A 144,179-nucleotide genomic window follows, 5' to 3' on the forward strand; every position below is an offset into this window, starting at 1 on the left:
ATGGTTAGAAGAATAATGATTTTGATATTACTAATCACTAAACTCACACTAATGGTCTTGTGAATTTACAGAATTTTCTTTGATTTTTACTAACTGGATCTTTTACATTTTTTCTAGGCTAATTGTAATAATAGGACAGGATTTTATGTAAGGTAGAAACCATATAGATATCATTACATTTAACAGGGGCAGATAAATTGTTTAGTCTACAAATGAGAACACTGAGCACAGAAAGCTGTAATTTACCTAAGATCTTATAAATGGCTGCAGACTTTGGCAAGAGGACTCTGTCATGTATTTGCCATCCTGATCTCAGAATGCACAGTAATCTGGTGGTCCACAGTCTTCCTCTCACAGGGTCAGACTTGCTTGGTGGTCTGATGGCTTTCTTATCCTTTACCAGCGTCGTCCCTATTTTCTCTCACACAGGCATCTTACTTGGTAAAATATTTGCACATTTAATATCATCTTGTGATCAGCGTCTCAGAGGGCTTAGACTAATGGAACGACCAAGAGAGCCCAAATTTCAGAGATCTTTTTCATAATATTCCAACATCTACATTGCTAAATGTGTAGCTGATTATAATTAATTAAGTATGGATATCTTACAAGTGTGTTGTTATTTTCAGCTAACAAAGTATATGTGTGAAAAAATGAACTCAAAGTGTGTATATGTCAAGGATTTGATCATAATATGTTTTCTTATGGTGTTTTTTAATTGTTTAAACTTGTGCTGTCAAAAATGATCATTTCTCTGAAATATTATGACTTTCTTTGGGCCTAAACACAGGAAAATTTCTTTTATGTAGTTTATTGTGTAAGGTTGGCATATAAATTGAGAATACAGAAACCATAATTCGTAAACAAAATGGCAATGTATCAGGAATAATTTATTGCACTGTAGACAGTTCCTCTCTGATTTCTAAGATATGTTGTGTATATTTTGAAGTACTTCCATGAAACAAAAGTATCAAGTGCAGTTTTTATTACAGGGAAATTTTTATAGTAGTTCCATAGTGAGGGTCAATCCTATCGAACAAGGGACTAATTAAATGTTCACCTATGGTAAATGCCTCTTTAGTTGTATGGTTTACTCCTCTTCACCGTTCCCTAAAGGCTTGTAGAATAGCTACAGAAGCAGACCTATATAAAATAAAGGCAGCTGGACTGCAGAGTCTAATATCAAACTCGAACCACAGTTTCTCCTCTGAAATAACATAAGAATAGGCAATTATGCCTACCAAAAAAGCATTGTTGTGGACCTCCGAGTGAGAGAATGGATGCTTATCTGCAGAAATTGGTTATGAAATTTTCTCAAAAGCCAGCTTTATAACCATGGCAAATTCTACCAAGTGGTGATGCAGTCTCTACACAATTTGAATTTCTTTCTCCCCTGCAAAAAGGAAAAAAAAAACCCTTTAACCGTGAAGAGGGAAGACACTAAAGTACCAAATAAGCTTAGAAATATACACATATACATAAAATTACAATAATTCCTACAAAAAAAAAGAACTGTGTTTTTCTCCTCAGTTTAATTTCTGCTGCTTAAGTAATAATAGTAATAAAAATCTACATAGGAAATGCGTCCTCCTCCCCCCCCCGCCCCCCATCAAACAAAACACTTGTCTTTTAATTTCTCAGAAAACTTTTATTTGGAATCTGGATCTTAGGAAGTAAAATTTGCACAAATACACACACACACACACACACACACACACACATAAATGGCGGGCAAGTGAAATAAGAAATTTCACTCCCAGTTTGTTTAACTTCACTGAATATTGTTCAGTTAGCAGTTGTTGCAGCTGCTCCAACTTACGAGACCCTAAGTTGCCCACCATCAAAACAAAGTAACTGAATTCTTGACATAGAGAGCCAATACCCCGATGCTCTATCACTTTTGCCACTTGAATAACATAATCCCTGAGCCCGGTAGACAATTTAATAGGACTTGACTTGCTTTAGTCTCTCCTCCTAATCCCACTGAGACTGTGTTTCAATCCATCAAGCCCTGTATCACTTTCATACAACATTCTTTTACTGCTTGTATCTTGAACTTGGCTCTTGCTCTCTGGGGATCTGAGTGAAACTGCTAGAAGTCATTTCACTTGTCACCTTTAACAACCATCAGAAAGATAGAACTACGTATATCTATGATTGGTTTGAGTTTTCACCTGACAAAGCACAAGGCATTGAAAGATACTCACTTTCGATTTACAAGTGTATTGACTAGAACCCTGTTTCAACAATTTGTGATCATGGCATGGGACATAGTCTCTTTCTTGAAATGGTCTAGGGATTTTTCCTCACCACCTGCCAACCACATGAATGTATTAAGAAAACGTAGAGATGATGGATAGAATTTAATCTTGTTATAGTTGCTCTTACACAAATCAACTTAAATCTTCCTGTTTTCATTTTAGTTCTCATCCTTATGATTCTGTAATTGGAATTTCATGATATTTAAAATATTTGAGCTCTCAAATTTGTAATTTATAATATTAGCTCCTATTGAAGGCTTACAATACAAGGAGCACTATCCCTAAGGTTTTATATGTAATGACTTATTTAATCCTCCCAATTACCTCACAAAGGAAGCCTTATTACTATTCCTTTCTTATTCATTCAAAAGCAGCAACAACCAGAATAAACTTACCCATCTGCTTAGGTTGATATCCTAATATCAGTTCTCAGCCTTCTTTCCCAGGATTTGAGCAGTATAAGGAAACATATTTTTAACTGAGAAAACAAGAAAGAGAAACAATCTAATGATGATGGCACAGGTTTAGCTGCTTAAATACAGTAGCTCTACTTCTTGGAAAGGCTAATTTAAAAAGTTCCATCTGTAAAGCCATTGGAGTCAATGTATAAGCCATAACTGCTATTTTTACCGAATATACGTATATGTGAAAACCATATGCATGTGACGTCTTCAGTTTTTACCTGATTTACAAAGTATTGCTTTGTCAGGAGGGAGTAACTTTGAACAATGAAATTGACAAAGTGCAGAACTATGTAATTTTTGTGTGAGGCAAAAGTACTCCCACGGAGACTCTATATAGAAAAAATAGGCACATTCCAATGTGTTATCTGATGGTCTTTATTTCTGCAGTAGATCACATTCAGGAAAGAACCATTATGGACACCTGGAACTTGTAAGAAGGATGAGAAAAATTGAAAAGTACCACTGATTCTTCATATGCGTGGCCGATTCTCCTCTGGGCAAATACTTGAGGCTATCTTTTGCAAATAAGATATCACACACACAATGGGAAATCCTTTAGGGATGTGGAAAAAATAGAAGTAGGCATATGTGCCTCCTCTGTTCTCTGTTTATTAGAATTTATTTATTGAAAATGTTCTATCTTTACATTTTATAAAAGTGGGATAGTTAAAATTTGATTTATACTTTTAATTAGATGAGTGTATAAAGATTATGTTTTAATGAGATACATAAAAAAGCCCTTGCTATAACTCATCTTTTTGGGAGGCAAAGAAAATAGCAAAAACCATGGTCACATTCTTCCAAAGAAGATAAAGAGAAAAATAAGCAACTTAAGGAAGCAACTTAAGCAACTTAAGGAAATCACAATATGATTTCATATATTGTGCTTTGAATGTCATAGTAACTTTCTGACTTGCACTTAGATAACTAAGAATGGGCAATCATTGGGGCAGCTGGGAGGCTCAGTCAGTTAAGTGTCTGACTTTGGCTCAGGTCATGATCTCAACGGTTCATGAGTTCAGTCTCAGTGCTGACAGCTCAGAGCCTAGAGCCTGCTTCAAGTCTGTGTCTCCCTCACTCTCTGGCCCTCCCTCGCTCACACTTTGTCTGTCTGTCTCTCTCTCACAAATAAACATTAAGAAAAAAAATTTTTTAAAGAATAGGCAATCATTTTTTCAAAATATTTTCAAAACACATGATGTAACTCTTCAGTAATAGGCAATATTTTACTAAATATCTGTGGGGTGGCAGACAGATCCTAGGATAACTCCTAATAACTCCTGCCTCTGACCTATCTAAGGCTTTGTGTAGTTTTATCACCTTGAGTTCCGGTGGAGCCTGTGACTTACTTCTTACCATTAGAATATGGTGATGGAATATCACTTCTTCATTAAGTTAGGTTCTACGACAAAGATAATGGATGCCACTCCTGTGATGACTTTATATTATGTAAAATTTCCATCTTTGCCCACTGTGACTATCCTGTTGATAAAACACACAGCTATGGGGTGCCTGGGTGGCTCAGTCGGTTAATAATCTGACTCAATTTCAGCTCAGGTCATATGATCTCACGTTTCATGGGTTCCAGCCCCACATCAAACTCTGTGCTGACAGTGTGGCACCTGTTTGGGATTCTCTGTCTCCCTCTCTCTCTGCCCTTCCTTGGCTCATATTTCCTCTCTCTCTCTCTCTCTCAAAAATAAATAAATAAACATTTTAAAAACCAATAAAAGACACAGCTATGTTATGACTGCCTATGAAGAAGCCCACATGGTGGGGAGAAGTGAGTGGCTTCCAGGACCTAACGGTGGCCTCTAGCTAAGAGTCAGTAAGAAGCTGAGGCCTCCATGAATACAGCTATGAGCTGTGATGACCTAGGTAAGCCATGCCTGGACTCCTGACAGAACCTGAGAGATAATAAATGTACATTGTTTTGAGCCACTAAATTTGTGGTAAATAAAAACAAGTGATAATTCATGTGTACTCTAGAAAACTTTATGTATGAATATGAATCATGAAATTGTATTTGGCAGGGCGTAGATGTGTATGTCTGTATGTCTGTACTTCACTCAGATGAGTTTTACCTTCTTTTCATGTTAAGATAGAGTAAGGAAAGGCAGAAACCATCTTAATCAAATGCTTTGACAAAACCCAAAATGGTGTAAAGGAGGATCTCTAACTAGCATTTGGGGCAGCTTTGATCTCTGTTGAGCCCCAGAATTTTCATGACTGTCCTAATTGGAGAGTCACACATGTATGCCCACCCATCACCCCCGCTGATAATGTAAAAAGACCTAACACATATTATGAAGCCAAGTGGGCACGGAAGGTCAGGTTCTTTGACAAAAGCCACAACACACTTTCATTAATGCCACAAACGACCAGGAAACAATACTTCTGCATCATCTCAGAAAGCAGATAAAAACAAAACAACAAATGGAGAGCTTAGTAGTGAGAGGGTGAAAGAGGGATCCCATGTTGGTAACAGCTACCATGAGGTCCTGTGGATGCATGAAGCTGTCAAGGGGCAGGGGAAAAAAATCAGGAATCCCACAAGGGAATGCATTAGATTACCTGACAAAGCCCACGGCACCAGGGGGATATATTAGATAGGAACTCCAGTGAACAAGAATAAGTATGAGATACAAAACTGTCCGTCTTTCTTTTGAGCAGCATAATTGTGGGATGGAAAAATTCCCATAGCTTCTTTATACAGGCCATAGAAGAAGACTGGCGTGTGTGTCTGGGGGAGGAAAAGGAAAGGCTGTCCTCTAGAGTCCTTCACAACACAACACTCTTCAGCACATTTCACACTATGGTTTGTTTCTGTGGCTCATGGTGTTTACAGCTTTTAAAATTCTGCTAACTTTATACATGGCAGGTTTCTCTTCAGCTTCAGTATCTCTGTCAGAAAATAACATCTATTCTTTATGGTCATTTTAATTTTGTGTATTATTTAGTATATCCACAGAGAGATATTTATGATGAATATTTAAGTTGTGAAAGAAACATAACAATAAAACATTCTCGAGATTAACACCCATTGTAAAGCTACACCAACACACTACTGATACACCATTCGAGTTTCTCGCTGACTTTGCCCCCTCCACAGAGGAAACTGCTATTTTGTATATTTTGGTTATGTTTCCTTTGGTTTTGACAGTTTCATGCTTTCTACACAACGTGTTGCTTTGTGTTGTTTTTGAGCTTTATAAAAATGACATCACCGCTGTAGTTTTCTATAATTCGGGAAACATTCTGAGAATACCTGAAATTTATATTCATCTTCATTTTGACTTTCATGTCTTCAATTCTTGATTTAAAGGCATGTTTTTAAATTTGCAGATTAATGACCTTTGAAATGATTACTTTGTGTGTGGTGATCCTCTTAATTGCACAAATGCATTTTATTGATCCTGTGATGTCTGATTCACCTTGCTTCGTGATCGTATATCTGTTCAGCTTTTATAAATGCGCTATTGAGAGGAACCTGGGTGGCTCAGTCAGTTAAACGTCTGACTTTTGATTTTGGCTTAGGTAATGATCTCATGGTTTGTGGGCTTGAGCCCCGTGTCGGGCTCTGCACTGACAGAACAGAACCTGCTTGGTATTCTCTCTCTTTCTCTTTCTCTCTCTCTCAAAATAAATAAATCCGTATTTAGAAAAAATAAAATAAATGTGCTCTTGAGAATAATGTTTAGCTTCAAAATTATTTGGTGCAGGGATCTGTATATCACCTCAAGCCATGTATTTGTTACTTTTTACTTGTTTTTACTATCAGTAACTGAGAAATTTGTCCTGAATTCTTCTATTGTATTGTTAGATCTGTTGGTTTTTCCCTGACTTAACACTTTTTTTTCTTCATAAAATATGAAGTTATGTTGTTAGTGTATACACAGTCACAATCCTTCCATTGTCCTGGTAACTGAAGACTTTTAAATTTATCCCCAGAGGGTTTTTTTAGTTGGCCTGAAATTTCTTTTTCTATCCTTTATTTTCAAATTTTCTGTATCCTTAGCTCTTAAGTTGGTCTCTTGAAAATAATATATAGCTGTATGGTTCCTCTTATCAATCCTGACCATGTTTTTGGGGGGAGGAGTCTATGACTGTGATTTATATCTAAAATCTTATTTTGTACGTTATAAATGCCCTGATGTTTTTGTTCTTCTTTACTTTTCTAAGGTTAGAGTTGATTTTTTTGTGTGTGTTTTTTTATCTCGTTTTTTTGCTGCTTTTCCCCTTATGTGTGGCATTTTAATCTGTATATTCAATATTAAACTTAATAAAGTTTAAAGTTAACTACCAGCTTAACATTCCCCTCACCTCCAACTCCATAATATCTTGAGTTTTAAGTCTTATAAACTTTCCAACCTACAGTCTATTTCTAATATTTTAGTCCTTTATTTTTAAAACTGTGTGGTAGGCCGTACTTTGACCCTGGCGATGTTACTCTGAATATGTTACATCACATGGTAAAAGCTGCTTTGCAGAGCTAATGTTACTAATCATCTAACCTTGAAATAGGCTGGAATTAGGCTGGATTCTCAATGTGGGCCTAATTTAATCCTATGAGCCCTAAAAATCTGGCAGAAGGGAAAGTTAGAGGGCGTACTAGGGCTGAGAAGGATTGGAGTGCCATTGGTGGCTTGCAGATGGAGATGACCATGTGGAAAGCATGGGAGGGAAATGAATTCTGCCAACAACCTTAATGAGCTTGCAAGCAGAGTTGTCCTCAGAGCCTCAAGATAAGGGCCCCATCTAGGTAACGCCTTTATTTCCATCTTGTTAGGTTCTGAGCAGAAGGCCCAAGTGAGACACGCTGTGTCTAGATTTCTGACCTATGGAAACATGAGATAATAAAGGCATGTTGTTATAGGCTGTTAAGCTTGAGGAAACTTTTTTGCTGCCTCAATAGAAAATGAATACAAACTGTGGGAGGCACGGTGTGTCTTCATCATTTGCAGATTTTGTATTTGCAAATTTACTTACTTGCTAAACGTGTTTGTGGCCCCAAACCAATACTCGTGGCACTTCCGTGATCATTCATGGAAATGCACAAAGAAAGGAAAAATTTGAGTGGCCTAATGAGCAAGGTCCCGGTGGAGGTTGAACAAGGCTATGCTCAGTGTTCTTATTTCAGCTTTCCTACTATAAATAAGCATCCTTTTGGCAGTCTATTTAGTGCCGTGAGTTCTGCATTTTTGTGCTTTTCGTTGGTGATTTTGCTGTTTAAAATGTTCCCCAAGCATAGCGCTGAGGTGTTATCTGGTGTTCTTAAGTGAGAGAAGGCTGTGATGTGCCTTACAGAGAAAACATATGTATTACATAAGCTTCATTCAGACATGAGTTACAGTGCCAGCAGCAGTGAGTTCACTGTTAATAAATCAACAACATGACGCATCAGAAAATGGAAGAGAAAATTCTCCAATCTGTAGGTGAGGCCTCTCCAGAACGTAACGTCTATAATGTGTGATAAAGCTATGGAAAAGCAGGGAAATTTTTAAACTTGTGAAATGGCCACTAACCAAAAAGTGTAGTCACAGCATCATGGTGAGGCTAAAAGCCAAAGAAATTTACAGTCATATTATCCAGGGACAGGAAACCGTTACCTTTTTAGCTAGTTCAGATTGACTCATACATTTCAAAAGATGATAAGACACGAAAAATGTTATATGTGCAGGTGAGGTGGTCTGAAGGTTTGGAGGCTAAGGCTACAGAAGAGTTATTCAGGAAAAGCATATGAGGAAGCACAAGTTTTCAATACTGATGAGACTGACTTGTTTTACAAGGACATTGGCAATACTAGACTCAATCCATCACTGATGTGTAATATTTTGAGGGGAGAGTCAGAAGAATTGACTTTTCGTTGAGACTAAGTTCTTTCTTTTTAAAACTTTTTAAGTGTTTTATTATTTATTTTTGAGAGAGAGAGAGAATGAATGAGTTGGGAAGGGGCAGAGACAGAGGGAGACACAAATCTGAAGCAGACTTCAGGCTGCAAGCTGTCGGCACAGAGCCCAATGCAGGTCTTGAACTCACAAACCGTTAGATCATGACCTGAGCTGAAGTTGGACGCTCAACCGACTGAGCCACTGCAGTGCCTAAGTTCTGAGCACTGGTGAGAAGGAAGTACTCTCATGTTTAGTGGGAAGTCACTAGATTTTTAAATCTTGGGGTCTCTCTCTCTCTCCTAAGTATATATATGTATATACTCTTTAAAAACAACAACAACAACAACAACAACAACAACAACAAGAACAAAAAACCCTCTTATTAATTAAGTAATCTCTACCCCTAACATGGGGCTTGAACACATGACCCTGAGATCAAGAGTCACATGCTCTACCAGCCAGGCACTCCTGTATATATTCTTTTTTTAATCTCTATTTTCCTCCCATTTCTTAACTACTCTTTTGTATTTTTTAATCTCTCTGTGCTTCATGTAAAGCAATTTCTTCAGATCTATCTTTAGATCGCTAATTCTCCTTTTGCTGTGTTTAACTTGTTTTTCAGCAAATCTACTGTTTTTTTTTTAAATTTCAATGATTATACTTTTCATTTCTAGAATTGCAATCTGCTTCTCCAAATAAGCCAAGTCATTTTTATGTTTACTTCTTGCTATCTCATTTTCCTGATTTTTCTTTCGTTTTCTAAATGTTTCAGAATAGGCAAAGTAAAAAGTGGACATAAGATTAATATCAGAAGTTTTTGTATAGGATCGACTCTGTTTTTTGCTTTGTGTCTGTTGCTCCTTTCCTTGTCTATTTGATAATTTTTAATTGTGAGCTCATATTTGAGTTAATTCAATTTGTGGCAGATCTGAGGGCCTAAGTTTGGAATGTTTTTCTAGGATGATTTGTACTTGCCACTTTGTGAGTTAGAATGATACCAACTTGGTGCCATTTAGGCTTTTTAATAAACCTGGCTTAATGTAGGAATTTTACATGTACATCCAAGTGCTTGTCCACATATCCTAGGCAAATGTGTCCAGTTGTGCAGTCTTTTTATTTTAATGTTTATTTATTTATTTTTGAGAGAGAGAAAAAGAGACAGCATGGGTGAGGGGCAGAGAGAGAGGGAGACAGAGTATTGGAATGGGGGTCTGCACTGACAGCAGAGAGCCCTATTTGGGGCTCGAACTCACGAACCACGAGATCATGGCCGTAGCTGAAGTCAGACATTCAATGGACTGAGCACCCAGGTACCCCGCCCCTTTGCAGCCTTGATGTTTTTTTTTTTTTAATATGTCACAATTCCTTGTTTGTTTTCTGTAATTCTTTTTAAAATATATTTTCCTTTGTGCAGAAGTAGTAAAACATTAAAAGTATGTCTATTTAAAATTTAAATTTATTCAGGATCTTATCATAATTAGTGGTTATTTCAGAATATTCATTGTGTTACATATTGGAAGAAAGGAAAATTATAATGATTAGTCACCTAAAATTCCTTGACACATTATGAAGTCATATACAAAGCACCCAAAAATACACATGATATTTGAGGCCTAATATGTATATACATTTGTTCATACATCATGTATATGCATATGCATATACATATATGCATATATTTAAAACAAATTTTGAAAGTTGAAATTGATGAAGTTTACATATAAATTTTACATACATAATTTTATATTTTACATATTATGTACCCTTGCAAACATCAAGGATACAGAACATTTTCACCATCATAGAAGCCTTCTTTGGGTCAATAACTCAGTCAATAACTCCAATGGTTATACCATTTCAATCTATCACCAAAATTCAGTTTTGTGTGTTCTTAAATGCTTTTAAATGAAAAACTTTTTTTCAACGTTTTTTTTTTTTTTTTTAATTTATTTTTGGGACAGAGAGAGACAGAGCATGAACGGGGGAGGGGCAGAGAGAGAGGGAGACACAGAATCGGAAACAGGCTCCAGGCTCGAGCCATCAGCCCAGAGCCTGACGCGGGGCTCGAACTCACGGACCGTGAGATCGTGACCTGGCTGAAGTCGGACGCTTAACCGACTGCGCCACCCAGGCGCCCCTTAAATGAAAAACTTAAAGCATAGATTATTTGGAAATGTCACAAAGATGGCAAAATAGGAGGTTCCTGAATTTTTCTCCTCCCACAGATACACTGAATATACAGCTATACATAATTAATTCCCTCTGAGAGATATCCAGAAACTAGTTGACTGGCTCCTACAGTGGAGTGTACACATGAAATGAATACAAAATGAATATACATCAAAATGGGTAGGATAGGCTGAGATATACTCTTGCCATAAACCTTACGCTGGCATAGCAACTTACAGTCAGTAGGGAACCCCTAACTCTCAGCTTCTCCCTGAGGAGTAAAGGGTTTGGACACCACATACAGCACCCCAACTTTTAAGTCTGCCATCTGAGGACTGGGGCTTCAAATCACCCAGCTCTGAAAGCCAGCAGAGTTTGCACTCAGGAGCCCTCAGGGCTATAGCAAACGAAGAAACTGTTGTTAAAAAGACACGCGACTAATTCTGGTAGCTGTTTCCCTGAGCTCAGCACAGAGGAGGCTGGCAAAGTATACCCATATCTGAGCTTTTCCTTGGAAGGTATTTGACTGCATACTTGACCAACTGGTCTCTGAAGGTCAGGCTTCTAATTAGCTCACATCTTGGTGCTAACTGGGAACCTCCCCCAGAACTCCAAAGAGTCAGTGGATACTTCTCTACCTCACTTCCTATCACTTGCTCCACCAATAAAATCAAGTCACCATCTTCACCCCTGTAAGAGGCTTGTCCACACATCTGGCTCCTCAGCTTTTATAACTGCCATTTGAGAGATGAGTCCCAAATCACTGATCGCTGATAACTGACAGGGCTTGTAATCAGGAGTCCCTACAGAATTACAGAAAACCAAGATGCAATTGTTAAATGGGCACCTGAGCACTTGCTGTGGTTGTACCCCTCGGCTCAACACAGAGGAAGCCTGCAAAAATTCTCATCTCCCAGTTTCTCTTGGAAGAGATCTGACTGCATTGTTTCTCAGCTGTCGCTTGAGGTTCCAACTTCTACTCAGCCTGCTTGTGGGTGCAGGCTGGGATCCTCCAGGAGCCTAACAGAGCTGGCGGGCACGTTCCCTGCTATCTCCCTCTGGAGATTGAATCAGTTAATCAGAAACCTCCCCCAAAACCAAGATCCAGGCTAAATGTCTTCACTGGTGAATTCTACAAAACATTTAAAGAAGGGGCGCCTGGGTGGCTCAGTTGGCTAAGCGTCTGACTTCAGCTCAGGTCTGATCTCACTGTTTGTGAGTTGGAGCCCCACACTGGACTCTGTGCTAACAGCCTGCTTCAGATTCTGTGTCTCCCTCTCTCTCTGACCCTCCCCCACTCACATTCTGTGTCTCTCTCTATTAAAAATAAATAAACATTAACAAAAATTTAAAGAAGACAATATTTATTATTTTCAAATTTCTCACCAAATCGAAGAGGATGAAGAGGAAAAAGCTCTTCAAACTCATTTCACAAGGCAAGCATTACCCTAATACCAAAAGCACAAGCATTACCCTAATACCAAAATACACAAGAAAGATTATACTTCATGAGAAGGTAAAATTTATTGGAATACAAAGATGTTTCAACATACACTAATTATTCAGTAATATGCCACATAAATAAAATGAAGAATAAAAATCAAATGATCATCTCAATAGACAGAACAGATGCATTTGCCAAAATTCAACATCCTTTTATGATACAAGTTCTAAACAAATCAGGTATAGAAGGAATGTACCTCAACATAATAAAGGCCATATATGAAAAGCCCAGAACTAACATCGTACTCCATGGTGAAAAGCTGAGAGGTTGTCCACTAAGATGAGAAACAGGACAAGGATGTGCACTCTCACCACTTTTATTCAACATAGTACTTAAAGTCCTAACCAGAGCAATTAGATAAGTAAAGAAATAAGATATATCCAAATCAGAAATGAAGAACAATATACTCTCTATTTGAAAATTACACTATACTTTATACACATAAAATATGTATAGAGAATCCTAAAGGCTTTACCAAAAAATTGTTAGAGCTAATAAATAAGTTCAGTAAAGTTGCAGGACACAAAAAACGTAAAGATTATTTATATTTCTGTACACTAAAAACAAACTACTGGAAAAAGAAATTAATAAAACAGTCCAATTTGTCCATTCACAATTACATCAAAAAGAATAAAATACCTAGCAATAAATGTAACCAAGGAGGTAAAATATCTCTACACTGAAAACTATAAATCGTGACAGAATTTAAAGAAGACACAAATAAATTGACAGATGATCTGTGTTGATGGATTGGAAGAATTGATATTGTTAAAATGTTAGACTACCCAAAGCAATCTACAGATTCAGTACAATCCCAATAAAAATATCAATGGCATTTTTCACAGAAATAGACTAAACACTCCTAAAATTGCATAGAAATGGAATAAACAATTCTAAAATTTGTATGCAACCACAAAAGACCCCAAATAGCCAAAGTAACCCTGAGAAAGAAGAACAAAGCTGGAGACATTATATTTCCTGATTTCAAACTAGAAAACCATGGAAATCAAAAATTATGGTACTGGCATACAAACAGACACGTAAATAAATCAATGGAATCGAATAGAAAACTCAGAACTAAATTTATACATAAGTGGTCAATTAATTTTTGACAGAAGTGCCAAGAATATATAATGGCAAAAGGATCATCTCTAAATGGTGATGGGAAAACTGGGCAGCCACATGCACAAGAATAAAACTAGACCCCTATCTTATACAATACACAAAAATCAACTCAAAATGGATCAAAGACTTCAATGTAAGACCTGAAACCATAAAGCATCTAGAAAAAAGCATAGGTGTATGCTCTTTTACATTGGTCTTAGCGATGATTTTTTTTGGATTTGACATCAAAAGCAAAGGCAACAAAAGCAAAAGTAAACAAATGGGACTGCATCAAACAAAAAGCTTTTGCGCAGCAAAGGAAACCATCAACAAAATGAAAAGGCATCCTGTGAAGGGAAGAAAATATTCACAAACCACATCTCTGATAAGAAGTTAATATTCAAAATATAGAAGAAACAACATTGTAGCAAAACTCCAAATAATCCAATTAAAAAATGGGCAAAGGGTCTGAATAGACATGATTCCAAAAAAAGACATTTTCCAAAGAAGAAATACAAACAGCCAACAGATACATGAAAAGATGCTCAACATCACTAATTATCAGAGAAATGCAAATCAAAATCACAACGAGATACAATTTCATGGCTGATCTCAGCTATCAAAAAGAGAACAGAAGGACAGGCATTGGTGAACATGCAGAGAAAAAGAATCTTTGTACACTGTTGGTGGGGATGCAGATTGCTACAACCACTATGGAAAACAATATGGAAGTTCCTCAAGAAGTCACAAATAGAACTACTATGTAATCTAGCAATCCCATTTCTAATTATATATCTGGGAAATAAAATCAGGATCTCAAAGACATATACGTACTCCTATGTTCACTGCAGCGTTATTGATAATAGCTAAGGTATGGAAACAACCTAAGTCTCCAACAGATGAATGTATAAAGAAACAGCTATCTACTCTCTGCCCCCCTCCCATATATATACATACATATATATATGGAATAGTATTATGGAATAATAAACTACTATCTAGCTTTAAAGAAAGAAGAAACTCCTGCCATTTGCAGCAACGTGGATTAATCTACAGGGAATTATGCCAAGTGAAGTAATCCAGACAGGAAAAGCACAATATCACTTATATGTGGAATCAAAAAAAAAAAAAAAGTCAAACTCATAGAAATAAGAAGAGTATAATGGTGGTTTTTCAGAGGATAGGGGATGGGAGAAAGAGGGTGCAAACTTTTTTTAATGTTTATGTATTTGTTTTTGAGAAAGAAAGAATCCCAAGCAGGTTCCTCACTGTCAGCTCAGAGCCTGATTCAGGGCTCAAACTCATGAACCATGAGGTCATCATGGGAGCTAAAGTCAAGATGTTTAACTGACTGAGCCACCCAGGTGCCCCAAAAGGGTGGGGAATTTTTTTACTTTTATTTTTTTAAATGTTTATTTTTGAGAGAGACAGACAGACAGAGCATGAGGAGGGGAGGGACAGAGAGAGAGGAAGACACAGAATCTAAAGCAGGCTCCAGGCTCTGAGCTGTCAGCACAGAGTCCGACACAGGGCTCAAACTCATGAACCATGAGATCGTGACCTGAGCTGAAGTCAGATGCTCAACCCACTGAGCCACCCAGGCACCCTAAAGGTGCAAACTTTTAATTATCAAATAAAGTCTGAGGACCTAATGTATAACATAGTCACTATAGTTAATAATACATACTTGAAATTTGCCTAAAGTGGAACTTCAGTGTTATCATAATAAAGGTAAATACGTGAAGTGATGGATGTGTTAATTGACTTCATTGTGGGAGTCCTTTTGCAATGTATATCAAATCATCACATTGTATACTTTAAGTATATTACAATTATATCTGTTAATTTTACCACAATAAGGCAAAAGAAAAAAGTATATATTATTTGGGGTCTGGATGATTTTGTGTCAACATCATGTGAATGAGATTTATACTTCAACAACTTCTTTATCACTGTATAATATGGCATTTTGTGGATGGACATATTGGTTTTTTCTAGTTTTAGTTATTATAAAAACATTTCTAAAAACATTCTTACTCATGTCTTTTGGCTCAAGCATATATTGATTAATGCTGGGTATATATTTAAGAATGCAATCACTTGGTAATAGGTTATATATTGTAGTCATCTTTATTAGAAACTGTTAAGGAAATTTTCAAAATGGTTTTATTAATCCATGTTGCATGAGAAATTTTGTAGCTTCATATCCTTTCCAGATTTTTTTATTTGTCATTTGGATAAGAGTGTAGTAGAATACACTTATGGTTTTTATTTGTGTTTGCTGCTGCTGATTTCATTTTCTTTTTTCCTTAAAAATTTTCAATGTTTTTAATTTATTTTTGAGAGAGAGAGAGAGTGAGAGAACACACAAGTGGGAGAAGGGCAGAGAGAGCTGGAGGCACAGAATCCAAAGCCGGTTCCAGGCTCTGAGCTGTCAGTACAGAGCCCAAAGCTGGCCTCAAACTCATGAATTGAGAGATCATGACCTGAGCCAAAGTCGGAGGCTTAACCAACTGAGCTACCCAGATGCCTGGATGATTTCATTTTCTTACTGCACATTTAGATAAACTCTTTTGTGAAGTGATGATTCAAATATTTTGTTCATCTTCTTAAATTGAGTTGCTTGACTTTTTTTTTAAGTTCATTTATTTATTTTGAGAGAGAAAGAGAGGGAAAGAGCATGTGCACGTGAATGGGGGAGGAGCAGAGAATCCCAAACAAGCTCCACGCTATGAGCACAGAACGTGATGTAGGGCTCAATCCCATGAACTGTGGGATCATGACCTGAGCCCAAATCAAGAATGTGTCGCTCAGCCAACTGAGTTCCCCAGCTGTCCCTTGACTTTAAAAATTGATTTGTAGGGCTTTCTTTGACAGTTTGGAAAATCTTTCATCAGATTCTGTTTGAAATAGAAAAATTTAGTGAAGGAAAGAAGCTGTGAATTAGATGGAAAAGTGTTTCACTTGGTGACTTAACGAAACATGACTTGGTCCATGTGTGGACCCATGGGTCAGTGTGGACCCATGGCTAAAATGTGCGAGCAGCATTTCCTTAGTTACTGGTCACCTGTCTCCTCCCATTAGTCTATTTTTCAGCAGCTCCTGAGCACTGGAACATGTATACTCTGTAGCTGATGGGGTAAGGTGAAATCCAAGCATCTTAGGGATGAGTTAGTACAATATCTGTGTGAAAATTATCACAGTTTTACATTGCCTACTCACATTGCCCCAGTTATTTTCCATTGGTGAAACAATACTTCTAAGTGCTTCACAGCAAAAGATTTTATTTTTTTACATGTTAAATTTAGGAGAGTCCTAAAAATTCATGTCCCTAATGAATGGGAATTGAATTGGTGCAGGTTTTCAACCTGATAATTAAAAGCGTTCTAAAAGTAGAGGCTAATTGAATTTCAATTTACTTCTCTTTCTGCATCAATAGCATGATTTTAGAAACTTTTTAAAAATAGCTATAATATGCTCAAATATTTCATTATAGCATGACATTAATGATCTTGTAAGTAGGTTAATTGTAGATTCCATTGCAGACCTCCTTTGGAGATACTTCAGTTGGATGCTTTGAGCCAGAGAATAGATTTAGTTCAAAGTCCACCCTGGTATTTGAAAGATTTTTGACTTTCTTAAACCCACAGGAGTTAAAAATCAGACTTTGTATATACAAGTATAGAGGCATTGAAGATACAAGAGTTTTTTACATCTTTATATTACCTGGGAAAATATTTTTGGGTTTTTGTACATTTTACATAAGGCAAAGTGTGCAACATTTCCTTATGATCTCTATCTAAACATGTAATAATGACTTTAATAATTTATACCGCTTATTTGTATAAGTTTTCATTTAAATTCCAATTAATAAATATACAGTGTAATATTAGTTTCAGTTGTATAATATAGTGGATCCAACACTTCCATACAACACCCGGTGCTCATCACAAGTGCCCTTCTTAATCCCCATCACCTTTTTAACCCATACCCCCACCCCCCCACACCTCTCCTCTGGTAACCATCAGTTTGTTCTCTATAATTAGGAGTCTGTTTCTTTGTTTGCCTCTCTCTTTTCTTCCCTTTGTTCATTTGTTTTGACTCTTAAATTCCACACCTGAGTGCAATCATATGGTATTTGTCTTTCTCTGACTGACTTATTTCATAATAGTCTCTAGCTCCATCCATGTCATGGCAAATGGCAAGATTTCATTCCCTTTTAAAGCTGAATAATATTCCACTGTGTATATATACCACACTTACAATGCTACATACAGCTTTAAGGGGCTCACAGACCTGAGATCCCCATCTGTGAAGTCTCCTTGGACACATGGATCCATGAATTAAGAAGCCCCTGGTTTAGAGATAAGGAGGCTCCCTCTTACAGGGCCTGACACATGATCTTGTTATGAGTATCACGAGTAACCACTTGAATGTTTCACTGGAAGATGGTTTTGGGGATAAGAGAAGGAGAAAGAAGGCACAGGGAAAGGGAGGTGGAGAGAACTGTATTCTGAGAGTGTTAACAGAACACCAGAGACTTTTCTATGGCTCTGTTTCAGTTGATCTTAGCCAAAAGGCCGAGAAGATCTAAAGCTCTATTTCCATCATCAGTGTGGAACTGTACAAATTTGATGACTGGAAATCTAAAGCTGATGAACTCCTTCAAAGTCACAGCGTCCTATGATTACAGATTTATCAGCTTTAGGGACTTAAATCAGTGCAAGTCATCCACACGTTTCAGAAATGCACCATTAATACTTTTCCCTCAGGGTGCCTGGGTGGCTCAGTCGGTTAAGCATCTGACTTTGGCTCAGGTCACGATCTCACAGTCTGTGAGTTTGAGCCCCGCATCAGGCTCTGTGCTGACAGCTCAGAGCCTGGAACCTGCTTCAAATTCTATGTCTTCCTCTCTGCCCCTCCCCTGCTCACATTCTCTATTTTCTCAAAAATAAATAAACATAAAAAATTAAAAAAAATACTTTTCCCTCACTGTTTTAAAAAGGAAAAAAAGAAATAATCAAGTGTGAAGGCCAATAAAAAAGTTTATATATATATATATATAGTATATTTTTGTATATATATATATATATATATATATAAATTTTCTGCCCACAATTAACAAAGAGTCATGAAATTTATAGAGAAAAGCTATTCTAGAGAAAAACTATTACATTGTTGAATTTGTTGGAATACAATATTATGTTATCTCTAGGAATTCATTTGAATTTTTAAATTCTTCATGAGAATAAACTCTATATTCCAGAAACCTTCCAAGATAGGATAAATATTTATTCTTATTCATTATATATGAAATGCTTTTACCAATAAAAAATCTCAAATAAAGTTCAAATTGAGAAAACCCTCTTTTTATCATATTAGATTTTAATTTTTTCTTGAAGCTTTTTAATCTGAATTTGTTATTGACGCATAAAGTACAAATGACTCTCTCTCTCACCCTCTCTCAATCTTTCTCTCATGTATGTATATGTAGGTACATATGAAAATTTGGGGACTATGATACCTGGACAGATAGAAATTTCTGCTGACTTAAATATAAGTGAATTAGAAATGTGGGAATTAAAGTTTAATTGTATTATCTCATTAAAAACAAAATAATCCAGTCAAATGCATTTTGGATTTGCTGTGTGTTAAACATTTTAAAATGATTGAGATGTTTGATACTGTCTGTAAATAAGAGTCTATACTGATACATAGCACTTGAGGTAATAAGATTCCTAATTAGTGCCACACATGGAGAAGACATATGTATAGAGGGTCACATAGTCAAGCTAATTTCTTGCATAATACTTTTTCATGATTCTGCATTGAATTGAACTGTGTCTCCCCAAAATTCATGTCTATCTGGAACCTGTGAACATGACCTTAATTGGATATGTGCTCTCCAAAGGTGCTATCAATTTACGATGAGGTCATACTGGATTATGGTGGGTGACAATCCAATAACATGTCCTTATAAGAAAAAGGACATTTTGGGGCACCTGGGTGGCTCTGTCAGGTAAGTGTCTGATGTTGGCTCAGGTCAGGATCTTGTGATTTGTGAGTTTGAGCCCTGCATCAAGCTCTGTGCTGACGGCTCAGAGCTTGGAGCCTGCTTTGGAGTCTGTGTTTCCCTCTCTCTCTGCCCTTCCCTTGCTTGAATTCTATCTCTTTCTCCCTCTTTGTCAAAAATAAATAATAAACATTAAAAAAAGTTTTTTAAACAAAGAAAAGGCAATCACTATCCTGACTCCCATCTGTATATTTTACATTTGCCTGTTAAAAAAAGAAAAAAAAAAGGAGGGGGGATTTCAACACAGAAATAGGCATGTATGGACAGAGGCAGAGATTGGAGTTATACTGCCATAAGCCATGGAACTCAAGGAATGCTGGCACTCACCAGCTCAAAGCTAGAAGAAATGGGGAAGGATTCTTTCTGGAGTCTTCAGAGGGAACATGATCCTGCCAACATCTTGATTTTGTACTTCTAGCCTCCAGAACCAAGAGAAAATTTTTTTATGCCATCTACCTTGTGATAGTTTGTTATGACAGTCTTAGGAAAATACAGCATACCATTGCTTCAGATGAGGTCCAAAATCCTTGATATGATCTCTAAGGCATTTTGTGATTAGGTCCTTAGTTGGGTCTTCAACCCGTTATCTTGCCTTACTCTTTCTGTGAAGTTGATTAAACAACGCTATTATTATAGGTTTTACTGTAAGATAAAATTGCATGTGTTCCAATTTATTTACAAATTCTCGTTTTAAGTTAGAAAACATTTGCCAGGAAAATACTATACTGCCAAATCTCTCAGAATATGGCTAGCCCAGAACTGCTTTTATAGATGGATTTTTAAGTCATGTTATCAATAGTGATGATTTATTAACAGCCATGACTGCATTACTGCTCAGTCGCTTTTATGTTTATAATGATTGGTTGGGGTAGAAATGGAAAACATGACAGTAATTCACCTATCTGCAAAGCTTATTATATCCCATAATTGCAGGTATGATTCAGTTTAGGATCATGAACCTTAAGGATCTAACTAATATTTGAATGGATTTATTATGCTTATGCATTTTATGGTGTTGTTTATGATGGACAATTTGGCTGGCAAGAATCCTAAATTTTGGCAAATCACCTTCAAGCCAGAGACAAATAATATATTGTAAAAGGCTTTTGTTCTGAGGTCATAATTCCATCTTATTCCATCTAGTTTTGTAAATAGTGGCATCCTTCTGAGTTTCAGTTTCCTCATTAGTAAAATCAAGATAAGTAACTCAGCATTTTAGTGTATATTTTATGATGTATGATATTTTATCCTAGTATAAAACTCAATGTGTCCAACATGTTTCTTGGTAATGGTAGTACATTCATTTTTTTGACTGTGAGATAACAGTAAAAAAGACAGTATGTGCCACTTAGCCAATGCTACAAAAAAATGTTTCCTAGAAAAGCAACCCCAAACACAGTGGCCTTAAACAACAGTTAATTTTATCACAGAGCTGAGGGTTGTCTGGGGTTTGGCTGATCTAGTTTGGGCTCAGCTGGGGAGGTTCAGCTATGCTCCGTGTGTTTATCTCCTCATGTGATCAGTGAGCAAATTCTTCTCATGATCATGGCAGTGATCCAGGAGAGGGAAACTATATCGAGCAAGGAATTTTTCAATCCTCTGTTGGCAATACATCTGCTGACATTCTATTGGCTAAAACAAGTCCCATGGCCAAATCGAAGTGTGAGGAAATATACAGGTGCACCCAAACCACTGAGTCATTGTGAGGAGAGTGAGGAGCCACATTCAGTCACAGCTTTGCTCTGCCATCACTGCCTCTAACTTGTTGTAGCAGGGCCTTCTTCCTGGGCAGCTAGAGACTGCTAGGAATGCGGACTGTGGTTCCAAGGCAGCCTGAGGATTCCTGGCACTGGGGAGGGCACGTCAAGCAGCCTCACCAGTTGTGAGCATCACCTGTGTCTGCTAACAGGGCTGTACAGTCCTCTAATGAAAGTATATGGAATTCAAACATTTTTTTAATGGAGTCTGCTTCTACGTTTATAAAATGTAATTCTAGGACCCATAGGCAAATAATCAGCCAGTTATCTCAGACATCTCAAAGAAAAATTTGTTTTCAAGACAGAAAGGAGCCTAATTGCATAACACTTTTCTAACTGCTATCATCTTGGAGCGAACAAGGGAAATAAAGATTTCTACTATCCTTACAATGTGCCACCTGAGGCTGACTACCATTACTAAATAGTCTGCAGCGCTCCATATCCAAAACTTCTGGGTGGCCTGCTCTGGTGGTGTGAGGTATAGGGATAATTAATCATTGAGGCTATGAAAGCATGCAGAAATGTGATTAAATGCAAGTCAGAACACATGGATCAAAATCTACTGCAGCTTAAAATGGAAACTACCAAAAGAATACGGTATCTCAGAAGAACTAGATAAGTAAAGGGCAGGACAATCTCTCAAAGGAAGTGGCATAATCACTTTGTTTGCAGTAGGACAGGCATGGCAGACTGGAAAAATCATGAGGTGTGGAATCAGAATGCCTAGGTTTGTGTCATGGCTCTACCAGTTAATATGTTTTTTTTTAACCTTTCCAATCCTGTATCCACAGTTTTAAATAGGTATTATCTCTCACAAGGATGTTAAGAAAATCACTCGAAGTAATATTTGTGGAAGGATTATACCAAGTGTAAACTTTTAGTGGTTGCCATTTCAAGCTAATAGACTAATATCATGGCACCAAAATTTTGTCAGTTAACATCACAGGAAGAGTAATACAAGATGAAGGCATGATGGAATGAACCACATAATGCCTCATAGGTCACGGTAAAGCTTTTTTAACTTCATCTAGAAGAAAGAATATCTTTATTTCTAGTTTCATCTTTGTTCATTGGCTGTAGAGTGCATTGCCAATGTCACAGCGTGGCCCAGTATACATGGCTCATGCTTCAGAAACATTAAGAGAGTAGTTTAGAAATAATGTCATCAAGTTTCTACATTTCCTATTGGCATTCATTTGTTTGAAGATTTTTGACTTTTGAATTTTCTGAAATAATAGCCTCAATCATAGGAAAAAACTACAAAGGTAGACTATGATGGTTAATTTTATGTGTCAATCTGATTGGACTAAGGGATAGCCCGATACCTGGTAAAACATTATCGGTAAGTATATTTGTGTGGCCATTTCTGGAGGAGAATAGCATATAAGTAGGTTGACTGAGAGAAGAAGATTGTCCTCACCAATGCAGGTGAGTAACACCCAAACTTTTGAGGGCCTGACTAGGGGAAAAAAAAAGGTGGAAGAAGGGAAAATTTGCTCTTGGTTTGAGCTGGGACATACATCTTCTCTTATCCTTGGACATTTGGTTTACTGGTTCTTAGGCTTTCAGACTCCAACTGAAGTATAAACCACCAGCTTCCCTGGTTATCCATCTTGCAGAAGGCAGATTGTGGGACTTCTCAGTGTTAATAATCATGTAATCTAATTCCTATAGCAAATCTCATATATATGGAGTTTGGTTCTGTTCCTCTGGAGAACACTAACACATAGACATAACTATGAGACAACTCAAATACTGATGAGCTGTTCTAAATGTGCCTTGAGTTAATCTATTCCTATTCTCTCCTCTCTTTATGTTTGCTTTGTGACCAATGGCAAACAATGGATGCAGAATTCACTTCCAAATTGAAGCAATGGCCCATGTATGTTTTCTTTGAAAATAGAAGAAAGGGTGTTTTTTTTTACACATATGCCTTCTGTGAATATAAGTATAAACATATGACATAAAGTAAGGGGGTGGAGTCTGAAGGTTAAGACGTCTTAATTTTTAAGAAAATCTAGATTCAAGTACTTGGTAAAAATAAATTGTAAAGTGGGTAATAGTGTTTCATATCTGTCATAAACTGATTCTTATCCTTGACATGAAAATAACTACACAGGAATATCTCATCTTAACTAGATTCAAAGTGTGAAGCAAGACTGCTATTCACCTCTTAGATGAGTATTTGTTTCACCCATGATGGGGATGAAACCTGCTGATACATCACCAAAAAATGGCAGATTTTTTTAAGCAAGCAAAGCAAAAAGCAGCAGAAAAGAAATTCGGAGTTGCAGAATAAAATCATGTAAGAATCTTGCTTGATGCTACTGAAAGTAATTGAATTTGTGAATACTAAGCAAACAGCTCAATGAAAAGCAAATGATATGCTGATGTGTTGACATTTGAGCCTGTCTTATAGAAAGGAGGAAAAAAATAATCTTTAAGTTTGAACTTATGAAAATCATTTTCTGCCTTTTGTGACTTCTTGCATGGGGATCTCCATTTCATATAAATTAGTTGAAAGGGGGTCTGAAATAAGTTCTAGTACACTTAGCATAATGTTAAAAAGGAATATTTGAATATGTTAAGTGGAAGAATGTCAAGCGGGAAGAATATTCATTTCTTTAAATTATTAATAATTTCGTATATTTTAAAGGGTAATGACCAAATTTTAAACTGAAATAATATAAGGAGCTCAGTTAATAAGATGTATTTGTTGTTTTCATGATGACTGCAACCTAAGTCAAGTGTGATATCCTTAGAAATAAATAAATTTTATGTAGAATGTGATGAAACCCTCTAGCAGCACAGCTGGGGCACATCTGTGTTATTTGGCACTATTCACTAGGTAAAAGTTATGCATTTATACATAATGCACACCTTTGATTCAAATCTGCGTTACCAGTGGCTAGTCTTTTTCCATTGCACATCTTCTGCAAAATGTATGCAATTCCCTAACTATGCATGGAGACGTGGCCATTCTGGGTAGGCTTTTATTTCAATGTAGTTTTGATTGAAATCTTTAGCAGTTGCACTAAAACAATGCTCTTTATTATGTTCTCCACTAGAGGTATGCTATCAAGGTGAAAATGGCATCTGAACCCTAGCACACCCTGTGGGATGCAGGTCGTCAGTCAGGTGCATATAGGACAAACTGTCACCCATAGGGGAGGGTTACTGTGTTATGACTATGCACCCTCTAAGTCAGTTCATTGTATGCAAAACTGTGCTGTGGATTCCTCATCCTTTTAATTAGGTCAACCCCTAGTGTGCCGGAGACTGAAGCACTAAACACTGACTTCTTCCTGTACTAACAATTTTGCAGTGATGAAATAAGTTTTAAAAGAGCCTACACAGATGACATAAGTGTAAGATGAACATAAAATAACCTTAAAAAATGAGAAACAGATCAACCGTAGGACTGCCTGCAAACTAAGAAGAATATGGAAAGAAGGGATATAATTTCTTGTACTTTTGCTTTGGTGGTAGAATTTATGGTTTAGGTAAGTATAGGAGAAACTCAACATCATGACTATTTATTTATTTATTTATTTAATGTTTATCTATATATTTTGAAAGAGAGAGAAAGCAAGTGGGGGAAGGACAGAGAGAGAGGGAAAGAGACAATCCCAAGCAGGCTCTGTGCTGTCAGAGTGGAGTCTGATGCAGGGCTTGATCCCATGAACCATAAGATCATGTCCTGAGCCTATATCAAGAGTCAGACACTTAACCCAACTGAGCCACCCAGGCATCCGTATTGTATTGTATTGTATTGTATTGTATTGTATTGTATTGTGTTTTACTATCCTTTTGTTTATTTGTAAATATGTGAAAGCAATAAAAATAAGTGTTTGGCCTTGCTGAAGTGTAAATTTTGAGGCACAGATTGATAATAGATGAAGCTAAAATGGTGGGCAAGGGACAAATAATACAAAGACTTATGTTCTGTATGGAGTGGTTTGAAATTTCTCCTGTAGATATGAATTAGATGGCCAGTGACAGATCTTAGGTAAAGAGTAATATGTTCAGGTTTCTGTTTTAGGAGAACCACTCTATCTATAGAATGGAGGATGGTTTATGTGGGTATGTGAGGCAGAGAGCAGATGAAAGGAAGAACTGTTTGTTGGTTGGAACAAGAATTCCAGAAAGAGACAATGCAGAAAGTGACAAACAGCTTGCTTCAGTTTATTGGTTTCACAATCTTTTCGTCCTCTCTGGTGATAACTGGAATGAATGAATCCTCACTAGTTGTCTGGACATTTGAAAATAGTCAACTACTGGTATTTTTCAAACTAGGAAAAAAAACTTTATAAAAACATTTTAAGCTCTTTATTGTAATTTTAATTCATTTATGCAGAGATTGTTTACTGAATTTCCACTATATGCCAGGTACAAATCTGTGTTTTAAGATGTAATAGTGAAGATGATTAACATGAGCCCTTCGGCCACAATATGTATAATCTAGGGGATGTACAGAGTTTACAGAGAAGTTTACAGAGAAGTAGTCTCAGAAATTGAATAGAATGTTGTAGATATTATGGTAGGGGCAGTACACAGGTAAATATTTGCATGGTTAGAGGAGGATGCACATCTTATCCCAATGAAAGGAATCAAGAAAGGACACTGAAGGGATTAAGGTCTAAAATGAAGGAGGAGGATGGGTTGGTTAGAGAGAGTGGGGAGAGAAGGGAAAGTTCAGGCAGAGGAAAGAACAGGGACAAAGAGCATGACTTGGCTAGGACCCTGAAATTAGTCTAGCATGGTGGGACCAGAGACAGGTTCAGAAGGGAGGATCCAGACATGAGACTCACTGTACTGTGTATATATTTTCATCCCAAGAAGAACACAAATCCCTTCGTGGTAGGAAGCTGTGTAATTGTTATAATTTGTCCTCTCTTTAATACTGATGTATGTGCATCAGCTAGGGAGTACACTGAGACATTCTCAGTGGCCAAAGAGCAACTATTTCCTGCTTTTAGCAGGGAGGCTGGTTGCGGGGTGGGGTGAGGAGAAAATGGGAGGAGGAATATTTTACTGGCAGGAAACTAGAGTACTTGGAGTCTTTGTGCATTTCTAATCCTTCATAACTTCTTTTCTTTGAACAGGCACTCGCCTGCTCCCTCTGAGAGTGTCGCTTCATGGCTTCCCAAACTGCAGCAACTAGAGCATTGATGGCATCACCTTTGCCTAAGACAGGCTTTCCAGTACTTAAAATTCAATGTCTTGACTTCAGGTGACTAATGCACTTTTTATGCCCAAAATAGAAGTTTCCCTTGAGATCCAACACTTTCTGATCTTCAACTTCTTTCCCATAGCAGAGCTGCCCTGTCTGCTATTTTATCAGAGGATCTGAAAGAGAGGTTTAATTTCCAAACAATTCAAGGAGGCTCTTTGGGGTGTCATTCATTGCACCTGCTGATTTTTGGACCAGCACAAATTGAATTCCATGCATGCGTGCTTATCTGTCTCTGACAGTCCCTTGGAGTCTTGCCTCTTGCGGTAGATGCAAAGGCTCCTGCCATCCCAGCCCCCTCACTCAGTGCCTGTTAGTACTTCATCTAGGGATCTCTAGTGCCGGCTTCCTGCCCCTGTTGACTGAAGTCTTCTTTAGCAAATGCCAAACTCTCTAAAATGTATATGGGATAGTCTCCAGATGAGCACCACTGATGTGCCCTGATGTGTGAGTTGTGAGTATAGCCCCCGTCCAACGAACTCTTTGTGTTTGATGCACCTAATCGTAAAGGGCAAAATGCAAAATTACCCTAGAAAGAAACGGTATGCCAACAAAATCTCCAATTTCAGATAATGAAGGCAAATATCTCTTCTTAACAAGAGAATTGAAACATTTTTTTATAGAAAGCACAATCTCCATGCTTTTTGAAAGACATAAGGGATATCCCAGAGAATCTGTGGCATTCACTGCTTAAAAATATAAAGGACAGTTTCCAACTTCCGAAAGTGAAGGCCAGTATGAGTGAGGATGCAAACCTAATGAGCATATTGCCAGGTGGCCATCTTGAGTTAGAAAGTACACAGCCGGAATTACCTGTGATAATCATTTGCCGGAGTCCAGCTCCAGCAGGTCCAGGGGTTCCCGAAGGATGAACGGTGTCGGCGAAAAAGTGAAAATAAAATAAAATAAAACAAAAGTAAAATGGACACAGCAGTGTGTTAGACTGGCCACTTTATTGTAGCAAGTGTGGCATTATATTTGTTAGCAAATTCCTTGTAGCATGCATTATCTATGTTCCTCGGCATTACCTAATTCTAAAAATGTTCCTTTGTGTGATCACCCACAAAGGAACAACATAGTTATTTTCTTGTAACATTCCCTCCTACCCTTACAAGGTCATCTAGCTCACAACACCTCAAGTGGAATGTTTTACAAGGACATGACTTCTAAATTGTTCCTTTGTGTGATTTGCGGCACAAGGAAGAAAAGTATTCGCTTTGGTCTGGGGTGCCCGGAGGGAGCCAGGAGGGCCCTGGGAATCCATGCCTTATGTGCTCCCAGAGACACAATATATACCTAGGAACTAGTAAACCATTCGGTACCTTAACCCACCAGGTCCAGTTATCGTCTGGAATGCCTCCTGGGGGCCAAGTGGGCCTAGGGGTTGGAGTAACTTATATCCATAGATACATTCCTTTGTTGCCGGAGTGGGGGTTTCGAACCCATTTGTCCCCCTCCTTGACTGGGAAATATATGGGGCTATCCTTCCTTTAGGTAGAGGAGTCTTTATAGGGGGTGGCAAGGGCTAGATGTAGGGCCGCATGATTTCCCTGCGGACTCTTATTTCTTTCCCCAATGGTTCTTTTCCCTGGGGGCCCGTCGTGGGCAATTCCCCAACTGACAATTCCCCAGGTACTTTCATTGGTAGAGGGGGCTGCCCCGACCAATGCTAAGGCCAAATTACATAAAAGCAGGAGTACAAGAAGCTTCACTGTCATTGGGCTGCCATGCAGTCCCCATCTGTCCACCGCCCTGGCCCTGCCATCAGGCTGGTTGGGTAGATCGGCTTCCAGCAATCATTGATAATAAGCTGGCTTATTTGTTGATAAGAAGCTTTCCTGCCTTACATCTTCCTAGTTCCCTGTGCGGCAGCTACTAAGGATGTAGAATTTGAGAAGAAAGACTGAATACACCAAAGATACATGCCTAATGAAGAATTTCTCTCAAAAGGAAGGTAGTCCCCTCATTAATAGTTTGGCCAGAAGATAAATGGCCAGCATATGGTTATAGGTCACACACACACACACACACACACACACACACAGATATATATGGCATAACAGGAGTCAGGTAGGATCACATGTCTCCTATCAAAATGTGCATGAAAGTGAGTAGATATCCCAGGAGTATAGCTCAGGAGTAGATGACTCCTCATAGCTCCCCCACGCTAGATTTTATGTCAAGAATAATAATACTCCATTCCCACACAAAAGCTACTACCTGGGTCTGTTTTCACCTACATTCATTAAACCGTAAGCTCTGGCAGTTCTTGCCAAAGACTTTTATTAGGAATCTAAGAAAATCTCGGGAGGGAGGGCTGTTTGAACTTCTACATGACAGTACATTTGACTCTTCAGACTTTACTTTGGTGGTAAATTTTGCTCCTGCTGACAGCACGAATAGTTGCTGCACACAAAGTTTAACTCTATTTTCTTGCTCAATTTTTACAGTGTAAGCAATCTTGGACAACCACGTTTTTCAGACCAAATTTCGCTCTGGGCAGGGAAAAGCAAATTGTGTTGTGACATCCAATCCTATGGCACTTTATTGTGTCATTATGGAATGGGTGCTTTGAATTTGTCTTTGTATTTCAGTTAATAATAAATTATAGATTATTTTTTTTAAATGTTACATGCCAATTGTGTTATTGAATATGCATAATAGCATGAGGTAAAATTTTCATATTTCAAAGCATTTTCGGCTGTTTAGATATTTGTATCTTGTCTTGTACTATCTACAGACTATTTTATTTACTTCATTTTTCCTCCACTTGGCATTTCCACTTAGGAATAAGATCATTGCAGACAAGGAAATGACTTTAGCATTAATGTAATCCATTATCTATTTTACTGATATGACCCATTTCCGCTGCTTGGGATCTATCAGGAAAAAAAAGGCCACTATTGTTTTAATCTTCAAAATATATGTAATGCGATTTTGCATCCTTAGCAAATCTGCTCTTCTCCTGGGATTCCCTCCAAAGTGATTATAAGACTCAAGAAATTCAAACACATGATTTACTCCAGTTCTTTTCTCACATGTTGTGCCTGCTGGGAAACTGCAAGTTTCCTCTATTCCTCTATTCTAGTCCCTCTACTCCTGACCTGTGACAGAAGCCTGCTTTCCTCCACCCCTTCCCAGATGACTTCTCTATGATCCACTAATTTTCATTTCTGCCTTGTTGGGCAAGTTGGGAAGAGGCTTTCTTTTTTTTTTTCAGAAGTATTGATGTACAACTTTCTTAGGACAGCAGAGAAGACCAATTGTCTGATACAAACAGGGGTTTGCATTGTATCTTCCTGTAGCTAAAAAAGAGACTCTCCAATGCCATATTCTACCCTGGGTAGACCACAGATAAAAATCTTGGTGTCAGAATGGTGGGACTCTGAAGCTGACCAAGGCTCTCACTACTCACATTCTGCCATAAGACCAACCATGTCCTTGAGTAATTGCCAGAGCAAGGACCCACCGCTTTTCCTCTCTCGTCCAACAATAAAACCCAAAATAAAAGGTATGTTTACTAGATCTGGAGTATTCATTTCTTTTCTTTTTTTTTTTTTTTTAATTTTTTTTAACATTTATTTATTTTTGAGACAGAGAGAGACAGAGCATGAACAGGGGAGGGTCAGAGAGAGAGGGAGACACAGAATCTGAAACGGGCTCCAGGCTCTGAGCTGTCAGCACAGAGCCCGACACGGGGCTCGAACTCACGGACTGTGAGATCATGACCTGAGCCGAAGTCGGACATTTAACCGACTGAGCCACCCAGGCGCCCCTGGAGTATTCATTTCTAACCATGATCAACTTGCTCAAATAGTTATTATGATGATTTATTAGTTTTGGAGATAAAAACTAATTTATTTAGTATTAATTTCCTTAATTTCATTACATCATATGTTTTGAACAAATAATAGAATTATAACTTGTCTGACTTTTTCAAGGTCACCAAATAGAAGATAAAAATATTTTTTAGATTATCACTCTTAATAATTGTATTTTGAGTTCACACTTTCTTGTTCTTGAGTTCCTACTTTTAACTTCATGACAAAATTTAGAATATTTAAAACACATTACATTTTATTCTCCAATCCTAAATGACAAGTTGAGCATAAACTGTGAAATATTTTATTTATTTTATTTTTAAAACCATTTTCTTTTTGATGTTTATTTATTTTTGAGAGAGAGAGAGAGAGAGACAGAGTGTGAGCTGGGGGGGTGCGGAAAGAGAGGGAGACACAGAATCTAAAGCAGGTTCCAGGCTCTGAGCTGTCAGCACAGAGCCCAATGTGGGGCTCGAACTCATGAACTGTGAAATCATGGCCTCAGCTGAAGTTAGACATTTAACCGACTGAGCCACCCAGGCGCCCCGTTGAAATGTTTTAAATAATAGTTCAGTAAAATAGAAAATGCTTCCAGTTATGGAATGGATAAGTCACGGGAATAAAAGGGACAGCAAAGGGAACATAGTCAATAATACTTTAATAATATTGTATGGTGACAAACGGTAGCCATACTTGTGGTGAGCATGAACAAAATGTATAGAGAAGTTGAATCACTATGTTGTAGACTAAAACTAATGTAACACCACATCTACCGTACTCACATACAAAAAAGAAAAAGAAAATAACAAGCTAACAACAAAAAAGAAATAGCTATAAAATAAATGTTTATGGCAACTCAAGTTCCAAACGTTGGTAATCATAGCAATAGTCAGCTTACAAAAATGGACATGATTCTTCACACCTATGTCCAAACCTTTGAATATAACTTCACATTTCTTCTCACCAGAAGGTGAAGTAGAATTGTCTGCCCCTTGAATCTGACCTGGCACTGTCACTTCTACTTCCTTTTATTGATAAAATGTGGCAGAACTGATGGTATACCTCTATAGAGTCTAGGCCTCAAAACACCTTTGTGCTTTAACTATTTTTCTTGGAACTCGGCAACCACCATATGAATACGTTTTGCATGACATTTACTCATATGGCACCATCACCACTATTGCCTCAGCTACCAGCCAGCCAATCAACAGACACGTGAATGTGGCTTTTTATAGTCAACCAGTCTCCAGCCAACCTGCCAGGTGACCACAGCACATGGCAGATCCCAGCTGAGATTAGCAGGGCTTAATCCAGATTAGTACAGCATGTGATATGCAAACATGGGAGCAATGAAGAATTACTTATAAATAATACAAATATTTTTAAGTTACTATTACACAACAATTGATAACTGATATGGAAATTGGTTCCTGAAATGGGTACTTGCAATAATAAAAACCTTGCTCTGAGGAGCCATTTGAGGCTGAAAAAAAGGAGAGGAAATTTTTAGCAAAGTTTGAGACATGTGAAGAAATTGTTCTTGGAGGCTAGGAAAATGGTAACCTATATTATATAGTTATAAAATAACTTTCAAAACAATTGCATGCAGTAGGTAGGAAGATAGAAAACATACCTCACATACTTTGGATTTGGCTAAAAAAAGTCTCAAGGAAGAATGCTGAAAGTATCAGTTGGTTAAGAAGGAGGACTGTGCTCAGTTGTTTATGTGTAAGTAGCCCACCTCTCTCCCTTATATTCCATATCCACAAGCAGTGTGGCTTCAGCCATCATGGGATGGAGTCTGGTCGGTGAATTTCTTCGGCCAATAAGAAGTGGGAGAAGTGAGAGCCTGCCAGTTCCAAGCCTAGGCTGCATAGGCCTTGATCCTTCTGCCCTCCCTTTTGTAACCTGATCTCACTATGTGAATAGGGCTTTGCCAGCCTGCTGGGTGTCGAGGCATGTGGTCTCGTGCCTCCATAACTAATAGCCAGTCAATCACCAAATCATTGAATGAGGTTATTTTGGAATAGTCACCCCTAGCCTACCTACAAACTGACTATAGACACATAAACAAACCTGGCTGAAATATGTTGAACTTGGCCCAGACCAGAAGAACTGTCAAAGCAAACCACATTTACATCAGGAATGATATATGATTGGTTTTTAAGTCACTAAGTTTTAGAAGCTTTTGTTACACAACAATAAATGTTAAACAGTCTTATCCCCTAGTGTACCTCCTCTCCCTGATCACTAAAGGTTGACATTCCACAGTTAGACTGTTCTTGATTTATTCACTAACTTTAATTTTGAAAAGCAAATACTGATGGTTGAGGTGAGAATCAATTGATGGCGTCCTTTACTGACTTGAGAGGAAGGACGAGAATTGAAAACTTGGGAGCAGACTGAAGATCTGTCTGATTGACAAGAAAATTTCATTTTCTTATGAGGAGGAGGATTATAGATTGAAGGCCTCTGTTCTAGAATTTAATGATATTAAAAAGAAAAGATATTAGAAGGTGATGGATGTTTTCTTTGCAAAGCACACATGTATGGAGAGCTCTAGACAGAAGTCTTATGCAGCATACATTTTTCTGTTTAGTGACAGCCACGGTTCTTTGGCAGACGCAGATGAGAGTAATGCCCAGGAAACAAACTTTTGGAAGTTTATGTGACCCTTTTGGATACACAAAAAGCACAAAGTATGTTGTGCCTCCTGTGCCTCTATTTTCCCTAATTCTTCTAAGGTAAACTTTATTTTGTGTTGATAGAATTTTCCTCCTGACACTCAGCCTATGGGTGTGCATGTGGCTGACTATCTTAGTTTCAAAGGAAGCAAATGATCTAAGCCAGGTGATGGATTAAATTATGGGCATTTTCTAGACCTATTGGAAAGGAACACGTATTTTACTAAGAATGTTAGTGAGCTTTTGTGATGTGAGTATTTGTATGCTGAGAGGCTAAGAGAAAAATTACCAGGTGTACTCACAACTGCAAAGAAAAGATCTTTCCCTTCCCCCGCCGTTCCCGAAACCAGTCAGGGTGCACCCGGTGGTAGTCTGACATAAAGGCGGGAACCAATCAAGTTCTGCTGAATGGTTTGAAATAAAGGCGGGAACCAATCAAGTTCTGCTGAGCGTTCAAATTTAAATGTCAGCCTATAACAACTCTCAAAAAAAATCCCTAACTTGCTTGTGCCTGTCTATAAAAGAAGCTGTAAGATCCTTGCTCGGGGCCTCTTGCGTCACCGGCGACGAGTGCGCGGAGGACCGGGTTCAACGACCCTTGCCGCTTGGCTTTGGCTCTGGACTCTGGTGGTTTGTTTTCGGGGGGGCCCCCCGAATCCGGGCATATCAATGCCTGTAACCACCTTGCCATCATCAAAGGAGAACTGGCTTAAAAATTAAACTAAATCAGAGAAATAACATAGTTGAGGGTTGAACAGAGAAATTCCTGATGAACTTGATTGATTTTTGAATCCAAGAAGGGGCTCAATCTATCCCATAGCTTTTTAATTTGGGGGTGAAATGTTTTCTTAAATTTATATTAGTTATTTGTCTCTTTTATACAAAAGACTTTAATGACTGAATCTTGAATTTACATTAACAGAGGGCATTCAGCTAAGGTAAATATTGGTATAAAACAGTAAAAAAAGTTAGAAATACAAATGTTAGAGTTTTGAAATTTCTGAAAAAAGAAGGACCCATGTCCCAGTACTATTTACACAGCCCACTGAGGAGCAGGAAAAAAAAATAGAAAGAAGAGGAAATCATCTAACATGCTGATTTTTTGAGACAGAGGGAACTATCCTCTAGAAGAACTCTAGTCGTAGACATTTGAGCAAATTTTAATAAATTCAAACTGCGTTTTTAAACAGCTTCTATTTCTTGCACAAACATGCTGATTATTCTGTAGACATAATTTCTGATGGTATCCAAATTTCAATAGCTAGAGGCTAAGTAAGGATTTAAAAAATAAATTATTTAAACAGAATATTCTTTTAAAACAAAGTATGTGTATTTATTTTTGAGATAGAGAGGGACAAAGCATGGGTGGGGGAGGGACAGAGACATAGGGAAACACAGAATCTGAGCTGTCAGCACAAGAGCCCAACACTCAAACTCGTGAACCATGAGATCATGATCTGAGCCAAAGTTGGATGCTTAACCAACTGAGCCACCCAGGTGTACAGAATATTCTTAATATTGCCTGTTAAGATAAAATTGCAAGTGTATTAAAAATAAAATAGTGTTCTTCAGGTAACAAGATCTTATTCAGGTTAACAATAAACTATGCTTCTAATAGTATAGTAGTACTAACAAACACCCAAATTCTAAGGTCAGTTTTAAAATGCAATTTGAATGATTTTTCATTTGATACTGTGGGATAATTACTGCCTTATACTGTATTCGCTTCAATTTACTACAAATCCTTTGCTCTAAACTATAAAACATGATAATTGACTCCTTTTGTGCTTTTAAAATACTGATCATTATTCTTCTCCAATGTTGAAGTGTCACCACTTTCTATTAATGGATAAAAGTATACTTGCTATATTTCATTTTTTAAACTGATGAACAAAACCTGTATGTTTCTCTTGGCTTTTAGACTTCTATCCTTAGATTTTCACAAATGTAACATGATGATTACTTAAGGGCATTGATAGAAAACAACTTAACATTTCAAGGTTTTAATCTGTAAAACTATACAAGTCATCAATATCTTCCAAATTATCTTTTTTTGAGCTGTTAAATGGAACTTTGCCTTTCCAATTTCTTATTTATCAATCACTAGAAACAGATTAGTTTCAAAATTGAAACTTGGTTTTGAAAGATGAATTCTCTTCTATTGATTGCTTTTTTGAAATAACATAACAGTTCCATTTGATCCTGGCTCACTTACAGGTTCAGGTCAGATTTTACTTCAAGTTCAGTTGTATAGTTAATTAAATTGAATATCTCATGGAGCCCTGGACAACACAGAGCTCAGTGTTCCAGCTCCTGCAATGATTCCAGTCTCCATGTTACTAAAATAAAAGACCTTACACCTTAAATGTCTCTTGATGTTATGCCGAAATTAATCTCTTTCAACATTAATACACCTGAACTAATTTTCAGCATATGTCATATGTTAATTGTCATGGTTACATTTTTTTTTTTTTACCAGAAGTTCAATTTCCCCACCATGAACAGAATCATAAAACTTAATTCCACCATTGGTGTTCTATGCTCTGGGAACTTAATATATAGACTTAAATCTGGACAACATTATGGCTTACTTGTAGAAATAATGACTAAACCCTAAGTTCCACTTTCAATTTAAATCAACCTTAGTCTCCTGGGCTCATCACGTCATTGTGATGAGGTTTTGGGGATGACAGTGGGGTTTGTGGGGTCCAGAGCCAATAACCAAGAACAAATTCTTGAAGATGTCTTTTTTGGTGGTTTTATTAAAGCATGGGAACAATACTGTGGACAGGAAGACATGCCCTGAGACTGGTTATACATTACGGGGTTAGGGGGAGGTCCAGGGGAAGTTTCCAGTGAGATTTTCATATGCTAAAGAAGACTCTCAGGATAGTGGAGGCCAAGCTATTGTCAAGCTAGGGTTGTTTTTCCCACTAGGAAAGCATTAGCATTAAGACAGTAGGAAGTTCCTGGAGAAAGGTTTTACTCTCCAGCCTCAAATATTTGTCAAAGGGCTGCAGGTTATAAGGAAATTTAGTTCCATCTGCCATTTCTTTCTGCCTTTGTTTCCCACATCATATGGAGGAGTGATGGAGACTATGATCTCTATCAGTTAACCATTTGTTTTTCCCCTTTGTTCTTGGGCAGCCAGGAGTGCCCTCGGAATATCACACATAACCCACCTGGGGGTGGGGGTGGTCGTTTGTGGCCTGTCAGCTTGTCCTATGCTCCCTCATCAATTAGGGGGTGCAAGGCTAGGACAGAAGCTTACAGCAGTGGGAGAACAGAGCCAGATATTTAGGTTTTAATTATATTGTCATTATTAGACTCCTGTTAGTGATAACAATGAGAGCATTTCTCAAAACATTTCTTTGTTTTAAAATTTCCCTTCAAGTTTAACTGGAAGGTAATGGGAGGTGGTGAGGTGACCAGGAAAAATTGTAGGCCTTGGCTTCCAACCAGTCCAGGTTTGAATCTAACTTTTCTTTAGCATTCTTCATGCTGATAAGGGAACATAAGGCAAACGGACACCCTGCAAACCCCTTCCCCAACAGGTGGGATATATGTAATATTCCTCAGCCACCCTTGCCTGCTCAAGAACAAAGGAAAGGGAAAAACCAACGGTTAACTGATAGAGATCACAGTCACACAGGACGTGAATCTCCATCAGTTTGCTAATGTCTCAGTAAATTACAAGAAAAAGGAAATCTATCCAATAGCCTAACGTACAGAAATCCATATGATGAGGGAGCTTGGGGCAAGGTTAAGGCACAATACAGGCTAAAAGCACCTCCCACACCCCCAGGTGAGACATGTGTGATATTCCTTGGACACTCCTGGCTACACAAGAACGAGGAAAGGGGTTTAAGTGCTTGCCATGGTAATGTGGGAAACTAGGGCAAATGAAGAATTAAATTCCCTACTGCCTACAGCCTATTGACAAGTTCTTGAAACCTGCAGAGTGACCTCCCTCTAGGAGCTCAGCTGCCTCTATGATGACACTTTGCTAGGGGCAAAAAAGAATCTTAGCTTAACATTATCCCAACCTTGAGGATCCTATAAGTCTCCTTCCTTTATCTCAACTGCCCCAAGATATATGCTGGCAATCACACTCCAATATTATGGCCTGTGATATACATTTGAAGGGTCTCATGACTGAGGTTTTATTAAACACTAATAAATAGCATTTCCCTAGCAACACATAGCCTCTCAAGGTCCTGGAAACCCTGCCTCCAAAATACCTTAGAGACTTATTCTATCCCTGACCCCCTCCCAACCTGAGAGTATATAATGAGTTACCCAACAGGACCCCAGTGCTGGTCTTCCTGCCCATGTGTCCTGTCCCCATGCTTTATTAAAATAAGCTTTTTGGACCAAAGATGTCTTCAAGAATTCTTTCTTGGCCATCGGTTCAGGACAACCCCACCATCACCCCAAAACTTCATCACATAGACTCAATTTCCTGGAATCCTAACATCACCTTCCCCTCCATGGTGGTGTGGGAAACAAAGGCAAGATGAAAACATAAATAAAATTAAATTTCTTTATTACCAGCACACTATTGACAAATATTTGAGATAGTGTAAAACATTCCTCCAGTAACCCCCTACTGTCTTAATGATAATGCCTTACTAGACGGAAAATAACTTTAGCTCAGCAATAACAAGACCTCCAATATCTTAAGAGCCCTTTTTAGCATATGAAAGTCCTTCTGGAGGCCTCCTTTTTGCCTTTATGTCCCCCAACTCCATAGTATATAATCAGTCACTCTTGACAACCCCAGTGCAGCTCATTCTGCCCCTGGGTCCTGTCCCCTGTACTTTAATAAAATCACCGTTTTACACCAAAGACATCTAAGACTTCTTTCATGGCCCTCAGCTCTGGACCTCCACCACTCTGAAACCACATCAATGCTACGCCATCTTGTATTATTTAAATTTCATGAACTTCAATGTTCTTATATGCATAACAATATGCATAGGATTGTGGTTTCTAATTTACATTATTATCTTGTGCAAAAAGTGAGACACTTAACCTAGAAAGCACTTAGAATTGTTCATCGCACAAGATATTACTCCCCCCTATTAGCCTATGCTTTGTAAGTGATAGCATGAAATAAATTGTATACATCTTTGGAAGTTCACTTTGCTTCCAGGAGAGATTAGGCCTGTTATTTAAGGTCAGTTGCCCATCTGGGCAGCAGACAGAAGGCCGAGGGGTAGCCACACGGTGCTCACTTGCTTTATCTTTACCTTAATCAGATCACAATTACACCAGGGCACATGAAACCACAAAATGTGTTTTAAGTTATTATGATTCTTCTGGGTCAGATGCAGATCGACCTCAGTCCTAAAACAAGGCTGTCATTTAAAAATTATGGAACACACAGAATATGGTGACACATTGAGCTATATGGGTTTTTAGCAATAGACCAAAGAACAAAACAAGAAAAAGACATTAGTATTTGGAAACAAATTTCCTTACAAATTTCTGCCTTTTAAAAGCTGAAGGCAGAACATTTATGTCCTGCCCAGCTTCACAATCTGCTACTCAAGAAAAGTGTTACAACTACATTAATCAGAAGGTAAAACAAAGGATGAGTATTCAGTCATTCAGGGACTTCTGAAATGAGAAACTGAGAAAAAACATAAAAATCCTGTGAAACATATCTAGTGTATGTGAATTTTGCAACTCAAATCCATTTTTGTGGCTAAAAGCGTATACGACTGTTTGGGAAGCTTTCATTCATGAATAGATATGCTCTCAAATACCACACCACACAGTAAAGAAGAAAAAGGAAATAAATGCTCATTTGAAAATATGACTCTCCATAAAGGCATTTGTGGCCTCTTAAAAGTAAAAAAGACATAGGAAATAATCATGTTTTTATTCCTAAATTCTATTCATAGACTCTGCACTGAATGGCTCTGTGTAAACAGGTGCTCAATGTACAAGAAAACAATCTCTCATCCTGATTCAATTAGATCTACATCTTATTAACATATGTATATTTCTTATACATGTGGTGCAAACTGTGAGGATGGAATCTAAATATATATTAACCCCAATGGCATCATCAATATTGCCACAATGTGAGTTATTATTGGGATGAGCTCAGTAGCAGCTCCATGGCAATGGAGCACCATTGTCTTGAATGCAGGTAAAGTCTCACAGGAGGTGTGTTTGAGGCCTCCATTTCCATTCCTGGAAGCCCTTTCTTCTGGTTTAATTTCCATTGGCCTTTTTTATCTTAAGCAAGTTTCCTCATTGTCAATTCTGTCAAATTTCCCCAGTTCTTAAGAAAGGGTCTGCAGTGGGAACTAATTTACAAAATAATAACAATCCCAAATAGTATTAGTCCAGACTCACGAGGAATGTGACATGGCCGAGACTCATACTGACAATGTTCTGACTTCTCTAGCCAGGTTACCCCTCTGTCTGATGGCAACCTCAGACACATAAGTCAGAATTTATGTAATGGTATTCTCATTATTAGAAGTATTTACATATTAGACCTATGGAATGAAATTCAACAGGGGAAGAATTAGGTGTTGCAATTAGAAAACATTAGGCCACTTTCTCTATTACTTATTATTACCTTATTTTTGAGCATACCTAGCAGTGCAGTTCCTTCATGCATTGCAAGTAAAAAGTGCTATATGTTCAGCTGGTAAACTAAATTACAATGCTCTGACATCATATATAAAATAGGGAATGTCCTGATGTTTTGATAGAAATAAAATATTTAATGTGGTGTTTTTTTAAATCCCTTGTTGTGGAGAAAAGAGTATGATATTAATTTCATTGAATTCAACTGAATTCAAAACATGATTATTGAAATGAACCAAACCCAGTTCTAGGTACTTTGCTATACACCACTGTACATTGGCCACATTCATTGCCTTTCACAGGTAAACATACTTGTAGTTTGAGCCTTAGAGCTAGAATTGCTTTACTCAATGCTGAATCTGTAGCATTTAGCATGGTTCTAAGCTGTTATGAATGACCTATGGGTTTGGTTTAAGTCAAACACATGCATACACATCTTTCACTACTCATTGTGATTTATGATTTCTAATTTGTCCTCACCTTTGAAGCAGAAGCTTATTTCTTGGGAAGAAGTGGTCAAGTAAGACACAATCTAGTCCTCAGTTTCTCTTCCAGAACCTTTTGTCCTATAGATAGGAAACTTAATAGAGGCGGTGATCCCTATAGGCTTTGGTCTCTTTGATATCAACATATACAAATGTTTCAGGAGATCTACATATTTTTCCTAAATAGAACGTTGAAGAGAAAGCACAAGATGTTGTATTAGATGCATTTGGATAGTTGGGTCTTTTGCTTATATCTATGTAACCTGTGGTAAATTACTTACACTGAGCCTGAGCTGTATTCCATCTTAGTAAAGGGGAGTTATGAAAACTATCTTCAAAATTTTCTGACAGATATTTCTGTCTACAGCACATTACTGGCAAATTATAAGTATTTAATAAATGTGCAATTAAAAAAAACATGTCATAAGAGAGGTTCCCAAACAAATCTTCTAAAATTTGAGAGGCAATAAAGATTAAATGCACAGGAGAACACAGGAAGACACAGAGGCAAAAATAGATTTAGTTTCCTTCTTAGGTCCAAAAAAAAAAAAGAAAAAAGAACCTTTGGAGGTTTTTTGGATGCTTGATTATGAGCACATAGGGCCTCAAGAGTTCCAAAAATGAGAGGTTTTTACTATGATTCTAAATAAAAATGGCTGTTTTTTTTTTCCAGAGGATAAATGTGCAAATTTGTTACTTTATACTGTTCCATTTCTAAAATGGAAGTCCATAACACATTTCTGTAAGTATATATTAGGTATTTTATTTATGATATATTTTCTGAGATATGTCTACTAGTATTTATCTATTATATATAGATATATATATATCTAGGGTATATATCTACTAGGATAATATATTCTCAGCTAAGCTTTCAAACACTGAAGTAAGAGATTAATAAACAGTAAGATCTAGTAGAAGAAATTGTGCTTGGGAGACTCAAATGAGTGATACTCTAGGTCCCTAGTGTTGTTTTAAAGATAAATAGGCCATTCCTAATACTATTAAATGTTGGGAGGTGTCTATGGAACGATTCACACTTAGAATTTATATAACTGCAAAAAAAAAAAAAAAAAGATGGACCAAGACATAGAAAAATGCTCAATTTAGTTTAAAAATTGTATCCTAAATGACTTCCCTCCTTTGTCCTTCCATAGTAATGGATAGTTTTATGACAGCACTTGTTTGCTTAGTTTTGAATTATATTTAGTTATGCATATAACTTTGTAAGTGTAAATATAAAACAAATTAAAAGACAATTTCTGCACCTAAAACAGTGGTTTGCACATAGAAGATGCTAATTGTTGGTTCATTGCTATGTTATATGATTAATGCAATAGTAGCATCTAAAACATTGAGAAACGGCATTTCCTTTACTTTCATTAAACATATAATGTGTTTGAGGACCTATACAGTCTAAACTTATGACTTTTTGACTTAAAGTCTATACATTTGGAAAGAGAAAGTTGCTCTGAAATAAAGTTTTATAATGTCAAAAGGCCACTGGATTAAAGAAATATGGATTCAGGTGAGTCTGTCTACTGGGCTTTTTCTTTCATTTTATTTTTCTGAGTGTGACTTTGAAAGAGCAATATAAGTGCCATTTACCTATTGTTTTTATTGTATGTTAGCTTTTAGAAATAAATCAGCTATACAGATGTGCTGTTTTTATTTAAGAAGTCTATTTATGTTGTTTATCTGTTCTCTTTTTATGTACTTTGGTTTGAACTAACCAAATCTGTAGTGCTGATGTACTTGCTTAGTTCTCTCTAAGAATGGGATATAGCAGAGTCTGAAAATCCTCTTATTTAAAATCCATTTCTTTTCTTTGTGTGGAAGGAAGCTTTTACCTCAAGTGGTTGGAGAGGATTATTCTCAAGTGTGATAAGGACATTTCAGAACAAACTCAATTCTAAATTTTATTGTCAAATTATCTCTTGTTCTTTCAAACTCCAAATTATTTCATTTTCTTTCATTTGAACAAAGAATATGGCCTTTAAGTGATAGTCATCCAATGGCAATTTTTTCCCCAGTAGCATAAGTGTGAAATAAAGACAACTCATTTTGGAGTGCTGTGTATTTATTTTGAAGACAACATGATTGAAATCATTCTCTTACTACTGGTTGCCTGAGAATTCTCTTTAAATTAAAATCCTCTTTTGCTGTGGGCAAGTACATTAGGCTATTACATATTAAAGCTTATTTTTCTATATGGAAACTAAAGACAAATGGGATGTAATGTACAGCATGATGACTATAGGTAATAATACTGCATTGCATATTTGAAAGTTTCCAGGAGAGCAGAACTTAAAAGTTCTTATCACAAGAAAAGAATTTTAACTATATGTGGTGGTGGATGCTAAGTAGACTTACTATGGTGATCATTTTGCAATATATGCCTGTATTGAATCATTATGTTGTAAATCTGGAACTAATATAATGTTATATGTCAAAAAGAAAAAAAAAAGCAAATGGAATGAAAGACAGTATGGGAAAGGGAGTTTGATCACCAGAGCTGAACTTGAAGTGCTGGTATAGATCATGAGGGAAAAATAAGCTTGGTTAAGAGCACAGAAGCTTTTAGGGCAACTGGGTGGCTCAGTCAGGTAAGCATCTGACTCTTGATTTTGGCTTAGATCATGATCTCACAGTTCTTGAGTTTGAGCCCTGTGTCAGGGTCTGAGCTGAAAGTGTGGAGCTTGCTTGGGATTCTCTGTCTCCCTCTCTCTGCCCCTCTCCTGCTTGTGCTCTCTCTTTCTAAAATAAAAAAAAAATATGAATGAATTAATAAATAAACATTAAATAAAAATGAATTTAGAAGTTTCCAATTTGTCCCTGGGTCCTGAAGTATTTTACACTTTTTTTTCTTTCCTCTTCTTGCTTTGCCTCCCAAAAATGTTCAACTGCCACACAGATAAAGTTCTTATCTGTGTGTATAGACTAAGGTTATAACATCATTGGCCTGAAATTCAATGTTAACAATGTTAAGTTCTAGATATGATAACTTATCATACTATGAATAATAATATATTATTCTACAATGTATGCAATATATCCCAATATCACTGAATCATTATTTAATCTCTTGACTCATTAAAAATGAAAACAAAAAATTAAAAAAAAATTAATAGAAACTCATTGATGTCTTAGCAATGATTAAATGTGGAATTGTAATGAAACACATAGACTTAACCCTAATCTTAGACTTAACTGTTGCCTTAGATCAGAGTCCTGAATTTTTTACTATATTTTTGTTTCCCTTAAAGACACCAACTTGTTAATGCAGTTCAGATATCCCACTGATCTGACATTACCAACATATCCAGAATAGTTCCCCTAAGGTGTGGTTTTAGCTGTCTTTCTGTTTGGATGCTTGATTTATATTCCTTGCTATATTCATTCCATTGGGAAACTTCCAGTTCCTGGCTCTCCAAGTAAGGACCTTAGAAGTACCCATCCCCTCCTAACAGCAAGTAAAAGGTGAACAGACTGAAAAAATCAACAAGTCTTCTTGGATTCATAAGAATAGGGAAGACACAGGACTGGAGAGAATGACAGGTAAATATTGAGAATCAATGCTTAACAGAGCAGAGACTCACCTGAAATAACAGCCACATGAACCAGTGCCAGGGAGGACAACCTGAACTGTAATTGAATTGCTGGTGGCTCAGTGTGGAAAAGTCTGAGAGTTAAAAACTCCAGGGGACCTCAGTCACAGGGGTCCCCAAAATGTTGTGAAGTTTACTTACTTCCAGAAACTCAACCAGGTTCCTACAGTAAATGTTGGAGAAAAATCTCCTCCAGCTTCCAATGGGGGGGATGAAGGGTGGGGTAAAGAACCATTTAAAAATATACCTGAGCACTCGGGTCTTCTCAATGTGGCCTGCCTTCAGGGAAAACTAGTTAACCAGATCCTAACTTGTCAGGGTATTGGCAAAGCCTAACTGACCTGGAGAAGGGAAATACCCATGTCCAGCTCATTCTGTCTCATCTAATGTGGGAGAAAAATCTGAGAAACCCTTGTGAAGTTCACAATCCAGAAGCATGGGCCCACCGAAAGATAGACAGACCTAAACACAGGACTATAGAACACATCCCCTCTTCCACACCTCATCATGATGTTACTAATGGCCTATTTACAGCATTTCCTTTTACACAGGGCCTTATGTCTGTCTACCAAGAAAAAGTTACAAGGCATACCAGAAGGAAAAAAAAAAAAAAAAATACAATTTCAAGAGATAAAACAAGCATCAGAACCAGATAGGGTAGGGATGTTCAAATAATCAGTCTGGAAATGAAAACAATTATAGTAAGGGCAGTGATGAATAAATGAGCATGCCTGAGCAGATGGTCAATGTAAGGAGAAAGATAGAAATCCTGATAAAACTAGAAAGAAGAAATACCAGATACAAACTACACTGTAGCAGAAATAAAGAATGCCTTTAATGGTCTAATTATTAGTAGACTGGACATGGCTGAAAAAAGAATCTCTGAGCTAGAATATCTAGCAATAGAATCTTTGGAAACTAAAGAGCTAAGAGAATAAAGACTGAACAAGAACAAAACATTATATCCAAGATCTGGGGGGCAAGCAGAAAATGTGTGACATATGCAAAATGGGAACGCTAGAAGGAGAAGAAAGCGAGAAAAGACCAGAAGAAATATTTGAAACAGAAATGACTCAGAAGTTTCCCTGACTAATGTCAGATACCAAACCACAGATCCCAGAAGCTTAGAAGACACCAAGCAGAATATATGATCAAAAACTACACATAGGCATATATTTTCAAACTACAGAAAATCAAGAATAAAGGGTGGGGGACCTAAAAGGAACCTGAGGGGGAGGAGGAAATACCTCACTTACAGAAGAAAAAGATAAGAATCACATCTGACTTCTCCTCAGAAACCATGCAAGCAAGAAGAGTAGAGTGAAATACTTAAAGTGTTGAGAGAGAAAAAAAATACTACCCAGAATTTTATATGCTGTGAAATTATCCTTCAAAACTTAAGGAGAAATAAAGTCTTTCTCGGGGTGGGGGAGAAGGGAAGAAGAGGGATATGTTGCCAGTAGAGGTGCCTTGCAAAAATTTTTAAAAGAAATTCTTGAGAGAAGTGAAACAGTATACGTGTGAAACTTTGATCTTCATAAGAAAGGGAGGATATTCAAGAAGGGCTAAGTGCTGATAAAAGAAAATTTTTATGTTTTTTATTCTTAATTGATCTAACAAATACAGTTTACTCAAAATAATGTATCAACAATGTATTTGATTATGTATGCTTATATGTGTATCTATCTATCTATTTACATATCCTTATATACAGTGAAATGAATGACAGTAATGATACAAAGGATGAGATGAAGGAACAAGGATTATTTTGTTCTATACTACCTGTGAAGTGGTATGGTGTTGTTATTTATTTTTTAAAGTTTATTTATTTATTTTTGAAAGAGAAAGAGAGAGTGCATGAAGTGGGGAGGGGCAGAGACAGAGAGACGGAATCCCAAGCAGGTTCCACACTGTCAGCATGGAGCCTGATGCAAGGCTCAATCTCATGAATGGTGAGATCATGACCTAAGCTGAAGTCGATGCTCAACCAGCCGACCACCCAGGCACCCCAGTATAGTGTTATTTGAAAGTGAACTTGGATTATCTGTAAAAGTATGTTACAAACTCTGGGGAACCACTAAAAACATTATTTAAAAAGTATGACCTACATGTTAAGAAAGGAGAGAAAATAGAATCACACAAAATCTTCAATTAAAACTACAAAAGTCAGGGGCGCCTGGGTGGCCTAGTTGGTTAAGCGTCCAACTTTGGCCAGGTCATGATCTCACAGTTCATGAGTTCGAATCCTGTGCTGGGATCTGTGCTGATAGTTCAAAGCCTGGAGCCTGCTTTGGATTCTCTCTGCCCCTCTCCTGCTCATGTTCTCTCTGTCTCTCAAAAATAAATAAACGTTTAAAAAATTAAAATAAATAAAATAAAAATAAAACTATAAAAGTCAGAAAAAAAGTGGAAGACAAAAATAGGAACAAAGAACAAGGGCAACCAACAGAAACAGTAACAAATATGGTAACTATTAACCCAATGATATCAATAATCACTTTGAACATCAATGGTCTAAATACAGCAATTGAAAAAACAGAGATTATCAAAGTGGTTCAAAAAACACAACCCAACTATAGGTTGTCTACAAGAGACCCACTTTAATATAAAGACACAGATTAAAAGTAAATGGATGGAGAAATATATACCATGGTAACATCTTGTACTACTGAGAAATGACAAAGCTAAAACAAAATTAAAGAGGAATACTGTGATTCAGATTTAAAGACATTTCCAAGTTAGATTGGGAGACAAAATACGAGTTGACAGAATGTTATTCCAAAATCTAAAATTGTGCAATAGTGAGACTCATGTAACATAAAGAAGTACTTAGGAAATGTAAATGAGAGGAATTACAACTGTCAGATTAATTTCGAGAGGAACAGTTTAATGTAGGAGGTGAACAGTGAGTAACATATAGAGTTTGATTTGGCAGAAAAAAATGGGAGAGAACATTCCGTATCAAAGGATTGTCGTAATGGAAAGTTACGTTTACTCTTGTGATGAAGAGAACAAATTTTCCTAATGATGAGCCACTGTTGGTTTTTGAACAGCTATGTGGTATTTTCAACATGTTTTCCAGGAAAATAATTTCATGGACACTAGAAGATTCTGTGGAGAATCTTAGGAAGGAGGGGGGTGCAAGTGGGAAGAACAATTTGAAAGCTTTTGTAGCTAGTAGCCATGCAAGCTTGAGGGAAGAGAGAGGAGTCAAAGGAGAGCCTCCAGCAATTACTTACCTGTATAGATCACCTGAAATTTTTCTGAAGTTCCCATGGGTTTTAGTTCCAGTTCTCATTAAAATTTTCAATGAATACTGTCTCGTAGGAATAACAAAAGAAATCAATTCTTTAATGTTTAAAAAAAATATACTACACTACCTGGAAGCCTGGGTGGCTCAGTCTGTTAAGCGTCTGACTATTGATTGAGGCTCCTGTCAAGACCTCATGGTTCATGAGTTTCAGCCCCAAGTAGGCAAGTGCTGACTGAGCCAGACCAGGGCCTGCTTGAGATTCTCTCTCTCTCCCTCTCTCTCTGCCTCTCCCCTGCTCATGCTCTTTCTCTCTCTCCCTCGAAATAAAATAAAATAAAATAAATAAAATAAAATAAAATAAAATAAAATAAAATAAAATAAAATAAAAAAATAAACTGCACTCCCAAGGGAGATAGTCTGAGAAGACCTGTTTTACAGGTTATTCACGGGGCAAATGAAATGTGTTTTGGCAATTGCCCACTAGAATTCATTTTCAATTGACTTGTCTCAGCATGATGATACCTAAGAGCTCTCAACTTTACCTCAAAGACTAGGTTGCTCTGTGCATATGTATGATTGGAAAATTCTTTGTTATGTAGTTTTACTGGGTAACATCTTTAGAATAGAATACTTAAGCTGTCCAAATTGATTCCTGACCAAATGTTGTCTGTATGAGGGTAGGTGTTTGTGACCACTGAGGTTTGTAAAATATGAAATGCTCAAGACAAGGGAATTAAATTAAAAGAACCAACTCCATTGATAGGAATAAATTCAAGATTTACAAAGCGATCAAGAGCCTGGGAATAGGATTTGTCTCTAAAATTAGAATCCATAAATGAAAAGCCAGAGGTGAACTGATAAGCCATTTTTTTTTTATATCTGCAACCTTTAGAAATTTGTGTTAATCTTTTTTTGAACAGCACTAATCACTCATATCTTTTCTCAATAAATAATCTTCAGTCTGAATATTACTAGTCTTCTGGAGAGACATTATATGACAGGAATGAGAAGATGGCAGGAGATTTTAAGCTTGTGATACACATAGAGATTCAAATATGCCTGAATGTGACAAGGGGCGTGAATACAGCTGAATCACAGTTTCTACTAAACTGGAACCAGACTATTCAGATTTGTGTCTCATCCTAAAATAATGAGAAAAAAAAAAAGGATTTGAATGCTTCTAAGATTAAAAAAATAAAGTTATTAGAATTTAATATCCATTACTTCTTCCCTGTGGTTTTGAATGGGCTGTATCATCAATGTGCTGATATACTGTCATTACCTTGCCATTGACAATAATGGGACAGCTTTGTAAGTACCATGTTTGCTTCTTTTTCATCAGTCCTTTGTATTAGTTTGTATGCCACTGATGGGTTCATTGGTTTGAGTGGAAATACTTTCACAGGAATGAGTTAGGTTCCCTTGGGGTTTGAAGGCAGGAAATGTTTCCAGATCACTCATTCACAGAATTCTCACTTAAGCTTCTGAATCTGAATATCTCTATACATGTTCTTGTTTCTTCAGATTCGCGTGTGAGGGATGGCAGTTTTCTTTCTCCTTTGCTCATAAAGAAGTGCATGTGGCTTCTCTGTTCATGCCAGCCTTCCATCTCTCCTCACCCCCAACTCCATCATGCATAACAAGCCAGCACAACCAGGGAGAGCTGTCATCCCCAATGGAGCTGTGATTGGGCAGAGAAAACTGTCAGAGACAAGTCACAGCAATCCCCTATCCTTGTTTTATATGGTAATCATATCAGCAAGAAACAGAAGAATTTTCAAGAAGATAGGCTTCTTACTGCTCCAAAAATTTCTGAGACCTCCTTAAATTGCATACTGTTTTCAAAGGCAGACAAATGTATAATGTTTTAGAAACATGTTTATCAAAATACATTATTGAGGTTTACATTTGCTGTTTATAGAAGCACATTCCGCTTATCTAGAGGACTGCCACAAATGAAGTAATGAAGCATTACTCCAAATAGATAACTATAAATTTAAACAAATACTCTAAATACATATAAGGGAAATAAGGGGAACGTTTTTGCTCATCTGTTGGGTCACAACCTCCTTGGGCGCTCCCTTGGTCTAATCTGAAACCGGTCCCCAAGGCAGAGGACAAGGAAAGACTGACTGGAGAAAGAGGCAGGCCACTCAAGAGTGGCAGGTGGCATGGTTTTTGTTTTGTTTGGTTTGGTGTGGTTTTTTAATTTAAAAAATGTTTATTTATTTTTAGAGAGAGAGAGACAGAGGGAGAGCATAGGAGAGGGGCAGAGAGAGAAGGAGGGAGGGAGAATCCCAAGCAGGCTCTGTGCCATCAGCATAGAGCCTGTTGCAGGGCTCAGTCTCACAAAGGTGAGATCATGACCTGAGCCGAAATCAAGAGTTGGGCAATTAACTGCCTGAGCCACCCAGGTGCCCCCAGATGACAGTTTTAATCAGCAAGAGAACTTACATATCAGGCTCGACCTGGGGTGGCCACAAGATGCGTGTATCTCCACATCGTCTACCAGAATCTTAAAAGATTATATTGAACCCTTAACTGGGTTCAGACGTAAATACCACCCAGAGAGTCTCACTACCACATTTCTATCTAAAGGCTGTATCTTTGGAGCAACTTTTGGGAGCTGGGAAGGCAAGCAGAATGCACATTTATCAGGGGAGGTTGTGGGGGGGTGGTGTCTCCAAATGCTCATGTTTAGCCCAAGTGTCCACAAGTGGGCACATCGTCTTATTTCCCTTACATTATCCTAGTAAGGTCTAGCAGAGGGACATTATTTTATTTATTTATTTATTTATTTATTTATTTATTTATTTATTATGTCTGTGGCTTGGTGGATCACAGCTCAAGATCACCTTCAAAGGCCCACTCTGTTCACATTTGATCTTGGAGATGATAGAAAGAAAGACCTTCTCTCATTAACTTCTTTTGACTGGTCAAAGACTTACTTAAACCTTTCAGAAGAAAGAAAAAGAAAGAAGAAGAAAGAAAGAAAGAAAGAAAGAAAGAAAGAAAGAAAGAAAGAAAGAAAAAGAAAAAAAAGAAAGAAAAGCTGCCACTGAAACTCTACAATGCATTTCCTGGGCTTCATAAGTATCTGCCACTTTTCCAGCCTGTGTGCTTTAGATTATGCTGGGACAATGTATTGAGTAATACAATAATAATGTAAGTACTATAGTAACATAAGTAGTCAAGGTTAGACAGCAAAGAACATTTGGCTCAAGTGTCTGTGATTAGTTATACAACCAACTGGACACATTCTCTACTCTGATGTTTCCAAAAGACCTTGCATTTCATTTAAACATTAAAAAAATATTAAAAGCTAACAGCATTTTTTTTTTATAAAACAGAGAATCAAAGTTAAGACTTTGTGACGCTTGTTATTTTGATCCATTTCCACCTATAGGAAATACTATGCAGGGGCATCTGGGTGGCTTAGTTGGTTGAGCATCCGACTTCAGCTCAGGTCATGATCTCATGGTTCATGGGTTCGAGTCCCGCATCAGGCTCTGTGGTGACACGTCACAGCCTGGAGCCTGCTTCGGATTCTCTCTCTGCCCCTCTCCTTCTCACACTCTGTCTCTCTCTGTCTTTCAAAAATAAATAAAAATTAAAAAAAAAAGAGAAATTCTATGCAATTCTGCCTATTTTTAAGATAACTATCTGTGGAATTATTGAAAGTATACATTGGGATGATGCTGCCCAAGCAGCTCTTTGTTAGCACATTTTGCATGTTCAGTTAATGGTTATTTTCCTCAAATGCAGTGATTGCTTAATTAATGTAGTTTACTTCAAATGTTAAATATAGCTATAGTCGTCACTTCATTTGAAAGCATTATTCTGTCCCTGACTGACTGTGTTTCCAAAATGAGGTTTTAGAAATTAACCTTTAAGACCAACACATATCTACTATGGTTTGCTATATGAAATGGCAACAGTGTATCCAATTAAAAGCAACTCAAGCAGGGGCACTTGGGTGGCTCAGTCGGTTAAATGTCTGACTCTTGATTTCAGCTCAGGTCATGATCTCAAGATTTGTGAGTTTTAGCCTGCATCAGGCTCTGTGCTGATAGCAAGGAGCCTTCTTGGGATTCTCTCTCTTTCTCTCTCTCTGCCCCTCCCCAGCTCATGCCCCCCCCGCCCCGGTCAAATAAATACATAAATAAACATTTAAAAAAAAACACCTCAAGCAAAGGCAGTATATATTTAAGGTAGGCACTTTTGAAGTGGTTTAGGATTGATCAACACCACAGGTAAAATGTAAGCCTGGAGTTGACTGAGTGGCAACACAGAAAGTAATTTTTATCCCAATAGATCAAATCGAAGTCCTCTGGAGAAAAGGGGACCAAGTCTTCTGACATATTCCTGTTGTGTTGAAGTAACCCTCATTATAAAAAATGGTTGTTAAATGACACTCATCATTTCCCCAGTCCGGGATTAAATAAATTCATCACACTAATGGCACTTTTTTTTCTGGATGACTTTTTCAACATGGCTTTGGTTGTTTTCTTTTTAAGATTTCATTAAAATGTTAATATGTTGAATTGTGGTCTTTTTCATCTCTAAGTGAGTTTTAATAATTGACCATGTTATTTTTAACTCATAATAATACTGCATTCTGTTTTTCTAATTGTGCAGGATTATGAAACAATGAATACACATTTATAACCTAGGGGTATAAAAAAAGTAGTGCTGGGTATACTTTATGTAAATGTAAGAACAGGTAAATAAGCTCATTGTACTCTAACGTTTATATTTCTTTAGCCCAGATGAAACACTTAGTTGTTCATATGAGAAGGCAACATACACATGTTGATTGTGGGAGGTAGATGTATCTGACAGTGCAATTCAAATTAATTTCAAGGTATAATTAGAAACCATCTTTCCAAACTGGTAAGCCTAAAGGAAGTGGAGAACTGATCATTTTGTTAATCTCTTCAGACCATTTATTTTCTATTTTCGATAAAGAAACTTTAATCTCAATTTCTATTTCAGAAAATCTAATGTGATTTTTAACCCCAATGGTTAACTGTTGGGAAAGTAATTTATTTTTGTGTTAGGTTTATCCTGTCTCCTTTAGTTACAAACTTGATATTTATTCAGAGTGAGATAAAATACATTGAGTTAGATAATAATTTGTCCTCAATATTTAAGAGTAACTGGTACACTATAAAAGTCATTAAAATAAATCCAATGCACATGGAGACTATATCCAACTAAATATAAAAAATTTCAAACTATGTAAAAAATTTGAAATGAAACTGTATTTAGAAAATGATACTAAAGATTATAAACACACTTTTTACTCATCTCACATACAAAAATTAAGCTAAAATATTAACTAAGTGATGATTGTTAGAACAAATAAAGAATTGACCTTATGTTGATTCATTTATAACATAATTTTTATGGGTTGTGTTGTGTCCTCCCAAAAGATATGTTGAAGTCCTAACTCCTTGTATCTCAGAATGTGACTTTATTTGTAATTAGGGTTGTTTCAGATAAAATTAGTCAAGATGAGGTCATACTGGAATAGGGGGAGTCCTAATCCAGGATGACGAGCTCTCATAAGAACAGGAAAATACACACAGACACAGACATATGGAGAACGCCAATGTAATGACAGACCCAGTGACTGGAGAATTATCGTATCTTAAGATCTGTATAATTCAGCCTCTGGATACCTGTGTGATCTTATTCCTACCATTCTTCCTTTGGCCATTCGTTTTAGCTATACTTTTCTTGCTATCTTTTAAACATATGAAACATAGTCTACCTCAGTGCCTTTGCAGATAGTCTTTAATCATAACTGTAGGAATATCAACTCTTTAGAGGAGCCCGAATAACATAGAACTTCTCACATCTTGCTATTCCCTTACTTGTTTATTGTCTGTTTTCTCCACTGTCCACACGAGGACAGGAGTTTTGCTTTTAGTACAATGTTATCCTTGGAACTCAGAGCAGTGTCTGGTACTTCATTGCTTCTCATTAATTATTCAAGGCTGAAAAAACATCTGTGAATGGATCAGTGGAGTAGAAATTTGTAATCTGAAATATATCAAGTTGACCGGGTAAGAAGTCATTACGGAGTACAAAGTTTTGCAATTTAGAGTATTATAGAAAATGGAAAGCAAAGTATTTTCACTGTCACAATTCACATGGAGTGTAGGGCATGTGACCTGATTCTGTCAAAGAGACAGAATTCAGGAAAGTTATTAGGAATTTTTTTTAATTATTTAAAAAAATAAACCATTCTAAGAATGCATTATTTACTGCCCTTTCTCCTTGCCCCTTCTTTCTGATTTGAATATTTCTGCAGCAGGGGTGCCTGGGTGGCTCAGTTGGTTAAATATCAAACTTTGGCTTAGGTCATGATCTTGCAGTTTCGTGAGTTCAAGACCTGCATCAAACAGAGCCCACTGTAGGATCCCACTTTGAATCCTCTGTCCCCCTGTCTCTCTGCAACCCCCTCACAAAAATGAATAAACATATAAAAAAATAAAGCCTGAATATTGCTGGAGCAGCTCTTATTTGGGAGCATTAAGGAAATGTTAAGAGAACTGCAGTCCTAATGCTGCTTACGGTGAACCAACTCCCCAAACTTTGTACCAATAGACTTGCTATATAAGGAAAATAATACTATATTTATTTAAGCCACTCTGATATAGTTTTTGGTAATTCACCATCAAATTCAATCCTAACTGACAAAAAGATTGATGTCTTTTCTGTTTCTTCTTCCATTTGTGCTACTAAACACGTCTATACACAAATTTATTTCCATACTCACTTTTCCTAAACTTTACTTTAGAGTCTCTTGTTAAATTCATAAATTATCTCCATCTTTTTATATTCAATTATCAGTTTTCAGTATTTATCTTGACATCTCAGTAGCATTCTTCTTGCTAAAGTACATATTCATTTGGCTTTTTCATATCTTAATTTCCAGTTAACTGGCTACTCTTTCTTAGTACCTTTTGATGAATTTACTTACCAACTTTTTAGTGTTTGAGTGTCCCCAAATATAGCCTTCTGGTTTCTGTTGTTATCTGTGGTCTCTCACTTAGTGACCTTTTCTCTTCTTTTGCCATTAAATACTACAGGCTGATGATTGTAAATTTATATCTTCAGAACTTACTCTTGGACTCTGGTTCTCTAGATTCACATAGTCAACTGCCTGTGGAACATCTGAATTTTGATGTCTCAATAGCTTCTTCAAATTAGAGGGAATATTTTAATTTCACCCTTTACCTGTATCTCTCGGTCTTCCTTGTATCATAAAGTGATATCATTACTACCACAGTTGAACTAACCTAAAAGTTGTTATTCATAAGGGGAAACCTCTTTTTTTTTAATCTTTCTCATTTTTGTATCATTAAATTTGGATTTATTAAAAAATTGCATGGCGGGAGGTGGTGCGCCTGGGTGGCTCAGTCGGTTGATTGTCCGACTTCGGCTCAGGTCATAATCTCACGGTTCGTGGGTTTGAGCCCCGCATAGGGCTCTGGGCTGACAGCTCAGAGACTGGAGCCTGCTTTTGATTCTGTGTCTCCCTCTCTCTTTGCCCCTCCCCCACTCATGCTCTGTCTCTCTCTGCCTCTCAAAAATAAAGAAGCATAATAAAAAAAAATTTTTTTTAATTAAAAAAAAAATGCATGGAGTGCCTGGGTGGTTCAGTTGGTTAAGTTTCTGACTTCAGCTCAGGTCACGATCTCCCGGTCTGTGAGTTCAAGCCCCATGTCAGGCTCTGTGCTGACAGCTCAGAGCCTGGAGCCTGCTTCTGATTCCATCTCCCACTCTCTCTGCCCCTCCCCCCACTCATGCTCTGTCTCTCTCACTCTCAAAAATGAATAAACGTTAAAATTTTTTTTAAATTATATTTCATGTCCTATGCTTCTTATCACTTCTGTTACTAACACCACAGTTCAAGCCACCATTGTCTTTCAAGTGAGCAACTGAAAAATGCCTTCTAGCTCCATTCTTGCCTTCTACACTCCATTCTCTACACAGAAACCAGAAATAAACCTGATTAAAAGATAAATCAGATTATTTCCCTTTTTTGCTCAAAGCCCACCAATGAGAGTTTACCATGATAAATTTGCCATGATAGCCGAACACTTTTACATGGCACTATAGACTGGCTTGATGCTCATAGAATACTTGATTTACAGAAAAAAAAAAAAAACCATATATATATAACATATATGTATATATATATGTTATATATATATATGTGTGTATTTATGTTGATTATATATGTTATATATAGTTTTAAAGCCATTTACTTGTTTCTCCACAAATTCTTTCCATCTGATATCTTCATTTAGTTTTCTGTTCAAAAGTCAACTGCTCAGAAAGGTCTTTATGACTATCTTACTTGAAATTAGGTCACTCCCTTACCCTGTACCCTGCTTTGTTTTTTGCATAGATCTTATTAAATAAGCTGGAGATATTGTATAACTTGGGTAGTGACTACATTTTCTATCAGAAGGTAACCTAAATGAGGATAGGAACTTTTCTACCAGTTTCTTGGAATAGCATCTGACATTTAATAGGCAGCTGATGTTTCAAAATGGATTGAATCAAAAGGCTCAAAATTCTTTGCTGAACTAAATAAAACATTATTGCGATTTAAAATCTGTGGGCAAATTCCCTTTCTAATAATTGTTTCACTTTTTTTGTTTTTTTTTTCCCTAATGATTAGTGTCTTTTTATTATTATTATCTTTTATATACATTCTTTAGGTACAAATTCATTGCAAAAGTAAATAAGCAAAAGAAAATGCCTTGAAGGAAGCAATAAAGAAGTTATGATATGTAAAATTAGGGAATTGGCTTTAGATTATAAATTGGTTTTCAAAATCATTTCAAATTATAATGATAATGATTCATGGCAAATTATGTGGTAATTAAGTCAGACTCTGTCATAAGCTTTTGAAGTGCAAAAATCTTGAACAGCAATATGGCCAATGTTTACCTCTCTATAGTGATTTAAAGATCTTCATTTTCAAGATCTATAACTTTTCACCTTAGCCAACTTCTTAATAATCAATATGTATTAATTTATAACCGAAGAAATAAGCAGAGCTGTCACTACATATTCCTAGAAAAGACCTATAAAAAGAAAAATATAAAATAGCATCACCTTCATTGAGTTTAATTTCCTGAAAAATAGGAATTTTCCTGAACCTATATGTGAGATAATAGAAAATATATATTGGTTTCTACTCCCATTTCCTGGCACAGAGTTTCTAGACCCCTTATAAATTCCTAAGTGATAACAGCATGAGGAGCATCTTTTGTTCGATTGAAGTGACACTGCATGAGTCCCCTGGATGGATCTGGTCACCAGAAAGACCAAGCCATGATTAGAAGCTTGAAACTTTCAGCCCCATGCCCTGTCCTCCAGAAGAGAAAGAAGGGCTAAAAATGGAGTTGATAATTGATCATACTTAAGTGAGAAAACCTCCATAAAAATCCCCAAAGTGCCAGGTCCATAGAGCTTCCAGGCTGGTGAACACATCCACATAGGAAGGGGGATTTATCCCAACTCCACTGGGACCGAAACCAAACCTCACCCTATGTATCTTCATCTGGATGTCTGTATACTTTATTATATCCTTTAATAAACTGTTCAATGTGTTTCCCTGAGTTCTGTGATCCACTCTAGTAAATTAATCATACCTGAGAAGGGGGACTGGGAACTTCCAATCTGTAGACAAATCAGACAGAAGTTGGGGTAACCTGAGTCCCACTAGTTGCTATTGGAATCTGCAGTAGGGTGAGAGTAGTCTTGTGGAATGGAACCTCGACCCATGGGATCTGACGCCATCTCTAGGTAGATAGTGTTAAAGTTGAGTCAAATTATAGAACACCCCGCCGGGGCGTCTCCATTAGGGAGAATTGCTTGGTGTGAGGGGAATACCTCTATATGTTTAGTGATCAGAAGTGTCAGAAGTGAAGTGTTCTGTGTGAATATTTTGTGTGAGTAGTGAAAGAGACACACAGGAGAGAAGAAGTACAGGAGGCAGGAAGAAGAAGAGCAGGGCTTTTCCACCAATACACCATGTAATTTGAAAAATAAAAGAGAAAGAACTAAATTTCATTTGGATTCAAGGATGAGGATACCTGTTAAAGGAAAAATGATGTTATTTACTGAAATAAAATTAGGGACTTATAAATAAATAAATAAATAAATAAATAAATAAATAAATAAAAAATAAATAAATAAATAAATAAAAATAGAGATATTTGAAAGGCTAGTTGGTAGATGATATCTGGATGAAAATCACAGCTTTAGTCCCTTTTCTTTGGTAAACATTACTACAGACATAAAGCTTCTGATAGTTTATGTGCAGTTTTCTTTCCTCTTGTGTTTGTGCTTTAGAGTTTGCAAATCATTTTCACACATACTATCGCTTAATAACCTCTAAGAAAGGTGGTTTTACTACTCCCTACCCTCATATTTGTCTGAAGAGAGTCAGAAAGACAAATATGATGACTGAATCATAAGTTCACAGTCCAATGTATAGTCCAATCATTTGGTCATTGGCTATATACATTCTATGACCTTCATTCTAGTTACTTCTCCAGATATTTCTAGTGCCTGGAACATATTATTCAGCCAAGAAACATATTAAATAAATGAAATAAAGTGCTTTATTGTCCTATTTTGTACTTAAGAAAATTGGTATGTAGAGGCAAAAAAGCATGTTTTGGACAGGGCTCAAACTGATATTTGACTGTCTCCAAATTTAATGCTTTTCATCTCAATTCTCTGCTGCTGCCTCTCAGAATGAATGTGTGTGCATGGGGGCATAGGGGGGACAAAACAGAAAATGGCTAAAGAAACCCCAGGAAAACAAAGAAAAGATATATATTCAGTCCTTTTGAAATAATCCAAATGGTAATGTCCTCATTTGGTCTTAGCTTGAAAATCCAGTATGATTTTTACAAACCAATTTCCTACACTACATTGGCAATCAAATACTTAGCTATCACATGCTGTGAATTCAAATGGGCATATCTAAACTAAAATGGCATGCATTTTAACATTATTCCATCCCTGAAAGTCTCTCTTCAGAATCAGAGTAAACCAGAATTTCATTGAACAGAGAGCCTGCACGAAAGTAATATGTTGGAATCTTTTTCTTTTTTAAAGTAGGTTTTACATTGCTTAAATTGTCCTATGTTATATAATGGAAGTAATATAAAGTCACATCCATTCAATACAGATAATATTGAGGTTTATTACTCTTTTAAGAAGAGAGTCTGCAGTTTCATACCAGCGATCACATCTGCAAACAATCACCAAGCAAATCTATTTCTCTGTACATCTCCATTGAAAGTGTAGCGATTACTCGACTTTACTGACTTTCAGAATCATCTTGTTGGAATTATAGTTTATCCACAAAGCCTTACCACTGACAGATAGATAAGAATTGTACAAACCAAAAGGCAAAATTAGATATCTATGATTAAGCTTTCTGAACCATTTGTGTATTCTTAGAGTAACTACTGCTATTAGGGCATAAATACCGCCAATTCATTTGCAGTACATAATGACAAAAAGATATGTTATAAAACTACATGGAAAAATATCAAACTAATTCCTGCCTACTCCATTTATTCCAAATGCATAAATGTGCTCAGTTTAGTGAACCATTTAGGGTTATTCCAAAAACACCAATGGACTTTTAAATGGGATTAATAAAGCATATTAGAGCACACATAAAGAAAGTAGATAACCCTAAAATACAACTATGCCTGTAACAGTTTTCTGGATTTACAGATAACGTAAGAATAGAGGAAGAAGGGAAAAGGCAGCAATAGAACAATCATACGTGTAAATTTGATACCTTATTATATTAATGTAACCAAGCAATAATCTATCTGCATGTCCCCCCAACTTCTAGCTTTGTAGACACATTTCCCCTCAGCCCACATGTAAATACCTTCAAGGGTTTATTTTTCTGCTAATCATCTCTTGCTCTGATTCTCTCCTTTCCCTGGGCTTTTTATATCACTGTTTTTCTGAACTTATGTTTTATCTCTCTGCCCTGTACCAACATAAATCAGGACACAGAACTTTTATATTTAATTTTACAAATGAATAACTAATGTGAGTCAACTGCATGTTTATAGAATTTTACTAGAAGATTGGAGGTAATAGTGAAGATTGTGCCAGAGGAACGCAGAATAGGAGGGCACAGAAAATGCAGTCAACAGGATAGAATTGAATTTTGGAATGAATGCTTCACAATACCCTATTAGTGACTTCAGCATCTAGAATTTCTCACTCTCCTGAATTATGCATTAAGAAAGCATGAAATGATCTATATATTTTTTGCAAACTATACTTGCTTTTGATAAAAAAGTAGTCTACAGGTTTGGCTCATGATCAATTTATTTTGCTCTTAATTGTTCCTGACCATGTTAATTGTGGGATAAGGATATGCATATTTTTATATTCCTATGAGAACTCAATTTAAGAAGTACTCATGTCTTAAGAATCCCCTGAATTTTGCATCAAAGTGGTATTTTATAAGCATGAGGCTTCCTGAGAGCTTTGTGATATTTAAAATATTTAGAGCATATAATAAAGCTTAGTTTTATAAAAGAATTGAGTACCTTTTAGGTGTTTTTATTATTTTATAATTCAATATATAATCACGTATATCTTATCTTACAAAATGATTAAGTACTTTGTATTACTCTGATTCTTTATAACTAAAGTTATTTTTCCACTGTAATATGAGAATGGAGGCAGTCCAAGGACACTGGGACATTTTACCATAATCAGGGAGATGTGCTACAAGTTTGAGAGATGATAACCTGGACCACGTATTTTATATATTCAACTACCATTTGGCCAATACCCTCTTATCCTTTGTCTTATTTTTCTGCTTCATTTGCCAGAGAAAATGGCAACCTGTGAACATTCCTAAACAACTATCTGTACACTTATGATGCTTTGCTCAAGATCCAATATAATAAATTCAACTATCCACAGATAATTATGGAATAGTTTTTCTCTTCAAAATCAGTGTGTTCAAAGAAGAGCTCATCTTCTCCTTAAATTATTTTTCTGTTTTTATTTCCTATTAAAATCACCAACTACAGCAATCTGAGGTCATATGATAATATTCACTACCCTTTATTCCTGCCTTCCAACTGTTCTCCAAAATTACATATTTCTTTTTTTATTTTTTTTAATGTTTATTTATTTTTGAGAGAGAGAGACAGAGCACAAGTGAGGGAGCAGAAGAGAGAGAGGGAGACACAGAATCCAAAGCAGGCTCCAGGCTCTGAGATGCCAGCACTGACCCAGATGTGGGACTTGAATCCATGAATCTTGAGATCATGACCTGAGCCAAAGTCGGACGCCTAACAAATTGAGCCACCCATGTGCCCTGAAAAATTACATATTTCTAAATCTAGGGTATCACCTTTTGAACTGAAGGAGGGCTAACAACGCAGACTCCATCTTTGGCCCTCCATCTTGTTCACACCCATGCAATCATCTCCGTCAGGGCTATGTTCCAGGCCCCTTGGATGTTAATGTATGCCCTGACCTGAGTGCAAGAATGCTTGTTCTGATTTTCTCTAAAGTGACACATGGAAGGTCTCACTTTTATTTTTTAGTGTTTACTTAATTTTGACAGAGAGAGAGACAGAGAGAGACAGAGAGAGACACAGAGTGTGAGTGGGGAGGGGCAAAGAGAGAGGCGGGCTCTTGGCTCTGAGCTGTCAGTACAGAGCCCAACACAGGGCTTGAACCCACGAACTGTGAGATCATGACCCAAATCAAAGTCAGACATTTAACTGACTGAGCCACCCAGGTGCCCCAGAGTTCTCACTTTAGATATCTAGTAGGGATGACTGGCACACTGGTGGTGCCACTTTAGATAACCACTCTTGGCACTTACCATTATGCCCCTTGCTCCATAAGACCTGTCTGTGGACTAAGGTCTAGATAGGGGTAGAGAATAGCTGTGTAGCACCTGGATCATTTGTCCACTTCCTATCCCTTGTTAGTTAGTTACCCCAAACAAAACTGCATAAATTGTATGGAGTGGCTTGCTTTGTTTTTCAGTCTCAAAGTGCCTTCTCAGTCTGGAGAATAACGTACTGTCCCTCCTCCACCTCCTGACGCTTGTCCAGTATACCACTGTTTCATGTCAGTCCATATCCTTATCACTTGTGACCTATATTAATGTGGAATGTCATTACAATGGGTGTTCTTGCCTGCAGTTGGTTTGCTGTCAGTTCATTTATAGGAGGTGAATCTGGTCACGCTACTACCCTACTTAAAACCCTTAAATCTGAAATCCAGATTCATGTCAGTGAAAATACTGCTCTTTAATGTGTCAGATTCTTTTCCTGCCCTGCCTGTCTCCTACTCTGTTTCCGTAATACCAAACTCGTTTCATATCAATCACTTTGCACGCTCCACTCATTGTTCTTAGAATACTTTCTTCTTCTCTTCCCATCCTGTTTTTTATAGCTAAAGACCCATTCAAAATTTAGCTCAGATAATACTTTCTCTTGGAATCTTTATGTAATATCACTTTTCCTTTATCAGTAAGTTTCTCTGTTCCTAAGCACCACAGGTATATTTCTAACCCTGCAAAATAATTGTGCTTATTTGTTTACCTTGCCCATCAGAGTGTAAATTCTTTAAGGCATGGGTATCATTTATGTCTTTGCAACTACTGCTGAAACCAGTATTTAGTGTATAATGAATAGGCACTTCATAACTGTTTGTTACTCTTAGTTATTTAGAGTAATAAATGTTAAAAAAGTTAAGAGCATATGTTATACTAGATTCTGCATGTTTTAGAGAAATGAGTCAAATGTAGGGTGATAATACTCTTTACTTTCAAGAAGTAGCTGATCTAATGGAGTTTGGGGAATGAGCACGTATAATTTCAACACCATGTAGAATAAATGTGCCATCAGAAAATGTCAGACAAAATGTTAGGTAAGTTCAGTGTAAGGGGAGATAATCTCCATTTTAAGGGGGCTCGAATAGTAAATGAGATAAGACTCCAAGGGTAACAGGGGTCTTACTAACCAGTGTCAGTGGATGGGGATGCATATCATTGCAAGATGATCAGGCAGGAAAGGACAGGATATGTTTGGGAAATAGTAAATTCTCCAGTAAAGAATAAGATTTAAGATTTAGTAAGAGATGATGTTGGAAAGCGGTTTAAAATGTACAGCAGAGCATTTTGATCAGTAGACACATATGCAGATGGGCTAGTGTTCTTTATTCAGAGAGTATTGATGAATCTTGGAAGCTTTTAAAGCAGTGGCTATAAGGGTGCTGTGCATCTTAAGAAGATCTCATCACTAAGCAGAGAGGGAACGCTATAATGGACTAGACTGGTAAAGAAACAAGGATATTTGAGAGACAGAAAAAAATAGGTGGTACATGAAGAAAATTAAAGGCAGTGAGGCAAGTGGTTTTTCTTGGCTGGCAAAAGTGCACAATGGACTCAAGAAAATAACAGATCTGGAAAGGCATCAAAGAGATCTGACAGCGAGTTTTTGGATCTCAGTCATGGGAACTGAGGTTCATGAGAACTCCAACACTTTGGAGGAACTGGTCAGTGTATCAAGTGAAAGCCTCTGACATGGTCAATAACGTAGGTTCCCAGTCCCTAGAAATTGAGTTATAAGGAAAGAATATTAAGGTGCCACACCTACTAATGAGTTACAGATAAAAAATAGCAAGGAGAATTGGACCAAGATTCATTCACATCCTTACCTGGGTGTCTTGAAACTCTTACTGTTGAACAAAGGAATTCAAACACAAACTAGTTCCAACTATAAAGGGGCTCAGGCTGTTATTAAATATATTTTAATGTTTTATTCTATGAATAAAAGTTTGTTCTCTTTAATTCCACCATTAACTAACAAAAATCATTTTGATAAACAAAACCGAAGTACTATAAGTTTGTTCTAAGAAGTAATGACAAATCACCTATCTAAATAGTGTGTTACTTAAAAATGATTTTTAAGTTTATGAAGTTGATAAGTCATTGATTCATTTCACAATAATTAATTTTTTAGCAGGATCCTCCCAGCATCTACTATTCGGCATAAATCTAACAACTGGAAATCAGAGTCCTTCACTTTTTCTCCATAGTTTGAACATCTCTATCGCAATTAGATTATTTACACACCAAGGCACGGTGAATACTCATAACTTCAAATGCATGCCAGTTATGTTTTCACTACAGGAATGTTACCTGACTTTTTGAATTCCATTTCTTTTTAAATATCCTTTACAAGGTGCATTAATATTCATATAACTTTATCAGGTCACTTTAAACATAGTGGTCACTCCACACTATGAACCTATATTGGAAATCGGAAATATTCCTATTAATATATATACATATATATATATACACACACACACATATATATAGTGTGTGTGTGTGTGATATATGTGTGTGTGTGTGTGTGTGTATAGTTTTTCCAAATACATCACATATTTTTAGCTAGTATAGAGTAAAATACTTGTATGTCTTTTTATCATGTTATGTCTTTTTAAATGTTTATTTTTGAGACAAAGAGAGAGTGTGCGTGTATGCACAAGCTGAGGAATGGCAGAGAGAGAGGTGGGTAGAGAATCTGAAGCACGCTCTGTGCTTACAGCTGAGAGCTCAATGTGGGGCTCAAACCCATGAACCAACTGGGAGATCATGACCTCAGCTGAAATCAGATGCTTAACCGACTGAGCCACCTAGATGCCCCATGTCATATCTTTTTTAATACCTACACTGAAGTATAATTTATATACAATATAAATCACAAATTATAAGTGTGCAATTCAATGGGCCTTAATAAGTGTGCATGGTTATATACCCTCCCCCTTAATCATAGTATAAAACATTCAATCAACTCCCTCCTTATCCTTATCCAAACTTATCCTAACCACTAAGAAGTTTTCTAACATTATAGTCTTGCCTCTTTCTAGAATTTCTTATAAATGGAATTATGGATTATAGCACATATAGTCTTTCAATTGGTACACTGCTTTTGAGGTTCATTGAGATCTTGCATACCTCATTATTCTCATCCATATACAAAAAATGAAACTCAAACCTCATACCTATGAAAAAAATTAACTACAAGTGAGTCATAGTTGTAATAACATTGTAAAGCTGTACATTTTTTTATGAGAAAACATGGAAAAAAATTGTGTCCTAACTATAAATTAAGAGTTCTTAATCAGGAAATGAGAAGAAATATCCATGGAAGAAAAGAAATTAAATTGTGTTTCTTCAAAATTGCTCTGCAAGAGATACTGTATAAGAATGAAAAGACAATCTCTGGCGTGGGGGATATTTGCAAAACGCATACTGTGTAAACGGTTGCAAAACTCTTGTATTACATAAAGGGTCCAGCATATGTTAAGAACTTTCAACACTCAACAATATGAAAATTAAAAAGAAAGCACTTACGGTGGACAAGAACTTGAATAGATACTTCGACAAAAGGATGGCAAATACGCACGTGAAAACAGGTTCAACATCGTTAGCCATTAGGAAGTTGGTATGAGAGCCACAATGAGCTACCAATACACAGTAGTTATAATGGTTGAAATAAAAACAATACTGGAAATACCAAGTGCTGATGAGGTTGTGGAGCACCTAGAACTCCCACGCGTGGCTGGAGAGAATACAAAATAAGATAGCCAACCTGGAAAACGGTTTTACTTTGATGTAAAGTTAAAACTACACTTGCCATAGAGCCCAGAAGTCTCACTCCTGGGTATTTACCCTAAGGAAATAAGTTGTGTTTACCAGAATTCTACAGGCAAATGTTTATAGACGCTTTATTCATAAGTGCCACAAACTAAACACAATCCAAATATTCTTCAACAAATAAATGGATGAACAAACTCTGGTGTAGCTACAGAATCAAATACTATCTGGAAGAAAATGAATATTAATACAATTTGGATGAATCTCAAAGGCATTGTTTTGAGTGAAAGAAGATGGTCTCCAAAGGTTATTAGACAATATAATTCCCTACACATGACATTCTGAAAAAGACAGTAGAAACAAAATGAGGGGAAAACACCCAATAGTTGAAGGGAATGGGGACAGAGGAAGGTTATAAGAATCAAAGCAGAGAAAGTTTTTTGGTTTTGTTTTTTTTATAACTGAACTGGTCTGTATCTTGATTGATGTGAGAGTAAAATAAATCAGTACATGTATTAGACTTCATTGAACTATATACCAATGGGAGAAAAAGGTGATTTTACTGTATGATAATATAGGAAATATAAATTTTATTTTATTTTATTTTATTTTATTTTATTTTAACGTTTATTCATTTTTGAGACAGAGAGAGAGAGCATGAATGGGTGAGGGTCAGAGAGGGGGAGACACAGAATATGAAACAGGCTCCAGGCTCTGAGCTGTCAGCACAGAGCCCGAAGCGGGGCTCGAACTCACGGACTGTGAGATCATGACCTGAGCCAAAGTCGGCTGCTTAACCAACTGAGCCACCCAGGCGCCCCAGAAATATAAATTTTAAAAGTACATGTGAAAGTGAAGGTGATTTTTCAAACATCCATGTTATAAATTTTTTAGGTTATTAATGATACTATTTATGTGTTTAACAAAGGTTGGGGAAAATTCATTGTCTAAGGCACCTCTGCATACAAGATACATATAATTTGTATCATTTGTCAATTTCATGTAGAAATTTAGTATAACAACAAGAATTCTTAGAGCGTATAACTCCAAATCTTTAATAAACATATTTACTACTGTGTAGCATTTTCTTTGTGTAATTAGGTGAAACATGTCACTCTTTATGAGGTTTATTATTAGTATTTAATCTAGTAGTCCCTTGGTAAAATGATCTTTGATCTTTTATATGGATGTTTATGTTCTAGACTTGTAAGAATTTCCCTAAGGCTATAAATATTAAAACACCAAGTTACTGGCTTCTAGTTTGTGATTCTAGCTACAGATACCTGAGATGGAGTGAATTTAGATTAAAGTTAGAGCTTGTGTCACAAGCTGATAGGGAATGATTTTGCAGTGGTACAAATAATTGTCTCTTAACTAGTACTGTTAGGTCAAACATACATAAATGTCTCATTCACATACTATAATTTCCAGAATCTAGAATCACCTCAATCCTCTCAAATAGTTAATACATGAGTCACCGTAAAATACATCTCATTAGTATCCCTACTCTTCATCTTATACTAAAAGAATTTCTTTTTTCTTCTGAAAATTAATAGAATGGAAAGAAAAGTAAGACATAATTATTTATGTATAGTGAGTCAAGAGAATAGTACAAAAACAATTTTCAGATTATTTAAATATAATTTAATATTTTATCAATAATAATAATTTCAAAATATGAATGAGAACATGAATAAATTTGCAATAAGATTCATAAGGGGAAGAAGAAATCAAACAAAGGTAAAAAGTTATACAAACAATGCTGTTTTAGTCCAGTATCAATTCATCCCACAGTTCTAGAAAGCAGGCCCAAATGAAGAATTTGTTCACTAATGATGCCAGGGTAATCATACAATCAATTATGGATAACTTTAGAATTCAGTACAATGTCTTAGACTGAAGTAACAATTTTTAAAAGCTTCTGAAGCATTTTGATTATATTCATTTTTTTTTGCTTTACAATTATTTATTTATAGTGTGGTATAGTACTTAGTAAAATGAGGTCGATTAACACTGTGGTTCAAATACTAACTCCACCAACTATTAGAAAAATAACCTTGTTAAAGTGACGAACATTCCTGCACCTGGATTTCCTCATCTTCAAAATGAGGATGATGATAATACTTGGCTCCTGGAGTTGCTGTGATGAGAAAAAGACATACATTATCAATGTCTGAGACATAAGTAATCAGTAAATAAACTCGCAGAGTATGAGATCCTATGGAATACATTTAATATATAAGTGATTAAGAAAGATATGAATTTAGTAAAGAGAGGAACTATGGTGAAAAAAACTTCCTAAAATAGTCACTTACTTCAAGTAATATTTAAACAATAAAAATTCTAGTTCATTTCACTTCTGGTTTATCAAAGTTGCAAGACATAGTTGCTTTTATCCTAACAATGATAACAAGCAGGATAAGCAAGAAATTGTGGTTTCTTTTTAAAAGTGTATCAGAGAGCTGGGTCAAGAGGAAATACAAAATGAACTAAATCCCAGGAAGTAACAGCCTTTCCTAAAGCAGAAGAGATCCCCAATTACTATTATCCTGAACAGAATAAGAGGAAAAGAACAACAGGAGAAGATGGAAGTAAGAAGAAACCAGCTGAACTTGTAACAAATGATTTGCTGCCATGTATGGGTTGGCAGAACAAATTAGAATCCAGTTAGAATTTCCAGCAATAAAGTACGTCTACACCTACCTAGCAATGTTAGATCATGAGCCTTCTACTGAGTGTGGGTAGTTGTATTCTATAAAGTTTGGGGCTAGGGTAAAAGAACCAAGAGAAAGTCTTCTGAGGTTATTAATGGAGTGCATAGAGGGCTACTTAAAAATTGAGGAGTGCAGAATAGCTGAGAAAAATCTTTCCTAGGTACCCTAGATTTTATCAGGTGCAAAAGCTATAACTTGGGCAACAGCACACCCAGAAATCTCTGTAGACATTCAGAGGATGGTGATGTAAAGGGGACCCCCTGAAATCTGAAACACTAGCAGATGTGGTCTAGAGTGCAGAGTGAGGAGAATGAGGAGAAGGAGTGGGTGGGGGAGGAAGGGAGGGATGGAGGGGCAGAAAGACAGGAGAGAGAAATCCCAAGAGATCCCCAAATTTATGGCTTTAAACATAATGAGAATACCTCCTAATCACCCGTGCTCAGAGTCTAAGACTCAATTCTGATTCTAGCCTTGAAATAGTAGCAATAATTGATTAATTGAGTTTGACTAGTATTTCAACAAATGCTTGCTCAGTTAAATCACAGATTAGATTGACTGAGTTTCCTATTCTAGTAATGTAGTAATTGAATGAATGTGCACTTTTCTTAGGTTAAATATTATTTACTTCTAATTTTCTTTTAAACTTAAGGTCCAACATAGAACCAAAAATTATAAGACATATGAAGAAGCAAAAAAATGTGACTCATTTCGTGACGGGAAGCAAGCCCAGGTATTTCCTAGATATTGGAATCATCAGACCAGGACTTTAAAATAAGTATATTTTAAGTTAACTATGTTAACTATATTATGTTAAACACAGAAAATGCATGAACAGAAGAAGGAATTTTTAGTACATGTATTGAAATGATAAAAATAACCAAATGGAAATGTTGAAAATGAAAAATGAAATATCAGAAATGAAAATTCACTGGATAGGCTGGTATACAATATATATATAATGATATCACACATTATATGTATATTATAGTCACAGAAGGGAGAAAAGAGAGAAAAGCTAATGACTGAGAATTTTCCAAAATTGAAGAAATCTATCAAATCATTGATTCTAGAAACTTAGCAAACCCTAGTGAGGATAAACTAAAAACAACAAAATATTAGGCATATCAGAGTCAACAGTGAAAAACCAACAGAAGATAATGCTACCCACTTTCTTTGGTTATTGTTGGATTTCTTTTACACTTTACTCTCCACCTTTCGGTATTCTTACATTTAAACTCTGTGTCTTACAAACATCAGATACCTGTATTTTTATTTTCTAAATCAGAAACAGAATGCTAGCAAGTTACAGCCTGTGGGCCATACCTGGACCACCACTTATATCTTATGGCCCCTGAGTTTTGAATGGCTTTCACATTTTTAAATGGCCACAAGCATCAAAAGAATAATAATACTCTATGTCACATGAAAATTTTATGAAATTCAAATTTTACTGGAAGGCAGCCACACTGATTCATTCATGTATTGTCTGTGGCTGCTTTGTAATACAACATCAGAGAAGTTAAATGCTGTGAAAGCGAATGTATACATGTGGCACTCTCATTGCTTCCTGTTGCTGCTTGGCACTTACAAATTGAGGTAACACAGTAATAATTCGGCAGCATTTCAAATGCCACCTGTTACCATAACACATTTTATTTATATTTATACCAATGCATGCTCATAAAGTTGAAACGAAGGAAAAGAATGGACTTCATATGCTACATTTTTAAGGCACAGTAAAGTATGGATTATTTTGCACCAAATTAGATAGAAAACCATTGTTTATTACGCAATGACACTCTATGTATGCTTAAAGAATACATGTTGATAGTAGATTCAGCATTCACTGAAATGTTCCCTACTCACAGACAATCAATGTTCAGAAACATTAGAACATTTAAGACAGTATAACTCATCACAGCAGAATTTCTTCACAAAAAGAAAAAATTGAAATGCGGCTACAATCAAAATAAATTTACAATTGTTTTATTTATAGCTAAGCAAGAAAAGTCATTTACCAATGGTAAGCTAGTTAAATCATATTTGATTGCAGCAACTGAAGAAAAGTGTTTAGAGAAAAACTTTTTAAAGATGATTAGCCTTCAGCATAAACAGTTGCATGAAGAGCTGAGGATTTGAAAGCAACATCAATAACCAATTTGCCCTATTTTTAACAAGGAAAATAACTTCAAGTTGTTTTTCATTGCTCTTGATGAGTTTCTGGATGTTACTGACACTCCTCAGTAGTTATTTCACGAGTTGATATCAAGTTTTAAGAGGCTGAAGAATTAACCTCTAAGAATGATGTGCCTGGAACAATAAGTAAGGATATTTTTTTTTATTTTTAAAAATTTTTTTTAACGTTTTTTAATTTATTTTTGAGACAGGGAGAGACAGAGCATGAACAGGGGAGGGTCAGAGAGCGGGAGACACAGAATCGGAAACAGGCTCCAGGCTCTGAGCGGTCAGCACAGAGCCCGACGCGGGGCTCGAACTCACGGACCGCGAGATCATGACCTGATCATGACCTGAGCCGAAGTTGGCCGCTTAACTGACTGAGCCACCCAGGTGCCCCAGTAAGGATATTTTTTTAAGAAGCTGAGAAAGCACTAATTTAGTACAACCTTTTTTTTTTTTTTAACGTTTATTTATTTTTGAGACAGAGAGAGACAGAGCATGAGTGGGGGAGGGGCAGAGAGAGAGGGAGACACAGAATCTGAAGCAGGCTCCAGGCTCTGAGCTGTCAGCACAGAGCGGACGCCGGGCTCGAACTCACCGACCGTGAGATCATGACCTGAGCTGAAGTCGGACGCTTAACCGACCAAGCCACCCAGGCGCCCCTAATTTAGTACAACCTTAAGTGGAATCTACTGGGTACAACTGATAGTGATAAAAATATATATGGAGCAGAAAAAGAATTATTTGGACCAATTTACAAAACTTAGGAAAATGTAAGATGTTTAAAGCCTCTGGTTTTCCATTTTATTATTCATCAGCAGGTACTTACCTGAGAATTCAAGAAAATACCTGAATTTGTCATGTTTTATTGAATCAGCAGCGTCAACAGTGAACTTCATTGCCTCTCATAAACCCAATCATCCTCAGTTCTGTGAATTTTTGTCTGAATTAGAAGCTGGCTGTTCTGAGTTGCCATACCACACAACAGTTCAATAACTTAGCAGTGGTAAAGTTCCATTAGGGTATTTCGTTAGGGTAAGAGTTGATACTGAAAATATTCCGGAAGGGAGGAACTTTCTCCAACCACTATTATCAGATACTAAATAGCCTTGAATTAGCTTTTGCTACAGACTTGAAAATGTTTCATGAGTTCAGCCTAAAATTACAAGGCAAATGTATTTCACTGTGAAACTTACACTTTGGCAAAGCTGCACTGGTGCCGACCAACGTTATTTGAATTATGAGTAATGTCACACGACTTTATATGCTTTATGTTCTAAAATTAAGACAAGAAGCAGGATCCTCATTCCGTCAGAAACTTGTATCAGATTTTCCAAACTCAAACCACGCCTCTGGCAGTGTATTTCAAAGCTCAATGTACACATAAAGAACATTTTCATATTCTAAAATCTACTTATTTATTATCCCTTGGAAGTGATAATCTGCACTGTAATGATATGCCTAAGGGCAAATATCAAGAACAGAATCTAATACAATTCCATAAATGCCTTTCAAGAGATTATTATGTTTAATAAAAAGCATTTGCCTATTGACTATTTGTCAGGTTCTATGTGAAAAAATATTTTCAGAGAGGATGTATGTAAAATGTCATTACAGATTGGCATTAACAGATAAACATTTGCAATGAATTTTGATGACAATCTGTTGAACCCCAAGTAAGTGAAATGTAATCCTCCCCTCCAAACTTCCATCCTTCTCATAAGCAGACCTGTATTACCAAAAAATCATACTTCATTATTATTATTAATTTTAATGCATTAGTAAAAATCTGTGAATTATTTTCTGTTTGGTAACATAAGTACTTACGTAATATTCTGAATTTTGTGTCTTGGCCTACAAAGACAAAAATATTTAACGACCCTTTACAGAGAAAGTGTGCGACTCTACTTAAAGGCAGGATTCTGAGTTTCAATAGCGATGCAACAAGATGTGACTCAAAGGTGGAAAATTTTAGGTACATTTTATTGTTGTTGTTGTTGTTGTTGTTGTTAATTCTTAACGGCCTAAGGAAATTACAAAGTTCTCATAAATTTATAATGAAAATGGAAGTTTCCATTGATTTACTGACTCTTCCTTAATACTTCTATCTTGAAAGTGGAGACTGTTTTCTATAGTGGCACCTGCTTCTAACTATTGGTAAAGGAATAAAAAAACAAAAACAAAAACACACCAAAAAAAAAAAAACACCACAAAAAAACAGATTCTAGCATTCTGCAATGTTATTTTTATTTCAACTGAAAGATCTTGCACTACATAAGAATCATTTATAGTTGTTCCTTTTTTCAATTTCCCTAGCTACATTGCAAATTCCAGAGGATTAGGGGACCTTACCTTTCTTGTCCAACCCTGTATTCTCAGTGCCTAGAACAGTACTTACACAGAATAGCCCTCTGATACAAATTTGCTGAGTAAATGAACAAACAAAAGTGTGAGTTTTTTAAAAAATAGGAAACCTATATTCCCACCAAATTGTAAAAATGCTGTCTAACTTTCTTATTCAGGTTGTTTCCTGTTTTGACTTGGGACTCTTAGACTGACAATTTCTTTTTCATTTTCATTAGGTTTTTGGACTGGTTGGTTAAGTGCACATAAATAAGCACTTTGAATAATTTCTCTACAATTACTCTTTTCTAAGCCCCCTCCTTTTCTTCCCCATCCTTTTCTTCCCCATCTTTTTCCTCCTCCTCCTCCCGGGATTCCTCTTCCTCTCTTGGGGCAGATACTAAGTTTACCCTCTCTGATGTAGAATTAGATAAATTGAAGCCCAACGAATGAGAGGAGCCTATTATGGGAAAAATCTATCCTAAATTATGATGCTTAAATATGTTACTGATAGAGACTTGGAATAAAAAGGACTAAGGTTTGAAATAGAGTTAAATAATGCTGAAAAGTTGTCTCTTCCTTGAAACCATATGAAGATAGTGTATCTTAGCAGAAGAGTCATGGTCTAAATGAAGACAAAGATAAGAAAGGAAAACATATTTAGAATTGGTTAATGTTTAGCACTGTCTACAGGATAGTGATATAAGAGTACCCTAGTCCCTAAGTGAGTATAAACTATTGTAGGAGAGAAAGAACCTGGAAGCAATATTCATTTTCTTTGTTCAACTCATATGCTACGTAAATATTGTGTGACTCTTTTGGTGTTTTGGGTGCCTTGATACTAACAAGAGGGGTCATCAAGGAGAGACTTGAGTTTGTGCATCAAAAAATGATGGTACTTCATTTTATAACTAATTAGTTAGAATTCTTTGTTCCCCCCATGCTTATAATGGTGACTTCTTTGAGCCTGAACGAAGAAAAAAAAGTTTCTCAATCTATAGAATCCAGTCATATCCTGGCTTAGAAAACCACATTAAAAAAAATGTCACTCTTGGAGCATATCATTAACCTCTTCCCATGTCGTCTAGTTTATAAAACCAATATACCAGCACCGTATGGCAGTACTAAGAAGGGTTATAATAAATGTACATGTAAATAAGTTGACTTCTAATCTGTCTTGTGAAATCAGTGATGGTTCCTAGATACCAATGTTAGTGTGGTTACTGATCTGTAATGAACAAAATCTCTGTGTATTGAGGAGTAATAGAACTGCATGGATCAAGTTACCTTAATGTCCAAATCATTTAAAAAAAAACAAAAAAAAACTTTCACCAGCTGTTGTGCATCTAAATACAAATTCACAAGAAAGGTTACTCATACAAAATGCAATTCCTGCTACACTGATATTTAATTTTTTATTCAAAGTATCATTTCAAATATGTATCAGCTTAAATAACTTCTCTTTCTGGAAGTTGTGAATAGTATTTTATGTAATAAATCAGTGTATAAATCAGAATATGGATAAAATAAGGGAGCATGAAAACTAGCTGCTTCTATAGTCAGACTCCATAGTTAAAGACATTTTATTATTAAATTAAGCACATCTGTTTTCCTTTAAGGGTTCACACTAAGGAAATTTCATTTCAAAACCAGTTATGTTAAAATTAATGAATAATGAAAGGATTGATTCTAAATATGTGTACATATTTGGATAGACATTTAAATATTTCTCTAAGACATATTTAAGAACAGAAAGAATGATGCCAAATAATTAGTAGCTTTTAATTTTCATCATTTGAGAAATTTCTGTGTGTCTTTTCACATTATTTTTATTTATTTTTTTTTATTTTTTGGCCTATTTAAAAGAACAGCTGGCATCTCAGATTTATTTCTCCTACATTATTTCTGAAACAGAGTAAAACCAAATTTGATTCTAGCTCATGCATTCATCTCCATCTTACTAAGATTCTCACTTTTTTTGAAATATGGTATTGCTAAACTGGACTTTGTAGTCTCTGAAAGGCAGATATTCTGCCAAATCTCACTAAATAAGTGACTTTTATATTATGTTCCAATTCTTACATTAACCTTCCTTAATACTGTCCTCTATATATGCTAGTCATTTAAAAGGAGAGAAATTGTGGACTGAAGTCTTATAGATGTTTGGTTAATCATTTTTTCCAGTCTTCTTAAATCTCCACTCTTCTTCTGTAACAAGCTTCCAATCCAACTTCCCAATCATGGCCTTTGTGCTTTGATGACAGCTTTTTTTTTTTTTTATTTAAATCTGCAGTGGTACTTATATCCATTTTCTCTTTGCTTCCGCTCTAAAATTTCTTTAAACATATTAACTCTTAGACTTTAAAAGTAGTTTCAAAAAGTAACATATAATCTCATGTTCACACTTCTGACATAGCATAGTAGCACTTAGCATAATTCATAGCATAGTAGAGGAATTGAATGTAAAATTTAAAGGTTTCTGAGTACCAAGGAAAATAGTGGCCATCAACCTTTTGACTTCACATAGAAACACATAGAGCTGTTCTTGGGTTCTTAGATCAGAAAGTAATGGCTGACTTCAAAGTGCTTACATATTTTCATGTGCATGCAAATGACTGGCTGCCTATTAAAATTTTCAATGCCACTCAATAGCACAGAACATTCATCAAAAGACTTTATCTATAAAATGAGTAGTAAATATTTTAGGTATTGTGAGCTATATGATCTCTGTCACAACTATCCAACTATGCCATTATAGCATGAAAGCAGCCATAGAGAATATTTAAAGAAATAGGTATCTGTGTGTTTTAATAAAACTTTATTTACAAAGGCACATGGCAAACTGGATTTGTCCTGCTTATAGTAGTTTGCCAATCCTGGGATAGAGTTTTAATTGGGAAATGACTGTCCAGACAGAGACTAGACTTCTCAAGGCTGAAAAAATTTTTTTTCCATTAAACTAACTTGCATGGCCTCTTTCCGAAGCCAAAGCTCATGTTTATAATAATATATCTTATATATATATATATATATATATATATATATATATATATATGTATGTGTGTGTGTGTATATATACGTATATATACGTGTGTATATATATATGTATATATGTGTGTATATATATATATATATATATATATTCACACACACACACACACACACACACACACACACAGAGTGAGAGGGAGAAGAAAAGGACAGATGTTGAGAGGGTTAAATGCACTGATTAAAACTTGTATCTCTTAAGGTACCTGGCTGGCTCAGTCAGAAGAAAATGCAACTCAGTGTCAGTTCAAGCCCCACATTGGGTGTAGAGATTACTTAAAATAAAATTTAAAAAAAAACTGTCTCAATTGTGAGTTGACTTCACTCTTTTTGTAATGTTGGATGGTCTTTTACAGGCCATAGACATTTTTGGGTCTGAACAAAGGAGAATTTAATTTGAGTTTGATGGTAAATACTTCCATGGTTTTCAGTAATACCTATGTATTAGTCTGAATCCAATCAAGGAACAGAATCCACACTGTAGTTTAAAGGGGGAATTTAGCATAAAGAAATTTTAAGCTACAAAATAGGAGAGTAAATATGAAAACATTAACAGAAACCCAACAGTATCCCCATGCTGAGGGAATGAGTACCCACAGGATACACTTGGAATGAGGACTCCCTCTTCAAGTTGGGTTTGGATATTTTTGTAGAAACTGTGGTTGCAGTTCAATGGGTGGCGGAGAATTTCTCTGGGTTACTTAAGCCAAAGCCAGGTCACAATCACCAGGCAGGCAGAAAGGAATTATTCAAGGTGCGGTCAAGTGCCCTCTTGTGGATGTTTCAACGGCGGAGAGCATATGGTGTTATCAGCGGGAGGGCTGTCAAATATTAGTCTTGCAGGAAAGATGGTGCGGGGAGAGCAAAAGCATAGTACTGAAATCAGGAAATTAACACCCTTCTCTTTTCATGTCTCACTTGTACCCTCTACTTACAAAGCTTAACATTGTGGCAGCTGGCAAAAAATCATATGTAAAGGGTCTGGATCAGTTTTCATAGAACAGACAATAAAGGGTCATTGTGGAACAGAGAGGCAAAAAATGGCACACTTCTGTGTGTACAAAGGTTATTGCTAGACATCCCAGTGTGAGAATGGCTTTCAGGAGTACTCCTAATTCCCCCTTGCTGATTCATTTTGTGTCATGACTTGAAAATGTCAAGCCAGAGGTCATTTCGTGATTTACATCTGCCCTTTGGTACATGGTACCAGAAATATGTGGGTGGTGGAGGAAAGCATGACTGGAAACTTTCAGAGCCAGAAGCTAGTTATATCTATTCTCATGTTCATTAGTTGTATAAAATTGTAGGGTTAGGTTAATTTCTCATAAATGTACATTTATTTTGAAAGAGTGTACATTTATTTGAAAGAATTACAAATTTTTTTAGAATTGTCATATTGAATGCAACCGGAAAAGAAAGGACTATGAGGTGTCAGTTGGTTAATTAGTAAATATGTTTAATTAATTTTTTCAGAATTTTGTTACATTTATGATGCTTTTTGCTATTTAGAATGAATAATGTGTCATCTCCCATTCTAAAAACATTCAAATATATATCTAGTATTCATAATGTTTGAACTATTTTTATTATTTTTTCTTAAAAATTTTCTTATACTTTATTTTAAAGAGAGAGAGAGCATGAATGGGGGGAAAGGGGCGGGGGGGAGGGAAGAAAGAGAGAGAAAGAGAGAGGGAGAGAGAATCCCAATCAGCCTACATGCTCGTGGAGCCCGATGTGGGGCTCAATCCCATGACCCTGGGATCATGGCCTAGCCAACATTAAGAGGGGGATGCTCAACCAAGTGAGCCACCCAGGTGCCCCAGCATTCTTTTTCTTAAAATGATCTTCAAAAATTACAAAATTGTCAGTTCCCCCAAATCCTGGATGCATCCCTGTAAAAAACCTGACATAACAATGAAGCTGATGATATTTTGACACAAAGCATTGATATCTTACAGAGAGAATTTTTCAAAGAAAATTTCCTTACAACTTTGAATAATGAAATATAGGACTATTTGCCTAAATTCCCAAGAATGTTGCTAGTAAAGACAAAATGACTGATATTCATGAAATGCCATCTATCTAGAATCCACACATATTGTGTGAATTTGTTCTTTATCATTTTCTGCACTTTTGTGCTTTCAGATTAAAAAAAAAGTAAACAGATTCTAAACATTTAAACCAACAACGTGATTTCACCAAAGGATGGTGGATATTTTTGTTTTAGTTTACATGGGTTACTCTGAGGTTTTATGTTCTTTTAGAAGATTTTTAGTCAGAGAAGGGAGATTCAGGTAAAGATTAATTATCAAATTTTAAAATCTAAAAAAGCATAAGGGAATATAGTTTTAATTACTATCCAAGAGTGGATATAATACAGTAAAACGGATAGATAAGTATGGGCAACAAGAGTAGAGGTGAAAAATAAGAGGAGAAAATTATAAAAGCATGTTTGGAAAAAGCTCAGAAAGAAAAAGCAGGGATGTTAACAATTAGGAAGAGGAAGAGGTGGGGAAGGAGGAGCGAATTTTCTCACTTCAAACTGCCCATGGATGTCTGTGTTAGCGAATTACAGGTCCTTATTTCCTGGGAGGGGGAAAAATCACTAAACTATGTATGTTTTTACTTTATTGCAGCCCAAGAGATGGACTGGAGACTCAAAATACCATTAACTGATAATTTACTCAATGCTGAATATTTCATTCAATTTAAAGGGACTTGCTGGGGCTCCTGAGTGGCTCGGTGGGTTGAGTGTCTGCCTCTTGATTTCTGCTCAGGTCATGATCTCAGGGTCATGGGACTGAGCCCTGGGTAGAGCTTGCACTGAGGGTGGAGCCTACTTAAGATTCTCTCTCTCTCTCTCTCTCTCTCTCTCTGCCCCCTCTTCCCCTCTCTTGCTTTCTCTCTAAAATTAAAAAAATTAAAATTAAAAAAGGACTTGCTAAGAAAACTAACACAAAATGTGCTACATAATTTAGAAGACAGATTAACATGTCTTCTAAACAAATACTGCATTGATGTAGGCAGAATAATGTCTCCTTCCAAAGATGTCCACACCCTAATCTCCAAAACCTATGAGTCTGTTAAATTACATGGCAAAGAGGAATTGAGGCGGCAGGTGGAATTAAAACTGTTAACCTACTGACCTTGAGGTATGGGGCCCACCTGTATTGTGTAGGTGGGCCCAATAATCACAAGGGTCCTTATAAATTGAGGAGGAAGGCAGACAATGAAGAACCAGAGAGATGCGATGTGAGAAGGGCTGAGGCTGATGGGCTGGAAGAAGATGGACCATGGATCATGTACCAAAGAAGGCAAGCAGCCTCTAAAAGCTGGAAAAATCAGGAACTCTGTAGGTAGAATCTACCTAGAGTCTCCAGAAGGAATGCAGCCCTGATACTACCTTGGTTTGAGTCCAGTGAGACCCACATCAGAGGTCTGACTTCCAGAACTATAAGATTACGAATGTGTGCTGGTTTAAGTCACTCGGTAGTAATTGTGCTACACTGTAATTGCACTTCTATATATTACATGACCTTAATCAACTAAACTAATCTTGCAGTAAACTTTGTGAAGACACATTTTATCCCCTTCTCCTTTCATCTTTTCCACAGCACTTTTTCAGAGCAGGATGTTAATAAATTCTTACTTAATTAATGGGTGAATTAAAGTACCATTGCCCTGTCCTTATTAGTGAGCTCAACAGATAATTCTTAGTTTCTAATCTTTCTGTTCACCAAACCAAAGGCATGTGATCAGGTATCCCTAGAGATACTATTCAACTCAAACTGAGAACTTTACTTTCTTTTATGATTCAAAATGAGAGAAACCAGATCAGAATATTAAAATAGTTTTTACACGTACTTCATTGTTCCCAAAGCTCTTCTTTAAGATGAAACCCATAAATTAGTTTTTCCTTTACATTTTTTTTATGATTTAAAGGATGAGCTGAGAGACAACACAAAATGATTCAAAAACCTTTTATTGATTATAAATGTGGGTTTTTGAAATGTAACCCTAAAACATGGAGATTTTAAAATACACTTATTCAATAAAATGAATTGCACAGAGACTCTATATTTTGTTGGGTTTATTATTGTACATTTTGTTAAGGAATTACTGTCTTCTTGAGACAGGTGTCTGAAGGAATCTATCAAAAGGCCTTTCATAACTGACTCATCCCTCTCTTCAATCTTCATAGCATTTTTACACAGGGATAATACTGAATTAATTCATCTTTAGGATTGCAAATAGCAGTGTTTTTCATTATGTCTACAGAAAATATCTTCTATTATAAACATGGCAATGTAAGTTTTTCATCAGTGTCTCCAAAGCATTTCACAACGCTTGTTTCAAGTTTATGCTGATATTTGGTTTCCTGGAGACAAGTTGAAGACAAACTTAATCTGTTTTTAATATGAACATCTCTCACACTTTAGCGAAATGTCCAAACATTCTTAGCACATTTTTTTTGTCTTACATGGCATAAACCAAGTATATAAAAGAGCATAGCACAGTTCCATTGACATTCATGGATGGTGATAATTTTAGTCGATTTGATGTGCCAGATGCAAAGCAGAACATGAAGCAGAACAAGATGACTTAAAGATCATTGCCTCAAAATGTATCAAGCAGGAGAGCTACAAAGACAGAGAGCTGCCAGTTTAAGCTGGTCTATTGGATGCTTAAGTGCCATACAATTTAATTTTTGAATTATTCAATGGTATTGTTTCTACTTGCTTGCATTAAATTATTTAATGCCTGAGAATGTAAGTAGTTCAGGGTTGAATAGCTTAAACGTAGGCTAGTAGTTGTCTGGTATGTTATTTTACTAAAGATCAAAAACAGGAATAACACTAATGATAGTAATAAGAACAATGACAACACGAATAGCTAACACTGTCTGGCACTGTTCTAAATGCTAAATCTTTTAATTAACTATTTATCATCCACTAGCAAAGAAAAGAGGAAATGAGTCTGTAATGCTCTCACTGCCATTCATATCTGAAACATAATCTTGGGTAGTTGGCACTGAAGATGAAATCAGGAGTCCAAATGGATTTATTAAAATTTAGTGCCGTGATTGAAATAGCTTCATTGTACATGTTTACAGAAAAGATGGACAATTGAAGATATACAGCTCTACATGGTACCTTTGATGCCTGCCTTCCTGACCTGATTGGCTCTTCCAGGATTGAGATTCTGCATTGCCTATGCTATGAAAAGTTAATATAACCTATAACAGGTATAGGTTACTTTTCTGGTTGTGCCATTGATGTGTTTTGTTTTAATCCAAGGTAGAAACAGCTATTTAATTAATAATGTATGCAGATTTTCAGATTAGATTTTAATGTAGAGGCTATGTCTTTTATTCTTATCAATATAACTTTTATTTTGAAATAATTTCAAACAGGAAAAAGTTCCCTAAATGCTGTGAGTAGTTCTTATATACGCTTCCCTGAGATTCTCTGAATGTTAACATTTTAAATTAACCATAGCACAATTATCAAAACTGGAAAATCAACTTGAAAAAATAGTATTAACTAATCTATGTATCTTATTCAAATTCCAACACTTATCCCACCAATGTGCTTTTACTGGTCCTTTAACCCATACTACATTAATTTGTCACGTCTCCTAGTGTTCTTCAATCTGAAACAGTTGCTCAATCTTTCTTTGCATCATGGCTTGATATTTTGGGAGAGTTGTTTGACAAAATGTCTGTTAACTGGGGTTTGCCTGATGGTTCTTCTGGATTCAATTCAGGTTATGAACTTTTGGCAACAATACCACAAAGGTGATGTTGTGTCCTTCTCAGTTTATCATATCTGGACGTATGTGATGTTTCTATGTTTCATTACAAGTGGTGTTAAGTTTGATCACCTGGTGAAAGTGACGCTTGACAGATGTTTCAACTATAAAGCTACTAATTTTTATTATAGGAATTTAGCACACCACAGATCATCCTTGATAGTTTGTTTTTTCACCTAAAATATGTATTGTAGAATTGACTCCATATATGTACATAGATATGCTTCTTACTATTTTTTAGAGCTTCAAAATACTCCTTTGGTTGAATCCACCCTATATCATTCAGCCCCTCTTTTACATATGCACATCTAGATTGTTTCTAGTATTTTAAAATTACAAAAAATGCTGCAGTGGATATCTTTGTTCATGTTATTTTGTCTTGCTGGAAGAATTTCATCAGGATAAATTCCTAGAAATAAAATGGCTGGGTCAAAAGATAAGTAACTATGTAGTTTTGCTTGATATTGCCAAATTTAACTCAAGAGGGTTATACTGGTTTGCATTCTCATCAGCAATATGAAAATTTTTATAACAGAAAGTTTGTTTCCTTACCTAGAGCCATGTCAACAAAATATATTGTCATTTATCTTTATCTGTAATATATTATAGTAATCCTGAATATATTGTCTGTTTTAACAATTTTTTACCAAGTTGATAGATAAGAATAAGTTCATCATTGTTGTTTAATTTATAAGCCTTTAGTACAAGTTAATTTCAACATTTATGTATCTTAAAGCACATTTTTATACATTTTTTCCAGAACTGTCTGGCCATGATTTTATTCCCATTTTTATATTGGATATTTGGTCTTTTATCTCTCAGTTTTAAAGAATATTTGATATATTAGGGATATACACCTGTTGTCTGTGATATATACTGTAAATATTCTAGTCAGTCAGCTATCTTTTAATTTTTATGCTTTTTTGCGGGGGGCTATGCAACTTATACTTTCACAAATTTGGAGCCCTCCATTGTAGATTTTCTATTTCAAAGTTTTCTTTGTCACTCTGTCATGTTTCTTTATCCATTAGAAACTTTAGTAATCACCTTCTCTGACTCAATAAGCTTTCAGGGATTTTTTAGAGATTACATTACATTTGTAAATTCACTTAAGGAGGATCGACATTTTATGTTGTAGAATTTTCCTATCCAAAAAGAGGGGATGTCTTTTCCATTTGTTCACATCTACTTTGTCTTTCTTATAGTTTTCTTCATAGAGGTTTCATGCATTTCTTCTTAAATCTATATATATATATATATATATATATATATATATATATATATATATATGCAATTTTTAAGTGTGGTATCCTAAAGTGGAATATGAATATGTGTGATTTCCTTTGAACCTGCTCTCCAATTTTCCTTCCTATTCACAAATAGCTCTTCTGCAATTATGGTTTGTTCTTACTGGGACAGTTCTCTGATTTCAATCTTAACCAGTTTTCTCTGCTTATACTTCTAATCCTGGGTATTTATGGCTTCAGGACAGGACATGCTGAGTCTAGTGACAATGCACATCTTTCTCTCATTATCATAGTAAAACTTAAGGGAATTTGAAGCGTACGTAGATTTGGATATCAGGAAGACTTACCATTGTACCAAATGTGGAAATGGTGGTTATATCCCCCTTGGGATAATTTTTTTTTAATTTAAATTCCACTATAGTTAACATATAGTGTTATATTAGCTTAAAGTGTACAGTATAGTGATTCAACAATTCCATAAATCCATTTAGGAAAGAGTCTTACTGCTTTTCATCACAAGGCCATGCTGGCCATGGCTTTGTGGATGAATTCCCAGAAAAACCCTGTGGCTTATAGTTAGTGGTTTAAAAACATCAAGTGTATCACTTATTAGAAAATTGTCTTGAAAATGCAAATGGTTATAATGAAATTTCATTTGCAGACTTTCCTTAAAATACATGAACAACAGATCTCACAGAGTTTTATGGGAAAACACCCTTACTTTAAATAACTGTGTGAAGCCTGAAGAATTTAAGAATGTAACAGCTTTAATGCTCACTTATTTAAGTGATAAGAGATTCCACTTGTGGAATTGTAGCCTGAAAAGTGAAATAAATTATCTCACTATTTTATATTTTCAGTGAATTCTATAGCACAGGGTCAAATTTTAAAGTAATGTTTTTGAGTGGGCAGAAAAAACTGTAAGTATTTTACTATAATAAATATAAGGCCTGTAATTTAGACTTATAAAGCTGAGCTAAAATCTCTAAGAAATAAGTATCTTCAGATGCTCCTAACTTTATTTCATGTCTTGTTTATATTCACCACAAGAAAGCAAAAGGAAACATGGGATTAAAAAAAAAAACCTTGGGGCGCCTGGGTGGCTCAGTTGGTTGAGCGACTGACTTCAGCTCAGGTCATGATCTCATGCTTTGTGAGTTCGAGCCCCGCGTCGGGCTCTGTGCTGACAGCACAGAGAACTGAAGGAACATAGGCTAATCTGTTCGACCCAAATATTTATTTTATACAGCAGTTATTTATGATTTCCAGAAGATCTTCATAGCTATCATCTACCCATGCCTTTCTTCACATACTAAATATCTGATCATGATTTGTCAAGCACTGTGTTATACTGGACATAAAATTTTGTAAGATACATAATGCTGGTCTCCAAGGTATTTATACTCTGACACAGATATATCTTCAAGCAATTTTATTTTTTGTAATAGATGGTAAATAAATTGTGTTTGTTTGTTTTAAAGATGGCAAGGGAAACATAGGAGAGTCACTTAACTTGGTGCCTCTTTGGTGGGGAGGAGAAATAATAAAATAAGCCTCCTTAGAATACAAGACTTCTGTAATAATACTGGAATGACATTTGGAGGAATAAAAAAAGAAAAGGCATGAGAGGTAAAAACAAACAAAAAATCAAGAAGAAAGAAGTGCACAGAGTCCTAGAAATAGAAGATTAAAAACAAAGACATAGGATGAATAATTTTCAATCCATTAAAGAGAGGAAAAAAACTTTAAGAAATCTCAACCAATCCAAGTTGTGATGGTAAATTTTCTTAACTAGGACACAGAGTGCCCAATATTTGATGAAATATTATCCTGGGTATTTCTGTGAAGGCATTTTGGATGAGCTATTAAATTAATAGACTAAGTAAAGCTGATTGGGGTCCACCTACATTAAGGAGAGCAAACAGAAGTCTGAGTAGTCTGAACAAAATGGCTGACCTTCCCCCAAATAAAAGAATTCCTAAGAGTTATGGCTAAAAAGTAGAACAGACTTTGTGGTAAAAGAATTGAACAAGCTAAAATACATGGCTTAACCATGCAGCCAAGTATTTGATCTCTCTGTTCTAATTGTCTGCCCTAGTTATGACACCCCTCTTAAGGCCAATAATGGACTGTTGACAAGCCAAATTGGAGAGAATAATAGCATAAAGGGAAGTGAAAGGGAAGACCCTTTGGGTGAGATAATATTTTATAATGCCTTCATATATGTGTGTGTATATAGTTATCTAGTTGACCATGCACCAATATAACATAAGACTTTTCTTTTTAACTTTTTTTAATGTTTATTTATTTTTGAGACAGAGAGAGACAGAGCATGAATGGGGGAGGGTCAGAGAGAGGGAGACACGGAATCTGAAACGGGCTCCAGGCTCTGAGCTGTCAGCACAGAGCCCAACGCGGGGCTCGAACTCACAGACCGCGAGATCATGACCTGAGCCGAAGTCGGCCGCTTAACCGACTGAGCCACCCAGGCGCCCCTACATAAGATTTTTTTAATTGCTGGTACTTCTATGGGAGATCTTATTTTCTTCTTTTTAATTCTGTACTTAAATTTTTTCAAGATATATTGAAACTAGAAGTAGAATTAATATCTCATGTCTTTGAATTGTTCATCCATTAAACCAAGTCATTTGTTTATATTAAATCTAGAAGGGGCTTATGATATACAAAGAATTCTAACTGTTCAACTGTTAGTGATTCCCATCAAGTATTTTTTTTCTAAAGCAAAAATTGGAAAACATTCAGCCATAACTCTAAGAAAGAGAGTATTCAACAGGTAGGATAACCTAGTGTATAATAGCTCATGGCTTCCTTCTGAAAGGGTTGTCTTAGCTGTGAAGTTGACTTTATCGTCATGCAAGAGTTATTTGTGATCATTATTATACCTCAGGGTCAGAGGATCCAGTGATAGCTCACACTGCCCAGGAGGAAGCCTGGAAATGGGAGTTTTAGTGTTGAATGGATGCTTGGAGTTTTAGTTTATGGTCGATTTGTTGTTCAGTATTGTAGTTTATAGATCAATATATTTTCCTCTATTGCAGTAAGTAGATTTACTTGCCTATTTCATAAAATGATGTATACCAGATGTTTATTTTTAATATGAGCATAATTTTGGGATATAGGACTCATAAAAAAATACCATAAAACCAGACTGATGAGGTAAGTCTAGTTAGTTAACTGTGTTCATAGCTGTTTTCATATTGATGAAAGCTTGTTGAAATCTTTGCTTCTATTTTGCTCTTAATTTTAAAAAAATTGTCAGAAAGCACCATCTTTAGATGGTTTGAGGTTAGTAATATGAAGCAACATGGATCTCTACCGAAGTATATAGGCCTTTTTGCCTTTGAACAACAGGGCTTTATTGCCTTTATTAAAGAAAAAAAAACAAGTAAACAGAGAATTATATGGATTATCATCATAGAGCTAATGCAGACTTATCATATTGTTTATAGATAAACTTTTCCTTCTCTGGAGCAGAGAGTCAAGGAGGATGCTGTCTGCAATAAGATTCACAAAATATAAGGAGCTACGTAATCAATCCTGCTTTACCGTTATATTAAAATATTCAGGCCTTTAGAAAGTGTAAGAGGTTTATTTTAGTTCACAATATAATTTGTTAATACTTTGGACTTCCTTCTTTTATACTTTGGTTGCTATTTATAAATTTTGCTTCTTGTGAAATAGAAATGATTTATGAAACCTATAGAAATTATAGGAAGAATCTATTTGGAGCTTTATATTTTAGATTGTGCAGATTTTATCATCAGAATGATCCTATTCTTCATCAACATATTTATCCGTACATCATAGTTTATCTTGCTGTGTAACAATGATTCATTAGAAAGGTGGGCATTCAATAGAGAACAAACTGAGGTTGATGGAAGGAGGAGGGTGAGAGATGAGCTAGATGGGTGATGGGTACTAAGGAGGGCACTTGTTATGGTGAGCACTGGATGTTGTATGTAAGTGATGAATCACTGAATTATACTCCTGAAATGAATATTGCACTGTATATTAAATAACTAAAATTTAAATTAAAGAATAAAGTAAAAAATGTAAAAAAAAAGAAAGGTAGGCATTGAAGAAGCAATATTTATTTATTCTTTTAAGTGCTTTTCTACTACCATGGATTTGGCATTATTTAAATATCTCATTAAATAGACATATTTATTGATATTAGAAACCCACACTTTCTGCTATTGTTAGCTTTGCATTTATTTTCTCATATATGTGACATCATTTATCTATTTCATATTTGGATGAGTATATAAGTTGCTTATTAATTTTGAGAACTAAAAAAAGGCTTTGTTAATTTGAAGCCACTGTTTTATCGCAATAACAAATATGTCCATGTAGCTTTGAGACTCATTTGTAGAGACCAAGAAATGTTTCCAAAATATTAGATGACTAACAAATATTTCATATTTATGTTTTTAGTCTGAAGTACAGACAATATTGATTTGGTGTGAAACTAAGACTCAGTCTTTAGAATCATTTTCACCAGTGATCTAACCAGCTATAGACTGATTAGAAATATTTGTGTTAATACTAAAGCGCATCAAATTATTTTCTAATAAAACATTAGTTTCATAAAAACATGAAATTCATCCATAATATCAGTGCAAGAGATAGTCAATTTTTTTTTATTTTTTTAACGTTTTTATTTATTTTTGAGACAGAGAGAGACAGAGCATGAAGGGGGGAGGGGCAGAGAGAGAAGGAGACACAGACTCGGAAGCAGGCTCCAGGCTCTGAGCCATCAGCCCAGAGCCTGACGCGGGGCTCGAACTCACGGACCACGAGATCCGTGAGATCCGTGAGATCGTGACCTGAGCTGAAGTCGGACGCTTAACCGACTGCGCCACCCAGGCGCCCCGAGATAGTCAATCTTAAAACTGGTTGTGTGGAATTCGGTTGCAGTCTATATTGGTCTACTACTTCAATGACAAAGTTACTTACCTTATTTTTGGTTTGAGATCCATTCTGCACAACTTTCTACAATTTTCTCACTTCTCAGACTCTTGGAAACTGTCATTAGGAAGCATCGCCTTTACTCTAGGCATAGATTGCAATTGTAACCACTCCACGAGGTGGCACATGAGTAGCATAATTCAGAGTTGGAGATATGAGACTAACGAATCATAAAGTCTACACGGGAAGATGACTGTAGATAGTATATTGGATGTAAATGCAAATGAATTTAGCAACTAAAGATGTGCCATTAAGACATCAGTCAAGCTCCATTGCATTATTGAAATATATATTTTATAAAAGAGTGAATCAGACCCAGCAGAGAAGACATTAGCTAGATTACAGTGAGATTTAAATTCATTTGAGCAAATACATGAGCTAAAGAATAAATATAGGAGATACGTTTCATTTAAAAATGTTATTGAGGGACGCCTGGGTGGCTCAGTTGAGCTTCTGACTCATGATTTCGGCTCAGGCCATGATCCCAGCATTGTGGGACTGGACCTTGTGTCAGGCTCCATGCTGAGCTTGGAGCCTGCTCAAGATTCTCTCTCTCTCTCTCTCTCTCTCTCCTCTTTCTCTCCCTCTCTCCCCCATTCATGCTTTGTCTAAAATTTTAAAAAAATGTATTGAAACACTTTTAAAGACTATCATTAATATCTAAATTGACTTCCTGAGAAATTTAAAATTCAGGCAAAAAAAAAAAACAATAAAAAATTCTAACTCCTTTTGCTAAAACCAGGACAACTTCAATTGTAAATGAACATTTTATATCACATGAAAAAATGGAATCTTAGCGGGTTAATGGAATATGCCAACATCATGTGCTAACTTTGATCACTTTCTATGTGTACGTTTTGGTGATGAGTAATAAGATAGTAAAAAAGTTATATTAAGTAAACTAAATTAGTAACAATACAAAATAACATAAAATAAATGCCAACATACTAGGAAGGCCAAATATTCTGAGACATTACTGGAAGAAATTCTTATTGATTAGAGAATTAAGAGCCAGCAAAATGCATCTCAAAGAAATATGATGAACAAAGGATAAAATGATTGGTTTTCATGAAGAAACTTGCTCACGGTGACATAGGCGACACGCTTTACCTGTATAAAAAAAATGCATTAAAATGTTCAAGGATAGAGGGGTACCCGAGTGGCTCTGACTTTGGTTTGGTCAGATGCTTAAAAAAAGCATCTGACTTCAGCTCAGGTCATGATCTCATGGCCCATGAGTTCGAAACCTGCGTCAGGCTCTATGCTTACAGCTCAGAGCCTGGAGCCTGTTTCAAATTCTGTGTCTCCCTCTCTCTCTCTCTGCCCCTCCCCCACTTATGCCTCTGTCTCTCTCTCTCTCTCAAAAGTAAATAAACATTTAAAAAAAAGTTTTTTTTTTTAAATGTTCAAGGGTTTTTTTTTAAGTTTGCACAATTGTGGTGATGTATGTAAACAAGCTTTTTTTCCCTGTTAAATTTTATTTGTAGAGAATGCAGTTTTAATCAGATGTCTCTAAGTCTTATCCTATTATGAAAAGGTGACTTAATGGGGGGGAGAGAAGTAAGTAAAAGTAATAGGAAATTGGAAATGATAAAACATAAAGATGAACATGGTGAGACTGTATAAATTTTCTAGACACAAGAGACTACATTTTGAAGCTCCATTTCACTTTCCAACTAATAAACTCTTGAACTGGGCCACACGTAGCAATTGTTTTACAAGCAGTTGCTCATAAAATTTCAGCAGAGCAACTGACATTTGGATCATATGAGGATGATAAAGTTAATTAATGCATATCAGGGATAGTTTCATTTGATAGCACCAATAAAAATAATAAGATAGTAATCAGAAGCAACTCAACTGGTCAACACCAAATTAGTAGCTTTTTCTCTTCTCTTCTTTATCTAAATAATGTAATTACCCCCTCCTTATTTCTTATAAAAACCCTTGGTTTCCCTGTAGGAGCAGGACACTTTTTGGATATTCTTGAATCTATGGTCTCCAAATATTAGTTCTGAGACCCCAGATAAAGGCCTTTTTTCTCATTCAGTTTTACTTTTTGTGAGTGATAACACAAAGATGGAAAGATTCTAGGAAAGAGGTGGAAACATTTATTGACCATTTATTTATATGTTTTTTAAGTTTGTTTATTTTGAGAGAGACAGAGACAGTGCTAATGGGGGAGGGGTAGAGAGAGGGAGAGAGAGAGAATTCCAAGCAGGCTCCATGCTGCCAGCACAGAGCTCGATGTGGGGCTCAAACCCACGAAACCGTGAGATCATGACCCGAGCCAAAATCAAGAGTCAGACGCTTAACTGGCTGAGCCACCCAGGTGCCCCACGTTTATCGGTAATTTAAAATTATTCTCTATTGCTACAAAAGTTTGGGTTATTAAAAGAAAATATACACATTTTTGTTTTGGAAAGCAACTATAAAGTAAGCAAATGGTCTAAGGAACAATGAAAAAAAATGTGAAAAATACAATGCCAACAAACTCATTAGGTTAACAGATAAAAAGTTGTTTCACTCATCATGTATGTTTAAATAGTACAAGGAATATTTGCAGAGTAATGACAGTTAATCACTAGAATAGTTAATAACGTAAAAGAAAAAAGTGTGCTATGATAAGCTACAGCTGAATTTCACTAACCTCCATGACTCTGATGGAAATAAAAGTCACTAACAAAAATTTAATCTGCTTTTAATAGTATGAGAAGATGGAGGAAACCAATGGAGAGTAAAAGGTAGAGGCTTAATGAATTAAAAAGACAGAATTAAAATTACTAAGGATATTCAGTAAAATTTTGTGATCACTCAACAGTAAGGGAAGTGTAATAATAACACTAAAAATAATTGTATTAAGAGGATATCATCTTGATGAGGACTTTAAATTGTAGGAAACATTTCTTTAAAGCTGATATTTTATTTAAAGTACAAAATGTATTCAAGGGCACCTCTGGCAAGCCTCTGGTTAGGGCAAAGGGTTTCACTAGCTTTAAATGCTTTCTGTCTGCTTAATCTTATTTGAAAGATTCAGAAGTATGTTGCTGCACTCCAAATCTTTCTGTCCTGTCAATGTATCAGGGGAAAGAAATCACACAGATGATCATAAAGATACGAGAGAAGCTGCTGTTACTTAAAACACATTATCTTGAGAGTAGGGAGAACCAAGGCAATCCTAGTTTATGAGAGAGCACTGAAAATAATTACAGGCACCCCCCCCCCCCACTGACACACACACACACACACACACACACACACACACACACAGTTTACTAAGCACACCAGCCCATTCTGCATTTTTGTAGGGGGAAAAATTTTGTTTTATACACAGAGAACAGAATGAAGGTGTTTAAAACATGCTGCTTATAACTATTGTGTTTATGCAGCACATTTTCTCTCAAATGTTTTATTTTTCTTTGTACAGCCCACTTTCCTAATGGGATTTTTGCTTACAAGAATGAAAACTATTATACGAAGTATTACAGCACAGTCTGGCAAATAAGTGGTTGCTTATGTTGTGGCTTAGTAGCCTAAAGACTCAGGAAAAATGGGCTGAACTATAGTTGAATGCATGAAAGAGACTTTCTAACATTCTTCAATCTGTGCATCCCAAACGCTTTCTTAAGGATTTAGGAAACATAGATGTTTGTATCTCAGTGGTAGAGGCAAATATATTTTTCTACATAACTTTCAAATTCTCTAAAATAGAAATATTTATATCTGATGATATTCGGGGTACTCTATAAATGTCACTTTTATCATGCTTCCAGATTATCAATAGCTGATAAACTAAACAAACAAGCAAAAGACATACTAAATGTAAGAAGTCAGGGTTTGCACATGGACTCACAAAAGAGATATGGGCAAAAATTAGCACTGTGTGTAAATAAACATATTTTCCAAATGTTTGTATGTATGTGTTGAAGGTGTAGATTTATATCACAGGGAAGACCTGAAAGACAGAATGGCCTTTCCTCAAATTACCTTATGCTGGACATCCTACTTATTTCCAAATTCACCTTACTCTTTTTTTTGTGTGGCACTCAAACCAAGCAATTGGTATGTATAATTTATATTATACAAAATGTATATGCTAGACCAAGAATTATTAATTTTTTGGTAAATTTCCCAATTTCAAAATTCTTTAATTTGATCCCTTAGATGTTCATCCTTAACATATGCTTCACAACTAGTGAAGACTTTAAAACGTACAGTCTCTTAACAGTTTCTTCAAAGATTTATGTATGTCTTTATGCATGTATTATATATATTATATGTTATTAAATATATATATTAAATATATATTTCTCTCTCTCTCTTTCTCTCTTTCAGTTTCTCTCTATCCCTCTCTCTCTCTCCTGGACATTTGCAAGCTTTAGTTCTAGCTCAATTATTATACTGTTGCCTACCTTGTACATCAGTATTGCACAGTATTTATGGAAACAGAAGCTTGAATGCTTGAATTCAAGTTTTTATTACACTACTTACCATCTGTGTGAGCCTGGCCAAGTCATTTAAACCTTGTCTGTTTTCCCATTTGTGAAATGAAGGTAATAACTCTGTAGGTGTCATAAGTATGACAATGATTGCTAGAAAATAGTAGTCTTTGGTAGAAGATACCTGCCCTTTTACAGTGATTAAGTAATGTAAGAAATTGCCTGTTCACAGATGACTGAATAAAGCAGAGGACATAAAAGAGCATGTCCCACCTGCAGGGCTAGATATCCCAGCTCTCAGGGCATTTTGACAATAGCAGCTTCCTGTGATAAGGACTTTAGTGAAATGGATCCTATTGGATCTTTCAAAAAACTCACCCCCACCTCTTATTCTCCAAGACAATTTATATACTCCTGGCCTTTTGTAAGTGATTTAGATACTGGATTTGTGTGTATCTGCTCATCATTTGCAAGGAACTGATATGAAACCTCAACATTTTCCTTATCCTTTTTTGAGAGACTGAAACAAAAGTCATTGACCATTGACTTTGGGATTCGGAGGTATAGTTGGACCTGGTCTGAAGCCCAATTAGCTATATCCCAACAATAACAAAGCCCTTTAGAGTCATTGTAAGAGTTTGGTTACATAACATGAATGAGGTCCCTGACATTCATTAAGCAGCCAGTAAATTTTAGCCATTGCTATTATAATTAAAATAATAATTATCTTTCATATTGAATGTCATCAGAGCTTTTGTTCTTTTGCTCTGAGATTCTAATCACTTACCTTTTAAAATGACTCCCATAGTCAGAAATTTTTTAAGCAAAACACAAAACTTCAACTAAACATGCATGTCTGACTCAGAGTAAAAAGGACTGTCAATTAGAGTGATTTTCACATACTAAGCAATTTGCTTAGCAGTTTCAATACTCAATTTTATCATCAAAAGCATGTTTAGAGTCAGGTACTGTAGTAGTTTGCTAGCTGCCGTAGCAAAGTATGGGTGAATGAAATAACAAATTTATTTTCTCATAGGTCTGGAAGCTAGAAGTCCAAGATCAAGGTATTGGCTAGATTGATTTTCCTGTAGACTCTCTCCTTGGCTTGTAGATGACCATCTTTTCTCTGTATCTTCACATGGTCTTCCTCTGTGTGTGTCTGTGTCTTAATTCCTTTTCTTATAAGGATACCAGTCATTTTGGATATTGGCCCACACATATGACCTCATTTTAATTTTATTTCCTTTTTAATGGCCCTATCTGCAAATGTAGTCACATTCTGAGGCACTGAAAGTTAAGACATTGGCATATGAATTTTGGGAGGACACAATTCAGCCCATAACAAGTGGTATAATTTCCATTTTACAAACAAGGAAGTTGAGTTACAGAGAGAGTATCATTCCTCAAAATCACTTAGCAAGTTATTTGAAGAACTGACATTTAAATCTGAGCGCCTCTGATTTAAAGTTTCAGGTGCTTTCTCACTATTTCCAGCAAAGTATCTACATGGTGTTTTGCCCATTGAGGATATTTAAGTACCGGGCCTTGGGTATTATGGCTCCACATCTCATATAAATGTAGTAGCTGATACTGCTAGCTTTTCATCAAACTGCTGCCCTCTCCTGAGCACAGGCTAGGTTACATTTGGTGTAATCCTATAATTAAGTGCTGCCTAACGGAATGTGGCTGAAAGTGGTATTACAGCTTTTAGGCTTACCCTATACACATCAGACATATGAATATGTTATAGATAATCTTAGTTTTCCTTTTCTCTCTATCTTCTGGCATAAGGTATCACGTGTTGACATTGACAGGACCCCTGCCAGCATGCGTGTTGGCATGACTGCACAGATCAGAGTCATTTCCTTGCTACTCATTAAACCTTATGGGAATGAGAAACAAACCACTGTATTACACCGCTGCAATATCAGGATTTATCTACAACAACACACAGATTTAACTTAACTTAAACAAGTGAGTAAAGCGGATCAGACCTTATCTCAAGAAAAATGAAGAACCCCAGAAATAGTAAGAAATTTCAGCTAGGATCTAGGTTGCAGTAAACTAGGAATTGGTTAAAAGCTTGGTATCCTTTTGCATTCAGCAGTGGGTGCTACAGACTTGGGAATTCTTGAGTTTTGCAATGTCTTACTTTGCCTTCCAGGTTTGAAAATAGAAACATAAGCATGGACATGATGGACATGACAGATTAATAAAACCCTTGTTTCTGTTTGAGTAACTCAATACCAACCTGGTAAGTAGAATGAGTTAGGAGCCTTTAGACACCTTGCTGACCATATTGCTTAAAGGCAAGATCCTTCACTAGATGGATCACCCAGGTTTATAATAATTATTTCCCCAAATTTGTAAACAAAATTAAATCTCAATTTCTTTAAAATCTTTAAATATATAGTGGTTCTATTTCATTTACCAGTCCTCCATTGCCTTGTTTTTAATCTCAGATCTGTTTTTAATTTTGTTTGCTTTGTTCTGTCATATATATTATCCCTTGCAAGATATAATATATGCATTTGAAATCATGAAGAACAGGAAATAAATACATAAAATAATTTTTACTCTTACAATGAAGTATGAAAACATTGCAACATCAAAGGAAAAAAGAGATGATCAAAGACATGAAAGCTGGTTTAGAGGTGCCAATAATGGAGTCTGGAAATCTTTGTTCATCTCAAGAAGGAAAAAGAAATTGAAGAGCTCAGGAAAAAAAGTATAAGAAAGATCTTTTCTACAATTTTCAGGTGTGAGAGAATTTTTCTATCAATGGAACAAAATCTAATATATGCAGCACATACATTTATTTTCTTAGTAATAGACATCAGCTTAGCATTTGATTTTCTTATACAGATTTTATATTAAAATTCACTAATTATTTCTTTCATAAAATTAATGTTATACAAATCCATTAAATGCAATTATATTTATTAATTAATTTGGAATTGTTACTCTCTTTAGTATCTCTTTTTCCATGTAGTAATTAGATTAACCAAATATTTTATGATCTGGCATATAGCTGTTTTGAAGAGAGGTTTTCAGAAGGCCCTACTATTACTAATGGTGTGATTTTCTATTTTAGCTATTAAAAATTGTTCATCTTACCTACAGTGTTGGTGGGTGGTAAAGTTCCATGTGCTAATTCTAGGTACTGTGACAGAGTATTGTTTTTTCTACAAGTAAAATTAAAATAAGATTTCAATAGGTTTATGTTCTGATATCAGAAATAGTTAATTTGACTTCCAACAAAGATAGAATAATGGGAACTGGATTTACCTTCCCACTTGAAACAGCCAAAGGAAACGAAAATAAAAAAGACAGAAAAATTTGAAATTAAGTCTCTTCACATTGTATAATGCCACAGCCGCCCCTGAGAAAGAGAGGAAACAGATAGGTTGGGCTCTATGCCTATGAGACTTTCTAGGCAGTGGTACATAAAGAGGTTACCCAGATGGAGCTTGGCAGACTCCCCGAGTTAAGAAGTTTTTGCTGGGACTCCAGGTAGAACAAGGTGGCTAGAGGTGGCAAGATAGAGTATCAGAGAGAGAAATGCATGGATAAAGATCATGAAGATCTGAAGAATATCCCTTTCTCATATTCAGCTGTGTACTTGTCAACAGTGCATAAATGGAAAATATCAGAGAATAGAGAAAAACACATTGGAAAATATTAAAGTAACAGTACCTACACTAACAGAGGGCAAAGAATTGCCTACAGACTGGAAAAATCTCATAATTCATGGAGCATTGGTTAAAGTATCCAGAATTGTCTTGCTTCAACAGTGGGGAAAAATTAGCCCTAGACTAAACATAGCTGTGGTCTTGCCTAACAAATCTTAAAAGCAAGACACAAAGGTTCAAGCTATTTTCAAGTAGCTAAAGTGGGTCCCAAAGCAAATCAGAAAATTTATAGAATATAAATATATAGTACTCAGTAAGGTAAAATACATATGTGACATAAAATCAAAATTTACCAAGTGTTCAAAAATGGAAGAAATATCCCAAATGGTGAGAAAAATCCGTCAAAACAACATAAAATTGACATATATATTAGAATTACACTATAGTGTTAAAATTACTGTCATAACTGCACTTCATAGATTCAAAAAGTTAAGTAGAGACATTGAACCTATCAAAAAGACAAGTTGAACCAGAGATGACAACTACAAGTATTACATGAAAAGTACTCTGGATGGAAATAGATATCCGTAACGTAGACAATTGCAAAAAAAACATTAGTGAACTTGAAGAAAAAGCAAGGAAATCTAACCAAAATGAAAGACAGAAAGGATAAACAATTAAGAAAATTCGGAAGAGTATAAGGAACTGTGTGGTGATTGAAGTCCCCTTTGGAAGATAGGAAAGCACAAGAACCATATGAAGGAAGACATAATGGCCACTTTTGTTTGTTTTGTTTTCAAATTTGATGAAAATAATAAACCTGTAGACTCAAGAAGCTCAAAAAGAGTAAAACACACACACATGCACACACACACACACACACACACACACACACACACACACAACATAAAGGCATTCCACCAATGCATAACATTATCAAATTACTCAGAAATAGGACGAAAGAGAAAAGCTTAAAAGCAGTAGGAGAAAAAAAAAGACATGAGAGGTACATAGAAACAAAAATAAGAATGCCAGCAAAGTTTCCATAAAAAAATATTAAATAAAACAATGGAGCAGCATCTTTAAAATACTGACAAAACACAAAGAAACCAACAAAACAACCTAGAATTTATATCCGGGAAAATTATCTTTCCTAAACAAAGGAAATATAAAATACATTTGGGCATACAAAAAATCGAAATAATTCATCATGAGCTTGTCTAGACTATATGAAATATGGAAATAAACATGATATCAAATGGGAATATGAATCTACAAAACCAGAGTAAAGAACACTAGGTATGGATAAATATGGCTACAGGTGTAGTTGTGTAAGACTTTTCCTTATTATATAAACTTCTTCAAAGATATCTGACTATTGAAAATATATCAACAAACTGGAATTTATAACATAAGTAACGGTTATGACAAGAATAGCATAAAGCTGTAAGTTAAAAATATTGAGTGTATTAATATATAGTAATTATCTATATGAAATGGTATCATGTCACTGCTAAGTTAAATCTGTATATATTAACTATAGAACAATAAATAAAATACAAACAAGCTAAATAAATAAATAAATAAATACTAGTAAACCAACACTGGGGTAAAATGGAATCATAACATTTCTTAATCCAGAGAAAATCAGAAAAAAAAGAGCAGAGAAACAAAGAACTGATAGACATTATTAAAAAAACATAGGACCTAAACACCCCTATTCAAAGGTAGAGGAGAACTGGGTAAAAAAGCAAGAACTGAGTCTTAAGATCCAAGTCTTAACAAGAAGACAAAAAGATGACCAAAATCATCAATCATTAAGGAAATATTTCTGACATGTTAATAATCTTAAAGACCCCAGTTATAGGTATACTAAATAGATTCAAGTTATAAATATAAAACCAGGTCTAAAATATGTGCACATGCACACACACACACACACACACACAACAAACTTGAGAATTGTACTACAAAGGAAATAGATCTAAAATAAATAAATTGTGGATCAACTTAAAACCAGAATAAGATTCTACTACACACATATTTGAAGGTCAGAAATTTTAGAAGTTGACCATATTACGTGTTGGTAACAGTGTGGAGGCACCAAAAGACCCCACACAGTACTGGTGAGTATTTAAATTAGTACATATTTAGTATGTACTAAATTAGTACAATTAGTACATTAGTACACTTTGGGACAGTGCTTAGCTATTTCTCTAAAAGTTAAATATATCCCCAGCATACATCTGAATAATTTTACTCTCTGGCATTCATCCAAGACAAAATAAGACTATGTCAATAGAACAATAGAAAGGCATGTACATGAATAAACATAATTGCTTTATTTGTAATAGCTGAAATCTGCAAATAAATTTTCACTAACTGAGGAAGGGATAAGCCAACTGTGATATGTTCATACTAAGAAATATTACTCAGAAATAAAAAAGATGTGAACAGATATTTTGCTGAGAATTTGTGCATCTAGATTAAAATATATGGATCTATAGATTTCCCTTTTTTTATTTTATTTTTTTGGTGCTATCTTTGTTTGGTTTTGTCACTAATGTATTATCAGCCTCATAAAACGAGGATGGGAGTGTTCCATTCTCTTCTATTTTCCAGAAGACATTGTATAAATTGATGTTAATTATTCTTTAAATATTTGGCACAATTCTCCAGTAAAACCATCTGGGCTTGGAGATTTCTTTTGTGAGACCCTTTTTATTACAACTTTGATTTCTTTGATGGTTTTAGGAACACTCAGATTATATTTTATCTTGGTTTAGTTTGGTTAGTTGGCAGTTTGTGGTTTTTGTGAAATTGATCCATTGCTTATAAGTTTTTAGCTTTATGAGGTGACCTACAAGCACACTAAGAGATGTTTAATATTAGTAGCCCTTATGAAAATGCAAATTAAGACCACAATGGATTATCACTACACAGCTCTCAAATGGCTAAAATACAAAATACCTATAACTCTAAATGGTGGTGAGCATTTAAGGGAACTGGATTTGGCACAGCCAGAAAATAAAAGTTGGTTTTACAGTGAAGAAAAAAGTATATTCCACACAGAAAGAACTTCATATACAAAAACCAGAAAGGGGACAAAACATGGCATGTATGAAACACTGAGACAAGGCATGGAAGACTGACAGAAAAAAAAAACTTTTCTGAGATAATACTAGAAAAATAATAAGTAAAGACCAGATCATGCGTAGCCCTCCACTATTTTGGGACTTTAAGATTACTAGCAAGTGATAGAAGGGTTTTAATCAGGAAAATCATAACCATCGATTTGGATATTATTGTATGGTATTATTATGCATCACATATTATTGCACATGTTATATATATTGCATATATCACGTACATTATGGTACAGGCGTATCATTGAGTGTATAGATTACATATCATTCAACATGTATATGTTGGCAGTTATGTTAAAAAAGAATTATAAGTGATCAAGAGAGGATACAAAAGTAACAGTTAAAAGCAGGTTGAAGTAGTCTAAGTGAAAAATGATGGTAGCTAAGTCTAGGCTGATGGTAGTTTGGAAAAGAAATGAATTTAACAGAGGAGTATATTGGATTAACAAAGTTTCCTAATTACATTAACAGAGATGGAGGGAATTCTGGGAGTTAAGAAGGATCCTTGTGAATTGAAGAGACTGGAGACAGAGGAAAAAGAACAGGCTAATGGACAGGGACATTTTTAACATTAACAGGCTAATGGACAGGGCGGAGGGTTTGGCTAAACAATGGGTTCATTTGGGGGCATATCAGCATGAGCTGTCCACCCCCCCTTTTTTTTTAATGTGCGTATTTGAGAGAGACATAGCACTAGTAGAGGAGGGGCAGAGAGAAAAGAAGACACTGAATCTGAAGCAGATTCCAGGCTGTGAGCCCTTAGCACAGAGCCCAACATGGGGCTCAAACCCATGAACGTGAGATCATGACCTGAACCGAAGTCGGACGCTCAACCAAATGAGCCACCCACGTGCCCTTGAGCTGTCACTTTTAATTTAAGTGAAGATGGCAAGTTGGTAGTTGGAAGACACGTCTGGACTTTAAAAAGTTGTTTAGGGGCGCCTGGGTGGCTCAGTCAGTTGAGGACCGACTTTGGCTCAGGTCATGATCTCAAGGTTTGTGAGTTCGAGCCCCACGTTGGGCTCTAGGCTGACAGCTGTGAGCCTGGAGCCTGCTCTGGATTCTGTGTCTCCCTCTCTCTCTGCCCCTCCCCCACTCATGCTCTGTCTCTCTCTGTCTCAGAAATAAATAAGCATTAAAAAAAAGTTGTTTAGTGAGAAGACTCAAGGAAATTCAACATTAATGACTGCTTAGAAGTAAAAGAATATGCTATAGTTATTTAACCATCTCCTATTGATGGACACTCCAGTTGTTTTCATTTTTGCCTATTCAAAAAATGGTACATGAATTAGCTTTTACATACATTATTTTGCAGGTGTGCGGATATATCTGCTGGCTAGATTCCCAGAAGTGGGAATGCTGAGAAAATGTACAAATGCTTTTGTGATTTTGTTAGATATTGCAAAATTGCTCTCCATATGGAGTTGTATCATTTCGAACCCCCATCAACATGGTGTAAGTAAAGCTGCTTCCCCATAGTCTCACTAAATGAGTACTTTGTCAAATGTTTGGATCTTTACCAGTATCCTAGGTGAAACATGACATCTCTGTGCAGTTGCATTTTTCATTTATCTTATCCTGAGTTAGGTTAAGCATCTTTGCATATGTTTAAAGTGTCATTTATAAGTCCTTTCATGTGAAATATTTGTTCATGACCTTTGTCCAGTTTTCTGTTGGACTGCTGCCAGGCCTAACACTGTGAAAGCAGCTTTGCAAGTGGGTAATGGGTACAGGCCAGAGGAGTTTCAAAGTGCATTCTAGAGAGAGCCTAGACTGCCTTAAAGAGATTATTGGCAGAAATACGGACTTCGAAGGTGATTCTAATGAGATGTCAGATGAAAATGAGGAACATGTCATAAAAACCAAAGGAAAGGTGACCCTTGTTATAAAGTGGCAAAGAACTTGGCTGAATTGTGTTCTAGTGTTTTGTGGAAGGTATGACTTGTGAACGACAACTTAGATACCTGGCAGAAGAGATATCTAAGTAAATTGTTGAAAAAAGTCTCCTTGCTGCTTATAGTGAAATGGGAGAGAAGTAAGATAAGTTGAAAGAACTGCAAAGCAAAATAAAGCAAAAGAACCCAGACTAGACTTGAAGATTTAGAAAATTGTCAGCCTATTCATAGCAAAAAAAATGAGGAAGCATGTTCTGGAGAGAATACCAAGGGTGAGGCTCAAAAATCATTTGATAAAGAGGTTATGTGGCTGTGACTCATGGATCTAATTGGCCATCTCAGCAGAAGGAGGAATTGAAATAGAGTTATACCAGCGAAAGTCTGCCAGCTGGGATTAAAGGGAACAGAGACAAGATAAAATAAATGAAGGCTGCTATACTTCTGGGATTCTACAGGATGGGATGATAGAGCTGTCTAGCTCTAAACATGTGTTATCCTTCAAGAAAGGGAAGAATGACTGTCAAGGCCATGCAGAGATTGGCAGGACTATTACTGTATTACGAGCCAAGAGTGCAGGGCTGTCTTCTCCTCAGTTCCAGACGATGAAGCCAATTTCTTGCTTTCAACAAGCCAGGCTGCTGCCACCCACGGCCACAGGGGCAAGACTACACCCTCAGTCGACCTAAAGGACAAAATAAGGAGCCAAAGAGAATTATTCTCTAGCTTTCCAATGTAAAATCTAATGGAATTTGCCTAGTTAAGTCTTAGATTGCTTGAGACCCACCATTCCTTTCTTTATTCCAATTTCTCCCTTTTAAAATGTGAATTTCTAGTGGCGCCTGTGTGGCTCAGTTGGTTAAGTGTCTGACTTCAGCTCAGGCCATGATCTCACAGTCCGTGAGTTCGGGAGACCCACGTTGGGTTCTGAGCTGACAGCTCTGAGCCTGGAGCCTGCTTCGAATTCCGTGTCTCCCTGTCTTTCTCTCTGTCCCTCCTCCTCTCATGCTCTGTCTCTTTCTCAAAAAATGGACATTAGAAAAAATGTGAATGTCTATCCTATACCTGTCCCAGCCTGGTTTTTTAGAAGCACATACTTTGCCTGGTTTCACAGATTTACAACTTGAGAGGGAATTTTGCCTCAGGCTGAATCACTTCTCACATTTCACACATGCATGGTTTAGATGATATTTGGATGAAATCTTGGTTTGATCATTCCAGACTTGATGTTAGACTTTTGGGACAATTAGGATGGGGGTAAATGTATTTTGCATTGTGGAAGAACATGAATTTTGTGGGGAGGCAGAGAGGAGAGTGTTATGGACTAAATTGTGTCTCCCCCAATTCATATATCGAGATCGTAACCCCCATGCACCTCAAAACGTGACTGTATTTGGAGGTAAAAGTCTTTAAAGCAGAGAGTAAGGTTCAGTGATATAACTAATGCTCCTAACCCAATATGACTGATGTTCTTAATTAAAAACAAATACAGAGAGGGATAGACACCATGGATGCATGCGTCCAGAAGAAAGGCCATGTGAGGACACAGTATGAAGACAACCACGTGCAAGCTGAGGAGAGAAGCCTGTGGAGAAACCAAATTTGCCAACATCTTGACTTTGGCCTTCTAAGCTCCAGAACTGGGAGAAAATTCTGTGCTGAAACCATCAAATGTGTGCTGTTTCGTCATGGCAGCACTAGAAAGCTAATAGGGCCAGGAATTTTCTGTTACTCGCTGCTCAGTGTGGTACAGGGCAGAGGACACACATCAAAATTGGCTTTTTCCTAAGGACAGTGCTGACCTATTGGATTAGTAGTGTTCAAGTATACAATGCAATATTGTGAATAAAGGAACAATTTAATTTCTGATAAATTGAAGCAAACAAAAATTTACTAAGCTGATCTAATAGTGCCAAACATGTTCAAGATATTTGGCACATAGCTAAGTTGGAAACCTTATTGGACGCTACTTATTGACAATTTCTTGGGAACTAACTGTGCCTTTCCTTTACTGTAAAAGCTGGGAATTTGGGATACATGGTAACCAATGGCACAAAAGATTAACTTTTCTTGTGCCTCAGTGTTCTGGTTTATGGGGTTTGTGGCACGTTTCAACTCTAAGTGTACTGCTATTACTCTTTCTGAACACACAAGTGCATTGCTATGTGTTTTTATGGAGGAAATAAAGCCTGTAAGGTATGAGGAACCCAAAGTTGTCACCAGATACCAATCCATAGCCAGGTCTCTATTGGTGACAGTAAATTAAATTTCAGGTCTCCTCATTCTAGGTCTGGGAAAGGGAATAATAAATAATATCAACCTTCTTCTCAGCATAAGTTTAGCTTTACATCAAAATAAATTCAATGATATTGTAAGCAGTTTTTAATGCTGTACCGTGGTCATTCTCATAGAACTTCAAATACAGCTCTTAACTACCATCCACCTTCTTTTATCTTGCCAACCACACCATTAATGCCTTAGAAAGAGGACTATTAGAGCATTGAAGATTTTCATACCTTTCTCTTTTTCAATTAAATATTGTAAATAGTGCTGTATCTAACCTCTGAGGCAACACCTAGTGTGCTTACTATGCATAACTCTTCCATTCAGTTACTGCATACAGGAGATTAACACAAATAATCATCTAAATCTGTGTGTGTGTGTGTGTGTGTGTGTGTGACTAGGGTGAGGTACAGAACTGGTGAAGAAAAAAAGTCTAACAATCTTGTCTTCCACTCTCTTTAGCATATTTCCATCTCTCCAACAGTACTGTATGCCTATTTTTAAAAGTACCACCCAGTAGAATATAAAAGGAATGGTTGAATTCTCATCCTTCCCTAAATAAATGTGCAGATTTCAGTTTATGGGTTAACATAAGACTTCTAAAATCTGATGACTGGGGTGGAGAATTGGGGACAAGTTTCTCCAGGCTCAATTCCTGTCTGAATGCTGCTTTTTAGTATTCCTTGCTGGCTCTTCTTCTCAAACTGACCTTTTTGTTTTGGATATCCAAAGGTGTTTTCTTCGGGGTGGGGGGCATTTACCCTCCTTTATTTTTTTTATCTAAATAGAAAATGATCTATTACTTGAAATACTGTCTATTTGTAAACACTCCCAAAGCCATGTATTTGTTCTAGATCTCTCTTTTAAGCTCTATTTCAGACACATAGGTCCCCCTGCCTACTTGATATGTCAACTTGGATGTCTTCTAGAAAAAGCCTATTAAACACATCTGATTCTAAAATCTTAATTGCTCTCTACAGACTTTTATCTATGTTTATATTGTTTACCTAAGAAAAATTATGACTGTTCAGCCCATAGTTTATGATAGAGAGATAAACGAGCATTGACCTCTCTTTCTCATTTCCTGTACATACTTAGCACATACAGTGCTCAACATGACCTCTAAAATGACTACTGATCTGCTTGCTTTTCTCTTTTCCCTGTTATCCAACATCAGCTTTCCATATTGTCATTATGTACCTAACTCACTGGGTCTCTCTGATTCTGTTCTTGTTCCCTTCTAATCTATTCACACCACAGCCAAGAAAATTAACATATTTTCATCTTAATTATGTCTCTGCATATTTACCTACAATAGTATTTCTCTACAATAGTACCTACAAGCACAGTGTAGCTAGTTTCCTGACTCAAACTCCAGCTTCAAACCCCCTTTCTCTCTCTCTCTTTATTATAGTCATGGGTTCTATTTAGCCACTGTTTCAAGTTCTCCTTCTGAACTTACACTGGGATCACACTTCTTTATCCCCATGAAGTTAGACATGGTCACATGACTTTCTTTGAACTACAAAATGTGATACTAATGCTTGTCATTTTCAGGCAACATTCTTTAAAAAGCAACATAGGGGCGCCTGGATGGTTCATTTGGTTAAGTGTCTGACTCTTGATTTAGGCTCAGGTCATGATCTCACAATTCAGGAGATCCAGCCCCACATCAGGCTCTGAGCTGACAGCATGGAGACTGCTTGGGAATCTATCACTCTCCTACTCTCTTTGCCCTTCCTCTGCTCGTGTCCACACACTTTCTCTCTCTCCAAATAAATAGATAACTTTAGAAAAAAAGCAACATTGAATATATCATTCTCTTATTACTAATGATCTAGATGATGGAGGATATGAGAAAACATAGAGGGTGGGAAATAAACATTTGTTATTTTACTGAGATTCAAGGATTGTTTGCTTGTTTCTCTCCTCTAGCAGGGCCAATCCACCACAAGGAACGTGTCAAATGCCATTATATTTGACAGTTATATGGTTTCCCTCTGTCAGAAATGCTTTCCCCATCTCCTTAATCATTTAAATTTACCTTGTTAACTCTAATTTATCTTCCCCATATCAGCCTAAATAAGACCTTAACACACTAGATGGTTTGCTGTTATAATTCCTATATTTTTAAGTACTTACAATAATTCCAAGTATATAGTTGTTGTAAAATTATTTTTAATTATATATTTATTTGAAAATATCTAGACTGTGAGTTCCATACATACAAGGCCCAACTGGACCTATTCACAAAAATTAAAAAATGAACACAATTTTCTCTGATACTATCTATAATGAAAAACAGTTTGCAGTTAACCAAACCAGTTTAATTTAGGCTCTGCTATTGAATAGTACACAGCATTTCAAAAATTACCTTTTGTTTTTTTGTCTTTCACTTTATTCTTCTGTAAGTGGAGTTTGTTCATTTCTAAAATATGTTGAAATAATTAAAGCACTTAAAATGTCCATCATGCTGTTTGGCATGAAGTAGAAACACAAGAATGATAGTTCTTTTTCTTGCTGTGCTGATCAGGTAACATGCCAATGTCCATGGTATCAGAGCTATTCAGACCTTTACTGGCCTACATAAAATGGGAGTGTTATTTTTCTGTACTAGGTAATAGTTCAGAAAGCTTATCAATTCTTTCTGTTTGATTTCTTCTATCAAATTATTTTCATCAAATATTACTATTTTAGTTAATAAATTATTTGCTGACAAATTTCCTATCTCAGCATGTGCCTATATATATGACTCCTAGGAATAAACAGTTTCAAATTGATAAGATATGTCTATATGGCACTGCCCTGTGTCTTATTAGATAGGACCATTGTAGATCCCGGGGGGAGGTATTACTCTACATAATTTGATAAACATTAGAAAGTTGGTCTAACACTCAAGCTGATAGTCATGCTCGTGTATTTTGTATAGCTTAGTCTGGATTTTTGACAATTTAATTTTAGGATTATGCTTTGACTACTCACCATGGGCATAGTAGTGCAAGTGACTATCATTTTCTGCTATTGGGGTTGCTATGATGGAGTCTGGAGTATCTGATAGTTGAATATGTTGCTTAAGTCCTTAAGTAAAAGTCAGCATAATGAGGATAGTGACCTTGAACAAATTGTTGACAGGTTCTCCAAACCTTCTTTTCAATTAGGTCTCTTCCTTGGGTCTTGTATTCAATCCTGCTTCGCCCAGTTGTAGCAAGAATTCTGTGTTTGTCTACTCAGGCTGCTATGACAAAATACCATGGATTGGGGAGCTTGTAAACAACACAAATTTATTTCTCACAATTCTGGTGGATGGGAAGTGCAAGATGAAGTCACCAGTAGGTTTGGTGTCTGGTAATAACCCCTTTTCTGGCTCATGGATGGCCATTTTCTTGCTATGTCCTAATATGGTGGAAGAATGGAGACAGCTTTCTGGGCTTTCTCTTTAAAAGACACCAATCCCATTCATGAAGGTTCTGCCTTCATGATCTAATCACTTCCTATAAAGCCTACCTCCAATACTGTCACACTGGGAATTAGGTTTCAACATATGAAATTTAGAGGGAAAACAAACACTCAGTGTATAGTACCCGCTAAGTCAGTTTAGTGAGAAACCTGGATATCTGATCACCTTGGTCTGCCTTCACCAAGAATCCTGTTGGATCAGTTTAGCAAGAACCTCCCTACCCTTTATATTTCTTCTTAGTAATTTGTCCATCCATAATGCCTCACCGTTCTCCTTGGCTATGTAAATTCCTACTTGTCCTTAGTGTATTTGGAATCAATCTCCATTCTATTATGATGACTCTTTGCTCTTATTGTAATAAGTTCTGAATAAAATCTATCTTTACTATTTTAACTACAGTCTGGTTCTGGTTCCCTTTCATAATAACATTACAAAGTAAACTAAGGACAATACATTTTCAAAACAGAAGAAAAGATAATCCAACCTGTTAAAGAGGTATCAGGAAATAATGAGACATTCCTTGAAACATGTTTATTTTTTTTTTAACTTTTTTTTTTTACTGTTTATTTATTTTTGAGACAGAGAGAGACAGAGCATGAACAGGGGAGGGGCAGAGAGAGAGGGAGACACAGAATCTGAAGCAGGCTCCAGGCTCTGAGCTGTCCGCACAGAGCCCGACGCAGGGCTCAAACTCACAGACCGCGAGATCATGACCTGGGCCGAAGTTGGCTGCTTAAACGACTGAGCCACCCAGCCACCCCAAGAAAGATGTTTTAAATAACAACAACATTAAAAATATCATGGTCTTTGGAGTCAGAAAAGAACATAACAGATGCAAAACCTTACACAAATTATTTACACTTTTTGAAAATTTGATTTCTCATTTGCAAAACAGAGAGTACTATAACATCTATAGATTTGTATGACATTGAAATCATTTAATGTCTATTTTGGTACCTAATGATATTATTATTTACTAGTGTTTTAGGAGTGCAGTGTTTTTTTCTTTTTTCTTCCTGACGTTAAAACCAACTAAGGGAAATGTAACAGGTTTATAGAGACGGAAATATGAACTTTTACCAATAAAGACTTGTTTGAGTGTGGTGGTAGCTTAATTATATAGCATCAGTAAGTTTCCCAGTAGATAACTCCAGGGTTAGATAGATTGCCACGGCCAGTCATTATTTGTCACGGGTGTGCAGGTAGATGCTTTGTACCTAAGTGTAGCACACAGTTTCTGGAAGCAGCTGTATCCCAGGGTGTAAACAAGGATGAAGCTGAAACATATGTGCTCAGTGCCTTCTCCAAACTCTACATCCAATAAGTTGCTACCTCAGGGTCGGGGAATGAAGACTCAGCAGAGACACACCCATAAATGGAAATATCAGAAGTAATGGAAATATCAAAGCATTACCTCCTAATAGTTTCTGTCTTGTTATACTCTTTTTTTAATTTTTAATTCTATATTTTATTTTTTAAAATTTACATCCAAATTAGTTAGCATATAGCGCAACAATGATTTCAGTAGATTCCTTAGTGCCCCTTACCAATTTAGCGCATCCCCTATCCCACAACCCCTCCAGTAACCCTCAGTTTGTTCTCCATATTTATGAGTCTCTTCTGTTTTGTCTCCCTCCCTGTTTTTATATTATTTTTGTTTCCCTTCCCTTACGTTCATCTGTTTTGTCTCTTAAAGTCCTCATATGAGTGAGGTCATATGATTTTTGTCTTTCTCTGACTGACTCATTTCACTTAGCATAATATCCTCCAGTTCCATCCACGTAGTTGCAAGTGGCAAGATTTCATTCTTTTTGATTGCCGAGGAATACTCCATTGTGTGTATATATATACCACCTCTTCTTTATCCATTCATCCATCGATGGACATATGGGTTCTTTCCATACTTTGGCTATTGTTGATAGTGCTGCTATAAACATGGGGGGTGCATGTGTCCCTTCGAAACAGCACACCTGTATCCCGTGGATAAATGCCTAGTAGTGCAATTCCTGGGTCTTAGGGTAGTTCTATTTTTAGTTTTTTGAGAAACCTACATACTGTTTTCCAGAGTGGCTGCACCAGCTTGAATTCCCACCAACAATGCAAAAGAGATCCTCTTTCTCTGCATCCTCGCCAACATCTGTTGTTGCCTGAGTTGTTAATGTTAGCCATTCGACAGGTGTAAGGTGGTATCTCATGGTGGTTTTGCTTTGCATTTCCCTGATGATGACTGATGTTGAGCATTTTTTCATGTGTCGGTTGGCCATCTGGATATCTTCTTTGGAGAAGTGTCTATTCATGTCCTTTGCCCATTTCTTCACTGGATGATTTGTTTTTTGGGTGTTGACTTTGATAAGTTCTTTGTAGATTTTGGATACTAACCCTTTATCTGATATGTCCTTTGCAAATATCTTCTCCCATTCTGTCAGTTGCTTTTTAGTTTTGCTGATTCTTTCCTTTGCTGTGGAGAAGCTTTTTATTTTGATGAGGTCCCAGTAGTTCATTTTTGCTTTTAATTCCCTTGCTTCCAGAGACGTGTTGAGTAAGAAGATGTTGCGGCCAAGATCAAAGAGGTTTTTGCCTGCTTTCTTCTCAAGGATTTTGATGGCTTCCTGTCTTATATTGAGGTCTTTCATCCACTTTGAGTTTATTTTTGTGTATGGAGTAAGAAAGTGGTCCAGGTTCATTCTTCTGCATGTCGCTGTCCAGTTTTCCCAGCACCACTTGCTGAAGAGACTGTCTTTATCCCATCGGATATTCTTTCCTGCTTTGTCAAAGATTAGTTGGCTATACGTTTGCGGGTCCATTTCTGGGATCTCTATTCTGTTCCATTGATCTGAGTGTCTGTTCTTGTGCTAGTACCATACTGTCTTGATGATTACAGCTTTGTAGTATAGCTTGAAGTCTGGGATTGTGATGCCTCCTGCTTTGGTTTTCTTCTTCAAAATTGCTTTGGCTATTTGGGGTCTGTTCTGGTTCCATACAAATTTTAGGATAACTTGTTCTAGCTCTGTGAAGAATGCTGGTGTTACTTTGATAGGAATTGCATTGAATATGTAAATTCATTTGGGTGGTATCAACATTTTAACAATATTTTTTCTTCCTATCCAGGAGCATGGAATCTTTTTCCATTTTTTTTTTCTTTTGTATTCTTCAATTTCTTTCATAAGCTTTCAGTAGTTTTCAGAGTATAGATTTTTCACCTCTTTGGTTAGATTTATTCCTAGGTATTTTATGGTATTTTGTGCAACTGTAAATGGGATCAGTTCCTTGATTTCTCTGTCACTTCCTTGTTGGTGTATAGGAATGCAACCGATTTCTGTGCGTTGATTTTATATCCTGCAACTTTGCCAAATTCATCAATCAATTCTAGCAGTTTTTGGTGGAATCTTTTGGGTTTTCCATATAGAGTATCATGTCATCTGCGAAGAGTGAAAGTTTGACCTCCTCCTGGCCAATTTGCATGCCTTTTATTTCTTTGTGTTGTCTGATTGCAGAGGCTAAGACTTCCAACACTATGTTGAAGAACAGTGGCGAGAGTGGACATCCCTGTCTTGTTCCTGGCCTTAGGGGAAAGCTCTCAGTTTTTCCACATTGAGGATGATCTTAGCATTGGGTCATTCATATATGGCTTTTATGATCTCGAGGTATACTCCTTCTATCCCTACTTTCTTGAGGGTTTTCATCAAGAATGGATGCTGTCTTTTGTCAAATGCTTTCTCTGCATCCATTGAGAGGATCATATGGTTCTTGTCCTTTCTTTTATTGATGTGATGAATCACGTTAATTGTTTTGTGGATATTGAACCAGTCCTGCATCCCAGGTATAAATCCCACTTGGTCCGTGGTGAATAATTTTTTTAATGTATTCTTGGAGCCGGTTGGCTGATATCTTGTTGAGAACTTTTGCTTCCATGTTCTTCAGGGAAACTGGTCTATAGTTCTCCTTTAGTGTGATCTCTGTCTGATTTTGGAATCAAGGTAATGCTGGCTTCATAGAAAGAGTTTGGAAGTTTTCCTTCCATTTCTAGTTTTTGGAACAGCTTCAAGAGAATAGGTGTTCACTCTTCCTTAAATGTTTGGTAGAAATCACCTGGAAAGCCATCTGGCCCTGGGCTCTTGTATTTTGGCAGATTTTTGATTATAAATCGATTTGCTTACTGGTTATGGGTCTGTTCAAATTTTCTGTTTCTTCCTGTTTCAGTTTTGGTATTGTATATGTCTAGGAATTTGTCCATTTCTTCCACATTGCCCATTTTATTGGCATATAATTGCTCATAAAATTCTCTTATTATTGTTTTTATTTCTGCTGTGTTGGTTGTGATCTCTCCTCTTTGATTCTTGATTTTATTTATTTGGGTCTTTTCCTTTTTCTTTCTGATCAACTGACTAGTGGTTTATCAATTTTGTTAATTCTTTCAAGTAACCAGCTTCTGAATTCATTGATCTGTTCTCCTGTTTTTTGTTTTTTTGTTTTTTGTTTTTTGTTTTTTGTTTTTTTTTTTTGGTTTCGATAGCATTAATTTCTGCTCTAGTCTTTATTATTTCCTGTCTTCTGCTGGTTTTGGGTTTTATTTGCTGTTCTTTTTCTGCTTCTTTAAAGAGTAAGGTTAGGTTGTGTATCTGAGATCTCTCTTTATTCTTTAGGAAGGCCTGGATTGCTATATACTATCCTCTTATGACTGCCTTTGCTGCATCCCAGAGGTTTCGGGTTGTGGTGTTACCATGTTCATTGGCTTCCATACACTTTTTAATTTCCTGTTTAACTTCTTGATTAGCCCATTCATTCTTTAGTAGGATGTTCTTCAGTCTCCAAGTATTTGTTACCTTTCCAAATATTTTCTTGTGGTTGATTTTGAGTTTCATAGCGTTGTGGTCTGAAAATATGCAGGGTATGATCTCGATCTTTTATTTTCTTACTTAAGGCTGTTTTGTTATACTCTTGATGTATTGAGCTTTTGCCTACCAGGATGGAGGCTATTCATTGCAGAAAAAGATCAACAGTGATATAGCACAGTCCTGAACCCACCTTCACATGGTTGTTCTCCCTTACCAACTACCTTTTGTTTGCTGTTGGTTGAGCCTCCTGGGGGTACTGCTACATATTGCATTTTACTCCCCCTCCGCACCCCACCCCCATTGAGAGTGACAGTGTCAACTATAAGTCTTATGAAATTCAAAACCTACTCCAAAAAGCAAATATGTATGAGGCAGAATAGCTACAGATTTGAGGTTGTGGTTATTCTTACATAATAACCCCTTTATAAAGAAAAAAATATTCAAGAATTTATCTATCTATCTATCTATCTATATATAGATGGATATGAAAATCACTGGGCTAGAGTAAAAACAAATACAAATTAAAAATAAAAGGCTAAATTCTGCTGGTGCAAATAAGGAAAGAGATTTCTTCTCTCTTTTTTTTGTCAGAGGATTTACCTTAGATCCTTTGTAATAAGTACTTCCTCACTTCTTTAAAATGCATATAAATCCTTTTGAAGACTACATAGGTCTTTTATCAATTTTACAACCCGGGACTGTCTATCTCAAGGACCTGGAGCCATCTCTTTGAAATGTAAACATCAAGGGAGATAATACCCTTAACTCCCAGTTTCTGTGGGAGGGTAGGAGCATAATTTCAGAGACAGCTGTGCTCCAAGTTGCAAAACTACCTTCTGTCATGAAGAAATGAGAAATTTATTTTTCCTCTGGACAAAGCCGCTTAGCTAACACAGATGGTCATGCAACTGGTGGTAACTTAATTACCAGGTAAAGTTAGGATGAACTGTACCTTACAAATGGCGCAGTCAAGTCCTGTTACCTGAGGACTAGTAAGTACTGTTTTTCCTGTAAGCAAGAATGGGTTATATCTGTTCGGTTATATAAAAAGGTAAGGTTTCTTTCTGTCTCTGGGATTTCTTAGTGGATTATCTGTGATTAGCCTGGTTTAATGCTTATTCGTTAATAAACCAGTTTTGTTCTTCGACTACCTTTGTGAGAAATTTTTCTCAGCTGGGAGAAGGTATTAATTTTAATTATATTTCCCCAACACTAGCCACCTCATGTTTTAAAACAAAAGGGTTTATCTTATAATTAAAAATCTGAAAGGGAGAAGGATATAACTTGAAATGAGCCATGTTGATTTTGAGCCCAGAATTTCATGGAATGGTTCATAAGGGTCTATTTATTAGACTTCATAGATTCTTCATATGCAAGGTCAAAAACTGATTCTTTACTTGCATTCTTATCTCAAATTATCAGCAGCCTCATTGTACAATATGGCCTATTAGAGGTTTTGAAATAAAGTTAAATTATATCATGCTAATTTAATAAGTTGCTGGTAATAAGATGTCACACATTAGATTACTTATCTTCTTCCACTATCAACTTCCTAGGAGGAGTTAATATCCAAAATATAGATGGCTTTGTAATTCTAAACCCACAGAAATTAAAGTTCAAATTTTAACTCTTCTGCTGTTTTCAGTTAATATTCAAAGAAATTAAAATCTAAAACTTACTCCAACCAATTTCATGTATTAATGAATTTTATTTTGAAGAATTCTAGATGCTGTGGAAGAGTTCAGGTTCTTTTTGTGGTTGGAACGTTGACTGCCTCACACTAGAATAAGTGTAGATTCATCAGGGATTTATGTTAGTCAAGGCCCAGCCTCTGATGGGCCATACTTCAAAACATCCAAGGATTTAGGCACAAGTATAATGTAGTTCTGGGCTTATATCCACCAAATGTAGATCAATGTTGCCAGGGAAGCTTATTAATAAGTAAGCTTTATTGCCTGGCTAAAAATAGTCCAGAGTCTGTAACCTTTGCACACTGGTAGCTCCCAGATTGAGGAAAATGGAGGGAGGAGATGAGGGGAGTGGAAGCAAGGGGAGAAGTCACATTGTTCAGCTCCCCTCTGGAAAAACCTCAGTCTGGTGAGTCAACCCTCATCTGTGGGAAAGATTAAGTAAGGAGAAAAGAAGAGGTTAAAGATGGTGTACGAAAGGATGTCGAGTCACATAAAAACAAGAACAGTAGGGAACAACCAATTTTCTGTAACATCAGTAACAAATGATCTTAGAGCAGTAGAATCTGAAATATGAGATGTAGAGGTGAGATATTTTGTAGTTTTCTGTTCCAATTTCTCCAATTAAGTAATTTTTTTCCTACCAGAGATGTATTTTATGTATATATTTATTTTTTGTCAAATCTTCAAATTTCTGACTATAAGATGACCCTTTTGCTTTAAAGCATAAGCTAATGGCCCAGTAATTTTCTCTTGTATAAATTATTTATTTTTTAAACCTTGAATATTTTTTCTTACAAAACACCTATTATATAGGAATAGCTACAATCTCAAATTCAAATTCTTTTGTAGCTATTTTGTTCTACAAATTTTTACTTTGGGGAATAAATTTTGAATCATAGAATAGATTTATGGTTAATGCATTCCCTCAGAGTGAGTTGAGTTATAAAATCTAATTCCCAGGCTCTGGATTTTTATGTCAGTTACAACATTGTTAAATATGTCTGCTGTGCTTGAGCGATCAAGAAATTATTTTAATAATTATAAAATTTTATACCAATTGTTAGTAGCACTGATATGAGCAAGTGAATTTTGGTACTATGAGACAAAGATCAACTCCCATGTATTATTTCTTAATTAGTTATATAATAAAAATCTCAATTAATTAAACAGTAGCATCTCTGCACTGATTTTCTCAGACCTCTCATTAGATGAGAATTTTTAATGCTTAGCCCTGAGTTGAAATAGTTGCATTGGCAGTAGAGTATTCCGGGAATTTGAAATTGAGTGCATTTAAATGACAATTTTATTTTTTCAGGCTTTCCACAAATCTGAAGATTATCCCAGCAAACACAATTCTGTTAGAGTGAAATACAAAGAAGCATAAGAATGCCGAATTCAACAACAGATGTTGACGTTTAAACATTCTAGCATTTTCATCAAATTCAGCGTTTCATTTATTCATTTATCATGTACAATTCCCTTTAATTCCTTTTGTCAGTTCTAACAAATTAGCATTTAGACCCATAGGAAAAAGACACCTCAGCGTGCTGTCTTGTCATTTATGGTGGTTAGAATGTGCTATCTAAGCACATCTTCTTTTGCTTCACAATGCGTGTTTATTGCACAGAATTAACTTCACAACACACGTGAAGTACCTAAAAATAAAAAGTTAGTGTTAAAGCTTGTTTTAAAGCTTGTTAGGTTTTTTTCCCCCCAATACAACTGAGTTCCAGTGACTCCTAAGCACTGACTACAAACTAAATGTAAGCATAATAACATAAATGCTATTTCCACTGAGTTACCGTTATAGTATCATCAAGAGTGGTAGCAAACACCACCTTTTATAAAATACAACCATGTTTTTCTAAAGTTGACAGACATCTTTATAAGAGCTAAACCTCCAAATGAAGTAAATAAAACAAACTGTGATTAAAATATCTAGATTAGAAAAGAATATTTGGAATAAGGGGGGATTTGAGACAAACTATTAGTGAAATTTTATTTGTGTTAAGCAAAGCTGTACAGATCAGAGTAGACTAATTATTTCAAGAACCCTGGAAATAAATCTTTACAGATCTAATTAACTTGGGAAACAAAAGACACTAATTTCAGCACACCAAGATTTATTATACTCTCATGTGGTTAAAAAAAGTGAAAATCTATTTGGCTTAGGTTGTATTCAAACTACTTTTGTTTTTAAAGGAACTTTGTACTCTTGACTTATTTTTTTATTTTTGGCAAAAAAGATTTTCTTGAAAGCAAACTAAGTGAGAAAGGTTTGAGTTTTATTTAATAAAGCACTATTTGTGTCTGTAAAATTCTCAAATGTCTATTATAAAAGCCAAGTCAGCTATATGTTGGCAATTAAGATGAAGCTTACTAGGGGAAGACATTTATTTTTACTTTCCTGTAAACTGAAATATTTTAGCCAATTACAAATAAAATTTTATTGTATATAAAAATATAAATATTTTTGATGTTTGTGTAAATAGCCCTAGTGTTTTTTATATTCTTTTAGTAAGTATTTATTGAGACCTATTCATAGAAACTATTGCATAAAGAGTAAACAGTAAAACAACCTATAGAAGAACAAACAAGTAACTGAACACACGCGTTTAACTTTTCTTTCTCATTTTATCTTAATGATATTATTCATTTGTAATTTTATAAATATTGTTTTACATTTAGATTTTTAACAATACATAATTACAAATGCAAAGCATGCTTCAGCTTCTAACCCTGACTGGTTAACTTGCCCAATAATTGTCTTACTGCATAGATAACTAGAGAACTGAACAAAATATATGAAACAACTGCTTATGGATTTTTGACAACCATAGGGCATAACTGTGATCCCTGAGAGAAGGGAAACAAATGAGGTGAGCTCTATAATTGGCCCTGCTTCCTGCCTAGGGGCACATTCTGCTATGCTCCAATGGGAGAGAAAACCCAAGCAGAATATGAAAGTTTTGCTAAGTTGAAAAGGCAGAGATCAGAGTTTAAGGAAGCTGACACAAAGGGATTAACCAGATAGTGTGTCCTAGAGAAGAAGGGGGCTACTCAGTGGAAGAGAATAAGAAATCTGTATAGGAAGTGATACTAAGCTTCGCAAACAAAGTGAAAATCCACAAGAGTGAGCAAAGAACAAAACCAGGGGACTGTAAACTGGAAAATTTCTAGAACTCATTCAGTGTGGGGAATATTTTGAGATCGAATAAATGAGAATGCAGTGGTAGACACTTCATATGGTTTCAGCTTGGTAGAGGGCTAAGATATCCTTAGAATAGAGTCTACTCTTGACACATTCTAACAAACCTTAAAAATAAGGCTCACAAACCAAGAAACAGGCTCTTAACTATAGAGAACAAACTAATGTTTGCTGCAGGTGAAACCGCACTATCTTAACTAGTTGGAATTTAAATAAAAACTTGGAGGAAAAAAATAAGCCTCTGAATGATAAAGCTAATTTCCAAGTAATCTGTCTGTAAGAGCAAACTTCAGGACTCTTTAATGTAGATAAAATATCAAGTTGCTCAAAATTGCAATGCCCTAAATGTTCAGTAATCAAATACTGTTAGAAAATCAAAGCAAGAAAATGTGGCTATAACCAGGAGAAAATAATATTCAGCTAGTAGGAAAAAAAATCAACAGTAACAAAGATAATGGAATTATCAGATGACTTAAAACAGCTATGTAAATATATTCGTAGATATAAAGAAAAACATGAACATTACGAAGAAAAAGAAAGGATTAAAAATAGTGTTTTAAAGCTGAAAAATATAATAGCCAACCTGAAATGAACTGAATTGGCTTGATAGCAAATTAATCATTGATAAACAAACTCAAAGACATAGCAATAAAAATTACCCATATTGAATCACATGGAGAAAGATTTGTTCAATGCCAAAAATATATACATATATACATACATACAAAAATAAACAAACAGAGGCATACTGACCTGTGGGACAATATCAAGTATTCTTTAATATGTATAATTACATTTTCAAAAACAGAGGAAAAAGAGAGGGCTGCAGAAAAATATGTGAAGAATGATTTTTTTTTAATTTGATGAAAACAGTAAAGCCAAAGGCTGAAGAAGCTTAACAGAATCCAAGCAGGGATCAACCCAAAGAAAAGTACCTCAAGGCACACTGTAATCATATTGATGAAAGTGAGTTTTAAAGAAAAATTTTAAAGGTAGTTATGGAAAAACACACATTAGTGTTAGAGGACAACAAAAAAAAAAAGAAATAACTGAACATTTCCAGCCAGAAACAGGAAACACCAGACAACAAAGGAGTGATATTTTAGAATACCGGTAGTAGGGAAGAAACAACTGTGAGGTTAGAATTCCATTTCCATAAAAAATACCATTGAGGGACGCCTGGGTGGCTCCGTGGGTTAAGCATCTGACTCTTGATTTTGGCTCAGGTCATGATCTCACGGTTTGTGACATTGAGACCTGTGTTGGGCTCCATGCTGATGGAACAGAGCCTGCTTGGGAGTCTCTCTCTCTCTCTCTCTCTCTCTCTCTCTCTCCCTCTCTCTGCCCCTCCCCAGCTCACACACATTCTCTCTTTGTCTCTCTCAAAATAAATAAATAAACATATATATATATATGTATATATATACACATATGTAAACATATATATAGCACATAAAGTATAAAGTCTTTTTCAGCCAGACAAAAGCTGCCAAATTTTGACTGCAGTAGATCTGCATTATAAGAAGTATTAGAGTATTTCTGGCAGACAATTTGAATAGCCTGCTATCAACTTAAAGAATAGACTCATCACTAAAAATTACCCAACAAAGAAATATCTAGGTTTAGAAGGCTTCACTGGTGAATTCTATAAAATATTCAAGAAAAGTACTAACACTAATCCTATAGAAATTCATTTAGAAAAATGGAGGAGAGGGAACAACTCACAATTCATCCATGAAGACAAGATTTCACTGACACTAGAGTTATACAAACATATTACAAGAGAAGAAAACTATAGACTAATGTCCCTTATGAACCTAGATTAAAAACAACCTTTTAATAAAAAAGATGCTTAATAAAATGTTGGCAAATTAAATCCAACAATTTATCAAAAATGTAATACCTTATGAATTAGTGGGTTTTATTACAGAAATGCTGGGCTGACAATATTTAAAAATCAATGTACCTCAGCACATTAAGAAGGGTCAAAAAACATATGACCATCTCAATAGTTGCGAAAATCGTATTTGATTTAATTCAATAATCACTCATGATTAAAGAATGGGATGTCACTTCTTCAACCTGAGAAAAGATATCTAATAAAAACTTAGCGTTCTTATATTTATTGGTGAAAAAGTAAAAAGTTCTCCCTAAACTTAGAAAAAGGCAGTGATATCTACTCTTTGACTGCTACTTTGTTTTGTTTTATTTTAATTCCAGTATAGTTAACATACATTGTTATATTAGTTTCAGGTGTACATTATAGTGATTTAACAATTCTGTACTTTACTCAGTGCTCATCACGATAAGTGTACTCTTAATCCTCTTTACTTATTTCACCCATCCCCCGCCACCTCCCCTCTGGTAACCATCGGTTTGTTCTCTATAGTTAAGAATCTGTTTCTTGGTTTGTCTCTTTTTCTTCGTTTGTTTTGTCTCTTAAATTCCACATATGAGTGAAATCATATGGTATTTGTTTCTCTCGGACTTACTTCACTTACAATTATGACCTCTAGATCTATCCATCTTGTGACAAATGGCAAGAGTTCATTCTTTTTTATGGCTGAATATTATTCCATTGTGTGTGTGTGTGTGCCCACGCGTGTGCGTGTGTGCGCTCACACGTGTGTGTGTGTGTGTGTGTTTGCACCACATTTTTATTTATTCATCCATCAAGGAACATGAGCTGCTTCCATAATGTGGCAATTTAAATTATGCTGCAATAAACACAGGGGTGCATATGTCTTTTTGAATTAGTATTTTTGTATTGTTTGGGTAAATACCCACTAGTTGATTTATGAGATTGTATGGATCTACATTTAAATTTTTGAGGAGACTCCATACTGTTTTCCACAGTGGCTACACCGGTTTGCATTCTCATCAACAGTACATGAGGGTTCATTTTCTCTGCATGCTAGCCAATACTTGTTATTTCTTGTGTTTTTTTAAATTTTATTTTAGCCATTTTGACAGGTAAGAGCTGATATCTCATTGTGGTTTTGATTTGCGTTTCCCTGATGATGAGTGATGTTGAGCATCCTTTCATGTGTCTGTTGGTCATCTGGATGTTTTCTTTGGAGAAATGTTTGTTCAAGTTCTTCTGCCTGTTTTTAAAATTATTTATTTATTTATTTATTTATTTATTTTGAGAGAGAGAGAGAGAGAAAGAATGAAAGGGAGGGACAGAGGGAGAGGGAGAGACAGAATCTCAAGCAGGCTCTATGCTCAGTGCAGGGCCTAATGTGGGGCTCGATCTCAGATCATGACCTGAGCCAAAATCAAGAGTTGGATACTCAACCAACTGAGCCACCCAGCTTCACCTGCCCACTTTTTATTGGATTATTCGGGATTGTTGTGTGTGTTGAGTTGTATAAATTCTTTGTAAATTTTGTATACTAACCATTTATCAGATATGTCATTTGCAAATGACAGTAGGTTGTCTTTTAGTTTTTTTCATAGCTTTCTTTGCTGTGCAGAAGCTTTTTATTTTGATGTAATCCCACAGTTTATTTTTGATCTTGTTTCTCTTGTCTCAGGAGACATATCCAGAAAAAAGTTGCTACAGCAGATGTCAGAGAAATTACTGCCTGTGCCTACTTCTAGGATTTTAAGGTTTAATGTCTCACATTTAGGTCCTTAATTCATTTTGTTTTGTTGTTGTTATTGTGCAAGAAAGTAGTCCAGTTTCATTCTTCTGCATTTAGATCTCCAGTTTTCCTAATACCACTTGTTGAAGACACTGTCTTTTTCCCATTGCATATTCTTTTCTCCTTTGTCAAAGGTTAAGTGATTGTTTAACTGTGGATTTATTTCTGGACTCTCTATTCTGTACCATTGATCTATGTGTATATTTTTGTGGCAGTGCCATATTGTTTTGATTACTACAGCTTTCTAGTATGTCTTGAAATCTGGGATTATGGTACCTGCAGTTTGGTTCTTCAAGACTGCTTTGCCTATTCATGTTCTTTCGTGGTTCCATACAATGTAAAGTATTATCTGTTCTACTTCTGTGAAAAATGCTGTTGATATTGTGATAGAGATTGCATTACCTGTAGACTGTTTTGGGTAGTATGGACATTATAACAGTATTTGCTTTTTCAGTTCATGAGTGTGGAATATCTTCCCATTTGTTTGTATCACCTTCAATTTCTTTCATCACTGTTTGATAGCTTTTAGAATACAAGTCTTTTACCTCCTTGGTTAAGTTTATTTCTAGATGTTTTGTTCTTTTTGATGTGATTGAAAATGGGATTATTTCTTAATTTCTTTTTCTGCTATTTCATTATTAGTGCATAGAAATTCAACAGATTTCTGTATTTTGATTTTGTATCCTGTGACCTTATTGAATGCAAATATTGAGTTTTGCTTCTTCCTTATCAGTTTGGCTACCTTTTATTTCTTTGTGTTGTCTGATTGCTGTGACCAAGACGTCCATTACTATGTTGAAGAAAAGTGATGAGAGTGGATATCTTTGTCTTGTTCCTGACAATAGAGGAAAAGCTCTCAGTTTTTCACCACTGCAGATGATGTTAGCTATGGGTTTTTCATATATGACCTTTATTATGTTGAAGTGTTTTCCCTCTAAACCTACTTTGTTGAGGGTTTTTATCATTTTTGGATGTTGTACTTGGTTGGATGCTTTTTCTGCATCTGTTGAAATGATTGTATACTTTTTGTCCTTTCTCTTGTTGATGATGTGAGGTATCATGTTGAATGATCATGGTGAATTTTTTAAATGTATTGTTGGATTTGGTTTGCTAATATTTCATTGAGGATTTTTGCATCTATGTTCATCAGAGATATGGGCCTGTTACTTTCTTTTTTGTAGTGTCTTTATCTGATTTTGGTATCAGGTAATGCTGGCCTCATGGAGCGAATTGAGAAGTTTCCCTCCTCTTCTATTTTTTTTGGAAGAGGTTGAGAAGAATAAGTATTAGCTCTTCTTTGAATGTTTGGTAGAATTCAACTGTGACAGTGGTCATGGACTATTTTTGGAGAGTTTTTTAAATTACTGATTCAATTTCATTGCTGGTAATCAGTCTGTTCAAGTTTTCTATTTCTTCTTGATTCTGTTTGGGAGGTTATATGTTTCTAGGAATTTATCCATTTCTTCTAGTTTTCTAGGTTGTTTAATTTGTTGGCATATAATTTTTCAGAATCTTCTTTTACAATTCTTTGTATTTCTGTTAGGTTGTTTTTGCTCCTCTTTCATTTCTGATTTTGCTTATTTGAAGCCTCTCTTTTTTATTTTTTATTTTTTTGACAATTCTGGCTAAAGGTTTATCAATTTTGTTATGGTTTCAAAGAACAAGGTCCTGGTTTGACTGATCTACTCTATCGTTTTTTTTTTTTTAAGTTTCTATTTCATTTATTTCTGTTTGAATCTTTATTATTTCCTTTCTTCTTCTAGTTTTGGGTTTTGTTTGTTCTTCTTTTTTTTTCCAGCTCCCTTAGGTGTAGGGTTAAGGTTATCTGAGATTTTTCTTTCTTCTTGAGATAGGCCTGTATTGCTATAAACTTGCCTATTACAATAGCTTTTGCTGCATCCCAAAGATTTTGAAACATTGTCTTTTCATTTTCATTTGTCTCATTTGTTTTTTAATTTCCTCTTGATTTCTTGTTTGATCCATTCATTGTTTAATAGTATGTTATTTCACCTCCATGTATTTGTATTATTTTCAGAGTTTTTCTTGTGGTTGAGTTCTAGTTTTATAGTGTTGTGTTCAGAAAAGAGGCATGGTATGACTCCAATCTTTTTGAATTTGTTGAAACTTGTGTTGTAGCCTATTATGTGATTTGTAGAATGTTACATGTGTGCTTGAGAAGAATGTGTATTCTGCTATTTATAATGGATTATTCTGAATACATCTGTTAGATCCATCTGGTCCAATGTGTCATTTCCTTATTGATTTTCTGTTTGGACCACATATCCATTGATATAAGTGTAATGTTAAAGTCCCTAACTATTATTTTATTACTATTGATTACTTCCTTTATGTTTTTTATTAGCTATTCTATGTATTTGGGTGCTTCCATGTTGGATGCATAAATATTAATAATTGTTATATCTTCTTGTATTCCTCCCTTTGTTATTATATGGTGTCCTTCATTGTCTCTTCTTACACTCTTTGTTTTAAAGTCCATTTTGTTTGAGGTAAGTATTACTAACCTGGCTTTCTTTTCACTTCCATTTGCATGATAAATGCTTTTCCATCCCCTCAGTTTCAGTCTGCGTGTGTCTTTATGTCTGAAATGAGTCTCTTGTAGGCAGCATATAGATGGATCTTGCTATTTATCCATTCTGATACCCTATGTCTTTTGATTGGACCATTTAGTCCATTTATATTCAAAGTAGTTTTTGATAAATATATACTTATTTTTACTTGCTTACTTGTTTTATGGTTATTTTTGTAGTTCGTCTCTCCTCCTTTTACTATTGCTCTCTTCTCTCATGTTTGTTGACTTTCTTTAGTTGTATATTTGTATTCCTTTCTCTTATTTTTTGCATATCTGTTACTGGATTTATGATTAAATAAGGTCTGTGTATAACATTTTCTGCACATTGCAGTCTATAGTAAGTTGATGATTGCTTAAGTTTTAACCCATTCTTTACTCTTTCTCCCCTCCCCCATTATAGGTATATGGTGTCATACTTTATATCCCTTTATTTTCTTAATTCCTTGAATTATTTTTATAGATATACTTATTTTTTACTGCTTTTGACCTTCCTACATTTATTACTCCTACTTAAGGTCTTTATTTTCCACTCAAAGAGTTTCATTTAATATTTCTTGTAGGGCTGGTTTAGTCGTCATAAATTTGCTTAACTTTTGTTTGTCTGAGAAAATCTTTATCTCTCCTTCTATCTGAATAATAGCCTTGCTGGATAGAGTATTTTTGGCTACAGGTTTTTTTCCTTTCAGCACTTTGACTACATTATCCCACTGTCTTCTGGCCTGAAAACTTTCTGTTGAAAAATCAGCTGATAGCCTTATAAGGTTTCCCTTTTATGTAACTATTTTATTCGTTCTTGCTGCTTTTATTTTTTTAATGTTTATTCATTTATTTTGATAGAGAAAGAGAGAGAGCAAACAGAGAATGTGAGATAGAGACTCCCAAGCAGGCTCCACTTGATATCAAGACCACAAGATCATGACCTGAGGCAATGTCAAGAGTCAGAGGCTTAACTGACTAAGCTACCCAGGCACCCCTCTCTTTCTGCTTTAAAAATTCTCTCTTTATCACTACTTTTTGACATTTTAATTACTATATGTCTTGGTGTGGACCTCCTTTGGTCAATTTTGTTGGGGGCTGACTTTACCTTCTAGATTTGGATTTCTGTTTTTTTCTCCAGATTCAGGAGGTTTTCAGCTATTATTTTCCCAAATAAATTTTCTGCCTCCTTTTCTCTCTCTTCTCCTTCTGGGATCTTTATCATGTGAACATTATTATGCTTGATGGTGTCACTGAGTGCCCTAATTCAATTATTATTATTTTTTCTCTTTTGTTCAGCTTGATTACATGTATATTATAGTTTACTTATTATTTTGAGAGAGAGACAGAGAGAGAGCACAGGCAAGGAAGGGACAGAGAGAGAGGGTGAGAGAGAATCCAAGCAGGTTCTGACAGCACAGAACTTGATGCTGGGCTCAATCCCATGAACTGTGAGATCATGAACTGAGCCAAAGTCAAGAGGCAGATGCTTAACTGACTGAGCCACCCAAATGCCTCAGGCTTGATTGGTTTCCATTACTCTGTTCTCTAGGTTGCTGCTCATTCTTCTGCTTCCTCTAGTCCAATGTTTATTCCATCTAGTACATTTTTAATTTCAGTTATTGAGTTCTTCATCACTGATTGGTCCTTTTTTTATGTTTTCTATCTTTTTTTGGGGGTCACATTGAGGTCCTCTACTCTTTTCGTAAGTCTCATGAGTATCTTTATGATCATTACTTTGAATTCTCTATTAGGCATGTTAGTATCTCCATTTCATTTAGGTCTCTTGCTGTGATTTTGTCTTTTATTTGGGACATATTCCTCTGTCTCCTCATTTAATCAAACTCTCTGTGTCTGTTTCTTTGTGTTGGTAAAGGAAAGTCAGCTATATCCCCTCTTCTTGAAATTAGTGGACTTTAAAGAAGAGATCCTGTAGTGCCCTGTGGTGCAATGCTTCCTGTTCACCAGAACCTGCAGTTAAGGGTTATCTCCTGTGTGTGTGTTATGGGTACCCTACTGCTGTCGCTGACACATTTGCCTTCAGTCCAGTTGTCTGCAATGGCTCTATTTGCCTTATGTAGGTGGGGTTTGGTCATTGTATTGTTATAGGGCCAGTCTGTGTCTGCCTTGGGTTTGAGTTATGTCAGACCAGACATTTGTCAGAGTTTCAAGAGCACTGAACTGCAGAGTACATTCCCTATTTTGTTCCCTGAGAAGTTTTCATTGGTGTGTGGGGCCTGCAGTTAGGCAAGATGTCTGCCATCCCAGTGTAACTGATGCATATCATTATTTTACCCTCTCCCTGGAGCAGGACTACTTTGGAGTGGTGCTAGCCACTTGCACACTGCCAGGTTTTGGGCACCACTTTGGATGTACTCTGCCCAAGAGCATATTGGATGAGGCAGATCTGAAGGAGAACATGGGAGTGGGGCACACAGTATTAGAAAGATTGTACATGTCCACCAAGAAAGGATACTTAGAGCAGAAGCCTGGTAGAGGGGACATGTCCACAGGAGAACTTGGGGCCAGGGCGGGTGGTATTAACAAGTTAGGTATCAAGTGTTGGCACCACACTAGCTCTCACAGGTGTCCATGCATCTAGGCTGTGGGGCAGCAGGGGTGGTGTGGTGTGGGGGAATGGTGCCTTCTAGCTCCTTTGTTCCTGGAGAAGTCTCCTAAAGGTCCCTGCCCCTCCAGCACACACTCTGGGATTAGTAAACAAATCTCTCATATACCCCAGGTGTTTTTCAAACTGCTGTTTCTATACTGTATCTCATTGGGGCTCTTTATTATGCTATGTATTTAAGGATGAGGACTCAGTTTCGTATTGCTCTCCTGGCTCTTCCAGAGCTGAGCGAGCAGATTTTTAAATTTCCAGTTAAGTCCTGCTATTTGTAATAGCTCATGAAATTTGGTCCCTCTAGTTTTCAGAGCCAAATGTTGTGGAATTCATCTTCCCTTTGTGAGCCCACCGGTATGAGAGGCTGTTCCTCTCCCCTCTTGATGCCTGTGATGTCCCTCTTTATTGTGGACAGCCCCACCGATCTGTTTAGTTCCTGATCTAGTCTCTGCCTTTCCTGCCATCTTTGCTGTGGCCTCCTCTCTACATTTGGCTCTGTAGAGTTTCTTCTGCCAGTCTTTGGGTGACTTTCTGGGTTATTTACTCTGATACGGGTGTTATCTAGTTGTATCCATGGGACATGGTGAGTTTAGGTTCCTCCTACTCTGCCATCTTAACTAGAAATCCTTTATTTCTATTTTAGTTTCCATGAGGCCCTAGTTAAATAACAAGGCAAAGATGAGAAATAGAAGGGATACAATATGGAGAGGAAAATTTACAACTTTTTATTTATACATGATAGAAAATACATGACAGTTTAATGATCACAAAAAAGATGATTGACATCTTTATTCTTTAAGGAAATATAAAACAAAACAAAATCAGATGCCACTGTATACTACCAGAAAGACTAATTAAAAAGACCAATATACTAAATATTTGCAAAGATGCAGAGCAATTGACAGTAGTGAAAATAATACAATGTTTTTGGAAATTGGGAGGTTTATTTTAAAGATAAGCATACACTTACAATACAACCAAGCAATTGTACTTCTAGATATTTATCAGATTTATACCATAGCTTCATTTACAATATCCAAAAACTAGTAAACAATGCAAATGTCTACCAAAAGTTGAATAAACAAAATTATAATGCATTCATAAAATGAAATGCTACTTAGCAATAAAAAGAAATCAACAAATGATAACCATAATAACATGGAAGTATTTCAAAACTATTCTGAAGCCAGAGACGAGTGGTCATTTTACAATTCCATTTATGTGAAATTCTTGAATAGTCAAAATGTTTCTATAGTAGTAGAAAGGGAATTAGTAGTTGCTCTGGATCAAGATTTTGGGAAATGTGGCTGGTTTGGCTACAAAGAAGCATGGAGAAAGTAGTTGGAGTTATGAGCATATTATATGTTTTCATAGTTAAATAGTTGTATACATTTTTTAAAATTCATCAAGCTATAAAATTAAAATGAGAGCCAGTTACTATTGGGGTTATGGCCATGCATGAAAGGGTAATGGGAAGACTGAACAGACACTACTGAATAGAAGACATGGCAGAGCAATGCCAGATTGGAACCAATGTTTTTTTTTTGTTTTTGTTTTTGTTTTTGTTTTGTTTTTGTTTTTGTTTTTAGAATATCAAGAAGAAAAAGGGGCTAGTTTAAGGAGCTTTTGTAGATCTAGATAACATAAAATAAAAAAACACCCTAGAAGTCTGGGTTTAACAAGAAATTTAAAAATCCATAATTCCAAATGAAGAGTGTTAGTGCAAGAGGATAGAGGAAAGTCTCATGTGAGCAGCATACTTACAGTGCTGGTCCTGGATTGCTGTGAAGAAAAAGCAAAAATATTTATTGTGCACGCATATACATGGTGGTGTGAAGGGAATTCTAATTAATCTGGACTAGTGTCCTCATTCTTAACTGACAAGCACCTCCTGAAGATAGGTAGTCAAGCAAGAATATACATTATTCAATCATAAACAATATTCAAATGGTTCCCAAAAAGTACAGGCAAATGTTTAACTGCATATGGAAAACAAATGGTAGTAGAAGAGAAATTGGCAGTAAAATTTGCTATGGAACAGATGAAAAATGTGAGCAAATGTATTTATTTAAATTTATTCTTAAAAAAACATAATACAAGAATTTTCTTTCTCAAACAAGAATCAAACACAAAGAAGCTCAGAAGTGATTTATCAGAAAATTAGAGAGAGATGAAGTTTGAGATGAAGATCTTATAAAATAAGAAGAGCTAAAACAAAAGCATGACAATAATGAATGTCAAATTTACAAACTCATGAAGATGTAGTGCAATAGGAGTGAGAAAATTTGAACAGAATACAGCAGAAATGAACAAAAAGTGCAAAGCGATTCTGAGATTATAATTGACAAAGGTTATCAAAATTTAGTTAATACACACAAAGCTGGTGTCCCCAGCTAAGAAATTCATATACTGGTTATCATTAAGAAAAATAGTCCAATAATAAAGGACTTGAATCTGCAGGTTAAAAGGTTAAATTATATTAAAGGAAAGCATTGGCAAAGTACCATTAATTCTCATATATGTGTTAGTAGATTTACTGGATTTAAAGTTGAAAGATGAAACCTGTATATGAATTAAGCAAAGAGATCAATAATCTATATAGGAGAAATATATTTTTGTTACTACAGCATCCAACACTAGAAGATAATGAGTATTTTTTATGATATTCACATGAAACTGACACAATAATTATATAGGTATCCAGATTATAATTTAAGGATAAGTGTAAAATATATACGTATATATTTTGGCTCTGATTCATAATGTAATGGCTGTGCAGGTCCTAGTCCCTTATTTCTGCTGCTCGTGGGCCCACTTCTCTGGGGTCATGGATTTCTCCCCACTTCTCTGGGGTCAGGGATTTCTCCTCAGAGGTGTGGCTGTGCAGGAGCTCCTCTGATTGGCATGTGTTTACCAGCTGGGGCAGCAGCTGTGCTGCAATGCACAGCTCCAACCTCAGCCCCAGATTACATTTCTGAAAGGGATATTAAGGTGATAATTTGGAGCCAAATAAACTATGAGTGGAACATCTACAATAAAATGACTGCTGAGAAAAAATCATGGATTTGGGTACAAAACAAAAATAAATTTTGAGATTATGTTTGGAGAAGAATTGTGCAGTAAAGAATTTAACTCTGCCCCAAAAGAGGTCTACCCTTGCTCTCTACTTTCGGGAGATTATTTCCAAACCTTGGGGATTTCATGCATGATAAAATTTCTTTATTTACCTGGGGGCTTTGGGAGATACCAACAATGCGATTTAGGGTGGAGGCTTTGAGTCATGCAGTATCACTACCTCCAGAGAGACGGGAGTGTGTGCTCCACCACCTGGATAGCCAGTTGGGCATTTGGGATTCAGCTCCAGTAAAGAATTTAGACACCAAGGCTTGGATAAGTTTTGCTGTTTGGCAATATTGTCATGTGTGTGTTGTCACATAAGTATAAGAAGAGTAACACTGTCTATGACTCTGTGAGGAGAGGAAAACTGGAAGCTCCATATTTGGAATTTTTGTGAACTCTGGCTGTTCTCTTGGCTAATTTTAATCTGTGTCCTTTACCTGTAATAAAGTATGACAATGAGTATGATAGCTTTCAGTAGTTCGATACATTCTTCTAGTGAATTACTGAAACTAAGTGTGGTTGTAGGAGCCCATGAACTTACAATTTTGTCAGAATTGAAGCCAGTTTGTAACTTGTATATTATAGACTATGATAATACAGAAATTTTACCTAAGAATAGTTCTGAGGGAAGGTTTAAAAACATCTTAGAACATATAAGCACAACTTTTTTTTTATTTTCAAAAGCCACAAGTAAAAGTCTACCATTTGAGCAAATTTATCATTTGAGCTCAACAAAGTATACCTATATACATATATTAAAGAGATAAATAGGACATACTGAAAATATAGAATTTAAAGAAGTCAAATATTAGAAAATAATGGTGGGAGAGGAAAGAAAGTAAATTTATTCTACTTATTTTGTAAAATAGGAAATCAATAGTGTCTAAAGAAATGGGTTAACATATTATATACAGTTGTAATCTCAAATGTCATTCCTAAAACAAAAATCAAAAATATGCATTCATACACACACACATTCACATACGTACACATTCCCAAACACACACACACACACACACACACACACACACACACACACACACGATTATAGAGATGTTTTTGTGAAAGTTACAAAAAACAGGAAAAAAAATATGTCAGGGATTTGGGTTTTGTTTAATAGCTAACTAGATAATTTAGATTACTGAGAAGATTGAGAGGATGAGAAACTGACCAAAGATTTAGATAACCTTTAGATAGACTCATTAAGTGAGAAAGACAAAAAATAGAATGAATCCACCTGGCAGTGTTTGTGTTTTGTGTGATAAAGTGGGAGTGTGGGGTAGAAAAGTAAGTTTATTTTAGGACACTTATCCTGACATTTTGCCATATTATTAAAAGTATATCTATAGTAGATTCTTGCAAAGATCAAAGCCAAATTTCTAATTTCAACTCCTGAATAGACTGAGGAGAATCTGAAATGCTGATGCTCCCAGATGCCTGCTAGAGGCAAAGTAAATTATCTCTGCTGGAAAAAAAAACAATCAATGCCTGCTTGTATTATTTTAAATTGTTTCTAAACAATTTCTGACTTTTAATAATAAAATATCCAAGTGCACATGGAAATAAGAAAAAGAGTGATTAAAAAAAAAACAAGAGAAGAAACAGAGTATAGGAAGAGATTTATAGGGGATACAGGTAATTTATAACATGCATGACAAAATATAACTATGTCTAATACATTAAAAATATTACAAAGAATATTGAGAATTTTGGCATATGAATGACACTTAAGAAAACATAATCAAAGAAAAATTATAAGAAATGAATGGTACAAAATAAAATTGATATCATAATGGATGGGTTAATAGTTGATTAGCCAGGGAAGAGAGAATTAGGAAACCAGAAGACAGATCTAAAGAACCATTCAAAGAGAGAGAGACAGACAGACAGACAGGCAGGCAGGCTAGCCTGGGCTTTTACACTGACAGTCTCAGAATTCCACAAATTTGGGAACAGAAACTGCAGTGCTTTTCAAGACTCCAGCTCAAAGAAATTCACAGGGACAACTGAAGTTATGGGGTTGGAGAAATAGTCACCTCCTGATGGGAGGTGATAAAATCACAATCAAAAGGGCACACATGCAATGATGGAAGTAACCTATCATCTTTTCTATAATAACAAGAACATTATATAATTTTTTTATGTTTATTCTTGAGAGAGAGAAAGAGAGGGAGAGGGAGAGACAGAAGAGAGGGGGAGGGGCAGGGAGAGAAGGAGACACAGAATCCGAATCAGGCTCCAGGCTCTGAGCTGTCAGCACAGACGTGGGCTCGAACCCATGAACCATGAGATCATGACCTGAGCTAAAATCGATTTAACCGACTGAGCCACTCAGGCTCCCCTGAAAACATATAAAATTTGGTAAATGCGTACAACTAAATTCTGTACAGTAATAAAAATAAATGAAGCTAACTTTTCAAGTATTGATACAGGATGGATTTCTAAATTACATGTTTTGAATAAAGAATCGCGTGTATTATAAGCCACCATTTCTGTAACAAGAAAGAATATAATTCATATAAGTTTTTTTGTGTATAAAATATCTATTGAAGAATACCTAAAAGGAGGAAAGGCAACTGGCATTTAGAAGGATAACTGGATTTTGAATATAGGAATTACCACTATGTTATCTTCTGTAGAGTTTAAACTAACTAAATTATTTAATATAAATTAACATAGTTAAAAGGTACTAATGGAGATACTTTAATGGAAGAGAATCTGACAATCAAAGATGCAAAATAAAATATTGAGGAAATGAGCTAGACTTTTTGTCAGAAGAAAAATTTTGTGTAGAAGGCAATTGAACATGCAGGAAGTAGAATTAGAAACAGAATATGACCTTTTCAAACTGGGCTAAAGGACTTGAACTTCATTCTGTAAGTAATAACAAGTCATCAAACTTTTATGGACAGAAAAGGCATAATGAAAGCAGAACATCAAGGACATTACTTTGACAGCTTTGCCCAGGGTATAATGGAAAGAATAGCTTAGATACAGGCTGGAGGGCATTGTAGTTCAAGAGAAGTAAATGCATTAAAAGCTAGCACCAAATGTTCTAAGTGAATTCAGGTCTCATGAGACATATGAGATACATCACAGGAATCAAGGGAAGCTGTGGACGAGATTACTTAATTGCTCTGAGGAATCTTTGAGAAGTCTTGGTGACCTAGTAGGATGCCCAAATGATGCAAAAAGTGAGACAGTGCCTTAGTTTTTGTTCTGTATAGCCTTCCTTTAGTAAAATAAAAATAAATTAAAACTATAAATTATTAGAGTGAAGTGCCTGCAACCCCTCCAAAAAAAAAGAACAAAAACAAAAACAAAACCCCTCTTTATCAGATAGTCAGGTCGTTTCTGATAACCAAGTGCCAGCAGAGTTTTAATTTTTGCTTAATTTAACATTAATTTGAATTATGTGGAATGAATTTCCAGCAGAATTATTGCTGATAAGATCCTGTGCTATTTGACTACATTTTTCATAATAGATTTTTCTTTTAAGTCAGTAAAAGGAGTTTTGCTTCTAGGAAGATAGAGTACATGTACTTTCCTGCATATTATGTAGAACCAAAAATCTTGGACATTGTATTTAAAACAATATATAAAGACTCTGAAAAGCAAAAAGAATATTGATAGACTGGCTAGGGTCCTTGGAATTCAAGGAATGACATGGCCATGAAATCCTTGTGTTTTCATTTTGCCTCGTATATTCTAGACTTGATACTAAAGAAGTTGGCAACCTAGAAATGCCAGTGGGCTTACACACACACACACACACACACACACACACACCCCTCCAAAAAGCCTGCCTTCTATAGCCAAAAGTTAGGACAGGGCCAACCTAGTAAGACAGAAATCTTTTGGACAATTATCACTTTACCTCAGCCAAAAAGCATAGAAAAACTATGGCCCCACTTAAATCCATTCCATTAAAGGGACCCTCATCAGGCTATTGTGAGCCACTGAAATGCCTCTGCCAGGATGGTACCAGAGAAAGCCAAGTGGAAGCTGAGGCTTTGTGACCAGGAGGTGAAAATGACACCCTCATCATCAACAATCATAGTGTCAGTGGAGACCACATTGAAGCCTGGATTTCTACTCCCACCTGGAAGTAATGAGATACCTCTGTCTCTCCCCACTGGTGTCAGGAGAAACCTAGTGGAGCAGACCTGTAGAACTTATGCATCTAGCATAACAAAAGTTTATAACCATTGAATAACAACTCCTCATTTCCCCCACTTCCTGACTCCTGGTAACCACTGTTGTATTCGCTGTTTCTATGAACCTAACCATTTTTTGATACCTCATGTAAGTTGAATCATGCAGTATTTGTCCTTCTAACACTGGTTTATTTCACTTAGCATGTTTTCCAGGTGTATCCATGTTTTGCAAATGGTAGAATTTTTTATTTTTTTAATTAATTTTGTTTATTTATTTTGAGAGAGAGGCAGTGAGAGAGGGAGAGAGAGAGACAATCCCAAGCAGGCTCCGTGCTGTCAGCACAGAGCCCGATGTGGAAGCTGGAACTCACAAACTGTGAGCTCATGACCTGAGCCAAAATCAACGGTTGGACGCTCAACCATCTGAGCCTCCCAGGTACCTCGTATTTTCTTTTTTCCTTTCCTTTTTTTTTTTGAAGGCTGAATAACATTTTGTTGTATGTATATACCATGTTTTCTTTATTCGTCTATTGATGGACACTAGGGTTTTACATATTTTGGCTATGATGAAAAATGCTATAATGAACCATGGGGATGAAAATATCTCTTCAAGACCTTGATTTCATTTTTTTTTTTGCATGTATACCCAAAAGTAGGAATGCTAGGTTATTTGGTACTTCTATTTTTTTTAATTTTATTTAAATTCAAGTCAGTTTACATACAATGTAATAATGTAATAATGTAATTTTATTACAATACAATGTAATAATAGAATTTAGTGATTCATCACTTACATGTAACACCCAGTGATCCTCCCAAAAAGTGCCCTCCTTGATGCCCATCACTGATTTAGCCCATTCCCTACCCAATTCCCCTCCAGTAACCCTCAGTTTTTTCTCTTTACTTAAGAGTCTCTTGTGGCTTGCCTCTCTCTCTGTTTTTATCTTATTTTTCTTCCCTTCCCCTATGTTCATATGTTTTATTTCTTAAATTCCACATATGAGTGAAATCATATGATATTTGTCTTTCTCTGGCTGACTTATTTCGCTTAGCATATTACAGTCTAGTTCCATCCACATTGTTGTAAATGGCAAGATTTCTGTTTGATTGCCAAATAATATTGCATTATATATAAATACACACACACACATATCACATCTTCTTTATCCATGCATCAGTCAATGGACATTTGGAGTCCTTCCATAACTTGGATATTGTTGATAGTGCTGCTATGAACATTGGGGTGCATGTGCCCCTTCAAACCAGCATTTTTGTATCCTCTGGATAAATACCTAGTAGTGCAATTGCTGAATCATAGGGTAGTTCTATTTTTAATTTTTTGAGGAGCCTCCATACTGTTCTCCAGAGTGGTTGCACCAGTGTGCATTCCTACCAACAGTGCAATAGGTCTCTGCAACCTCACCAACATCTATTGTTTCTTGACTTGATAATTTTAGCCATTCTGACAGGTGTGAGGTGGTATCTCATTGTGGTTTTGCTTTGTATTTCCCTGATGATGAGTGATGAGCACTTTTCAAGTGTCTGTTAGCCATCTGGATGTCTTCTTTGGAAAAGTGTCTATTCATGTCTTCTGCCCATTTCTTCACTGGTTTTTTGGGTATTGAGTTTGATTAACTTCTTTATAGATTTTGGATTCTAACCCTTTATCTGATATGTCACTTGCAAATATCTTCTCCCATTCCATCAGTTGTCTTTTAGTTTTATTGATTGTTTCTCTCGCTGTGCAGAAGCTTTTTATCTTGCTGAGGTCCCAATAGTTCATTTTTGCTTTGTTTCCTTTGCCTCTGGAGACATGTCAAGTAAGAAGTTGTTGCAGCCAAGATCAAAGAGGGTGTTGCTTATTTTCTCCTCTAGGATTTTAGTTTCCTGTCTTACATTTAGGTCTTTCATCTATTTTGAGTTTATTTTTGTGTATGGTGTAAGGAAGTGGTCCAGGTTCATTCTTCTGCATATCACTCACACAAATTTTAAAATTGTTTGTCCTAGCTCTGTGAAGAATGCTGGTGTTATTTTGGTATGGATTGCATTGAATGTGCAAATTGCTTTGGGTAGTACCGACATTTTAACAATATTTGTTCTTCCAATCCATGAGCATTGAATGTTTTTCCATTTCTTTGTGTCTTTTTCAATTTCTTTCATAAGCTTTCTATACTTTTCAGCATAGAGATATTTTACCTCTTTAATTAGGTTTATTCCTAGGTATTTTATGGTTTTCAGTGCAATTGTAAATGGGATTGATTCCTTGATTTCTCTTTATGCTGATTCATTACTGGTGTATAGAAATACAACCAACTTCTGTACTTTGATTTTATATCCTGCAATTTTGCTGAATTCATGCATCAGTTCTGGCAAAATTTTGATGGAGTCTCTCAAATTTTCCACATAGAGTATCATGTCGTCCATGAAGAGTAAAAGTTTGACTTCTTCCTTGCTGATTTGGATGCCTTTTATTTCTTTTTGTTGTCTGATTGTTGAGGCTAGGACTTCCAACACTATGTTGAGCAACAGTGGTGAGAGTGGACAACCCTGTCATGTTCCTGACCTTAAAGGGAAAGCTCTGTTTTTTCTAATTGAGGATGATATTAGCTGTGGGTCTTTTGTATATGACCTTTATGATCTTGAGATACGTTCCTTCTATCCCTAGTTTTTTCAGGGTTTTTATCAAGAAAGGATGTTGTATTTTTTCAAATGCTTTTTCCTTATCTACTGAGGAGATGGTTCTATTTTTAATTTTTGAGGAATCTCCATACTGTTTTCCATAGTGCCTGTACCATTCTACATTCCCACAGTGTATAAGGGTTCCAATTTCTTGCATCCTTATGGACAATTGTTGAATTTTAATAATGTGAGAGATAATAATAATAATTAATAATAATAATAATATGAGGTTTTCATAGACATGAGGTAATATCTCATTCCAATCATTAACCATACATATTATGAACTTTAAAATTCATTAAGAGGCATGATTTCATGTTAAGTATTCTTAACACACAGAAAAGCAAATAAACATGAAAAAGGGACACAGAAAACACTGGAAGGTGTTGGATATGTCTATTTTCTTAATTGAGGTGATGGTATCATGGGTGTTTCTATATATCTGAACTCATCAAATTATACACATTAAATATGTATACATTTGATATATCAATTATGTTGTGAAAATCCATCATAAAACTTAAAAAAAGACCTAGTGGAGAATCAGTAATCTTACTATTTCCCAGCAGTGATAAGGATACCCTCTTTGAAGTGTCAGTGGAGGCCACATGGGGGGCTGTAATGAGGCATTGCTGCTTTTCCTAGTGAGGTAGCTATCATTGGGGAGTCAAAACTCCCACTAAGACTGAAAAGCAATGAAGTGTCCCCTCATCCTCAGGTGTCACCAGCATCTGAGTGAGGAAAATGAGGAACCTGGACGTCTATTTCCAACTAGCAATAACAAAATGGCACTGCCTGCCCTTGCTAGAAATGTGTCAGAGGAAGCCAGATAAAATTAATTTAAATATGATACGGAGTCTCAAAATATAATATCAAAAAATATCCAAGTTATAGTTGAAAGTCACTTGTGATATCAAAAAAGTGGAAGACAGAAAGCTCAAGAAAAAGAGATAATCAATAGAGGCCAACACTCAGATGGAATAATGTTAAAATTATCTTACAATGATTTTTAAGCAGCCATCACAAAAATGTGTTAACTAGTAATTACAAACATACTTGAAGAAAATAGCAAGTCTCAATCAAGATATGAAAGTGATAAAGATGAACCAAAGGAAGAATTTTGACCTAAAAATAATATTGTCTATATTAAAAACTCAATGAATGGGCTCAACAACATAATAGAGGAGACAACAGAACAAATCAGTGAACTGGAAGATAGTACTATAGAAATTACCTAATCTGGTCAACATAGAGAAAATAGACTGACAGAAAGCAACAACAGAGCCTCAGGGACCTGGAGAAATAATGGCTGAAAATGTCCAAATTTGGCAAAAGATATAAACCTACAGTATCAGGAAGCTAGCTAAAATCCAAAGAGGATAAACAGAACAAACTCTACACCAAGGTGCATCATAGTCAAACTTCTGAAAATTAAAGATAAAAAATCTTGGAAACAATGAAGGAAAAGCCAATTTTTCCTATAGGGGAAAATCAATCACAATGACCTTGGATCCCTCAACAGAAATAACAGAAGCTAGACAGGAGTAGTAAAATGATTTTTAAGATAGAAAGAGATAAACTGTAATCTATAGCTACAGAAATCTATAGCTACCCAAATATTTTTTTCAATAATAAAAGAAAAATGAAGACATTGTCAGATAAAGGAAAATTAAGAGAATTTGTCTCTAGCAAAGCAAGCATAAGAGAATGACTCAAGGAAGTTCTCTGAATAGAAAATGACAAAACATGGAACCTTCATAAGTCAAGAAAGAAAGAAAAATCTGACCTCTATAGACCTTTCTGAGTTCATCACCAGCATTGAGGGATGGTACTCACTGTTCTTGATCTGAAGATTTACATCTGCCACTGTGTTCACACAGCAGAGTTTATTCAATGAACAGGCAATTTTACCTCTTTTTAGAGATATATAGGCATACCTCATTTAATTGCATTTTGTTTTATTGCACTATTCAGATATTGTGTTTTTTCACAAATCAAATGTGTATGGCAACCCTGTGTTGAAATACTCTACCAGTACCATTTTGCCAGCAGCATTTGCTCACTTCCTGTCTCTGACACATTTGGTAATTCTCACAATATTTCAATCTATTTTTGTGTTGTGATCTGTGATTACTGATTATGATTTGCTGAAAGTGCAGATGATGGTTAGCATTTTTTAGCAATAAAGTATTGTTTAGTTAAGGTATGTATATTGCTTTTTTAGGCATAATATTATTGCACAACTATTTAACTATGGTATAGTGTAAACATAACTTTATATGCACTGGGAATCCAAAAAATTCTTTTGATTTGCTTTACTACGATATTCACTTTATTAAGATGGTCTGAAATCAACCCTGCAATATCTCTGAGTATGCCTATAAATTATTGGGCAGGTAAATTAAGCTCATTGGTAAGTCTGTATTTTCAGAAGAAGAAAAGATTTCAATAAAACTAAAATAACAAAAACTTATAAGTTAATATTTGACAGAATTTTGAATTCTGATAATGCCTGAATATTGATTCCATAATGTAAGCTCTGGATGACAGTGGAAGTAACTGAAAAGGAACTATGTTATACTTAAAATTCAAAAAATAATTTTAGAAGTTATTTAGCCTACAGTTGAAGTAAAAATCCAAGGCAAAACTTAAAATAAATATGTAATTTATTTTGGAAATTTCTCTGTGAACTTAGTAAGAATTAAAAGTCATTTCATATACTTCTATATAATGCAGCAATGTTGGCCTCAAGAACCAAATAATCTAGTCATGCACATAAAACAATAAAACATAATTATACATATGCAACAAGAGAAGCAGAATTAAAGTATAAATGATGTTTCAACCTAGAAAGGAGCGCCTTGTTAGAGAAGACTCCCCAAATGATGTGATTTTGAATTCAACCCTCAAGAATTGAGAACTATTGATGAATAGATCTTCATCTTAAGATGTCTCTGGAAATGCAGGATATCTTTAATAATTTTTTAAATCAGCAAATATATTCATATAGAGATCCTAGTGATTATCTAATTCATCAATATTGCCAAAGAAGACATTTATACATGCTTGCCAATAATATGTATTACAAATATGTGTATTTGTTAACCTTAACTCATTCAATTTTTATAATTCTTGGTGCAAACAATTTTATAAAATCACTAAATCCATAACAGACTGCTTAAAATACTGACTTGTCCTGGGAGAACTGGACAGCAACATGTAGAAGGATGAAACTAGACTTTCTTACACCATTCACAAAAATAAACTCAAAATGGATGAAAGACCTGAATGTGAGACAGGAAACCATCAAAACGCTAGAGGAGAAAGCAGGAAAAAACCTCTCTGACTTCAGCTGCAGCAATTTCTTACTTGACACATCCTCAAAGGCAAGGGAATTAAAAGCAGAAATGAACTATTGGGACCTCATGAAGATAAAAGCTTCTGCACTGCAAAGGAAACAATCAACAAAACTAAAAGGCAACCAACGGAATGGGAAAAGATATTTGCAAATGACATATCAGACAAAGGGCTAGTATCCAAAATCTATAAAGAACTCCCCAAATTCTACAACTGAAAAACAAATAATCCAGTGAAGAAATGGGCAGAAAACATGAATAGACACTTCTCTAAAGAAGACATCCAGATGACCAACAGGCACATGAAAAGATGCTCAACTTCACTCATCATCAGGGAAATACAAATCAAAACCACACTGAGATACCACCTCATGCCGGTCAGAGTGGCTACAATGAACAAATCGGGAGACTATAGATGTTGGCAAGGATGTGGAGAAACGAGAAACCTCTTACGCTGTTCGTGGGAACAGAAACTGGTTCAGCCGCTCTGGAAAACAGTGTGGAGGTTCCTCAAAAAATTAAAAATAGACCTACCCTATGACCCAGCAATAGCACTGCTAGGAATTTACCCAAGGGATACAGGAGTGCTGATGCCTAGGGACACTTGTACCCCAATGTTTATAGCAGCACTTTCAACAATAGCCAAATTATGGAAAGAGCCTAAATGTCCATCAGCTGATGAATGGATAAAGAAGATGTGGTTTATATATACAATTGAATACTACTTGGCAGTGAGAAAGAATGAAATCTGGCCATTTGTAGCAATGTGGATGGAACTGGAGAGTGTTGTGCTGAGTGAAATAAGTCAGGCAGATAAACACAGATACCATATGTTTTCACTCATATGTGGACCCTGAGAAACTTAACAGAAGACCAGGGGGGGAGAGGAAGGGGGAAAATAAAAGGTTACAGAGAGGGAAGGAGGCAAACCATAAGAGACTCTTAAATACTGAGAACAAACTGAGGGTTGATGGGGGGTGGGGGGTAGGGAAAAGTGGGTGATGGGCATTGAGGAAGGCACTTGTTGGGATGAATGCTGGGTGTTGTAAGGCAACCAATTTGACAATAAATTTTCTATACATATATATATATATATATATATACATATATATATATACATACATATATATGTGTGTGTATATATATATATATATATATTTAATAAATATTTGATGCACACAAAAAAAATACTGACTTGTCTTTATTGGAATCTATTTGGACAAGAATCTAGCATGATTCTCAGTATGTAGTTGGAACTTATTAAAAAATGTTAAATGCATGAAATCATACTTAATTGAATCATTAGGAAAGTGTTCAGTAACAAATTTAAAAATTAAAGCTAGGGAATAATTTAAGTTGCAATTATAGAAGATTCATGACTTTTGTCATATGGATGTGCTTATTGTGAAACTCTCTGCAATAAGCCAAACCCTTATATATCCTAATGGTAAGTTTGTCCAAATGTTTAATTGCTTACATGCACATTCCAAATCTATATTTACCACAAATAAAATTGAATTTGACTTCTCTGATGGATCAGAAAACAGGGATTTTTACTTAACAAAGCTAAATTGACAGAAATATAATATGACCTTGGGGAAATGATATATTTTCCTTGAACAGCAGTCTCCTGAACTATAAAATGGTTGAAATTTTGTTTCATTTCATCAAGGCTTTGTTGTTGTTATTTCTTAATGAATAGTTACTATATTTTCCTTAATTCCAGTAATTATTTACATATTCTGTATGTTGCTAAAAATCTTTCTTTGTTGAAAAGAGCTCCGTGAAAGAATTCACCATGTCTTTAAGATTTTTTCTTCCCCTGTGCCTCCTTCGTGTTGAGTTTTCTTTTTCTTCTTATCTGAGGAGACACTTGTTCTGGTTAATTGACTATTCTTGAATTTGAAGACGAAGCCAAAAAAAAAAAAAAAAAAGGATACAAATTTCTGCCTTTAGCAATAATCTATCCAATTTCCATACTCTTTAGAAAAGACAGTACTGTTTATCATTTCTGTATCACATAATTACAATTGCTACTTTTGTTTACCTTAAATATATCCTACAAGTTGCATCTCATTTTATGGTTTATCTTTTCTGAGTTTATCTCAGTTTAATTATATGGCTCATTTAATACTCCTTTTTACTGGATTGATTTTCTTTTTTTTAAAATATATTGCTTAATTTGTACTTATCTTTCTATGTTCTGTACAATGTGGAGTTAGATAAACTTGACACTTACATGGTTTAGGGTCAGTGACCTTTCAATAAATCTAAAGAGCTATCAGCAATTTCTACTTATGTTTCTTTGTCAGAGAAGCTTTATTTTCTCTTTTCTATTTGAAGGACTATTTGTAATTTTAGAAATTAATTTTTCTTAATTTATTAAAAATTTACACTGCAAGATCCTTACTGGTATATTGCAAAGCTGGTGGTGAATTGATCTGTCTCTCTTGACAAAATGAAGCGAGGATTATAGAATGACATTGTTAGTAGTATTATTAGTATGAGTATTTTGTCTGGATTCACAAATAACAACAAAGAGGAAAAAGTATCATTTTCCCTTCTACCCATCTTAATGGAACTGAGCATGTCCCGCACTCATGAAGTACAGGTCAGCCAGTGCTGGTGCTCAATAGAACTGATAGCAACTTTAATTGTTTCCTCTGTATCCAGGGCTTCTGGAATTACTCTGGTAATATTGGGATTCGTTGGGTGCCCGAGAAGTAATGGGAGTTTAAATATATGACAGTTATGAGCAACTATGGGTAATAGAGAAATTTTGGGAGAAAAACATTAATTAATATATTTTTTAATTTAATTTTTTAAATTTACATCCAAATTAGTTAGCATATAGTGCAACAATGATTTCAGGAGTAGATTCCTTAATGCCCCTTACCCATTTAGCCCATCCCCTATCCCACAACCCCTCCAGTAACCTTCAGTTTGTTCTCCATATTTATGAGTCTCTTATGTTTTGTTCCCCTCCCTGTTTTTATATTATTTTTGTTTCCCTTCCCTTATATTCATCTGTTTTGTTTCTTAAAGTCCTCATATGAGTGAGGTCATATGATTTTTGTCTTTCTCTGACTAATTTCACTTAACATAATACCCTCTACTTCCATCCACTTAGTTGCAAATGGCAAGATTTCATTCTTTTTGATTGCCGAGTAATACTCCATTGCATATATATACCACCTCTTCTTTATCCATTCATCCATCGATGGACATTTGGGCTCTTTGCATACTTTGGCTATTGTTGATAGTGCTGCTAAAGATATTGGGGTGCATGTGTCCCTTCGAAACAGCACACTTGTATCCCGTGGGTGAATGCCGAGTAGTGCAATTGATGGGTTGTAGGGTAGTTCTATTTTTAATTTTTTGAGGAACCTCCATACTGTTTTCCAGAGTGGCTGCACCAGCTTGCATTCCCACCAACAATGCAAAAGAGATCCTCTTTCTCCACATCCTCACCAACATCTGTTGTTGCCTGAGTTGTTAATTTCACCATTCTGACAGGAGTGAGGTGGCATCTCATTGTGGTTTTGATTTGTATTTCCCTGATGATGAGTGAAGTTGAGAATTTTTTCATGTGTCGGTTGGCCATCTGGATGTCTTCTTTGGAGAAGTGTCTATTCATGTCTTTTGCCTATTTCTTCACTGGATGATTTGTTTCTTGGGTGTTGACTTTGATAAGTTCTTTATAGATTTTGGATACTAACCCTTTATCTGATATGTCCTTTGCACATATCTTCTCCCATTCTGTCAGTTGCCTTTTAGTTTTGCTGATGGTTTCCTTTGCTGTGCAGAAGCCTTTTATTTTGATGAGGTCCCAGTAATTCATTTTTGCTTTTGTTTCCCTTGCCTCCGGAGACGTGTTGAGTAAGAAGTTGCTGCGGCCAAGATCAAAGGCATTTTTTCCTGCTTTCTCCTCGAGGATTTTGATGGCTTCCTGTCTTACATTGAGGTCTTTCATCTATTTTGAGTTTATTTTTGTATATGGTGTAAGGAAGTGGTCCAGGTTCATTCTTCTGTATGTCGCTGTCCAGTTTTCCCAGCACCACCCATTGGATATTCTTTTCTTCTTTGTCAAAGATTAGTTGGCTATACATTTGTGGGTCCATTTCTGGGTTTTTTATTCTGTTCCCTTGATCTGAGTGTCTGTTCTTGTGCCAGTACCATACTGTCTTGATGATTATAGCTTTGTAATATAGCTTGAAGTCTGGGATTGTGATGCCTCCTGCTTTAGTTTTCTTTTTCAAAATTGCTTTGGCTAATTGGGGTCTTTTCTGGTTCCATACAAATTTTAGGATAATTCATTCTAGTTCTGTAAAGAATGCTGGTGTTATTTTGATAGGGATTGCATTGAATATGTAGATTGCTTTGGGTAGTATCTACATTTTAACAGTATTTTTCTCCCTATCCAGAAGCATGGAATCTTTTTCCATTTTTTTGGTCTTCTTCAATTTCTTTCATAAGCTTTCGATAGTTTTCAGAGTATACATTTTTCACCTCTTTGGTTAGATTTATTCCTAGGTATTTTATGGTATTTTGTGCAACTGTTAATGTGATCAGTTCCTTGATTTCTCTGTCACTTCCTTGTTGGTGTATAGGAATGCAACCGATTTCTGTGCGTTGATTTTATATCCTGCAACTTTGCCAAATTCATGAATCAATTCTAGCAGTTTTTGGTGGAATCTTTTTGGTTTTCCATATAGAGTATCATGTCATCTGCGAAGAGTGAAAGTTTGACCTCCTCCTGGCGAATTTGCATGCCTTTGATTTCTTTGTGTTGTCTGATCGAAGAGGCTAAGACTTCCAACACTATGTTGAAGAACAGTGGCAAGAGTGGACATCCCTGTCTTGTTCCTGGCCTTAGGGGGAAAGCTCTCAGTTTTTCCCCATTGAGGATGATATTAGCGTTGGTTTGTTCCTATATGGCTTTTATGATCTCGAGGTATACTCCTTCTATCCCTACTTTCTTGAGGGTTTTCATCAAGAATGGATGCTGTCTTTTGTCAAATGCTTTCTCTGCATCCATTGAGAGGATCATATGGTTCTTGTCCTTTCTTTTATTGATGTGATGAATCACGTTAATTGTTTTGTGGATATTGAACCAGTCCTGCATCCCAGGTATAAATCCCACTTGGTCCGTTGTGGATAATTTTTTTAATGTATTCTTGGAGCCAGTTGGCTGATATCTTGTTGAGAATTTTTGCATCCATGTTCTTCAGGGAAATTGGTCTATAGTTCTCCTTTTTAGTGTGATCTCTGTCTGGTTTTGGAATCAAGGTAATGCTGGCTTCATAGAAAGAGTTTGGAAGTTTTCCTTCCATGTCTAGTTTTTGGAACAGCTTCAAGAGAATAGGTGTTCACTCTTCCTTAAATGTTTGGTAGAATTCCTCTGGAAAGCCATCTGGCCCTGGGCTCTTGTATTTTGGCAGATTTTTGATTACTAAATCAATTTCCTTACTGGTTATGGGTCTGTTCAAATTTTCTGTTTCTTCCTGTTTCAGTTTTGGTATTGTATATGTCTAGGAATTTGTCCATTTCTTCCACATTGCCCATTTTATTGGCATATAATTGCTCATAATATTCTCTTATTATTGTTTTTATTTCTGCTGTGTTGGTTGTGATCTCTCCTCTTTGATTCTTGATTTTATTTATTTGGGCCTTTTCCTTTTTCTTTCTGATCAACTGGCTAGTGGTTTATCAATTTTGTTAATTCTTTCAAGTAACCAGCTTCTGAATTCATTGATCTGTTCTCCTGGTTTTTTTTGGTTTGATAGCATTAATTTCTGCTCTAATCTTTATTATTTCCTGTCTTCTGCTGGTTTTGGGTTTTATTTGCTGTTCTTTTTCCAGCTCCTTAGGGCATAACATTAGGTTGTGTATCTGTGATCTTTCTTCCTTCTTTAGGAAGTCCTGGGTTAGTATCTACTTTCTTCTTATGACCACCTTTTCTGAGTTCCAGAGGTTTTGGATTGTGATCTTATTATTTTCATTGACTTCCATATACTTTCAATTTCCTCTTTAACTTCTTGGCTAACCCATTCATCCTTTAGTAGGATGTTCTTCCATCTCCAAGTATTTGTTATTTTTCCAAATTTTTTCTTGTGGTTGATTTTGAGTTTCATAGCGTTGTGGTCTGAAAAAATGCACGGTATGATCCTGATCTTTTTGTTCTTACTTAGGGCTGATTTTTGTCCCAGTATATGGTCTAGTCTGGAGAACATTCCATGTGTACTGGAGAAGAATGTATATTCTACTGCTTTAGGATGAAATGTTCTGAATATATCTGTTAAGTCCATCTGGTCATATGTCATTCAATGCCATTGTTTTCTTGTTGATTTTTTGATTAGGTGATCTGTCCATTGCTGTGAGTGGGGTGTTGAAGTCTCCTACTATGATGATATTACTATCGATGAGTTTATGTTTGTGATTAATTGATATATATTTGGGTGTCTCACATTTGGTACACAAATGTTTACA

This window comes from Panthera tigris, chromosome B1 (genome assembly GCF_018350195.1).
Source record: "Panthera tigris isolate Pti1 chromosome B1, P.tigris_Pti1_mat1.1, whole genome shotgun sequence".
NCBI lineage: Eukaryota > Metazoa > Chordata > Mammalia > Carnivora > Felidae > Panthera > Panthera tigris.